The 144,179-nt window shown below is 39.2% G+C and overlaps 1 protein-coding gene across 1 annotated transcript in view; it reads left to right on the forward strand.

The window, feature by feature from the left end:
- The window catches only part of LOC138894010 (uncharacterized), a 4,260-nt gene extending 2,469 nt beyond the window's left edge, over positions 1 to 1,791 (forward strand). Inside the window, exons 4-6 of the mRNA XM_070178683.1 lie at positions 707 to 818; positions 903 to 1,112; positions 1,700 to 1,791. Coding sequence (XP_070034784.1) covers positions 707 to 818; positions 903 to 1,112; positions 1,700 to 1,791 — 414 coding nt within the window. The remainder of the gene's footprint in view (positions 1 to 706; positions 819 to 902; positions 1,113 to 1,699) is intronic.
- The last annotated feature ends 142,388 nt before the right edge of the window (positions 1,792 to 144,179 follow it).

Genomic DNA, 144,179 nt, shown 5'->3' on the forward strand with positions numbered 1-144,179 from the left:
AGAATCATGAAAAGAATTATCCTACTCATGACTTAGAACTTGTGGCGGTGGTTTTTGCATTAAAATTTTGCGTCATCATTTGTATGGAGTCCATGTAGATGTATTCACGAACCACAAGAGTCTTCAATACATTTTCAAGCAGAAGGAATTGAACTTAAGGCAAAGAAGGTGGCTTGAATTGCTCAAAGATTATGACATCGACATTTTGTATCATCCGAGGAAAGCTAATGTGGTGGCGAATGCTCTTAGTCGGAAATCTATGGGTAGTTTGGCTCACTTGGAGGCATGTCAAAGGCCCTTGGCCCAGGAGGTTCACCAGTTGGCCGGTTTGGGAGTTCGTCTTGCGGACTCTAATGAAAGGGGAGTGATTGTGCGAAATAGGGCGGAATCATTGCTTGTGGCGGAAGTCGAGGAGAAACAATATAATGATCCAGTGTTGGTGCAGCTGAAGGAAGGGATTCATAAACATAAGACTACGGCTTTTTCTCTTGGCATAGATGACGGTACATTACGGTACCAAGGACGACTATGTGTTCCAAGCATAGATGGTCTTCGGGAAAGAATCATGGCAGAAGCTCATACTTCTAGATATTCCATGAACCCAGGCTCTACAAAAATGTATCATGATCTCAAGGAAGTTTACTGGTGGAATGACATGAAGAGGGGTGTGGCGGACTTTGTGGCAAAATGTTCAAACTGTCAACAGGTGAAGGCCGAGAATCAAAAGCCAGGTGGGTTAGCTCAGAGTATAGAAATTCCACTGTGGAAATGGGAAATGATCAATATGGATTTTGTGGTAGGGTTACCGCGCACTCCGCGTATGTTTGACTCAATTTGGGTGATCGTGGATCGACTCACGAAATCAGCTCACTTTTTTCTGGTTAAATCCACTGATACTGCAGAACAGTATGCTCAATTGTATATCAAGGAGATAGTCAGGCTTCATGGCACTCTAGTTTCCATCATTTCCGATCGAGGGGCCCAATTCACAGCTAATATTTGGAAGAAATTTCAGCAAGGTTTGGGTACGCTGGTAAATCTTAGCACAGCTTTCCATCCACAGACTAACGGGCAAGCAGAGCGGACTATTCAGACGCTTGAGGACATGTTGCGTGCGTGTGTGCTTGACTTCAAGCGTAGCTGGGATGATCATTTTTCGCTCATAGAATTTGCTTATAACAACAGTTTCCATGCCAGTATTCAGATGGCGCCGTTTGAGGCCTTGTATGGTAGAAGATGTAGATCGCCGATTGGGTGGTTCGATGTTGGAGAAGTTGAACTAATAGGACCAGACCTTGTGCATCAGGCTATGGAAAAGGTTAAGATTATAAAAGAGCGGTTGAGAACTGCTCAGAGTCGTCAAAAATCCTATTCGCATGTTCGTCGCAGAGACTTAGAGTTTAAGGAAGATGATTGGGTGTTCTTGAAGGTATCTCCCATAAAGGGGATCATGCGGTTTGGAAAGAAAGGGAAATTAAATCCGAGGTATGTCGGGCCGTATAAAATCATTCAAAGGATAGGTCAGGTGGCGTACAAGCTTGAGCTACCACCTGAGATGTCATTAGTGCACCCGGTATTCCATGTGTCCATGTTGAAGAAGGTAGTTAGAGATCCGTCCGCTATTGTGCCGGTTGAGACCATCGAGGTTAGTGAAGAACTGTCATATGAAGAGATTCCAGTTGCTATCCTTGACAAACAGGTCCAAAAGTTGAGGAACAAACAAATTACATCCGTAAAGGTATTATGGCAAAACCAGAAAGTCGAAGAAGCAATTTGGGAAGCCGAGAATGAAATGAAAGAGAAGTACCCTCATTTATTTGAATAGCCATGTAATAGCCCTATAAAGTTACCCCCCCCCCCTAAAGTTTGTATCACTTGTTCGGCTAATATAAAGACACTCCTTTCTAGCTATATGTCCCCCATGAGGCTTCGGTTGGTGTTATTTTGCATTCTGTTGTGTCATTTAATTCTATATATGTTGCTAAGGTGTGCTTCGGGGGCTCTCTGACAGATGGATAGGCCGAAATACAACTATGGCGAAATGTTTAGGAAGTTAGGAAAATTTGGGGCTGATGGTATGTGGCATAACTAAAACTGTGTTAAGTGAACCTTGATCCTCCTTCGAGGACGAATGATCTTAAGTGGGGGAGGATGTAAGGACCCATAAAATTTTTAACCAAAAACAACTCGAGGTTTTGTGGTGCCAAGATAGATTCCTGCGTTACTATAGTAGAAATTGTATTGAACAGTACCCTACGTACTTAGAGGAAAATGTTTAGCAGATGAACGCATTTCTGCGGCCCATTATGCGGCCACATAATGACTTTGCGGACCGCATAATGGCCGCAGAGTGAAGCATTAAGTTTGGCCAATCTGAGGTTAGTTTTGCGGTCGATTATGTGACCTCATAATCACTATGCGGACCGCATATTGGTCACATAATTCCTCTTGGGTTTCTGCAGAGGGAGTTCTGAGGTGCATTATGCGACCACAAAATAAGTATGCAGACCGCATATTGGTCGCATATCTAGGCCGAAAGTTTAGGCCCCTGAGGGCCATTTCTGTGGTCACTTTGCGGACCGCATAACCATTATGCGGTCGCATATGCGACCGCAGACCTGTGTCGGGGCACCCTTTTTCTTAATTTAAAATCCGACCCCTATTCCGTTAAAACACCCCTTTAGTCTATTTTGAAGCTCATTTCTAATATTTCTAGAGTGAGAGAGAGGGTTCTAGAGGGAGGGCCTAATTTTTCATCAAATTGATCTTCAACCATCACTCAAAGCTTTGGAAATATTCAAGTAGAGCACCAAATTCTTCATCCTAAAAGGTAAGGCTTCATCACCCCCAGCTCTTAATTTCAAACATAGCTATAATGGGGTACTAGGATGATACTTCATGGGTATGAGGGTGGTTTATCTTGCATGCATGTGTGATAAAGAGTGTGGGGAAAAAGTGAGCTAGAACTATGAACGTTTTCCTAATTATGGGTTCAACTTGTATTGCTAAAATAGATTGAGGTTGCTAAGGGTTCCGGATAATTGTAGAGTCTAAAGAAGCGCAATTGAGGTATGTATGGCAAACTCTCTTCTTCTTAGAATCGAACTCTTGGTGTCCGAATAATTGGTGTAAGTTCCAACTTGATCATACTAGAATTGTTTGCCTTAGTGTGTTGGATTAAACGATTTATGTTCCCTAATTGTTTTAGATGGTTACCATGTCATCATGCTATTTGAGAACGAAATTATGATTTTCCAAGCTCCTTCCCTTATGTGAGCAATGCCTTATGTGATGGTACTTATCGACATGAATTATGATGTTATTTGAACGAATAAAAAGGGAAAGACTTGAATTGTAAAATATCCCCAAGTGCCAAGAACTATTTAATAAATGAGGTTGTTTGTGCCATGTAACGAAAGATGGGAAAGAAATGTGAATTGAGTGAACAATTGAAAGAGGTTATGTCTCAAGTGAGATGGCTTAGCCGATCGGGCCGAGATCGGACGCCATGCTGTACACATGGTGGCATTTATGTTGGAATTATTGATTTACATGGTCGATATGGATATGTCTCACTTGAGATGGCTTAGCCGGTCGGGCCGAGACCGGACTCCGTGTAAAACACGGTGGCATTGTGAGTTGTGGCTTTGGCACTAAAGATTATTAATCTATAAAGATGGAAAGATTGAAATGGAAACTATGTGATCCTTACTTGGTGTTTCTTTGTATTTCTATGAAGTACTTATTGATTATTATGACTACCTTCTCTTTGTTTCACTGTTCATTCTACTAAGATTGGTGTTTGCCTTACATACTAGTACTATTCGACAATACTAACGTCCTTGTTGTCGGGGGCGCTACATCTTTGAATGCATGTAGGTGGTTCCATCACAGATAGTGCCGATCGCAGATAGTGGTGCTCTCTTTCTCTCCTCACAGCAGTCTTGGTGAGCCCCATTTCTCCCAAGGGTCATGTAGTCCTTCTTTTGTATAAGTTTTCATATTTTGAGGTATAGCCGGGGCCTTGTTGCCGGCATTGTCATGTTGCTCTTTTGTACCCTTAGAGGCTCCGTATATGTTTATGTGGGTCATGTATTCATGTTGGGTGGTCGTTGGATCGAGTTGTATTTTGGAAACTCAACTATGGCATAATGTATATAAGGAAAAATGAACTAGCAACGTTTATATATTTATATAATTGATCTCTCCCATGTTTTACAAATGGTGATGCGATCCATTTTTGGATTATGAATGAGTCGGGTAGGAAAGGTTTAATAGGCTTGCTATACTAGGTTCACTTGGTTGAGCGTTGGTCGCGCTCCCGAGGTTGGGGCGTGACAAACTTGGTATCATAGCCTTAGGTTTTAAAGTGTCCTAGGATGTCTCGGATCCGTGTCTCGACCGGGTTCACTCGGTTGAACGCCGGTCGCACTCCCGAGGTTGAGGCGTGACATTTCCTTAGGCATTATTTGATATATTTGAGTTGCTTTTGGCTAGTTTCGAGCCGTTCGGAGGTTGATGCGCATAGGATGGCATTTCTAGTGTTTTGTTTGGCTTGGTCAGTATTGGATTTGGTTTGTTCAAGGTAAGTAACACTTCTAAACTTGGTGCTGAAGGTATGAACCCCGAATATACGTGCTATGTGTTTAATGTTGATGTGACGCACATGCTAGGTGACGGGCATGTGGGTGTGCACCGTGTGAATTATGACTCGGTTGATTATGTGGTACTCTGTATTGACCTAATCTTGTTTCTATCCATGAAATTTCTACGTGCTAGAGTAATTGAGTTGTGATCCATGTTAGAAACCATGTTTAGGCTTCATGCTTATTCTATTGGGACCCACTGAGGTCATTTCTGCTGTTGAGTTATTTGCTTAAATTGCAACTACATACTCAGTCATACTCATTCATTCCATATCATATCTCAGTCTCTATTATCATTTGTCTCACATCATATTATCATTGTTTAGGTCGATTGGCATGAGATTTGTGAGGCCGAGAGATTGTTGACTGAGTGAGGCTGAGGGCTTGATTGTGAGGATATTTATGGATCGGGTTGGATGCCGCAGCAGGCTAGATTGGCTTTATATTAGATCTTGGGCAGGATCTGCCCCTCCGAAGTCTGACTTACCAGCAGTGAGCTCAGGTACCTACCGAGTGTGAGTGCGAGTGCCAAGAGTGGGTGCCGAGTGATTGGGAGGACTGTGTGGCTGTGAGGACTGAGCTAATTGATACTCTGAGAGTATGCTTATGATTTTATCACTGTGTTGCATTACAGTTGGCATGCATACGTGGCATGTAGGCATTGAGATGCATTTCCTCATGCGGTACGACATTGTGACATTTATTACTTCACATACACATTGACATATAGGCATAAAGATGTACTTTCCTCATGCCATATGCTAATGAAACATCTTATCTGTTGTTGAAAGTTATTGGGAAAAATCACAGTTTTTAGAGTTACTCCTATTTTGGTGATTTCGGTGAAAGATTTGGGTTCTAGTGTTATACTTGAGAAGCATGCCTATTTTTCTGTAATTGTGGAAGAGTTGAGCATCATATCTTTGAGTTATTTCTTGTACTAGTTTTATCATATTGTTATGAGTTGTTGTTGGCCATTGGTGTTGGACTCTGAATGTTGGTCCAAGCACGTCACTGCTTTCAACCTAAGGTAAGGTTTGTTACTTATTGAGTACATGGGGTCGATTGTACTCATACTACACTTCTGCACCTTGCGTGCAGATTTTGGATGTTGATTGTTGCTGTGTATGGTAGGAGCTGGCATTGAAGATGTACTTGCGTTCCGGTCATAGCTGCCTCTTATTCTTGGTAGCTTTAACATTATTAATCTATTCATGTATATTTCAAACAGATGATATATTTATTTCATACCGGATTTGTAAACTAAATCTTAGAAGCTCATGATTTGTACTACCATTCCTTGGTATTTTGCATAAAAGCTCAGTTATTTCATCATTTGTTTTCTCAGTTAAATCTCATTGAATCAGATTGTTGTTAATTGGCTTAACTAGCGGGTTGGGTTAGGTGCCATCACAACTAGTTGGATTTTGGGTCATGACACCATTGATCAGTTTTCCCCAGTATCCGCGTGTACACCATTAATAGAGAAACATGAGAGGGTGACCCTAGGGGGATATATCCATATCCACATGCAAGCATGTCCAATTCAACATTCTACTAGCCCGACATGGTCACAAGCATAACACACAATCTGTTCGGCATGGTCACAGGCATAACAACACAATCCGCCCAGCGCGGTCATAGGCAACATGTCCAATCATATCACACATGAGCAAATAAACAAGAACACATGTATATGATGAATGAATAACAGATCTCATACTCCTGGACTGGTATAAATGACATTCTGAGGTGTAGGCATGTGTAAAGTGTGCTATCATATCTCGAATCGGCAATTTCATCATAGAAATACCATTTATCAAGTTCATTAAGGGATTTAACCTCTATGCAACCTCAAACAAGGCTCAAATAGTTCACAATAAGGTTACAAATATGAGAAACATTATAGCTTAAAGCTTAACAATCAACTCTAGGCATATCATAGCCTAAGCACTGCCCGGGCATGAATAAATACCTCGGCGTTAGCACATGAGCTAAAACCCCATACATGTGCGCACCCATAGCATGTATCTATCACAAAGAATTCAGGCAACTAGTGCCTCAACCAAGTTTAGATACAAGCAAGCCAAATCACTCCGCTAACAAGCCCTTCCCGCGCGTATCGACCACCGAATGATCCGAATCTAGTCAAAGCAATACAATACCATCTACAAAAGCCATAGGAAGTGATTCTAAAAGATAAAGCTAAAATCTTTAACTCAAATCGAACCCGATAAAATTTACAAATTCCGAACACCCATTCAATTACTAGTCCAACCATACCAAAATCATCCAATTCCAATCAAAAATCGACCCTCAAATCGTCAAATTTCGCTCTCCTATAACATAGTCAAAATATCCCCAAATTCTAACTTAGATTCATGAAAATTAAGTGTTATAATCAATGGGTATTCCATATTTATGGACAAAAGAAATTAAAAGTCACTTACCTATTCAATCTAGGTGGAAAAAGCTCAAACCCTCATTTTTATTGCACTGCCCAGCGATCCCGCACCTGCGCCCCATTTATCTGCTTCTGCGGGACCGCTTCTGCTATTAGAATGCGCATCTGTACTCATAATTAAACTCCCGATCTTTCGCTTCTGCGCGTGCGCACCTGCCTAGTTCTTCCGCATTTGTGGTGCATGCTCACCCAGTCACTTTTCGTTTCTGCTACCCATAATCTACATCTGCGGACTCGCAGATGTGTTCCTTCTCCGCACTTGCGACTTTCACCAGCCTTCCCCACTTTGCATCTACACACCAATTTGCCGCATCTGTGGCCATACCCACCGCAAGTGCGAAAGCACTCGAATCCTGAAGCTTCAACTAACACTCCAAGACCCAAAATTACCGATAACCATGTGAATCACCCCCTGAGGCACCCGGGACCATCCAAACTTACCAACAAGTCCTAAAATACAATATGAACTTGCTTGAATACTCAAATTACATCAAACAACACCAAAACCATAAATCGCACATCAATTCAAGCCTAATGAACAAATGAACTTCCAACTTCTAAAACCAATGGCGAATCATATCAAACCAACTTCAATTGACCTCAAATTTTGCATATAATTTCATAAATGACACAACAGACCTATTCCAACTTCCGAAACAAAAATCCGAACCCGATACAAAGTCAACTCTCAGTCAAACCTCTCAACATTCCAAACCCTCAACTTTCTAATTTTGACCAAAATGCACCAAATCAACCTACATATCTCCAAATCCAAATCTGTACATACGCCTAAGTCCAAAATCACCATACGAAACTATCAAAACCATCAAAATTCTATTACGGAGTAGTTTACACAAAAGTCAAACTCCGGTCAAGTCTTTCAACTTAAGCCTCCAACATTGGATTAAGTGTCCCAATTCACTCTGAAACATCCCCGGAACCGAACCAACCACCTCGGCAAGTCACGTAAGCAAAAGTGAACATAGAATAAGCAATAAACAGCGGAATGGGGCTACAATACACAAAATGACTGGTCGGGTCGTTACATTCGACCAAGTTTTCTTTTTATTGTAGCCACAAAGATGTCCTTACTTGATAGATTATCGAAAGTTTCCTTCTTTTTTGCATGATTACATAAAAACTGATATATAAAACTTTTCATGTAAAGCTAACAAGCTCATATTTTAAAAAAATATCACACCTCATGGATTAGAGCAAAACTTGTTTTGCCAACCATGTTTGGATACCTCAACTTTTTTCGATTCTCAATATTGGTTTTGGACGTTTTCTGCAAATAAAATGAGTCAATAGATTTGGCAGCATTTATGGAAATATTAGTGGAGGGTTCATATGGGGCCCGACAATATTTTGGTAACTACACTTTACGAAAGTAAAATCGGCATCACAAAGGATTAGCACAGAAGCAATTATAGACATTCCTAATTTTTCCTTCTTTAGTAGTTGAAAGCTCGGTTAACATTACTGATTGTTACCATTACACCAGTATTTCATCTCTCAACATTAACAAAATTAATTGCTGATTGCGAAGGAAGATAAAGTGCATTTGTCACGAACCAAAATCCCACCTTAACGATCGTGATGGCACCTAGGCTCTAAAACTAGGTAAGCCGGATACTTCCAATAGATAAACCAATTAACAAGATATTTTTAACGCAGAAACAAAAGCGATACAAACCTATGCGGTAGTAGTCACAACAATCCTCCCAAGACTAGGTAGTACAGAACTCTAGATGAATACATAAAATTAACTCAAAATACAATATTGTTTGGAAAGATTATTTAAAGTAATAATGTAAGGAAGGACTCCAAGGGTCTGCGGCAATCGAGCTGCTCTACCTTGAATCCTCGCGATCAGGAAGCTAACACTGCCTAGTCCACAGCCTCCAACACTTGGATCTGCACAAATGTGCAGAAGCATAGCATGAGTACACCACAAGTGGTACCCAGTAAGTATTAAGACTGGCCTTAGTGGAGTAGTGACGAGGAACAAGTCAAGACACCTACTAGACATAATGACCTATGCAGTATATCTGACACGATCCTAATTTCCCTCCATAGGATGTCGTGATGGCACCTATTCTCTACGACTAGTTAAGCTTAACAGTTAATAACAACTTGACAAAAATAATTAACAAATACCAACACAAGGCTGAATAACTAATATAAACTCCTGAAATAGAATCTCAACAAATACTTCCCCTATAATCGGTGGAATTAAGTCATAAGCTCTACAAAGTACAACTAGAGTAACTACTACATCAACATCCAAAAGGAAATACAACAGTAAATGAGAATAAGGGAAGGGGACTCTGAGGCCTACGGATGCCGAGCAGGCATACCTTGAAGTCTCCGTAGGGCAGCTACAAATTATCTCTAACGACCGGCATGAGCAGACATACCTGGATCTGCATAAAAATGTGCAGAAGCGTAGTATGAGTACACCACAATGATATGCAGCAAGTATCAAGCCTAACCTCGGTAGAGTAGTGACAAGGCCAGGTCAAGATGCCTACTATGATATAAATAAGCAGTATGAAAATGTGATACGAATAAATAATCGAAAGCAAAGAAATAACTGGTACGAAACAAGATATTAACATGAACTAATATCAGAAATTTAACATGAGAATAACATAAAAGAAGCAACTGAAGAGAACCAACATGATCATATACAGACAACAACTGCTAGAATAAAGAAGAACAAAATAACAAGAACATTTCCACCAAAAGCTCTTTGCAACAGGAGATAAACAACAAAATAACACAACGAGGTACCGCCTCGTGTACAATAAGAATCACCAACGAGGTACCACCTCGTAATCACCAACGGTCACCTATTTTAATATTTTTAGCATCTTTATCTCAGTAAAAATAAGGGTCATTGATCAAATGATCCAACGACCAGGATCTAATCTTGCATTTTCAACCCCAAGGGAACCCCTAACCATAAATCATTTCATCAGAGACCGTCCGCTTTCTCTTTCCCCTTTCTCCTCTATTCACTCTAGCCTGCTACTACATTAGTCTTCAAAACCTTGCACAAATTTGTGCAAGGTCACAAATCTTGACCAAAATCACGCCTTTTATCTTCCCCAGCCACGCATCTCGCCGATTCCTTCCCCGTTTCATTGCTTCATTTCAAATTCCCTCAAATCTGGAACCCTATCGTAAAGATGCAACTTCATATCGCTCAAATCTTCTCATGGTCCATTAAATCGGAGCATGCATGGAGTTTTTTAGAAGATTCATCATGAGGATTCTTTACCCAGAGGTCAAACGTAGTAACCTCTAGGTTATAGGGTTTGTCCGATTTTTCTCTGCCTTTAATAGTTATTTCCTCCTCTCAGGTAAATTACTTCACCATTTTTTCCCTATGTTCATCTCTGGTTTTACTCAATTATGCTCACATCATCAACTCTCTATCATCTTCGACTATCTAATTAGAGTCCGTTGATCCTGCATGTGGTATTTTCCTATTTCACCCGGGACAAGGTTATTTCGGATCTACACGGTCCCAACTCGTATAAAATGGGTCCTAAAACAATTTTGGGGGGGGGGGGGTGACTTGTTTGAGAGGAAAACACAAGCACAGAGCCGCCGTGAAGATCAAAATTTATCAAATTCCATCTTTCTTCTACCAAACATAGTAAGTTTTATGTTATTTTTGTATGATTTATTGTTTGGCTACCATATCTATGTAGAGCTAAACTTCACGTTCTAGGGTTGTTGTTCTTTCATGACTATTGTTTTTCGGATATTGATTTTGCTTTCTTGATTTATCATATTGATTTATTTATTCAATCTTGCGATTAATTATTTAATTGATTCATTACCAATTGAATATTATATATGAATCTAGAATTGAATTCAAAAGTGGGAATTCTAGATTGCACTTAGGATTGAGTAGAGCAAGTTCGTGAACCTGGGCATTGGGGAATGGATTCACAGTTAGGATAGTCATATACCTAAATGCCTTGCTTGGTTGATGTACAGGAATTATAAATGCGTTCTTGTTAGTTCTAATTCCATAGATATATAGGTGTTAGGTTAGCTTGAATAGGCGAGTAAGAACTCGACAGATTCTTATGAGAAATATTAACCCTGTCAACTAATGAACTAGATGAATTAGTCAGTCAATTCAATTGAAGAATACAATAAGAATGTTAGATAGCCCATAACCCTAGATCATTTTTATTACATTGTTAACATAAAAATCTAATCTTCCTTTGTTCAGAGTTCCTTATTTATTTTCTTTTTAGTTTAATTACTTTAGGATTGTCACGACCTAAACCGATGGCCCGCGACGGGCACCCGATACCTTACTCAATCGAGTACCAACGTAACGTATCTTTCGTATCATACTATCATAGATAAATGAGCCGGAGAGGCTGTTGTGAGAAAAGTAGAATAGAATATGAGGAAATACTCAACATTGGACGAACCAACATGTAATACAAATTTATACATATGACATACGGGCCTATAAGACCAAAATCATCACTCGTACACTGAACATAGACCGACAAGGCCATACAATCTTTCACGTACATGACATATATCTACAAGCCTCTAAGAGTATATAATACCATAAAGGTCGGGATAGGGCCCGACATATTAATCGATACATGTCCAAATCATACTGACCAAATAAGTAACTCCGAAGCAAATGGAATGCACCAACATCTTCCGCTAAGCTGATAGCCTACTTGGAGGACTCTCAACCTGTCTATCAGGACCTGCAGGCATGAAACGCAGCGTCCCCAGGCAAAAGGGACGCTAGTACAAATAATGTACCGAGTATGTAAGGAATGAAAATCAATAAATAATAGACATGAGAGAAACATGGAGTAAAAGACTCAACATGTAAGTCTGAACAACTCTCTGAATCATTTTATATTTATAATGTCATGCATATACATATAAATGTCATACCATGCATAGGTATATGCGTACATAACATCATCAAGCCTCTAAGGCCATGCCATCTGTAAGGCCCCGTAAACTTTTTCCTAAAAATACGGGTTTCAGACTTTTAGATTGAACAGTGCGCTGGGAGTTGAAGAAAAATGTTGGGCAGAAGTATGCACTTCTGCGGCCCATTCTCCGGCCGCAGAAGCACTCTCCGGACTGCAGACTGGTCGCATAGTGGGGAAGATTTCTGGGGCATTTAATGCCCAATTTCGTGGCCATTATGTGACCGCATAACCGTTTCGCGGGCCGCATTTTTGTTGCATATCGCGCCTTGGGATTTTTCGGAGGGAGGTTCTATTGTCACGCCCCAAAACCGAGGAGCGCGACCGGCGCTCAACCGAGTGAACCCGACCAAGCAAGCCTGTTAGATTTCATTCTACCCAAAATCATCCATGAATAGTGATAATACATATTATCATTAATTAGACAAAAATGTGTTCATGTCTACAATACCAATTCAATTCCAATAGTTTCATCATTTTTAAAGTCTCAAATGGACTAGTAATACAACCACAACATAATATAGTTTGTCTTTCTCCAGCACCAATACACAACCCACACTATGTCTACGGAGCCTATATAGATAAAGAAGAGTACAATGATAATGCTGGCAACAAGGCCTCGGCTATACCTCAAACCGAATACACAAAGTACAAAAGATACATGACCCCGAAATGAAGTGAGGCTCACCAAGTCAGCTGGGAAGAAAGTGCACTGCTATCACTCATCAATATCTCCTGCTGTGGAACCACTTCCATCCATTGAAAGATGCAGCGCCCCCGGCAAAACGGACTTAGTACCGTCGAATAGCACTAGTATGTATAACTAAACATAATCTCAATAGAATGACAAATAATACAAACAAGATTATCATAATATCAATGAAAGCCTTAATCAACATCAAACCTCAATTTAGGATCAAGAGAGTGTCCAATTAATTTCCATATCTCACATTGGGAGATTTTTAGTATCGATATACCATTGTCCACAATACCAGTACAATTATTCACCATACCAATACCACTATTCACAATTCCATTATTCACAAAACCAGTACCACCGCACTCTCAGCAAAGAGTTCGATCACGACCCGATCGGCTAGGCTATCTCAGTAGTGACATCAACTACAATTTCTCTCAATATCAATACCACCGTATTTAACATGGAGTTCGATCACAACCTGATCGGCTAGGCTATCCATTAGGGACATCGACCACAATCGCAATTTCAATTATAATTTCCAGCACAATCACCACCATGTGTGTGGCATGGTGTCCGATCACGACCCGACCGGCTAGGCTGTCTTATTTGAGACATCAACCTTTTTATATCAATCATTGCATTTCATATTACTTTCACATCTTTTCATTTCATTGGCACTAATGGCCATAATTATAAGATCATTCTTGGCACGTTGGCTATATTCAGTATTTCATGCTCACCTTATCAATTTCAAATATCATTATCATCATCAACAACAAATACAACTCAAATCAAGGTGTGTAGTACACATACGAGCTATTTAGAGTCTAAGGCACATAGAGATATTTCACAAAATTTGGCATAATAGCCTTTTTTTGAACTTGACTTAAAGTCGAAACATTATAAATGCACAACCCATATTTTAACACATTCTCAATTGGTAACATAACATGAATAAAGTATTTAGGATGCTTGTTGAATATATATCTTTCAACCCAATCTTACTCGGAATGGCTAGTCTCATAATGAATCACTCGGGACTTACATAATTTACATGAATATCGTGGGATTCAATTCTAAGAGAAGAGTTTAGCCAACTTACCTCACTTAAGCTTCCTTACACTCTAAATGTTCCGGAATTCTTAGCAACTTCAATCTATTGTAGAAATATAACAAATTGAATCAAAATTAGGAAGGTGATCATGGTTCGAGCTCATTTGAGCATTTTATCAAACATTAAGTGTGCATTAAGGTTCCAAGGCCCTTTTATGGAGAATTCCATCATCCCACAACCTAATCTTTACCATTTTTAGCTCAACAATCTTCCTACACCCTTTGATAACAGTAAAATAAACAACACTCATACCCCAAAATTATCTTGCTAGTTACCCATTTTCAGAAGATTTCGAAATTAGGGTTTAGGGTGTAGAATCTTAGCTCTAGGATGAAGACCTAGTGAGCTTCCCTTCTTAATCTTCCAAAACTTGAGCAAGAATTGAAGAAACATTATTGAAGCCTTCTCACTCTAGGACACTCTCTCTCACTCTAAAATATCAGATTATGGCTCAAAAATGGCCTAAAGAGTGTATTTAATAAATTAGGGTCGGGTTTTAAAAACCCAAAAATGGAGCTCCGGAACAAGGTATGCGATCGCATAACCGATATGTGGACCGCATATTGGTTGCCTAATTGGTTACAAATTAGCCAAAAGAACTGTCTGTATATGCGGTCACTATGCGGTCCGCATAACTGTTACGCGATCGCATAATGCACCGCATAACAGTTATGCGGTCGCATAGTCGACCGCATAGTATCTTCCAACTGACCCAATTAACTGCCTCACTCTGCGGCCATTATGCGGTCCGCAGTGTGGTTCTGCGGTTGCATAATGGACCGCAGAAATGCATTTTTCCGCCAATTTTTTTTTTAACTTTCCGGTGCAATGTTCAACCCAAAAAGTCTGAGCCATGGCTCGCAAGCTCGCCACGAAGAATTTCTACAATCCTCAAACACGTAAGCCTAGTCCGGCACCATGAAACATTATTTTCTTTGCAAACTTTACTAGGCTTTACACATAAGTACTTCGAAATTTTCCGGGGTGTTACATTCTCCCCTGCTTAGGATCATTCGTCCTCGAATGAGGGTAAAAATCCGTCATTAGCATCTTATGCAACTCAGTTTGTTTCACACCACTTTCGAGCAGCCCCAAATTTGACTAACTCCCAAAATCTCCAAAACTTTTGCTGGAGTTTCCCTTGTAACTAGGCCTATCCACCTGTCAGAGAGCCCCAGAAACACATCCTAACAACATATACGTATTCCAACGACGTAACATAATACAAAACAACACCAAATGTGGTCTCATATGCAATATATATCCAGAAAGGAACACCCTTAATGCCAATTGTTCACATGATATAAAATTCATAAAACGTAAGTCTTATAATTTTTTTCCTAGATCACAATTATAAATACATGGTCATTCAAACAAATAAGGATACTTTTTCTTCATTTCTTCCTCGGCCTCCCAAGTAGCCTCTTCAACCTGTTGGTTTCGCCACAACACTTTCACGGAGGCAATTTCTTTATTTCTCAATTTTCGGACTTGCCGATCAATAATAGAAACCAAAATCTCTTCGTATGTCAATTTCTCATTTACCTCAATAGTCTCAACTGGAACAATGAGTGTCGGATCTCCAACTACTTTCTTCAACATAGACACATGAAACCTCGGGTGTACTAATGACATTTCAGGTGGTAGCTCAATCTTGTACGCCACCTAATCGATCCTTTGAATGATTTTGTACGGTCTGGCATACCTCGGACTCAATTTCCCTTTCTTGCCAAATCGCATTACACCCTTCATGGGGGAATCTTTCAAAAATACCCAATCATATTCTTTGAATTCCAAATCTCTACGAGGAACATCCGAATAGGATTTCTGATTACTCTGAGCAGTCTTCAACCGCTCCTTAATGATTTTAACTTTTTCCATAGCCTGATGCACGAGGTCTTGCCCTATCAACTCTGCTTCCCCAATTTCAAACCACCCAATGGGAGATCTACATCTCCTACCATATAAAGCCTCGAAGGGTGCCATTTGAATGCCAACATGAAAGCTATTGTTATATGCAAATTCTATGAGTGGTAAATGATCATCCCAGCTACCTTGGAAGTCTATAACACAAGCGCGCAACATATCCTCAAGCATTTGAATAGTCCGCTATGCCTGCATGTCAGTCTGCGGGTGAAAGGCCGTACTAAGATTCACCTGAGTACCCAAATCTTGCTGAAATTTCTTCCAAGAATTAGCAGTGAATTGTGCCCCCCGATCAGATATGATGGAAACTTGGGTGCCATGCAACCTGACTATTTCTTTGATATACAACTGAGCATACTGCCCCGCTATGTCGGTAGACTTAACCGGCAAGAAGTGTGATGACTTCGTGAGTCGATCCACAATCACCCAAATTGAGCCAAACTTGCGCGAAGTGCGCGGTAATCCTACCACGAAGTCCATATTAATCATTTCCCATTTTCACATTGGAATTTCTATGTTTTGTGCCAACCCACCAGGCCTTTGGTGTTCCGCCTTCACTTGCTGACTATTCGGACATCTTGCCACAAAGTTCGCCACATTTCTTCTTCCTTAAGATCATGATACATTTTTGTAGAACCTGGATGCATGGAATACCTAGAAGTGTGAGCTTCAGTCATAATTCTTTCCCTGAGACCATCCACATTTGGAACACAAAGTCGCCCTTGGTACTTTAGTGTACCATCATTCATGCTAAGAGAAAAGGCCATGGTCTTATGTTTATGAATACCCTCTTTCAATTTCACCAACAATGGATCGTTATATTACTTCTCTTTGACTTCCACAACAAGCGATGATTCAGCCCTATTTTTCACAATTACCCCTCCTTCACTAGAGTCCGCAAGACGAACTCCCAAACTAGCCAATCGGTGTACTTCTTTGGCCAATGGCCTTTGATATGCCTCCAAGTGTGCTAAGCTACCCATATATTTTCGGCTAAGAGCATCCTCCACAGCATTAGCCTTCCCCGGATGGTATAAATTATCAATGTCATAATCCTTGAGTAATTCAAGCCATCTTCTCTGCCTCAGATTCAATTCCTTCTGTTTGAAAATATATTGAAGGCTCTTATGGTCCGTGAATATATCCACATGGATCCCATATAAATAATGACGCCAAATTTTCAATGGAAATACCACCGCCGCAAGTTCTAAATCATGTGTTGGATAGTTCTTTTCATGATTCTTTAGTTGCCTAGAAGCATAAGCTATCACTTTCCCATGTTGCATTAATACACATCCAACCCCGATTCTTGAAGCATCACAATATACGACAAATCCATCTATACCCTCTGGTAGAGTCAACACCGGTGCCGTAGTCAATCTTTCTTTCAATTCCTGGAAACTCTTTTCACAAGCATCTGACCATTGGAACTTAATTGCCTTCTGCGTCAATTTAGTCAATGGAGATGCAAGATTAGAAAACCCATCCACAAACTTTCTGTAATATCCAGCTAAGCCTAAGAAACTGCGAATCTCTGTTGTAGTTGTAGGCCTCGGCCAGTTCTTCACAACTGAAATTTTCTGAGGATCAACCTTAATTCCCTCACTAGAAACTACATGACCCAAGAATATGACTGATTCAAGCCAAAATTCACACTTTGAAAACGTTGCATATAACTGGTGCTGATGTAGGGTTTGTAGAACTACCCTGAGATGGTCAGCATTGTCCTCCTAACTTCGTGAATATATAAGAATATCGTCAATGAACACTATCACAAAGGAGTCGAGGAATGGCTTAAACATGCAATTCATAAGATCCCTGAAGGCTGCTGGAGCATTTGTTAGCCCAAAAGACATTACTAGAAACTCAAAATGCCCATACCAGGTTCTAAAAGTTGTTTTCGAAATATACCGCTGTATAATCTTCAATTGGTCATACCCGGATCTTAAATCAATTTTGGAGAAGTACCTAGCACCTTGCAATTGGTCAAACAAGTCATCTATCCTTAGCAGTGGGTACTTATTTTTGACTGTTACCTTATTAAGCTGCCGGTAGTCAATACACATTCTCAGTGACCCATCTTTCTTTCTTACAAAAAGGACCAGTGTGCCCCAAGGCGACACACTCGGCCGGATGAAACCCTTTTCTAACAAATCTCTTAATTGTTCCTTTAGCTCCTTCAATTATGCCAGTGCCATTCTGTAGGGTGAAATAGATATAGGATGTGTGTATGGCATCACATCTATCCCAAAATCAATCTCTTTGTCTGGTGGGATCCCAGGGAGTTCATCCGGAAAGACTCCCGAAAATTCATTCACAACAGGCACAGACTCAAGTGTAGGTGCCTCAACATCGATGTCCGTAACTCGGACCAAATGGTAAATACATCCCTTGATGATCATTTTCGTGGCCATAAGTTAAGAAATAAACCTACCCTTCGGCACTACATCATCACCCTTCCACTCAATTACTTGCTCATTTGGAAATTCGAACCTAACAGTTCTGTTTCGACAATCAAGTTTGGCAAAACATGAATAAAGCCAATCCATCCCCATTATCACATCAAAATCAACCATTCTCAATTCAATAAGATCGGCCATGGTGTTCCGACTACACAACGTGACAACACAATCCTTATAAACCCGCGTGGCTAAAATAGACTCACCCACCGGAGTAGATATAGAGAAAGGCTCATAAAGATGTTCTGGTTTAATCCCAAATTCCATAGCAACATAAGGTGTGACATATGACAAAGTGGAACCGGGATCAATAAGAGCATATACTTCATGAGATTGGACAGTCAATATACCTGTGACAACATTTAGAGAAGCCTCTGAATTCTGGCGACCCCTCATAGCATAGAAATGGACGAATCCTCCCGAACTCTGTGCTCTGCCCCTAGCTGCACCACGTCCTGCGGGTGTTGGAGTGCCTCAAGCTGGAAGAGGTGTTGCGGATGTAGTAGCTGTAGAACTGGCTAGCTATGCCATGCCCCTGCCCGCACCCTGGCGGGACGAACGACAATCCCTCTGAATGTGACCCCTCAATCCGCATCCGTAGCATATGGGTAAGTCCATGTAGCATATTCGTAGGTGCATCTTTCCATACCTAGGGCATGGGGGCTTCCTCTGCTGCTGGAATCTACTACCATGATGACCCTGCTGATTGGATCCCCTGTTTCCCTAACTGGGCCTGAAATGGCTCCACTGCTACTGCTGACTAGGCCTTGATGGCGGTGCACTAGCCGAAGACTGAGCAAAGGACTGTGATGGAACTAACGACCCTCCTCTGAATGTTGACTTGCCACCACCTGAAGAACCACCAAAGTTGCCCGTAGACCGAGCCTTATTACTACCCTTTTCGCTCCATTCTGTTCCTTAATTTGCGGGTCTCTGTGGCATGAGCAAATGCCACCATCTTTCCATAGTTCATATCAGAATTTAATGCTACTGTAGTGACCTCATTAATTACCAAGGGACTAAGGCCTTGTACAAATCGGCGAATCTCATATGGCAATCCCACACACTCAGGCTACCTTGCCTCAAGTTCTCAAACTCAGCAGGTAAGAAATGATCAATGAAGGCATCGACAAACTCACCCCACCTTGCCAGAGAGCTCCCTTCTTCACGGGACTCCTCCCATAGTTCAAACAAAGAATATGCCACCTCTTTCAGGCGGTAGGAGGCTATTGTCTCTGTTTCAGTAGCATGCATAACTCTGAGAGTCTTATGCATCTCATCAATGAAATCCTGGGGATCTTCCTCTGGGTTAGTACACGTGAACGCTGGAGGATCCAACTGGAGAAACCTGTTCACCTTGGAACCAGTAGAATCCCCTGGTTGACTGGATGAAGTGGGTGCAACATTTGACCTCTGGGTCTGGGAAGCCACTATTGGAGCCAACATCTGTATGGCTCCCCTAAGATCAACATCAGAAACACCAGAATCGGAAGCTGGAACTGGAAGTGGAACTGGTATATTAGTTGGAGGAACTGTTGCACCTTCAGTAGGTGTAGGAACAGGTGCGGTCTGATCAGTTGTAGTAGAGTCAGGCAGTGTAGTAACTGGAGGAATATTCTCACTCCTCGGGTGCTCACCCGAATCATCAATTATACGATCAATTGTCACTCCTGGGGTGACATTGGCTCTTAGGCCAGTTCTTGCCTTCTTCTTAGGTGCCATGTACTGAAAATTAGAGCAACTCAGGAGTTAAAGGAGGAACAATCTTACAACAAGCTTTATCGCACGATCAAGAACATGAAAGAAGGGTATTATTCCTAAATGCCCATGTAGCATCCTAATTATAGATGTGGACGACAACACACCGATAATAAGGACTCTACTAGACACGACTCCGAGACATCCTAGGACACTTTAAAACATTAGGCTCTGATACCAAGTTTGTCATGCCCCAAAACCGAGGAGCGCGATCGGTGCTCAACCGAGTGAACCCGACTGAGCAAGCCTGTTAGATTTCATTTTCCTGCTGTGGAACCACCTGCATCCATTGAAAGATGAAGCGCCCCCGGCAAAAGGGACGTTAGCACCGTCAAATAGCACTGGTATGTATAACTAAACATCCTCTCAATAGAATGATAAATAATACAAACAAGATTATCATAATATCAATAAAAGCCTTAATCAACATCAAACCTAAATTTAGGATCAAGACAGTGTCCAATTATATTTCATATCTCACATTGGGAGATTTTTAGTATCGATATACCATTATCCACAATACCAGTACCATTATTCACCATACCAATACCACTATTCACAAAACCAGTACCACCGCACTCTCAGCAAAGAGTTCGATCACGACCCGATCGGCTAGGCTATCTCAGTAGTGACATCAACAACAATTTCTCTCAATATCAATACCACCATCTTTAACACGGAGTCCGATCACAACCCGATCGGCTAGAATATCTATTAGGGACATCGACCACAATCACAATTTCAATTATAATTTCCAGCACAATCACCACCATGTGTGCGGCATGGTGTTCGATCACGACCCGACCGGCTAGGCTGTCTTATTTGAGACATCAACCTTCTTATATCAATCATTGCATTTCATATTACTTTCACATCTTTTTATTTCATTGGCACGTTGGCTATATTCAGTATTTCATGCTCACCTTATCAATTTCAAATATCATTATCATCATCAACAATAAATACAACTCAAATCAAGGTGTGTAGTACACATGCGAGCTATTTAGAGTCTAAGGCACATACATATATTTCACAAAAATTTGGCATAATAGCCTTCATTTGAACTTGACTTAAACTTGAAACATAATAAATGCACAGCCCGTATTTTAACACATCCTCAATTGGTAACATAACATGAATAAAGCATTTAGGATGCTTGTTGAATATATATCTTTCAACCCAATCTTACTCGGAATGGCTAGTCTCATAATGAATCAATCGGGACTTACATAATTTACATGAATATCGTGGGATTCAATTCTAAGAGAAGAGTTTAGCCAACATACCTCACTTGAGCCTTCTTACACTCTAAATGTTCCAGAATTCTTAGTAACTTCAATCTATTGTAGAAATATAACAAATTGAATCAAAATTAGGAAGGTGATCATGGTTCGAGCTTATTTGAGCATTTTATCAAACATTAAGTGTGCATTAAGGTTCCAAGTTCCTTTTATGGAGAATTCCATCATCCCACAACCCAATCTTTACCACTTTTAGCTCAACAATCTTCCTACACCCTTTGATAACACATGCATGTAAAATAAACAACTCTCATGCCTAAAAATTATCTTGCTAGTTACCCATTTTCAGAAGATTTCGAAATTAGGGTTTTGGGTGTAGAATCTTACCTCTAGGATGAAGACCTAGTGAGCTTCCCTTCTTAATCTTCCAAAACTTGAGCAAGAATTGAAGAAAAATTATTGAAGAACACCTTCTCACTCTAGGGCACTCTCTCTCACTCTAAAATATCAGATTATGTCTCAAAAATGGCCCAAAGAGTGTATTTAACAAAATAGGGTCGGGTTTTAAAAACCCAAAATGGAGCTCCTTAACAAGGTATGTGTAAGGACCCGTAAAAATTTTAACCAAAAACTCGGGGTTTTATGGTTCCAAGTTAGATTCCTGAGAGGAAAATATTTCACAGAAGAACGCATTTCTGCGACCCATTATGCGGCTTCATAATCACTCTGCGGACCGCATAATGGCCGCAGAGTGAAGCAGGAAATTTGGCCAACTTGAGGTCAGTTTTGCGGTCGATTATGTGACCGCATATCGATCGCATAACCCCTCTTGGGTTTTTGCGGAGGGAGTTCTGCGGTGCATTATGCGACCGCAAAACAAGTATGCGGACCTCATACTGGTCGCATACCTGAGCCGAAAGTTTAGGCCCTTGAGGGCCATTTATGCGGTCACTTTGCGGACCGCATAACCATTATGCGGCCGCATATGCGACCGCAGACCTGTGTCGGGGCACTAGTTTTCTTAATTTAAAACCTGACCCCCATTCCGTTAAAACACCCCTTAGGTCTATTTTGAGCTCATTTTCTGATACTTCTAGAGTGAGAGAGAGAGGGTTCAAGAGGGAGGGCCTAAGTTTTCATCAAATTGATCTTCAATCATCACTCAAAGACTTGGAAATATTCAAGTAGAGCACCAAAAATTTTCACCCTAAAAGGTAAGGCTTCATCACCCAGTTCTAAATTTCAAACATAGCTATAATGGGGTACTAGGGTGATACTTCATGAGTATTAGGGTGGTTTATCTTGCATGCATGTGTGATAAAGAATGTGGGGAAAGAAAGTGAGTTAGAGCCATGAACGTTTTCCTAATTGTAGGTTCAATTTGTATATTGCTAAAATAGATTGAGGTTGCTAAGGGTTCCGGATAATTGTAGAGTCCAAAGAAGTGAAATTGTGGTATGTATGGCTAACTCTCTTCTTCTTAGAATCGAACTCGTGGTGTCTGAATAATTGGTGCAAGTTCCAACTTGATTTTACTAGAATTGTTTGCCATAGTGTGTTTGATTGAAAGATTCATGTTCCCTAATTATTTTAGATGGTTACCATGTCATCATGCTATTTGAGAACGTAATTATGATTTTCCAAGCTCCTTCCCTTATATGTGAAATACCTTATGTGATGGTACTTATCTACATGAATGATGATTTTATTCAAACAAATAAAAAGGGAAAGACTTGAATTGTAAAATATGCCCAAGTGCCAAGAACTACTTAATGAATGAGGCTGTTTGTGCCATGTAATGGAGATGGAAAAGAAATGTGAATTGAGTGGACAGTTGAAAGAGGTTATGTCTCAAGTGAGATGGCTTAGCCGATCGGGCTGAGATCGGACGCCATGTTGTACACATGGTGGCATTTATATTGGAATTATTGAATTACATTGTGGATATGGATATGTCTCACTTGAGATGGCTTAGCCGGTCGGGCCGAGACCGTACTCCGTGTAAAAACACGGTGGCATTGTGAGTTGAGGCTTGGGCACTAAAGATTATTAATCTAAAAAGATAGAAAGATCAAATTGGAAACTATGTGATCCTTACTTGGTGTTTTCTTTATATTTCTATGAAGCACTTATTGATTATTATGACTGCTTTCTCTTTGTTTCACTGTTCATTCTACTAAGATTGGTGTTTGCTATACATACTACTACTATTCAACAGTACTAACGTCCTTTTTGCCGGGGACGCTATATCTTTGAATGGATGTAGGTGGTTCCATCACAGATAGTGCCGATCGCAGATAGTGGTGCTCTCTTTCTCTCCTCACAACAGTCTTGGTGAGCCCCATTTCTCCCAAGGGTCATGTAGTCCTTCTTTTGTATAAGTTTTCACATTTTGAGGTATAGCAGGGGCCTTGTTGCTGGCATTGTCATGTTGCTCTTTTGTATCCTTAGAGGCTCCGTAGACATTTTTTTGTGGGTCATGTATGTATGTTGGGGCGGTCGTTAGATCGAGTTGTATTTTGGAAACTCAACTATGGCATAATGTATATAAGGAAAATGAATTAGCAACGTTTATATATTTATATAACCGATCTCTCCCCGGTTTTACAAATGGCGATGCGATCCCTTTTTGGGTTATGAATGAGTCGGGTAGGAAATGTTTAATAGGCTTGCTCGACCGGGTTCACTCGGTTGAGCGCCGGTCGTGCTCCCCGAGGTTGGGGCGTGACAGTATGCGATCGCATAACCGATATGCGGACCACATATCGGTAGCATAATTGGTTATAAAATAGCCAAAAGAACTGTCTGTGTATGCGGTCACTATGCGGTCCGCATAACTGTTATGCAATCGCATAATGCACCGCATAACAGTTATGCGGTCGCATAGTCGACTGCATAGTTGCTTCCAACTGACCTAATTAACTGCATCACTCTACGGCCATTATGCGGTCCGCAGAGTGGTTCTGCGGTCGCATAATGGATCGCAGAAATGCATTTTTTCGCCAAGAATTTTCCTTTACTTTCTGGTGCATTGTTCAACCCAAAGAGTCTGGCACCATAAAACATTATTTTCTTTGCAAACTTTACCGGGCTTTACACTTAAGTACTTTGAAATTTTTTGGGGTGTTACATCTGCGGTGCACTATGTGACCGCAGAACCGTTCTGCGGTGCATTATGCGACTGCAGAACAGGTCTGTGGGCCGCATAGTGACCGCATACCAGATTAGTTCTTTTCCAGTTCTGGCCCCCCATTTTCGCGGTCATTATGCAGACCGCATAACCATTATGCAGTCGTATGCAACCGCAAAACCCGTTCCGGAGCTTTAGATTTGGGGTTTTTAAACCCGACCCTATTCCTTTAAAACACACCCCATGGACCATTTTGAGCATATTTTCTGATATTGTTAGAGTGAGAGAGAGGGTCCTAGAGGGAGAAGTGATCTTCATCAAATTTTTCTTCAATTCTCACTTAAATCTTGAAGATTATCAAGAGAGGCCCCTAGGTCTTCTTCCTAAGAGGTAAGATTCTATCACCCAAACTCTTAATTTCAAAATGTAACTAGAATGGGCCATTAGTAACGTAATTCATGGGGTTGAGAGTGCTTACCTTGCATGCATGTATCCTTGTAGTATGTGGAAAGATTGTGAGCTAATAATGGTAGAGAGTGGGTTGGAAAATAATGAAATCTTCCACAAAAGAGCCTTAAAATATTGATGCACACCTAGTATTTGATAAAATGCTCAAATGATCTAGAACCATTATCATCGTCCTAATTTTGGTTCAGTTTGTTATATTTCTCAATTCACTAGTGGGATTATACTGGGTTCTTGTTGTTGTTATATTTCAAAAATAGATTGAAGTTGCTAAGAATTCCGAAACATTTAGAGTATAAGGAAGCTCAAGTGAGGTATGTTGGCTAAACCCTTCTTTAATAATTGGATTCCCATTTTCCTTGTAAGTTCCGAGATGTTGATTACAAATCGAGTATTCCGATAAGTTTTGTGATGAAGATATATGTTCAATTCCTGTTTCAAATGATCTTATCATATTGCATTATAAATTGAGGATGTATCCCAAACTATGGATTGTGTATCCACATGTTATAATTTCAAGTCGTGATTTATGTGAAAGTTATTATGCCAAGTTGTGTAGAGATTTTGATTGTGATACACCTCCACCCGCATATATTGGGGTGAGGCGGTATGACCTCTTTGTGTGGGGATTATGGTATTGTGGGACTGCACCTCCACCCGCAAACATTAGGGTGAGGCGGTACGACCGCTTTGTGTATAGTTTTGGTATTGTTGTGGCACCACCACCCACCCACACACACACACACACACACAAATATATATATATATATATATATATATATATATATATATATATTTTTTTTTTTTTTTTTTTTTTTTTTTTTTTTTGGTGAGGCGGCATAGCCACTTTGTGTTAGTATTGGTATCGTTAATGCATTTCCACCCGCATACATTGGGGTGAGGCGGCATAGTAGGTTCTTGGTACTGTGGTTATACATCTACCCGCATGCATTGGGGTGAGGCGGCGGGGCCGCTTGAGTAGAGTTGAGGTATTGTACTTACACCTCCACCTGCATACATCGGGTGAGGCAGTGAGGCCGCTTTGTGTGAAGATGGTTATAGAGGATCTCATCTTAAATCCTATAAATGATATTGATAGCTCTTAATAAGCTTGCTATGGTTTAAACAGTTAGCTATATCATGCTATTGTCGCGCTGATTCATCATATTCATATTGTATTTGTAAATTCTTAAATTGGTGTTTGGTTTTCATACTAGTACTATTCGACGGTACTAACGTCCCTTTTGCTGGGACGCTGCATCCTTAAATAGATGTAGGTGGTTCCACAGCAGGAGGTATTGATAAGTGATAGCAGTATACCTTCTTCCTAGCTTACTTGGTGAGCACCACTTCATTCTGGGGTCATGTATCTTTTGTTCTTTATGTATTCTGTTTGAGGTATAGCCGAGGGCTTGTTGCCGGCACCATCTTTACTCTCTTTTGTATCTTTAGAGGCTCCGTAGACACTATGTGAGTTGTATATGGGTGTTGGGAATGTAAAACAAGTTATGTTGTGTTTGATCACTTGTTCCACTTGAACTATAAGAAATGTGTATTTTGAGACTTAAAGGCGCAATGACTAATGAAATGATTTAGGATTGTATGAATGAGATTCCTACTGTATAATTAATAAAATCATATCTTTTCTTGATCATGGGTTAATTGGGTAGGAAGTATCTAATAGGCTTTCTCGGTCGGGTTCACTCGGTTGAGTGCCGGTCACGCTTCCCGAGGATGAGCGTGACACCATCATATCATCTCGGCCACTGTGGGCAAATCATCAATGTATACCAGCTGATCAGGTGGTGATGCGTATATAACGCCGTAACCTTTTTCCATATCCCATATACATATAATATACGCGTATATAATGCCATCTGGTCATAAGTCAATGTACATGTATAAATGAATGAAATGCATATGAAATACGTTAATAAGATTTCTCGGAATATTATAAGACCAATATGCCTTTCGGATAATCTTTTTCAACTACGTATTTTTCTGAGACCCATGAATAGAAGATATATTAATAATTCACATTGGGAATCAATAACATAGACACCCCTAGTACTTCTATAAATAGAGTCATTTATGAACATTATGCGTTTACTCGTTTTGTTTGTATCATACGGATCATGCCAAAAATAAAGAAGGGATAGCCTTAACATACCTCAATTCCATCTTTTGATGACTACGACTAGTAAATCCTTTTGATAACATCTAACCTCGAATGCTCATACGAACTCGTTGAAGGTCATAGACGTTGGATCAAACTTGGGTTGCATTCTTGATAGCTTCACGTTAATTTACATTACTAAGAAGTAATTCCTGATTCACTTTAAAACTTAGGAACAATATTTCGTGTGGAATAGAGTTTCTATAAACATGGTTAGTTTTCCTAAGGTGAAATCTCAACAAAACTTTTGTTTATGCTAAGAATGGGACGTTGCTACTATAAGAAAAGAAATCTAGTGCCATACAGTGTTTGTCTTCTTAATAACATTCTTAACAGAGTGAGATAAAGATGCAAATGTCTTTAAACATTGCCACCACCTCCTTAGCACATGAATAGTTGGCAATTTGTTGACAAATTCCTATAATCTCACGTGGATGTTTCCCCTTTAATCATTATCCAAAAATCTCACTTAAATCAATAATTAACCAATTATCCACATAATTAAGAATCGTCTCAAATTACTTAAAATACAACTCACTTTTAACACACCTCATATACCTTAATATCATAGTCATGTGGTACCTTGTATAGTACTAGTACATAAATATGGGGTATTGTAGCTTGGACCGTATTTTATCTCAAAATGACAAACTTTGACGAAATTCATTTTCTTCGATTTGCTTACCCTTTCACCTTCACGAATTTACTTATCACTTGTTTTGAAATAGAATAATACTTTCAATCCCAAAATAATCTCATTCTCGAACTTACTTCGATTAACTTACGACGAAACTTTAACATATGAAAATGCGGGATGTAACATCTCATTTCTGAGCTTCGATCAATTTACTTATGGCGTACTTTCACGTACGAAAACATGGGGTGTAACATCATTCTACCCTTTGGAACATTCGTCCTCGAATGTTGACTGATGCACTTATCATTATCATAACCTATAGCTCTTGCGAATATTTTAGTACTCTACTTGCCACCTAGGCAACCGTTCTGTAAATAAATCAAAAGTCCAAGGCATTCCCCGCTTTAGGCCTCTTTCTCACACCACGACTTGTGGTCGGAATCTTTCCAATCTTGTAACTTTTGCTACCTTTTGTCATTCAGCTTGTACAACTTTTTCCTTGTATGTGCGCCTATGCGACTCTTCCCTACAGCTTTTAGCCAATCTCTAAGCCTCACTTTTGTGAACATATACAGAAATATGACAAGTTGTCCCTCTGGGCGTCATTAGATTTACTACATCTAAGTAGGCCATACTATCCGATAACTTTTTTTTGATTTATCATTACTGAGACTCCAGGTTACTCTCGTTTCTCATCCTATATGCATAAAGCTAAGTCTTTTAATGCTTCTTCATTACTATTCATCTTAAGATTGATGGCCTAATATCATCTCATACTTTGTAACTTTTATCCATCCATTGTTGATTCACCTCAATATTAATCTATAATCTATCACTGATAACTTGAAACCTCTTACGTAATCACTAGGGCTCACGTTGCATCGAGGAACATTTGAAGTGATTTTCCTGATCCACCTGGGGGCGATACCATACTTCCATAACCGTATTTCATAGCATCCCAACGTGATTTATTTTATGGGTGTATTTTAATCCTGTGTCGTCCGTGAAATCCCCCCCCCCCCCCCCTTTTTTTTTCTTCAAATCTTTACTCAATCGAAGGCCCAAACATCATCCTTTATCTATCACAATTACACCCTTATTCTACTACCAGGGTAGCATTCCAGCTCTTCTAAATGCTATTAGTCTTAGACTCCTTTGAGTTCATTCAGGCTATACTGAGCTTTCTATAACTTAGAGAAGCCATTAGCTTTCTTGTTTTCATGGGCTTAATCCCGAGGACTTATCCATTCTCATCACCTTATCACTCGCCCTTCCTTATCCTTACTCCTGTCTTCCTAAAACCTTGTCGCTTTACCATACTTTAGCTTGCGATCTACACATATCTAATTATAGTACTCGCAACCTTCCTTCAACTTGCTTGCATTATAGATTTTCTTATGTCATTCTGGAACATCAAGCGAGACATCACATCATCTCCAACTCTTCTTTACTCTCTTAATTAGACTTATCGATACTTAGAAACAATAAGCTGGAAGATATGTCACTGACGATGCCGCTATCATTCCTCGATACTGAATCCCCGCACTTATAGCCTTCTATTCGAAGTATGGACTATACACAATCTTATGCATGTAAGTATCTCATACGTTGTTCACCTTAACCTTACTTAGCGTAAAATCTCGCATCACATCTTCTATCTCTTTCATGAACTCCCTTCCACATAAGTATAATTCACATCCACAACTTGAAGCTATATTATAATACTTGCACCTTTGGTGCATACACAATCCGGTGGGAGTTTCATACTGACTTCTTATGAGGTTGTTACTTTTCTAACTAGCTTTATCGTAGAGCCGTTATAGAATATGGCTACTGTACTATCTCTCCTGTATCTCTGATATTAAGAGTGATTCTGTAATATTCTCAATCATAATTTCTATAATTTTTTGGGTCCAATAATCAGACTCCTGATTTACTTGGTGTCACGACCCAAACCGAAGGGCCGCGATGGGCACCCGGTGCCTTACTCAATCGAGTACCAACGTAATATATCATACTATCATTGGTAACTGGGCCAGCATGGCTACAAATTAGTAATGTATAACTATAAGTGGGAAAGCACTGTATACATTGAACCATCTTTCTTAAACAAGGATACATAAGGGCCATCAAGGCCTCTAACATACTGTACAAAATGAAACACTGTCTACAAATCCTCTAAGAGTATTTAACATCAAATGGGATAGGGTACCGGCCTACCTATAAGTCTGTATCAAAAGTCTGACACGATAACTCATAGACTCGGCTGCACTCCGAATGAGGTGGAGTCTTACCGATCCTTCACTGAATATTAACCTCGTCTACTATGAGGGCTCGTCAGACTAATTTTCTATACCTGCAGGCATGAATGCAGCATCTCCAACACAGGACGTCAGTATGAATAATGTACCGAGTATGTAAGGCACATAAATAAGTATATAAAAGACATGGAAGAAACATGGAGTACATGACTCAACCTGTAAGTCAAGATAACTCTGTAAATCATGAAATACTTATAGTGTCATGCATATACGTATGAATTTTATGTCGTGCATAGGTACACGTGTTCATAACATCATCAAGCCTTTGAGGGCATCTCATCATATCATCTTGGCCACTTTGGGCAAAATCATCAACGTATACCAGCTGATCAGGTAGTGGTACTTATATAACGCCATACCCTTTTCATATATGCGTATATAATGCCATTTGGTCATGGGTCAATGTACATGTATAAATTCATGAAATGCATAAGAATTATGTTAATAAGATTTATCGGAATGCCATAAACATCAATATGACTTTCGGATAAACTTTATCAAATACTTATTTTTCTGAGACCCATGAACAGACGATAGAATAATAGGACACATGGGGAGTCAAGAACATAAGCATCTCTAGCATTTCTATGAATAGAGTCATTTATGGAAGCTGTGCATTTGCTCGTTTCGTTTGTATCGTGTGGATCATGCCAAAAGGAAAGAAGGGATAGCCTTAACATACCTGAGCCGGTTCTCAGGACAATCCCTCTAACACACGAAGATCGCGACAAAACACGTGACGGCAAGACCAGTAGGAAAAAATTCGTATGATATTCTTGAGAAAGATTGCACCGTACTCCCTTATAATTGAAAAATCTCACGTTGCTTTGAATTGTTGAAGGTCTTACGTGCTTATGTGATATATGCAGATGTATATTTGAATTACTCACGTTATTTATGTTGCTTCTTCATGACTCTTAATGTTTGAGATGCCTTATATATGGATGTGGGCCCTACTTTATGTGGTGGCTTAACCACATACCTTTAATTTGCCACCTTTTCTAATGACTTATAAATCATAAATGTTAGGGTGGTTTGCTGCCACGTTGGAGGGGGGGGGGGCTTTGTCCCCACCTATAATTATCTACAAATCTTTAATTATATGGTTAATCTCCCATTAAACCAATAATTAATCAATTACCCACGTAATTAAGTATTATCTCAAACTACTTAAAATACTACTCATTTTTAATACACCTTGTACATCATACTATCATGGTCATGTAGTACCTCGTATGGCACTAATCCATAAATATGGGGTATTGTAGCTTGGACTGTATTTCATCTCAAAATGTCAAACTTCGACGAAATTCATTTTCTTCGATTTGCTTATCCTCTCACCTTCACGAATTTACTCGTCGCTTGTTTGAAATAGCATAATACTTATAATATCCAAATAATCTTGTCCTTGAACTGATATCAATTATCTTACGACAAATTCAACGTACAATACTACAGGGTATAACATCGTCGTAATATAATACTGTGGAGCATAATATTGACGTAATATTGCGGGGTGTAACATCATTCCCCTCTTTGGAACATTCGTCCTCTAATGTTGACTAATGCATTTATCGGTCTCATAACCAGATGGCTCTTACAAATGGCTTTAATACTGTCCTTGCCATTTAGGAAATCATTCTGTGAATAAATCCAAAGGCCAGGGCATTCTCCCCTTTAGGCCTCTTTCTCACAACAAGACTCGTTGTCGGAATCTTTCCAATCTTTTAACTGTTGCTACCTTTTATCATGCAGCCTGTACGACTCTGACTTTTTAAGTGCACCTATGTGACTCTTCTCTCCCGGTTTTTCTTTAGCTTTTAGCCAATCTCTAGGCCTCACTTTGTAAACATATAAAAAGCCTATTAAGATGTCCCTCTGGGCATCTATAGGTATAGTGAAGTTCTTCACTCGGTACTTTGTCGAACTTACGAATATTGTTATATCTTATTTCATAGACCTGGTTATTCATCCATATGACTTTACTGCATCTAGGTAGGTCATACTATACCATAGCTCTTACCTTGGCTTATCGTTGCTGAGGTCTGCTACCAAACTCCAAGATACTCTCGCTTCTTATCATAGATGTATAAATACAAGTCCTTCCATGCTTCCTTACTACTGGTCATCTAAAGGATGGAATCCTTATCTCCTTCCATACTTTGGAACATTATCCATATATTGTTGATTCACCTCAATGTTGATCTACAATCTACCACTGATAACTTGAAATTGTTTACGTAATATATTGCCACTAGGACTTACGTCTCATCGGGGAACATCTGAAATGATAAGACTGATCCACCTAGGGGCGATACTATACTTCCATAACTGTATTTCATAGCATTCCAATGTGATTCATCTTATGGGGGGGGTATTCTAATCCCATGTCATCCATGGAATCCTTTTTTTTTCTTCAAATCATTACTCAATCGAAGGCCCAAATGTCATCCTTTAGAGAAATCATCAGTTCCCTTATTTTCATGAGCTTAATCCCGAGGATTTATCCATTTTGGTCACCTTCTCACTCGTCTCTTCTTATCCTTACTCCTGTCTTCCTAAAACCTTGTCGCTCTACCATACTTTAGCTTGCGACCTACACATATCTATTAATACTACTCGTAACCTTCCTTCAACTTGCTTGCACCATAGATTTCCTTATGTCATCCTGGAACATCAAGTGAGACATCACATCATCTCTAACTCTTCTTTAATCTCTTAATTAGACTTCTCTATACCTAGAAACCATAGGCTGGAAGATATGCCACTGACGAAGCCGCTATCATTCCTGGATACTGAATCCCCGTGCTTATACCCTTCTATCCGAAGTATGGATTATACACAACCTTCTGCATGTGAGTATCTCATGCGTTGTTCACCTTAACCTTACTTACCGTAAAATCTCGCATCACATCTTCTATCTCTTTCATGAACTCCCTTCCATATAGGTATAATTCACACCCACAACTTGAAGCTATATTATAATACGTGTACCTTTGGTGCATACACAATCCGATGGGAGCTTCATACTAACTTCTTATGAGGCTAGTACTCTTCTAACTGGCTTTCTCACAGAGCCGTTACAGAATATGGTTATTGTACTATCTCTCTTGTACCTCTAACATTAAGAGTGATTCTGCAATATTCTCAATCATAATTTCAATAATTTTCTAGGTCCAATAATCAGACTCCTAATTTACTTAGTTGATGTAACTCTTTAGTTTCCTCTTCCTTCTGATTAGTCTTTATGTAGGCTTAAGCTATCTTCCGATCTACGGCTCCTGGTATTAATTATTACTTTAGCCTTTCATGGGCGCTATGGAATATCCATGATACAATCTTCTGACAATTCAATCCTTTGTCTATGCCCTAGGCTCAATCCTTTCTTTTAACTTATACCGGAGACTTCTACGGCTGTATGAATGTCAACATATATGCTGGATGGATATAACTCCGAAGTCTTAAGTGCATAATCCTTTTTGTTCCTTCTGAGCTTCCTTTAAACGTAAGCTATTACTTTTCCTGGTCTTTCTGCCCTTCTGTTGCGTGTATACTTAGCTTATCCCAGTTCCCACACATATTGGAATTCCATACAACCCATATGATCTTGAATATCACCTTTTGATTTTTTTTCTTCTTCCCGTTCATTAGCCACGATAAGTTCCACTTTCTTATGAAGTGCATACAATATTGTTGTGAGACTGTTGTTACAAGACTATTTCCTCTTTAGGTCATTGTGCTTAGGTTGAAGCCCTCTTCCTTATTTCCTCAGCTAGTCTTTCGTTGTAGTGCTTGGGGAAGCCCTTCTGACTTTTATAAAGCTGCGAGCTTATTACGTCGTATACCTGATAGAATTTTTGATGTCCTTCCTCGCCTATAATTATTCGTAGTTACTTACTTCCACACCCTTGTGCTTGTAGGGTTGCTCATGAGCTAATATTTTAACTGTCTTCCCAGTGGTACTCTCTTTTATTTTCGTAATACTCATACGGTACCTTTAACTACCCCAACTCCTATCTGGATATTTCTCAAGGATCACGATATCATTATCCACGAGACTAGATTCGCTATGCTGGGGTTCACTATGTTTATCTTGCATAATCTGCTGATTGTCTGTATCCTCTTGTCTCGCCATAACTAAGTTCTTGCTGAATTAACTACTAACTACTTGTTGGTCCATACTCATATCTATATTTCGCGTAATCTCTTTTGGGATATGTCCTTTGCCCTAATTTACCTATCGCGCTGGCTCCTTATTTATTACTAACATCCAAGGCAGAAACCTTACTTTCTTTTTTTGACGTCCTGCTTGCATAATGTTCTGGAATCATAGCATATCAGTAAGATTTGAGTAAGTGCAATCTCATCCCTTTCTCATTTTTATCGCATTCTTCCTTTACCGTTTTATAGTCACTAGAACCACTTAATTTTAACTTAATTCCACATCACTCCATATTCCCCCCTTTAGGGGAGTACTAAGATTTAGTGCTATGATGATCTACATATAGATGTTTCTACCTCTTCATCTTTGGCGTCTTTCCACATCATCTATGACCCTTACTCACCTTGCGGTAATCCTTCTGAACCAAGGATAACAAAATTTCCTTACTCGCGAGGGTGACACTTAGTATAACTGGCACATACAATCCCTTAAGCTTAACTTTTCTCACATTGCTTGCTTTAGGGAAGCGTCTTCCTGAATGACCATTCTCTGTTATTCTCATGAATCTTCTTCTGTTGTCCATTCTATTATCGTCGGAATGAAATCTGAAATTCTCATGATGCCGACAATTATCCAATCACTCAGTCCCTAATTCCTGTTCAGATTATCTTGTTCACCAGTCCATACCGATTTCTATTACTCTGGGGTCTAACTTTTCTTCTGGTAATCACGTTAGAGTCACAAACTTATTTCTCGAAATGAGGATACGACTTTATGGCCTATATTCTTTTGTTGTCTCAAGTCCTGTTACCTCTCGTCTCTTCCTTTACATGACTATACACTTTGTAATACTGTCATTTCATTTTTTTTATCTTCTGTTGTCATCCATGTATCATCTTACTCATAATGCTTCATTATCTCATTATTTCCCTGCTAACATTTATGTCCATCACTTTATTCTGAAAACTTTAACAAGACATTATTTTGCTTTTAGCTCCCCTTGCTCCATCCACTGGCTATTCGGGTCGCCTAACATTTTCACTCTACTAGGGACGAGAGCCACATTAAGATAATATTTATCCCTTCCACACTTCCACTACCTATCTTTGTAGTACTCATATCTAGCTGTATTATTTTAGAGTGCAGCATCTGGGTATCTCACAAGGAGATCTATTAGCACATTTGTAATATCCTTCGGGAATGTCAATTAATGCAAACAATCCATTCACCATTTTGGGTTACTCTAACCCTAGCCTGATCCTGATATCCCGTCCTTCTCTTAAACCATATATGTTAGTTCCCATAGGGCATAACTGAGATAGGTGTGGCCGATTGTACATACCTCTGTTACAGTTGAAGGTAACTTAAAATGCTTATATTTCTCGGCTTGAATTGTAAATACTGTTAATCTTCATTAACCGGGTACCTCGTACCCTTCTTCACCTTGCTTCATTTACCTGTTGAAACTTGTATATATCTTCTTAATCTCTCATTGCCTTTCACCATAGGGGTGGATAGATATTCCTGCCTTAAGGCTCCTTATCAAAAGGCTTATATGTCTTAGTACACACATGATATACTGAAGACCTTACATTTACTCATCATAAGCATCAAGCAAAATCGAGTTCCTCCGCCTCAACTCTTTCACAGCCACATGCAATCTCTTACCAACCGTCTTTCTAGATGTAGGCATCGTCATATTATGAATAAGATAGATTTTAGGAAATTGAGTTCCTACAACTGAGCTCTACCACACGATCTAGAGTAAAAAGAAAGCGTAACAGTCCTAAATGCCCTGTAGCCTCCTGCTTATAAGTGTGGTGCACAACATACCCATAAATAAGACTCTACTAGACATGGCATGTAGACTCCCTAGGACAGAACTGCTCTGATACCACTTTTGTCACGACCCAAACCGAAGGGCCGCGACAGGCACCCAGTGCCTTACTCAACCGAGTACCAACGTAACATATCTTTCTGTCATACTATCATTGGTAACTGGGCCAACATGGCTACAACTCGTAATGTATAACTATAAGTGGGAAAGCACTTTATACATTGAACCATCTTTCTTAAACATGGATACATATGGTCCATCAAGGCCTCTAACATACTGTACAAAATGAATCTCTATCTACAAAGCCTCTAAGAGTATTTAACATCAAGTGGGACAGGGTACCGGCCTACCAATAAGTCTGTAGCAAAATTCTGACATGATAACTCATAGACTCGGTTGCACTTTGAATGAGGTGGAGTCTTACCGATCCTTCGCCGAATGCTAACCTCGTCTACTATGAGGGCTCATCAAACTAATTTTCTATACCTACAGGCATGAATACAGTGTCCCCAACAAAGGACGTCAGTACAAATAATGTACAGAGTATGAATGGCACATAAATAAGTATATTAAAAACATGAAAAAAACATGGAGTACATGACTCAACCTGCAAGTCAGGATAACTCTATAAATCATGAAATACTTATAGTGTCATGCATATGCGTATGAATATCATGTCGTGCATAGGTAAATGTGTTCATAACATCATCAAGCCTTTGAGGGCATCCCATCATATCATCTCGGCCAATGTGGGCAAAATTATCAACGTATACCAGCTGATCAGGTGGTGGTACGTATATAACGCCATAACCTTTTCCCATATCCCATATACATATAATATACGTGTATATAACGTCATCTAGTCATGGGTCAATGTACATGTATAAATGCATGAAATGCATAAGAAATACGTTAATAAGATTTCTCGGAATGCCATAAACATCAATATGTCTTTCGGATAAACTTTATCAAATACGTATTTTTCTGAGGCCTATGAACAGATGATAGAATAATACGGCACATGGAGAATCAAGAACATAAGCATCTCTAGCATTTCTATGAATAGAGTCATTTATGGAAGTTGTGCATTTGCTTGTTTCGTTTGTATCGTGTGGATCATGCCAAAAAGAAAGAAGGGATAGCCTTAACATACCTGAGCCGGTTCTCTGGACAATCTCTCTAACACAAAACAATAGCGACAAAACACGTGATGGTAAGATCAGAGTAGTAAAAAATCCGTATGATATTCTTGAGAAAGATTGCACCGTACTCCCTTGTAATTGCAAAATATCAAGTCGCTTTGAATTGTTGAAGGTATTACGTGCTTATGTGATATATGCAGATGCATATTTGAATTACTCACGTTACTTATGTTGCTTCTTCATGACTCTTAATGTTTGAGATGCCTTATATATGGATGTGGGCTCCACTTTATGTGGTGGCTTAACCACATACGTTTAATTTGCCACCTTTTCTAATGACTTATGAATCATAAATGATAGGGTGGTTTGCTGCCACGTTGGGACGGGGGGACGGATTTGTCCCCACCTACAATTATCCACAAATCCTTAATTACATGGTTAATCTCCTATTAAACTAATAATTAATCAATTACCCACATAATTAAGAATTATCTCAAACTACTTAAAATACTACTCATTTTTAATACACCTTATACATCATACTATCATGATCATGTTGTATCTTGTATGGCACTAATCTATAAATATGGGGTATTGTAGCTTGGAGCGTATTTTATCTCAAAATGTCAAACTTCGACAAAATTCATTTTCTTCGATTTGCTTACCCTCTCACCTTCATGAATTTACTCGTCACTTGTTTGAAATAGCATAATACTTATAATCTCCAAATAATCTTGTCCTTGAATTGATGTCAATTATCTTACGATAAATTCAACGTACAATACTACAAGGAATAAATCATCGTAATATAATACTGCAGAGCCTAATATCGACGTTATACTGCGGGGCGTAACACTTGGTTGATGTAACTCTTTAGTTTCCTTATCCTTCTGATCAACCTTTATGTAGGGAGAATGTAACACCCCGGAAAATTTCGAAGTACTTAAGTGTAAAGCCCGGTAAACTATGCAAAGAAAATAATATTTTATGGTGCCGGACTAGGCTTACGTGTTTGAGAATTATAGTTTTTAAAACCGCAGAACTGTTCCGGAGCTCCATTTTTAGGTTTTTAAAACCTGATCCTATTTCGTTAAATACACTCTTTGGGCCATTTGTGAGACATAATCTGATATTTTAGAGTGAGAGAGAGTGCCCTAGAGTGAGAAGGTGTTCTTCAATTCTTGCTCAAGTTTTGGAAGATTAAGAAGGAAAGCTCACTAGGTCTTCATCCTAGAGGTAAGATTTTATACCCTAAACCCTAATTTCGAAATTATTTGAAAATGGATAATTAGCAAGATAAATTTTTGGCATGAGAGTTGATTATTTTAGATGCATGTGATATCAAAGGGTGTAGGAAGATTGTTGAGGTAAAGATTGGGTTGTGGGATGATGGAATCCTTCATATAAAGGACATTGAAACCTTATGCACACCTAGTGTTTGATTAAATGCTCAAGTGAGCTAGAACTATGATCATCTTCCAAATTTTGATTGAATTTTTTTTATATTTCTACAATAGATTGAAGTTGCTAAGAATTCCGGAACATTTTAGAGTTTAAGGAAGCTCAAGTGAGGTATGTTGGCTAAACTCTTCTCTTATAATTGAATCCCACGATATTCATGCAAATTATGTAAGTCTCGAGTGATTCATTATGAAATTGGCTATTCCGAGTAAGATTGGGTTAAACGATATATGTTCAACAAGCACCACAAATGTTCTATTCATATTATGTTACCAATTGAGGATGTGTTAAAATATGGGTTGTGCATTAATAATGTTTCGACTTTAAGTCAAGTTCAAATGAAGGCTATTATGCAAAGTTTTGTGAAATATCTCTATGTGCAGTAGACTCTAAATTGCTCACATGTGTACTACACACTTTGATTTGAATTGTGTTTGTTGATGATGATGAGGATGATATTTGAAATTGATAATGTGAGCATGAAATAATGACTATGGCCAACGTGCCAAGAATGATCTTATAATTATGGCCACTAGTGCCAATGAAATGAAAAGATGTGAAAGTATTATGAAATGTGATGATTGATATAAAAAGGTTGATGTCTGAAATAAGACGGCCTAGCCGATCGGGTCGTGATCGGACACCATGCCGCACACATGGTGGTGATTGTGCTGGAAATTGGTAATGATAGTAATTGTGGTTGATATCTCTAATGAGATGGCCTAGCCGATCGGGTCGTGATCAGACTCCGTACTAAATTTATGGTGGTATTGATATTGACAGTAATTGTGGTTGATTCTCTAATGAGATAGCCTAGCCGATCGGGTCGTGATCGGACTCCTTGTTAAAAGTACGGTGGCATTGGTATTGTGAGCATTGGTATTGTGAACAATGGTATATCGATACTAAAAATCTCCCAATGTGAGATATGGAAATTAATTTGAACACTGTCTTGATCCTAAATTGAGGTTTGATGTTGATTAAAGCTTTCATTGATATTATGATAATCTTGTTGTATTATTTGTCATTCTATTGGGAGGGTGTTTAGTTATACATACTAGTGCTATTCAACGGTACTAACGTCCCTTTTGCCGAGGGCACTGCATCTTTAAATGGATGCAGGTGGTTCCACAGCATGAGATATTGATCAGTGATAACAGTGCACCTTCTTTGAAATATTTGGAAATCTTAGGAGTTAGTCAAATTTGGGCTGCTCGAATGTGGTATGAAACAAACTGAGTTGCATAAGATGCTAATGACGGATTTTTACCCTCATTCGAGGACGAATGATCTTAAGCGGGGGAGAATGTAATACGCCGAAAAATTTCGAAGTACTTAAGTGTAAAGTCCGGTAAAATATGCAAGGAAAATAATGTTTCATGGTGCCGGACTAGGCTTACGTGTTTGAGGATTGTAGAAATTCTTCGCGGCGAGCTTGCTCACTGCGGCTCGGACTTTTTGGGTTGAATAATGCACCGGAAAGTAAAAGAAAATTTTTGCTAGAAATGTGTATTTCTGTGGTTCATTATGCGACCGCAGAATCACTCTGTGGACCGCATAATGGCCGCAGAATGAGGCAGTTAATTGGGTCGATTGGAAGCAATTATGCGGTCGACTATGCGACCGCATAAATGTTATGTGATGCATTATGCGATCGCATAATAGTTATGCGGACCGCATAGTGACCGCAAATACAGATAACTTTTTTGATCATTTTATCAGCAATTATGCGACCGATATGCGGTCACATATGCGACCGCAGAACTGTTCCGGAGCTCCATTTTTGGATTTTTAAAACCCGATCCTATTTCGTTAAATACACTCTTTGGGCCATTTTTGAGACATAATCTGATATTTTAGAGTGAGAGAGAGTGCCCTACAGTGAGAAGGTGTCCTTCAATAATTTTTCTTCAATTCTTGCTCAAGTTTTGAAAGATTAAGAAGGGAAGCTCACTAGGTCTTCATTCTAGAGGTAAGATTTTACACCCTAAACCCTAATTTCGAAATCATCTGAAAATGGGTAATTAGCAAGATAAATTTTGGGCATGAGAGTTGATTATTTTACATGCATGTGATATCAAAGGGTGTAGGAAGATTGTTAAGCTAAAAATGGTAAATATTGGGTTGTGGGATGATGGAATCCTTCATAAAAAGGACATTGAAACCTTATGCACACCTAGTGTTTGATAAAAAGCTAAAGTGAGCTAGAACCATGATCATCTTCCAAATTTTGATTGAATTTTTTTTATATTTCTACAATAGATTGAAGTTGCTAAGAATTCCGGAACGTTTTAGAGTTTAAGGAAGCTCAAGTGAGGTATGTTGGCTAAACTCTTCTCTTAGAATTGAATCCCATGATATTCATGTAAATTATGTAAGTCTCGAGTGATTCATTATGAAATTGGCTATTCCGAGTAAGATTGGGTTAAACGATATATGTTCAACAAGCACCACAAATGTTCTATTCATGCTATGTTACCAATTAAGGATGTGTTAAAATATGAGTTGTGCATTAATAATGTTTCGACTTTAAGTCAAGTTCAAATGAAGGCTATTATGCAAAATTTTGTGAAATATCTCTATGTGCAGTAGACTCTAAATTGCTCACATGTGTACTACACACTTTGATTTGAATTGTTTCTGTTGTTGATGATGAGGATGATATTTGAAATTGATAATGTGAGCATGAAATACTGAATATGGCCAACGTGCCAAGAATGATCTTATAATTATGGCCGCTAGTGCACATGAAATGAAAAGATGTGAAAGTATTATGAAATGTGATGATTGATATAAAAAGGTTGATGTCTCAAATAAGACGGCCTAGACGATCGGGTTGTGATCGGACACCATGCCGCACACATGGTGGTGATTATGCTGGAAATTTGTAATGATAGTAATTATGGTTGATGTCTCTAATAAGATGGCCTAGTCGATCGGGTCGTGATCGGACTCCGTACTAAATTTACGGTGGTATTGATATTGACAGTAATTGTGGTTAATTATCTAATGAGATAGCCTAGCCGATCGTGTCGTGATCGGATTCCGTGTTAAAAGTACGGTGGCATTGGTATTGAGAGCATTGGTATTGTGAACATTGGTATTATGAACAATGGTATATCGATACTAAAAATCTCTCAATGTGAGATATGGAAATTAATTTGAACACTGTCTTGATCCAATATTGAGGTTTGATGTTGATTAAGGCTTTCATTGATATTATGATAATCTTGTTGTATTATTTGTCATTCTATTGAGAGGGTGTTTAGTTATACATACTAGTGCTATTTAACGGCACTAACGTGCCTTTTGCCGGGGGTGCTGCATCTTTAAATGGATGCAGGTGGTTCCACAGCAGGAGATATTGATCAGTGATAGCAGTGCACCTTCTTCCCAGCTGACCTGGTGAGCCCCACTTCATTCCGGGGTCATGAATCTTTTGTACTTTATGTATTCTGTTTGAGGTATAGCCGGGGCCTTATTTCCGGCATTATCATTGTACTCTTCTTTATTTATAGAGGCTCCGTAAACATAGTGTGGGTTGTGTATTGGTGCTGGAAAAGTCAAAATATATATATTATGTTGTGGTTGTATTACTTGTCCATTTGAGACTTTAAAAATAATGAAACTATTGAAAATGAATTGGTATTGTAGATGTGAACACCTTTTTTTTCTAATTAAGGAAAATATGCATTATCTCCATTCGTGGATGAGTTTGGGTAGAATAAAATCTAACAGGCTTCCTCGGTCGGGTTCACTCGGTTGAGCGCCGGTCGTGCTCCTCATTTTTGGGGCGTGACACATAAGCTCTCTTCCGATCTGCGGCTTATGGTATAAGTTATTTCTTTAGCCTTTCATGGGCGCTATGGAATATTCCTGATACAACCTTCTAACGATTCAACCCTTTGTCTATGACCTGGACTGAATTCTTTCTTTTAACTTATACCGGAGTCTTCTACGGCTATATGATTGTCAACATATATACCGCATGGATAATACTCCGAAACCTTAAGTGCATTCATAATGTAACTTACTCTAGATCATTGATCGAATAATTCCTTTCGTTCCTTTTCAACTTTCTTTAAATGTAAGCAATTACTTTTCTTGGTCATTTTGCCACGTGTTGCATGAATACATGGCTTATCTTAGTGCCCATGCATATTGGAATTCCATACAACCCATATGATCTTGAATATCACCCCTTGATTTTTTTTCTTCTTCCCGTTCATTAGCCACGATAGCTGCCACTTTCTTATGGAGTGCATACATTTTTGTTGTGAGACTGTTCTTACATGATCATTTCTTCTTCAAGTTACTATGCTTAGGTTGAAACCTTCTTCCTTATTTCCTTAGCTAGTCTTTCATTGTAGTACTTAGGGAGGACCCTCTGACTCTTGTAAAGCTGCGAGCTTATTACATCGTCACTCGACGGAATTTTTGATGTCCTTCCTCACCTATAATTATCCGTAGTTACTTACCTCCATGCCTTTATGCTTGTAGGGTCGCTTCTGAACTGATATTTTGACTGTTTCTTAGTGGAACTCTCTTTTATTTTTGTAACACTTAGACGACACCTTTAACTACCCCAACTCCTATCTGATTATATCTCAAGTATTACAATGTCATAACTGCGAGGCTGAATTCACTATATTCTATTTTTTTACTATGTTTATCTTGCACGATCTGCTGATGTGTCTGTATCCTCTTGTCTAGCCATAACTAGGCTCTTCCTGAATCAACTACTAACTACTCGTTGGTCCATTCTCATATCAATATTCCGCGTAATCTTTCTTGGATTATTTCCTTTGTTTTAACTTACGTCTCGCACTGGCTCCTTATTTATCAATAATATTTCGGACAGGAACCCTTACTTCCTCTCCTTGACGTCGTGTTTGCATAATGTTCTGGAATCGTAGCATATCTGTAGAATTTGAATCAGTGCAATCTCATCCCTTTTCTTATTTTTATCGCATTCTTCCTTTACCAAATCATAGTTACTAAAACCACTTAATTCTTACTTAATGCCACGTCACTCCATATTCCCCCCTTTAGTTGAGTACTAAGATTTAGTACTACGACGGTCTACCTATAGATGTTTTACCTCTTTATCTTTGGCGTCTTTTCATATCATCGATGATCCTTACTTGCCTTGCGGTAATCCTTCTGTACCAAGGATAACAAAATTCCTTACTTACGAGGGTGACACTTAGTGTAACGGGCACACATAGTCCCTTAAGCTTAACTTTGCTCACATTGCTTGCTTTATAGAAACGTCTTCCTGAATGACCTTTAAAGGTTATTCTTCTGTCGTCCATTCTATTATCGCTGGAATGCAATATGAAATTCTCATGATGCCGACAATTATCAAATCACTCAGTCCCTAATTCATGTTTAGTTTATCTTGTTCACCAGCCCATACTGATTTCTATTATTATGGGGGTCTAACTTTTCCTTCTGGTAATCACGTTAGAGTCACGAACTTATTTCTCGAAATGAGGATATGACTTTTTGGCCTATACTCTTTTGTTGTCTCATGGCATATCACCTCTTATCTTTTCCTTCACTTGACTATAGACTCTGTAATACTGTCAATTTTTTTGATCTACCGTTGTCATCCATGTATCACATCTTACTCATAATGCTTTATTAACTCTCTTCTTATTTTCCTGCTAACATTTCTATCTATCACTTAATTCTGAAAACTTCAACAAGACATTATTTTGCTTTTAGCTACCCTTGCTCCATCCACTAGCTCTTCGGGTTGCTTATCTTTATAAAAAAAAACTTTTATTTTTTTTTGAACACTCTAGTATTCATATCTAGCTGTGCTGTTCTATAGTGCACTATCTGTGTGTCTCACAAGGAGATCTATTAGCACATTTGCAATATCCTTCGGAAATGTCAACTAATATAAATAATCCATTCACCATTTTGGATTACTCTAACCCTAGCGGGATCCTGATATCCCGTCCTTCTCTTAGACTACACATGTTAGCCCCCATAGGGCATAACTCAGATGAGTGTGGCCAATTATACATACATCTGTTACTGTTGAAGGGAACTCAAAATGCTTATATTTTTCTGCCTGAATTGTAAATATCGATATTCTTCATTAACTGGGCACCTCGTGCCCTTCTTCACCTTGTTTCTTTTATTTGTTGAAACTTGTATCTACCTTTTGAATTTCTCGTTGCTTTTTACCATATGGATGGATAGATATTCATGCCTTATGGCTCCTTTTCCAAAAGCTCACATGTCTTAGTACACAAATGATCTGTTGGAGACCTTACATTTACTCTCAACATAAGCATGATGCAAAATCGAGTTCCCTTGACTCAACTCTTCCACAGCCGCATTCAATCCCTTACTAACCATCTTATGGATGAAGTTATCGTCTTATTACGAATAAAATAGAATTTAGGAGTCTGAATTCTTACAAGTGAGCTTTACCATACGATCTAGAGTTAGAATAAAGAGTGACAGACCTAAATGCCCTGTAGCCTCCTGCTTATAAGTGTGGTGTAAAACACACCCATAAACAAGACTCTACTAGACATGGCTTGTAGACTCCCTAGGACAGAACTGCTCTGATACCACTTCTGTCACGACCCAAACCGATGGGTTGCGACGGGCAACCGATACCTTACTCAACCGAGTACCGACATAACGTATCTTTCGTATCATACTATCGTAGACAAATGAGCCGGAGAGGCTATCGTGAGATAAGTAAAATAAAATAGGAGGAAACACTCAACATTGGATGACCCTAACATGTAATACAAATTTATACATATGACATACGGGCCTATAAGACCAAAATGATCACTCGTACACTGAACATAGGCCGACAAGGCCATACAATCTTTCACGTACATGATATATGTCTACAAGCTTCTAAGAGTAGATAAATACTATAAAGGTCGGGACAGGGCTCCGCCATACTAATCGATACATGTCCAAATCATACTGACCAAATAAACAACTCCGTAGTAAATGGAGCATACCAACATCTTCCGCTGAGCTGATAGCCTACTTGGAGGACTCTTAACCTGTCTATCGGGACCTGCGAACATGAAACGCAGCATCCCCAGGTAAAAAGAACATCAGTACAAATAATGTACCTCTTAAGGAATAAAAATCAGTAAATAATAGACATGAGAGAAACATGGAGTAAAAGACTCAACATGTAAGTCTGAACAACTCTGTGAATTATTTCATATTTATAATGTCATGCATATACGTATAAATGTCATACCATGCATAGGTATATGTGTACATAGCATCATCAAGCTTGTGAGGGCACCCCATCATATCATCTCGGCCACTGTGGGCAAATCATCAACGTATACCAGCTGATCAGGTGGTGGTGCGTATATAACGCCGTAACCTTTTCCCATAGCCCATATACATATAATATACGAGTATATAACGCCATCTGGTCAGGGTAAATGTACATATATAAATGAATGAAATGCATATGAAATAGGTTAATAAGATTTCTCGGAATGTTATAAGACCAATATGCCTTTCGGATAAACTTTATCAACTACGTATTTTTCTGAGATACATGAACAAAAGATATAATAATAATTCACATGGGGAATCAATAACATAGACACCCCTAGTACTTCTATGAATAGAGTCATTTATGAAAATTGTGTGTTTACTCGTTTTGTTTGTATCATATGGATCATGCCAAAAAGAAAGAAGGGATAGCCTTAACATACCTCAATTCCATCTTTTGATGACTACGACTAGTATATCTTTTTCATAACATCTAACATCGAATGCTCATACGAACTCGTTAAAGGTCATAGACATTGGATCAAACTTGGGTTGCATTCTTGATAGCTTCACGTTAATTTACATTACTAAGAAGTAATTCCCGATTCACTTTAAAACTTGGGAGCAATATTTCGTGTGGAATAGAGTTTCTAAATTTCCTGGTTAGTTTTCCTAAGGTGAAATCTCAACAAAATATTTGTTGATGATAAGAATGGGACGTTGCTACTATAATAAAAGAAATCTAGTGCCGTACAATGTTTGTCTTCTTAATAACATTCTTAACAAAGTGAGATAAAGGTGCAAATGTCTTTAAACATTGCCACCACCTCCTTAGCACATGAATAGTTGGCAATTTGTTGCCAAATTCCTATAATCCCACGTGGATGTTGCCCCTTTAATAATTATCCAAAAATCTCATTTAAATCAATAATTAACCAATTATCCACATAATTAAAAATTATCTCAAATTATTTAAAATACTACTCACTTTTAACACACCTCATACACCTTAGTATCATAGTCATGTGGTACCTTGTATGGCACTAGTCCATAAATACGGAGTATTGTAGCTTGGACCGTATTTTATTTCAAAATGACAAATTTCGACGAAATTTATTTTCTTTGATTTGCTTACCCTCTCACCTTCACGAATTTACTTATCACTTGTTTTGAAATAGCATAATACTTATAATCCCAAAATAATCTCATTCCCGAACTTACGTCAATTAACTTACGACGAAACTCTAACATATGAAAATGCGGGATGTAACATCTCATTTTCGCGTTTCTATCAATTTATTTATGGCGTACTTTCACGTACAAAAATATGGGGTATAACAAGCATCACTACTTTTGGGTTCAATTCTTGTTTAGATAATTGGGATAGTTTAATTTTGTTAATAGTTTACAACACGTCCTCGTGGGTTCGACACTCTATCTTATCACTTTATTACTTGACGACCGCGTATACTTGCGTGTGTGTTTTGGCACATGTCGTATTATTGAGAGGATTGTTGGGGTGTTCGCACGTGAGTTATCCGTGCTATTGTTATTATTGATATTTGCACATGCAGTATGACAAGGTGGGCTATATATATGTTGGGTTTGCGCATGTAGAGAGACAAGGTGGGAGTATTATTATGCGCGTGAGGCGAGACAAGGCGGGCATTTATTTTATTGTTGCACACGTGACGAGACAAGGGGGGATATGTCAGAAATAATTTGTGATGAATTTTATGGCCTTGGGGCACTGCTATTGATGATATTTGAGTAGTGGTGTGCCTATCTTGCGTGAGTCATGCATATTACAGTTTTGTTGTGTTGTTTCATATGTGCTATTTGTTGTCTCCGGTCTTACTTGTTGACTCGAGCTGTGATAGAACACTTGCACATGCATACATCGTAATTAGTCACTCCTATCATTCCAAGAAGAGGAACCTTGATATTTATTGATCATTTATATGTATTCTTGTAAACCTGCCTTCCGCGCGTGAGTTATCCGTGCGGATATGAGATATTGTTACTGTTAGCACGTGAGTTGTCCGTGCAGATATGAGGTATCAATTGTGCTCACATCATCAACTCTTTGTCATCTTCCACTATCTAATTAGAGTTTGATGAACCTAGAGCATTGAATGCCACTATAAATAGAGAAACCCTAATACGAGTATCAAAACTATTAAGATTTCAAAAGCTTAGGCTCTCTCTCTCTCTCTCTCTCTCTCTCTCTCTCTCTCTCTCTCTCTCTCTCTCTCTCTCTCTGATTAATGTATTTTTCTTTTGTTTCGAGCTCTTATTGCTCAAAGCTTGAAGCTTAGATCCTTACACGGCTGAGTTGAACCTTTATTTGGTTTGCTGCACCAAAGGAGGTCAGTATATCTCTACCCATTCTCTTTTAATTATCTTGTTCGTAGTTATGAATGCACTGCTATATTTCTATTAATTGCTTTCATTTATAATGTTTGTCACTAGGTTATGACCGTTCTTCTAGCTCATAATGATTTGTTACTAATTTATGGTTGACTTTTATGCTCTTATGAATCTCGAGTTAGTTTGGTTGAGTTATTATATGACTATGATTACTGCTACCCTGAATCAAATAGCATGTATTATTAAGTTCCTTAATATGTCTTTAGATTTCTCCAATATTCTGTTATGATCTTCATGCCTACCACACTAGCCCTGTTTAGTATAGTCTGTTATTTTGTTCTTGAAGTTGTTATTTGATTATTCAAATCGTGTTATAGAGTTGAGCCGTAAGAAGTCAGTATGAAGTTTTTTCCAGATTTTATATGCACTAGAGGTGCAGGTATCACAGCAGAGCTTTAAGACCGATGTAATTTCTACTTATGTGGAAGGAGGTTATGAAAGAAACAGAATATAAGATGCGAGATTGAAAGGTAAGTAAGGTAAAGGTGAAGAAGATACAAGATACTCAAGTACAAAAGGTTGTGAATAGTCGCGACTTCAGATATAGTTTGGGGTTTAGTTTAAGTTACAGAGGAGACCTTAGTGAAAATTTTGTAAATCTGTGATAGTTAACATTCGAGGACGAATGTTCTAAAGGGGGGAAGGATATTACACCTCGTAAGTTTAACAACATTGATACTGTTAGATATCATGTTAATGTGGTATTTTCTTTTAAGTGGAGTATTTTAGTAAAAGTTTTATAAGTATAATTTTGGATAGTTACCATTATTACTATTTTCGAATATGATAAATTATACACATAATATGAGAAAGTTTATAAGATTTTCTTTATTGTAAAGATAGAAATTATGAGTTGTGGCCATGTTGGCCCATGATAGTTACACAAGAAAAACAAATGAGTTACACAGTGGTTCGCTCGGGCCAGCACGGCACCGAGTGCCAGCCACGCCTCCCCAGGTTTGGTGCGTGACAGTTCGGTTCCAGTTTTCAGGGGAGCCTGTTTTGGAGTGGAAAGGTAATACGGCGTCACGGAGAGGCGGGTTTATTTCCTATCTCAAGGCAGGGAAGATGATTAGAAAGGGCTATATTTATCACCTATTTCGGGTTTAGGATGTGAAAGTGGATTTACCAACCGTTCAGTCTATCCGTGGGTTTAATGAGTTTTCCGATATTTTTCCCGATGAGCTTCCGGGTCTTCCGCCAGAGCGAGAAATTGAGTTTTCTATTGATATATTACCAGATACTCAGCCAATATCTATTCCTCTCTATAGAATGGCACTTACAGACCTGAGAGAGTTGAAGGAACAACTAAGGGACTTCCTTGAAAAAGGCTTTATTAGACCTAGTACATCACTATGGGAAGCACCTGCGTTATTTGTGAGGAAGAAAGATAGTTCCTTGCGGATGTGTATTGATTATAGACAGTTGAATAAGGTGACGAAAAAGAATAAGTACTCGCTCCCGAGGACTGATGATTTATTTGATCAGTTGCAAGGTGCCAAGTGTTTCCTGAAGATAGACGTGAGGTCCGGGTACCATCAGGTAAGGGTTAAGGAGAAAGATATTCCAAAGATAGCATTCGGGACCGATACGGGAACTTTGAGTTTCGTGTTATGTCATTCGGTTTGACCAACACCCCAGCATTATTAATGGACTTGATGAACCGTATGTTCAGACCCTTTCTAGATTTGTTCGTGATTGTATTTATCGATGATATATTGGTTTACTCCTGTTCAGAGGCTGAGCAAGCTGATCATTTGCGTACGGTGGTCAGAGTTATACAAAAAGAGAAGTTGTATGCAAAACTCTCTAAATGTGAATTCTGGTTGAATTTTGTAGCTTTCCTTGGGCATATTATTTCAGGTGAGGGTATCCGGGTTGATACCCAAAAGATTGAGGCAGTGAAGACTTGGCCTAGACCCACAACACCGACGGAGGTTCGTAGCTTCCTCGGTTTGGCAGGTTATTACAGGAGATTCGTAAAGGGATTTTCTTTTCTTTCAACACCATTGACAAAGTTGACTCAGAAGGGAGCTAAGTTTCAATGGACTGATGCTTGTGAGTGGAGTTTCCAGGCATTGAAGGGTAGATTAACTTCAGCACCAGTTTTAACACTCCCAGAGGGAACCGATGATTATGCTATCTATTTCGGGCATTGGATTGGGTTGTGTACTGATATGAGGTTGTAGCTTATGCTTCTAGACAACTAAGAAAGTACGAGAAGAATTACCCTACACACGATTTAGAGTTAGATGCAGTGATTCATGCACTAAAGATGTGGAGGCACTATTTGTATGGAATTCATGTGTTTATCTATAAGGATCATAAGAGCCTTCAGTATATCTTCAAGCAAAAGGAATTGAATTTACGCCAAGGGAGATGGTTGGAGCTACTGAAATACTATGACGTTGATATTTTATACCATCCGGGGAAGGCGAATGTAGTAGCCGATGCCCTCAACGGTAGATCTATGTGTAGCCTATCATATTTACAGCCAGGGAAGAGTGGGATAGTCCATGAGATTCATTAGCTAGCTAGTCTTGGAGTTCGATTACAGGACTCAGGTGATACCGGAGTTACTATTCAGGACACGACGACATCCTCTCTAGTAACTGAAGTGTCCGCCAGTATGAGGATCATGTGTTAGCTCATTATAGAGATACACCCCCTCTGAAATAGAAGACACCATTTAAGATTACAAGAAATGAGATTCTCAAATATCGAGGACGATTATGTGTCCCTAATATTGCAGGGCTGCGCAGGCAGGTTATCGGAGAGACTCACTATTCTCATTATTCTGTTCATCCAGGAGCAACAAATATGTATCATGATATCAGGGAAATATATTGGTGGGACGGAATGAAAAAGGATATAGCAGAGTTTGTTGCTCAGTGACCTAACTGCCAGCAGGTTAAGATTGAGCATCAAATATCCGGTGGATTATTGTAGGCTATAGAGATTCCGACTTGGAAGTGGAAAGTAATTAATATGGATTTCATCATAGGCTTGCCTCGTACCCTGTGTAAGTTCGATTCTATATGGGAGATTGTTGATAGACTTACAAAATCAGCCCGTTTTTGCATGTTAGGACTACGTATTCAGCAGAGGATTATGCAAGGCTTTACATTAAGGAGATTGTATGATTTCATGGTGTCCCTATATCTTTTATCTCGGATAGAGGTGCTCAGTTTACAGCTAATTTATGGAAGTCCTACCAAAAAGGATTGGGGACTCAGGTAAATCTTAGTACAACACTTCATTCCCAGACAGACGGACATGCTGAGCATACTATTCAGACATTTTGATAACAACACGATAGGGGTCCAAGAATTACTAAAGAAAATCAAAAAACGTGCGGAAGATAAAAGAAAATAAAGAAACAAAAAAATAACAGAAAATTAAAGATAGATTGAATTCAAGAAAGAGATTCTTGAAATCAAGAAGTCTATTCTTGAAGTTGAATCCTAACAACAACAATTAGCTAACAAAGAACTAATCATCTTTGGTAGAGAATTAAAAACAAGAGATAGATTGTGAAACCCGACCCTTTAGAATAACAAAAACAACAATAAGCCTAAACTTATCACCTTTCTTGAATACCTAGAAGTGATCTAAGATTTCAAAAGAGTTTAATCTTACCACCTTAAGTTGAGTCTTGAAGGTTGAAGAATAAATCCAAGAGTAGCCACACACAAGAGTGCAAGAAAAATCTCACAATTTTTATTGATAATAGTCTATCATAATCTAAAATCTAAAAACAAAGAAGACACCCCTTTATATAGATAGGGGTCACGAAATTCCTACATAAAACCAAGGAAATAAAGTCCTAAACTACTTTGGACAACAAGTCCAAATACCTTAGGAAAAGGAAAACTACTAGCAAACAAAAACCAAGTCAATCTTGGAAAGTAACTCCAATAATCTTAGGAAAATCAAAACATAACCTTAAGTACCTAGGAAAGAAATAAATCTAGTACCAAAATATATGAAAATAAGTTAAAAACAATCTTGGATAGAATCCTGAAAGTCGCAAACCAATCATGGATAGGATCTTGGAAATCTTGAAGGCAACTTGCAACCAACTTGGCACCAATTTGTACCCAACTTCTATCACGCCTATTGAAACTTTCTTGGGCATCAAGTAAGTCCTTTTTATGTTATAAAAACATGGCTTCATATAGTACTTATTGGGCTGCAAGTTTGGACACATATTTAGGTGCCAAATAGGTCCAATAGTGGCCTAATTTGGACCTTCTTCAGAGGATGTCTCTTGGGATCTAATCCACCTTTTCTTGGATATGAATTTGGACCATAAAATAATTATAATACCTAGACAACTCATATCCTTTATCCTTGAGCTCTCCATCCTAATTAACAACTTTTTTATTTGCACTTGAAGTCTAATGACCTTGTTTTGCAACTCTTTAGCTTGACATCTTGTTAAAGGCCATCTTTGAGATTCCAAAGCTTCATTCTTATCCTTGAATAGATTTGAACTTCCTAGGATGCTATCATTCCCCTCTTCTTGAATAAAATTCGTCCTCGAATTTTGACCTTGCAAGAAAAAGAAGTCACGCACTAGTAAATGGCATCCACTAATCTGAAAAAATGGTAGGAATAAAACAAGATAGTGACCATGTGTCCACTTAACCCAATTAAGCCTAATAGGTGTAAATACTCCTTTATAAAGCATATGGACATCATCATTCCAATAAAATTTATTCCTACTTAGAGTTGTCCAATAAAAACCTCTCTTAGATGCACTATGTAATAAAATTTGCAATGCGATCTTGTCAATAAGGTAGTCCAAACATGTGCATGACAAAGAAATTATAAAATATTATTCATGCATCCATTTAACACAAGTATCTCTGCCACATGTATCAAATAAGACACTCTTATAATATAGCCAAGTATCAATTATAAATCCCATGGATTCTTCTACATGTAAGTTATTCAAAGAAGCACATAAATTCTCAGAAAAGTTAGAAGAACCCATAAATTCCAAAATACAAATTTCAATATATTCAAGCTCGTGATTATAACTTTTCCCAATAATATTCGCAACATCAATAGATTCTACATAATTGCTCAAACTGTCACAGAAAGATAGATAGGTTCATGAAAGAGTATTTGATCACTAACGTCACAATAATCATGCATATCCTCTTTAATAGTAGCAAACATTTTTACAGGCTCACAATCAACATGCCTAGAGGAATGACTTCCCATCAAATAACAAAACTCACATTCTAGCAATTTATCACATGAAAACTCATTAGACACTTGAATAAGAGAAGAAAGAACATTTAACTCATTAGCAAGCCTCTTCTCATAAATTTCATGCCTCTTTCCACCAAGTTGAAATGCATAATCATCTATGTCATACTCAATTTCAAAAGGAAGCAAATTACTCTTGCACTTTAACTTAGATATTACAGTTAATGACTTGATATGCATCAAAATATCATCATCCACAAAAATTATAAAGTCACCAACATAAGAATTAAGAGTATAGTTCATTACCTCCAAAAATACCTTAGGTGTTCTAGGAAGGCCAAGAATGTGAATGAACCAATTATACATATCATACTTGGACTTATTTACTAATGGAACAACATCACCTTGTATTCGTTTATGCAATGATTCCAGCTTAGCAATGGCTTTAGGAAACTCCATGTTATAAACTTATAAATAAGAATTAAAATAGTCAAAAGGTTCAATAACATAGAATTTAACCAAGCTTTTATCTTCCACCATCCAACAAGAATTAATTTTGCCTAATTCATATTGGAATCCAATTGGATCCTTTGCCATCATTTCTTGCGCCTCACCTCTCCTTTCAAAAGGTCTTTTAACACGTGGCTGCACAAAATCACAAGAACTAAAACAAGAATGAGTTAATGGGTTAGGAGGTAAAGAAATTTTATTCTTGCTTACACTCTCTTTGGCTTTTATCACAAAACTAACTTTTCCCTCACCCTTAGCCTCTTTTCTCTCACTAAAGTTTTTTTTTTCTTCTTTACTCAAGCCCTCTGGTTTTTCTCTCTCTACCTCAAAAACTTTTCTTATCTCATTGCCTTCTCTATTTTCTTTTCCCTCAAGCTCACTCTTTTTCTCAATTGACATCCCATTCTTTTCACTCAATACAACCTCTCCTTTTTTCTCTCTTGGGATGTCAACATGCACTCCCTTACTCCTCTTATATTTTTCCATATTCTCTTTAACAGTCTTTTCATCTTCATAAATTTGTGAGGGAGTCAAAGGTCCAAGAATAAGTTTCTTCCCGTTAACCTCAAAAGAGTATCTATTTTTTTCCATGTTATATGAAGCTCTTCTATAAGTATACCATGGCTTTCCCAACAAGATATGATAATTATTCATGGGAATCACATCACACCAGATCGCATCCTCATACCTTCCAATAGAGAATAGTAATAACACTCTTTTATCTACCTTTACTCCTCTCAACATGTAGGGTTCAATATGCTCAACACAAGGCAAGTTCAATTTTTCAACCATATAAGTGCTAATTGAGTTATAGCCAAACTCTTTGTTAATCCTAAGAGCACAAATCGCAGACATCACATTAGCTCTTGTTTGAAAAATAATTTTACCATTGTCTTTCTTCCATTCGGTATATTGTAAGTTCGACTTTTCAAGTTGTTGAGTCATAGCTCACCTCCTTTCACTATAACTACCTATTTGAAATATCTTGAACAAAGATTAGAAGAATTATGTATCTCTCAAATTTGGCTTTTTCCTCTAATGTTCTCGCCTCTCTTGCCTTTTTTCACTTAAAGAAACTCTTAGTCGTTAATCTTTAGATTTATTAATAAACCTTACTAGTCACAACCCTTAGTGATAAGAATGTAGAGTTAGAAAAAGAAAAGGAAAGTGAAGGACCAAACCTTGGAAGAATAGGAATTGGTTATGTAGAAAAATAATAAGGAAAGAATTTAGGAAATCCAAAACCCACAAGAATAAGGAAAGAAGTTACCTTAATCTTCAAGAATTAGGATCCCCTCTTCGTGTTTCCTTTCTTGACTTGAAAACCAAATAACACTTGAATTCTACAAATAATAATGAGCCATAATTCTTTTCTTTTGGCTGATTTGTTTTTTTGGTTTTTTTTTTTTTTTTGGTTTTGTTTTGCTCAAGAACCTCCAAAGATTATCAAGATTGAAATCTTGATTAGCCTATACTCTGATACCACTTGATAACAATATGATAGGGTTCCAAGAATTACTAAAGAAAATCAAGAAACGTGCGGAAGCTAAAAGAAAATAAAGAAACAAAAAAACAACGGAAAATTAAAGATAGATTGAATTTAAGAAAGAGTTTCTTGAAATCAAGAAGTCTATTCTTGAAGTTGAATCCTAGCAACAATAATTAGCTAATAAAGAACTAATCGTCTTTGGTAGAGAATTAAAAATAAGAGATAAATTGTGAAACCCGACCCTTTAGAATAACAAGAACAACAATAAGCCTAAACTTATCACCTTTCTTGAATACCTAGAAGTGATCTAAGATTTCAAAAGAGTTTAATCTTACCACCTTAAGTTGAGTCTTGAAGGTTGAAGAATAAATCCAAGAGTAGCCACACACAAGAGTGCAAGAAAAATCTCACAATTTTTATTGATAATAGTCTATCATAATCTAAAATCTAAAAACAAAGAAGACACCTCTTTATATAGATAGGGGGTCACGAAATTCCTACATAAAACTAAGGAAATAAAGTCCTAAACTACTTTCGACAACAAGTCCAAATACCTTAGGAAAAGGAAAACTACTAGGAAACAAAAACCAAGTCAATCTTGGAAAGTAACTCCAACAATCTTAGGAAAAGGAAAACATAACCTTAACTACCTAGGAAAGCAATAAATCTAGTACCAAAATATATGAAAATAAGTTAAAACCAATCTTGGATAGAATCTTGAAAGTCGCAAACCAATCATGGATAGGATCTTGGAAATCTTGAAGGCAACTTGCAAGCAACTTGGCACCAATTTGTACCCAACTTCTATCACGCCTATTGAAACTTTCTTGGGCATCAAGTAAGTCCTTTTTATGTTATAAAAATATGGCTTCATGTAGGACTTATTGGGCTGCAAGTTTGGACACATTTTTAGGTGCCAAATAGGTCCAATAGTGGCCCAATTTGGACCTTCTTCAGAGTATGTCTCTTGGGATCTAATCCACCTTTTCTTGGACATGAATTTGGACCATAAAATAATTATAATACCTAGACAACTCATATCCTTTATACTTGAGCTCTCCATCCCAATTAACAACTTCTTTATTTGCACTTGAAGTCTAATGACCTTGTTTTGCAACTCTTTAGCTTGACATCTTGTTAAAGGCCATCTTTGAGATTCCAAAGCTTCATTCTTATCCTTGAATAGATTTGAGCTTCCTAGTATGCTATTACACTTGAGGATATGTTGTGGGCTTGTGTGATAGACTTGAAGGGAAGCTGAGATGATCATCTGCCGCTTGTTGAGTTCGTGTATAATAATGGCTATCATTCCAGTCTTCAGATGGCTCCATACGAAGTTCTTTATGGACGAAAGTGTAGGTCAACTGTCGGATGGTTTGATGTTGGGGAAACTAAGTTAGTAGGACTAGAGTTGGTACAATAGGCAATCGAGAAGATTAAGCTTATACAGGAAAGGTTATTAGCAGCTCAAAACTATCAAAAGTCTTAAGCGAATAATCGACGACGAGACTTGGAGTTTCAGGTTGACATTTGGGTATTCCTAAAGGTATCACCGATGAAAGGCTTTATGAGGTTCGGTAAGAAAGGAAAACTTAGCCCTCAGTACATTGGATCATATAAGATCATACGCAAGGTAGGCCAGATAGCATATGAGTTAGGCTTGCCTTCTGACTTGGAGTCTATACATCCGGTCTTTCATGTGTCTATGCTCTGTAAGTGTATAGGAGATCCTTATAGAATCATGCCAGTTGATGATGTTCAGGTCACAGAGCAGTTATCATATGAGGAAGCTCCCATTGTTATACTAGATAGACATGTTCGGAGATTGAGAACTAAGGACGTAGCTTCGGTTAAAGTACTTTGGAGAAATAATAATGTGGAAGAAATGACTTGTGAAGCTGAAGAAGACCTGAAGTCTAGGTATCCTCACTTGTTTCCTCTTCCAGAGGAGGATCAGACTAAGACATCACAACCTTAAGGTGCGTGTATGGATTCTCGTGTTAGTTATTGTCATTGGTCGTGTGAGGCCATTGTTGCTATTGTATGTGGCAGATTAGTAGTAGGTAGTTCAGCTTATAGAAGAGACTATGGCAAAATTTTCGCAAGTCTCTAAAAGTTAACATTCGAGGACGAATGTTTCTAAGGGGAGAAGGATGTTACATTTTGCATTTTCGTACGTTAAAGTTTTGTCGTAAGTTGATCAACGTAAGCTCGGGAATGAGATTAATTTTGAGGATATAGGTAATTATGTTATTTATAATAGGTGATAAGTAAGTGTGGTAAAGGTTAGAGGGTAAACAAATCAAAGAAAATGAGTTTTGTTGAAGTTTGACAATTTGGGATAAAATACGGTCCAAGCTATAATACCCCATAATTATGTACTAGTGTCATATAATGTAGCACATGACCATGATAGTGAGGTGTATATAGTATGTTAAAAGTAATTAGTATTTTAAGTAAATTAGGATAGTACCTAATTATTTTTGTAATGGGTTAATTATTAATTTGAGTGGGAAGTTAACAAATCAATTAGAAATTTGTGGATAAGTTTTTGGTGGAATCATCACCCCCAACGTGGCAGCAAGGGGCTATGTTTGCTAAGACCAAACAATGACTCTTTAGCTTATGTGGCTAGGTGGCATATTTAGGGGATTTTGGCAAAGTAATCCATATCAAGTGGGGCCCACAACCCACTATGATAAGAGACCTCCCTAATTCATTAAAGGGAGATGAATATACCTACAAAGTAAAAGATGAAAGCTACGAAGGAATTCATACGAAACTACATAATGTAATAGAAATGTGACTTGCAATTCTAATGGAGCACGGTATAATCTTTCTCAAGAATATCAAAAGGATTCTTCCCTACTTCGATCCGTCGTTACGTGTTTTATCGCAACAGATGTGGGTTAGAGGGATTGTCAAGAGAATCGGCTCAGGTATGTTAAGGCTTTCCCTTCTTTCCTTTTGGAATAATCCGTACGATACAAATGAAACGAGCCAACGCACAATTTTCATAAATGCCACTATTCTTAAAAGTACTAGGGGTTCCTTTGTTCTTGATTCCCCATGTGTCTTATTATTATATCTTCTGTTCAAGAGTCTCAGAAAAATATGTAGTTGATAAAGTTATTTCGCGATATTAACCGAAGGCATATTGATCTTATGACATTCTGAGATCTTATTGACTTACTTCCTTATGCATTGCATTAATTTATATATGTACATTGACCCATGACCAGATGGCATTATATATGCGTATATTATATGTATATGGGGTATGTGGAAAGGTTACGACGTTATATACGTACCACCATATGATCAGTTGGTATACGTTGATGATTTCGCCCATTGAGGCCGAGATGATATGATGGAATGCACCCAGAGGCTTGATGACATTATGTACGCATATACCTATACATGATTTGACATATATACGCACATACCTATGCATGATTTGACATTTATACGCACATGCATAATATTATAAATATTTCAGGATTCAAAAAGTTATTTAGGCTTATAGGCGGATTCCTTTACTCCATACTTCTTTTATGACTTCTATGTACCATTTTTCATGCCTTACATAGTCGGTACATTATTCGTATTGACGCCCCTATTTCCTGGGGCCTACGTTTCATGCCCGCAGGTACAGCTAGACAGGCTGACGATCCCCCTTCTTAGGATTCTAGCTCAGCATGAGTTGGTGTGCTCCACTTGATCCGGAGTTGCTATTGACTTTGGTACGCTATTTTTGTATGTAGATATGGGTATGACGGGGCCCAGTCCCATCGTTTATATAGTTGTACACTCTATTAGAGGTCTGTAGACAGTCATGTATAGTTGGATAGTATATGGCCTTGTCGGCTTCTAGTATTGGATATATAGTTGTCTATAGCAGCCTTGTCGGCTCGCCCTACCATATTCCGCATGTATATGTATATATGTCTTTTGGACATGTTTTCCTCACGTATGTTATTCTCGTGATTCAGTAATTTATTGATAGATGTTATATATAACCTACCCTAAATTTATTTGTTACATCCCACATTCCGTACGTTAAAGTTTTACCGTAAGTTAATTGACGTAAGCTCGAGAATGAGATTATTTTTGAGGTTATAAGTATTTATGTTATTTGTAACAAGTGATAAGTGAGTGCCGTGAAGATTAGAGGGTAAACAAATCATAGAATGAATTTTCGTTTAAGTTTGTCAATTTGGGATAAAATACGGTCCAAGCATAATACCCCATATTTATGGACTACTGCCACACAAGGGACCACATGACCATGATAGTATCTATATGAAGTGTATTAGTATTTAAGTAAATTGTGTGTTAGAATTAATTATGTGAATAATTGATTAATCGTGGAAATAATGTGGGAAAATATGGAAATAATTATGGTATTAAATAGGATTAAGTGGATAAGGATTTTAATGGGCTGCCACATGTCATTAAGTTGGCCAAGGGTGGCACCAATGTGCATAGATGAGTAATAGCACTTGATGTGCCTTGTTTACACGTGAAAGTGCAAGGAATATCCCTTAAGCCTTAATGTTATTCTTCTTTGGCAATTTGAGATATAGAAAGGATGTTGAAATCTTTCCTTCTATTGTTGGGGATTCTCTTACTTTAGAACATAGCCAAAAACGTACTCACATGATACTCCATATGTTCAACAACATGAAGTATGCCATGATAATAAGAAGTGCTTAGTTCTTCTTTAAAGATTTAGAACGAGCAAAAGTTGTTCTTGGCAAGCTCAAGTAAAAGTGTTTGATAAATTCGTCAAGTAAGGTATGTTAAGGATATCCCTTCTTTCCTTTTGGCATGATCCATATGATACAAATGAAACGAGCAAACGTACAACTTTCATAAATCTCTCTATTCATAGAAGCACTAGGGGTGCCTATGTTCTTGAATTCCCATGTGTCTTATTATTATATCTTTTATTCATGGGTCTCAGAAAAATACGTGGTTGATAAAATTTATCCGGAAGCATATTGATCTTATGACATTCCGAGAAATCTTATTAACTTACTTCTTATGCATTTCATTCATTTATACATGTACATTGACCCATGACCAGATGGTGTTATATACGCGTATATTATATGTATATGGGATATGGGAAAAGGTCGTAGCGTTATATACGCACCACCATCTAATCAGTTGGTATACGTTGATGATTTCGCCCATAGAGGTCGAGATGATATCATGGGATGCCCTCAAAGACTTGATGATATTATGTACATATATAGCTACGCATGATACAACATTTATACGCACATGTATGACTTTATAAATATTTCAGGATTCACAAAGTTATTTAGACTTGCAGGTGGATTCCTTTACTCCATATTTCTTTTATGTACTGATTTTTATGCCTTACATACTCGGTACATTATTTGTACTGATGCCCCTATTTCTTGGGGCCTGCGTTTCATGCCTACAGGTGCAGGTAGACAGGCTGACGACCTCCTTTTTAAGATCCTTGATCAGCGAGAGTTGGTGTGCTCCACTTGATCCGGAGCTGTTATTAGTTTTGGTATGCTATTTTTTATATGTAGATATGGGTACGATGGGGCCCAGTCCCATCCTTCATACAGTTGTACACTCTATCAGAGGTCTGTGGACAGTCATGTATAGTTGGATAGTATGTGGCCTTGTCGGCTTCAACTTTTGGATATATAGTTGTCTATAGTAGCCTTGTCGGCTCGCCCTACCATATTCCGCATGTATATGTATATATGTGTTTTGGACATGTTTTCCTCACGTATGTTATTCACGTGATTCAGTAGTTTATTGACATGTTTTATTCATGACCTACCCTTAATTCATGTTTATATCTTAGACGCATGCTTAGGAGTGTTCGACAGGTAGGACTCGGGCACTCGTCATGGCCCATCGGTTTGGGTCGTGACAAAAGTGGTATCAAAGCAGTTCTGTCTTAAGGTTGTGCACCACATTTATAAACAGGAGGATACAAGACATATAGGATGTTATCCTCCTTTCTTATCTTAGATCGTGAGATATAAGGATTCATTTCAATGATAGGTTATGTTTTCAGCGATCCCTAAGAAGGCTACAGCCGCCCAGAAGGGCAAGTCCGTGGCTGATGAGACTATTAGTCCAACGCCACGAGTTACCAGGGCTCGGGGAGAATCTCATAGTGAGATTCCATCTCAGAATTCACATACTGTGCCCTCTCCAGAGGAGCTCCGAGGGGCACCAGCTCCAGCGCCTGCCCCTGTACACCCAGCTTCTCAGCCAGATGCACAGGAGCAGGAGAAGAGAGATGATATTCATCTATTGACTCGATTAGTAGCCGCACAATCTCGGCATTAAGAAGTAGGTATTGGTCATACAGATAAGGCCATCAGTGCGAGGGTTCGTGATTTCAGTTAATTGGACCCTCTAGTATTCACTGGAGCAGATCCAAACGAGGACCCTCAGGTATTTATCGATAGGATGCAGAGGACTTTGAGGGTAATAAAGGCCACTGCGACTGAGTCAGTTGACCTAGCTTCCTATAGACTTCAGGATGTTGCAGTTAATTGGTACGAGTCTTGGGAGTTATCCAGAGGTGAGGATGCCCCTCTAGCGGTATCGCATGAGTTTACGGAGGCTTTTCTTTGTCATTATCTACCACCAAAGCTTACACGGGCCAGAGTTGATAGGTTCTTGACCCTTCGGCAGGTAATATGAGTGTTCGGGAGTATACCCTTCAGTTTGATTGTTTGGCTAGGTATACTCCCACTATTGTAGCTAAGATGGAGGATCGGGTTCACCGGTTCATGATGGGGTTGGAGCCGCACCTGCTTAATGACTGTATATCTGTAACACCCCGAAAAATTTTGAAGCGCTTAAGTATAAAGCCTAGTAAAAATTTTGCAAAAAAAGAAAATAATGCGGCTCGGACATTTTGGGTTGAACAATGCACTGTGGGATAAAGGAAAACTTTTGGCAGAGAAATGTGTTTTTGCGGTCCATTATGCGACCGCATAATCACTTTCCAAACCGCATAATGACCGCATAAGCGAGGCAGGAGAGGGGCAGTTTGGATGCCACTCTGCGGTGGACTATGTGACCGCAGAACTGTTCTACGGTTCATTATGCGACCGCAGAACAGGTAAATTTTTGCCAGTTTTGGACACCAATTATGCGGTTCGCATATCGATTATGTGATCGCATATGCGATCGCAAACCTTGTTCTGGAGCTTCATTTTTGGGTTTTTAAAACCCGACCCTACTTCGTTAAATACACGATTTGGGCCATTTTTGAGCTAAAATTTGATGCTTTAGAGAGAAGGGAGAGTGTTTTAGAGAGAGAGAGAGGAAACCCTAGGCTAATTATTCATCAAGTCTTGCTCAAATCTTGAAAGATTAACAAGGAAAACCAACAAGGTCTTCATCCTAAAGGTAAGATTCTACACCCTAACCTCTAATTTCGAAATTATCTGAAAATAGGTAATTAGCAAGATAATATTTGGGCATGAGAGTTGTTTATTTTACATGCATGTGTTATCAAAGGGTGTAGGAAGATTTTTGAGCTACAAATGGTAAAGATTGGGTTGTGAGATGAAGGAATCCTCCATAAAAGGACCTTCAAACGTTAATGCACACCTAGTGTTTGATAAAATGCTCAAATGAGCTAGAACCATGATCATCTTCCTAATTTTGGTTCAATTTGTTATATTTCTACAATAGATTAAAGTTGCTAAGAATTCCGGAACATTTTAGAGTTTAAGGAAGCTCCATTGAGGTATGTTGGCTAAACCTTTCTCTTTGAATTGAATCCCACGACATTCATGTAATTTGTGTAAATCTCGAGTGGTTCATTATAAAATTTGGCTATTCCGAGTAAGATTGGGTAGAAAGATATATGTTCCATAAGTATCCCAAATGCTTTATTTATGTTATGTTATCAATTGAGGATGTGTTAAAAATATGGGCTACGCATTAAAAATGTTCGACTTCAAGTCAAATTCAAACGAAGGCTATTATGCCAAATTTTGTGAAGAATCTCTATGTGCCTTAGACTCTTAATTAATCACAGGTGTACTACACACCTTGATTTGAATTATTGTTGTTGGTAATGATGATGTTGATGTTGGAAAATGAAAAGGTGAGCATGAAATACTAAATACGGCCAACGTGCCAATAATGATTTATAACTATGGCCGTTAGTTCCAATGAAATGAAAAGACGTGAAAGAAGTATGAAATGTGATGATTGATATAAAAAGGATGATGTCTCGAGTAAGAGAGCCTAGCCGATCGGGTCGTGATCGGACATCATGCCGCACACATAGTGGTGATTTTGCTGGAAATTGTAATTGAAATGGTAATTGTGGTCGATGTCCATAATGGATAGCCTAGCCGATCGGGTCGTGATCGGACTCCGTGTTAAAGACGGTGGTATTGATATTGAGAACAATTGTGGTTGATGTCTCTAATGAGATAGCCTAGCCGATCGGGTCGTGATCGGACTCCGTGCTGAGAGTATGGTGGTGTTGTTATTGTGAATAATGGTATTGTGAACAATGGTATATCATTACTAAAAATCTCCCAATGTGAGATATGGAAATTAATTTGAACATTGTCTTGATCCTAAATTGAGGTTTGATGTTGTTTAAGGCTTCCATTGATATTATGATATTCTTGTTTGTATTATTCATTATTCTATTGAGAGGGTGTTTTGTCATTCATACTAGTAATATTCCATATGTACTAACGTCCCTTTTTTCGGGGGCGCTGCATCTTCAATGGATGCAGGTGGTTCCATAGCAGGAAATACTGATCAGTGATAGCGGTACACTCTCTTCCCAGCAGACTTGGTGAGCACCACTGAATTTCGGGGTCATGTATCTTTTATTCCTCGTGTATTGTGTTTGAGGTATAGCCGGGGCCTTGTTGTCGGCATTATCATAGTACTCTTTTGTATCTATTAGAGGCTCCGTAGACATAGTGTGGGTTGTTGATAGCATCCTAGGAAGCTCAAATCTATTCAAGGACAAGAATGAAGCTTTGGAATCTCAAAGAGGGTCTTTAACAAGATATCAAGCTAAAGAGTTGCAAAACAAGGTCACTAGACTTCAAGTGCAAATAAAGAAGTTGTTAATTGGGATGGAGAGCTCAAGGATAAAGGATATGAGTTGTCTAGGTATTATAATTATTTTATGGTCCAAATTCATGTCCAAGAAAAGGTGGATTAGATCCCAAGAGACATCCTCTGAAGAAGGTCCAAATCAGGCCACTATTGGACCTATTTGGCACCTAAAAAATGTGTTCAAATTTGCAGCCCAATAAGTCCTACATGAAGCCGTATTTTTATAACATAAAAATAACTTACTTGCTGCCCAAGAAAGGTTCAATAGGCATGATAGAAGTTGGGTACAAGTTGGTGCCAAGTTGCTTGCAAGTTGCCTTCAAGATTTTCAAGATCCTATTCATGATTGGTTTGGGACTTTTAAGATTCTATCCAAGATTGGTTTTAACTTATTTTCATATATTTTGGTACTAGATTTATTGCTTTCCTAAGTAGTTAAGGTTATGTTTTCCTTTTCCTAAGATTGTTGGAGTTACTTTCCAAGATTGACTTGGTTTTTATTTCCTTGTGTTTTTCCTTTTTCTAAGGTATTTGGACTTGTTATCCAAAGTAGTTTAGGACTTTATTCCCTTGTTTTTAGGTAGGAATTTCGTGACCCCCTCTCTATATAAAGGGGTGTCGTCTTTGTTTTTAGATTTTAGATTATTATAGACAATATCAATAAAAAATTGTGAGATTTTTCTTGCACTCTTATGTGTAGCTTCTCTTGGATTTATTCTTCAACCTTCAAGACTCAACTTAAGGTGGTAAGATTAAATTCTTTCGAAATCTTAGATCACTTCTAGGTATTCAAGAAAGGTGATAAGTTTAGGCTTATTGTTGTTCTTGTTATTCTAAAGGGTCGAGTTTCACAATCTATCTCTTATTTTTAATTCTCTACCAAAGGTGATTAGTTCTTTGTTAGCTAATTGTTGTTGTTAGGATTGAACTTCAAGAATAGACTTCTTGAATTCAAGAAACTCTTTCTTCAATTCAATCTATCTTTAATTTTCCGTTGTTTTTTTGTTTCTTTATTTTCTTTTAGCTTCCGCATGTTTCTTGATTTTCTTTAGTAATTCTTGGACACCTATCGTGTTGTTATTAGTTGTTTATTGGTGCTGGGAGAGTCAAACTATGCTAATAAATTAGTATTGTAGACATGAACACCTTTTTTCTAATTATTACTTGTCCATTTGAGACTTTAAAAAAATGATGAAACTATTGATAATAAATTAGTATTGTAGACATGAACACCTTTTGTCTAATTATTGAAAATATGTATTATCTCCATTCATGGATGAGTTTGGGTAGAAGGAAATCTAATAAGCTTACTCGGCCGGGTTCACTAGGTTGAGCGTCGGTCGCGCTCCCCGATTTTGGGGCTTGACAATGTCGGTCTCACTTCAGCCAGGCATGGATATTTCTCGTATCCAGGCATATGCTCAGGGTGTAGAGGAGCGTAAGCAGAAGCAGAGGGCTGATCGTGAGCATGATAGGGGCCAGAGTAAAAGAGCGAGATCTTCGGGTCCTTCTGGTGAGTTTCGAGGTGGTCAGAGACAACAATACCCGAGGTATCCAGCCTAGCCATCGGCTAGCGCACTCCCTCAGTTTGTCGGTAGGAGATTTGATCATTCCACATATTCAGGGCCTAGTCAGAATTCTAGGGCCTCAAGTTCTCAGTATAGGGGTGAGTCAAGTCAGATGAGGCCGCCCTTGACACAATGTGCTCAGTGTGGTAAGCAGCATGGCGGGCAGTGCTGTATGGGGTTGGGTGTTTGTTATACTTGTGGTTATCCAGGCCACATTATGAGAGATAGTCCGACGATAGGTGGTGCAAGCATAGTTCAGCCAGCGGGATCTGTAGCTGGATCGTCATCATCAGTACGCCCCGCTAGGCAAGGTTCACAAGCACTAATCGATCGTGGCAGAGGCAGAGGTGGAGCATCTTGCTCGAGCGGTCCTCAGAACCGCATTTATGCATTAGCAGGTTGACATGATGAGGAGTCGTCACCTGATGTTGTTACAAGTCTATTATTAGTTTCCTCATATGATGTATATGCATTTGATTGACCTAGGTTCTGCCTTATCATATGTTACTCTGTTGGTTGCTAGTAAGTGTGGAATAGAACCTGAGTTGGTTAAACCTTTTGGTGTGTCCACACCTGTTGGGGATCCAATGATAGCTAAGTGAGTATATAGAGATTGTATAATAGTAGTTAATAGTTGATCTATAATAGCAGACATAATTGAGTTAGATATGGTAGAATTTGATGTTATACTGGTTATGGATTGGTTGGCTTCTTGTTATGCCAACGTTGATTGGAGATGAAAGATGGTTCGATTCCGGTTTCGAGGGGAGCCTATTTTGGAGTGGAAAGGCAATACGGCATCGCCGAGAGGTAGGTTTATTTCCTAGGTCAAGGCAGGGAAGATGATTAGAAAGGGCTAGATTTATCACTTAGTTCGGGTACGGGATGTGAAAGTAGAGTGACCAACCATTCAATCTATCCTGTGGTTAATGAGTTTCCCGATGTTTTCTCGATGAGCTTCTGAGTCTTCCGCCAGAGTGAGAAATTGAGTTTTCTATTGATATATTACCAGATACTCAGCCAATACCCATTCCTCTCTATAGAATGGCACCTGCAGAGCTGAGAGAGTTGAAGGAACAACTAAGGGACTTGCTTGAAAAAGAGTTTATCAGACCTAGTACATCATCGTGGGGAGCACCTGTGTTATTTGTGAGGAAGAAAGATGGTTCCTTACGGATGTGTATTGATTATAGACAGTTGAATAAGGTGACAAAAAAGAATAAGTACCTGCTCCTGAGGAATGATGATTTATTTGATCAGTTGCAAGGTGCCAAGTGTTTCTTGAAGATAGACATGAGGTCCGGATACCATCAGGTAAGGGTTAAGGAGAAAGATATTTTGAAGACAGCATTCAGGACCAGATACAGGCACTTTGAGTTTCGTGTTATGTCATTCGGTTTGACTAATGCCCCAGCAGTATTCATGGACTTGATGAACCGTGTGTTCAAACCCTTTCTAGATCTATTCATGATTGTATTTACGTAAGGCCCCGTAAAATGTTTTCCTAAAAACTCGGGTTCCGTGATGCCAAAGTAGGCGTAAGGGTTAATCATAGTAGAAATTCTTTGCGGTGATTTTGCGACCCGCGGTTCGGACTTTTTGGATTGAACAGTGCACTGGGAGTTGAAAAAAAATATTGGGCAGAAGTATGCACTTCTGCGGCCCATTCTGCGGCCGCAGAACCACTCTGCGGACCGCAGACTGGTCGCAGAGTGGGGCAGATTTCTGGGGCATTTTGATGCCCAATTTCGCAGCCATTATGCGACTGCATAACCGTTTTGCGGGCGGCATTCTTTTCGCATATCCCAGCTTGGGATTTTTCAGAGGGAGGTTCTACGGTTCACTATGCAACCGCAGAACAGGTTTGCAGGCCGCATAGTGACCGCAAACCGGATCAGTTCTTTTCCAGTTCCGGTCCCCCATTTTTGCGGTCATTATGCGGACTGCATAACCATTATGCGGTCGCATATGCGACCACCGAACCCGTTCTGGAGCTTTATTTTTGGGATTTTAAACCCGACCCTATTTCGTTAAAACACATCCCATGGACCATTTTGATCATATTTTCTGGTATTTGTAGAGTGAGAGAGAGGGTCCTAGAGGGAGAAGAGATCTTCATCACATTGTTCTTCAATTCTCACTTAAAATCTTGAAGATTATCAAGAGAGGCACCTAGGTCTTCTTCTAAGAGGTAAGATTCTATCACCCAAACTCTTAATTTCAAAATGTAACTAGAATGGGCCATTAATAAGGTAATTCATGGGGATGGGAGTGCTTACCTTGCATGCATATATCCTTGTAGTATGTGGGAAGATTGTGAGCTAAACATGATAGAGAATGGGTTGGGGAAGGATGGAATCCTCCACAAAAAGGGCCTTAAGGCATTGATGCACTCCTAGTGTTTGATAATATGCTTAAATGAGCTAAAACCATGTTCATCTTCCTAATTTTTGTTCAATTTTGTTATATTGCTAAAATAGATTGAAGTGGCTAATATTCCGGAACATCTTAGAGTTTTAAGGAGCTCAATTGAGGTATGTTGGATAAACCCCCTTCTTCTTAGAATCAAGCCCCACGGTGATCATGTAATTAGAGTAAGCCCTTGATCATTATAGAATTGGCGATTTCTAACATGTTTGTGTTGAAGGATGTAAGTTTAATATTTATTCTAAATGCTTCATCATGTTATCTTGTCATTGAGGATATGTTCAAAAATGTGAAATATGTTTTAGAAATGTTAAGACTTCATGTCAAGATCGAAATAAAAGTTGTTATGCCTAATTGTATGAAAAATCTCTATGTGCCTAAGATTCCCAAATTGCTCATATGTGAATTTAATATCTTGAATGGGAAGCCTTATTGTTGTTGATAATGATATTGAATGTGGAAAAAGGGGTCTAGGACTATGAAATATGACCAAGTGCCAAGAATGACTTTGTAATCGTAATCACTAGCGTCAATGAATCGAAAGTGTATGAAAGAACTACGATGTGATGTGACTGAATGAAAAAGGTAACGTCTCAAATGAGATGGCCTAGTCGGTCGGGCCGAGATCAGACTCCGCGTAAGGACATGGTGGTATTGTGGATAAAATTGTGAAAAGGGTTGATGTCTCAAATGAGATGGCCTAGCCGATCGGGCCGTGATCGGATGCCATGCCGCACACATAGTGATACTGTGCTGGAAAGTTATAATGAAATTGTGGTAATGTCTCAGATGAGGTGGCCTAGCCAATTGGGCCGAGATCGGACTCCGTGTAAGAATACGGAGGTATTGTGAATTGTGGAACATCGGTACTAAAGGTCACCCAACATAGTAATATGGAAATTGTCTTGAAAATGTATATGATCCTTAACTTGTTGTTTTACTATTATTTGAAGCCCTTATTGAGTTCTTGACTGTTCCTCTTGTATTATTATTCATTCTATTAAGTTGGTATTTAGCTATACATACTAGTGCTATTCGACGGTGCTAATGTCCCTTTTGCTGGGGGCGCTACATCATTAAATGGATGCTGGTGGTTTCATAGTCAGTGCGGATCACAGATAGTGCTGCATCCTATTCTCAGCGGACTCAGTGAGCCCCATTTCATTCTGGGGTCATGTATTGTACATTTTGTTTATATTATGGTCACTTTTTGAGGTATAGTCGGGGCCTTGTTGCCGGCACCATCTTTACTCTCTTTTGTATCTTTAGAGGCTCCGTAGACACTATGTGGGTTGTATATGGGTGTTGGGAATGTTAAACAAGTTATATTGTGTTTTATCACTTGTTTCTCTCAGACTTTAAGAAATGTGTATTTTGAGACATAAAGGCGCAATGACTAATGAAACGATTTAGGATTGTATGAATGAAATCCATACTGTATAATTAATGAAATCACGTCTTTTATGGATCATGGGTTAATTGGGTAGAAAGTATCTAACAGGCTTGCTCGGCTGGGTTCACTCGGTTGAGCGCCGGTCGCGCTTCCCGAGGTTAGGGCATGACAAACTTGGTATCAGAGCCGAAGGTTTTAAAGTATCCTAGGATGTCTCGGAGCCGTGTCTGGTATAGTCCTTCTTATCGGTGTGTTGTCTACCACATCTATAAGTTGAAGTCTACTTGGACATTTAGGAACAATACCCTTCTTTGATACTCTGGATCGTGTGATGAAACTAATTGTGCAATTGTTCCTCCTCTAAATCGTGCATTCCTTTAACGATCAGTATATGGCATCTAAGAATAGAGCAAGAACTGGCCAAGGAGCCCACGCTGCTTTAGGAGTGGCAGTTGACCCTTTATTTGATAATGCGGATGAACACCAGAGAGGTGAGGATAATCCCCCGACTGCTACACTACCTGATCCCACTACACCGGCCCAGGCCACACCAGTTCCAACACCTATTGAGGGTGCGAAGGTTTCTCCACCTGGCATTCCGATTCCACCTCCAGCCTCAGCTTCCGGCTCTGGTATTTCTGATGGGGATCTTAGGGGAGCTATTCAGATGCTGACTCAGATAGTGGCTTCTCAGGCCCAAAGGTCGAATGTTGCACCTACATCCTCTAGCCAGCAAGGGGATTCTAGTGGTTCCAAGGTGAACAGGTTTCTGTAGTTGGATCCTCCGGTGTTCACGGGTGCTAATCCCGAGGAGGACCCATAGGACTTCATTGATGAGATGCATAAGACTCTCCGGGTTATGTGCGCTACTGAGATGGAGGGAGTGGAGTTGGCCGCCTACTGCCTGAAAGGGGTGGCCTATTCTTGGTTTGAGCTGTGGGAGGACTCTCGGGAGGAGGGGAGCCCTCCAGTGAGATGGATTGAGTTTTCTGATGCCTTTATAGACCATTTCTTACCTGCTGAGACTAGGGCATCCCGTGCCGCAAAGTTTGAGAATCTTAAGCAAGGGAGTAGGAGTTTGTGGGAGTATAACATGGAGTTCGCGCGCCTGTCAAAATATGCCATTCTCATGTTTCCTACTATGGAGGCTAGAGTGCACCGGTTTGTGCAGGGCCTTAGCCCCTTGATTATCAATGAGGCCGCTATAGCTACCTTGAATTCAGACATGAACTATGGGAAAATGGTAGCATTTGCTCAAGCTACAGAGGACCACAAGTTGAAGAACATGAGGGAGCGAGAGGGTACCAGCAAGGCTCGGTCCGTGGGCAACTTTGGGGAGTCATTTGGTGGGGGGAGATCAGCTTTCAGGGGAGGGTCATCAGGGCCAACCCAGTCTCATGCTCAGTCTTCAGCCAGTGCACCGCCAGTGGGGCATAGTCAGCAGTAGGGGAGTCACTTCAGGCACAATTAGGGCAGCGGGGAACCCCACCATCAAGGCCGATCAGGAGGGAGATTCCCGTAGCAGCGGAGGCCCCCATGCCCCGGGTGTGAGAGGATGCACTCGAGGATCTGCTACATTGACTTACCTATATGTTACGGGTGCAGATTGAGAGGTCATATTCAGAGGGAGTGTCGTTCATCCCGCCAGTGTGCGGGCATCGGCACAACACAGCCATCCAGTTCTGCAGCTACTACATCTTCAGCACCCCCTCCAGCTCGAGGCACTCCAGCACCAGCAGGGCATGGTGTAGCTAGGGGTGGTGCACAGAGTTCGGGAGGACCCACCTATTTCTATGCTATGAGTGGTCGCAAGAGTGCAGAGGCTTCTCCAGATGTCGTCACAGGTATATTGATTGTCCATACTCATGATGTATATGCTCTTATTGATCCCGGGTCCACCTTGTCCTATGTTACCCCTTTTGTTGCTATGGAATTTGGGATAGAATCGAAACAGCTTCCTAAGCCATTCTCTGTATATACTCCGATTGGCGAGTCTATTGTGGCTGCACGGGTTTATAGGGCTTGTGTTGTCACAATGCGCGGTCGGGACACCGTGGCCAATCTCATTGAATTGGGGGTGGTTGATTTTGATGTAATTATGGGAATTGATTGGCTTTATTCATGTTTTACTAAGATCGACTGTCGAACTACAACTGTGAGGTTTGAGTTTCCTAATGAGCCAGTTATTGAGTGGAAAAGGGAAAATGTGGTGCCGAAAGGTAGGTTTATTTCCTACCTTAAGGCCACAAAGATGATCAACAAGGGGTGTATCTATCATTTGGTCCGGGTTACAGACACCAGTGCTGAGGCGCCTACACTCGAGTCTGTGCCAGTTGTGAATGAATTTCTAGAGGTTTTTCCTGATGAGCTCCCTGGGATTCCGCCCGTCAGGGAGATTAATTTTGGGATTGATGTGATGCTAGACACGCAACTTATATCTATTCCGCCCTACATAATGGCACCAGCAGAATTGAAGGAACTAAAGGAACAGTTGAAGGATTTGTTAGAAAAGGTTTTCATCCGACCGAGTGTGTCGCCATGGGGCGCACCGGTTCTCTTTGTGAGGAAGAAAGATGAATCACTGAGGATGTGTATTGACTACCGGCAGCTCAACAAAGTCACAATCGAAAACAAATATCCACTACTAAGAATAGATGATTTGTCTGATCAGTTACAGGGTGCTAGATACTTCTCCAAAAGTGATTTACGATCCGGGTATCACCAATTAAAAATCAGGGAGCAGGATATTCCGAAAATAGCTTTCAGAACCCGGTATGGGCATTTTGAATTTTTGGTAATGTCTTTTTGGCTAACAAATGCCCCGGCAGCTTTCATGGATCGGGTTTTCAAGCCTTTCCTCGACTTCTTTGTGATAGTGTTCATTGACGCTTTTCTTGTGTATTCACAAGGTCGAGAGGACCACGCCGATCATCTCATGGTAGTGTTGCATACTCTTCATCAGCACCAATTGTATGCGAAGTTTTCAAAGTGTGAATTTTTGCTCAAATTTGTCACATTCTTGGGTCATGTTGTCTCTAGAGAAGGAATCAAGGTTGATCCTCAAAAGATTTCAGCAGTAAAGAATTGTCCTACACCTACAACGCCCACCGAGATTCGCAGTTTCTTGGGCTTAGCAGGGTATTACAGGAAGTTTATGGATGGGTTCTCTACTCTTGCGTCTCCGTTGACTAAATTGACTCAGAAAGCAGTTAAGTTCCAATGGTCCGATGCTTGCGAAAGGAGCTTCCAGGGGTTGAAATCGAGATTGACTACAGCGTCGGTGTTTACCTTGCTATAGGGTACAGATGAATTTGTGGTATATTGTGATGCTTCAAGAATTGGGCTTGGGTGTGTGTTAATTCAACACGGCAAAGTTATAGCATATGCTTCTAGGCAACTCAAAAATCATTTAAAGAATTATCCAACACATGACTTAGAACTGGCGGCGGTAGTTTTTGCATTGAAAATTTGGCGTCACTATTTGTTTGGGGTCCATGTGGAGGTATTCACAGACCACAAGAGTCTTCGGTATATTTTCAAACAAAAGGAGTTGAATCAGAGGCAAAGAAGATGGCTTAAGTTGCTCAAGGATTACGACATTGATATTCTATATCAATCGGGGAAAGCCAATGTTGTAGCAGATGCTCTTAGCCGGAAATCTATGGGTAGTTTAGCACACTTGGAGGTATATCAAAGACCATTGGCCAAGGAAGTCCATCGATTGGCTAGTTTGGGAGTTCGTCTTACGGACTCTAATGAATGAGGGGTAATTGTGCAAAATAGGGCCGAATCATCGCTTGTTGTGGAAGTTAAAGAGAAGCAATACAACGATCCATTTTTTGGTGCAATTGAAGGAGGGTATTCAAAAACATAAGACTATGTCTTTTACTCTTTGCATGGATGATGGTACACTAAGGTACCAAGGGCGACTATGTGTTCCGAATGTAGATGGTTTCCGGGAAAGAATCATGACCGAGGCTCACGCTTCCAGGTATTTCGTGAATCCAGGTTCTACGAAGATGTATCACGACCTCAAGGAAATCTATTGGTGGAATGACATGAAAAGGAATGTGGCGGACTTTGTGGCAAGGTGTCCGAATTGTCAGCAAGTGAAGGCCGAACATCAACGGTCTGGTGGGTTGGCACAAAACATAGAAATTCTAATGTGGAAGTGGGAAATGATTAATATGGACTTTGTGGTAGGATTACCTCACACTCTGCGCAAGTTTGACTCAATTTGGGTGATCGTGGACTGACTCACGAAATCAACACACTTCTTTCCAGTTAAATCTATCAACACAGTAAAACAATATGCTTAGTTGTATATCAAGGAAATAGTCAGGCTATATGGTACTTCAGTTTCTATCATTTCTGATCGAGGGGCTCAGTTAACGGTAAATTTTTGGAAGAAATTTCAGCAAGGTTTGGGTACTCAAGTGAATCTTAGTACAACTTTCCATCCACAAACTGACGGGCAAGCAGAGCGGACTATTCAGATGCTTGAGGACGTGTTGCGTGCTTTTGTTCTTGATTTCAAGGGTAGCTGGGATGATCATTTTCCACTCATAGAGTTTTCTTATAACATCAGCTTTCATGCAAGTATTCAGATGGCACCATTTGAGGCATTATATGGTAGGAGATGTACATCTCCCATTGGGTGGTTCGAGATTGGGGAAGCATACTTGATAGGGCCAGACCTTGTGCATCCGGCTATGGAAAAAGTTAAAATCATAAAGGAGCGGTTGAAAACTGCTCAGAGTCTTCAAAAATCCTATTCGGATGTTCGTCGCAGAGACTTAGAGTTCAAAGAAGATGACTGGGTATTCTTGAAGGTTTCCCCATGAAGGGTATTATGCGGTTTGGGAAAAAGGGGAAATTGAGTCCGAGGTATGTCGGGCCATACAAAATTATCCAGAGGATCGGTCAGGTGGCGTACAAACTTGAGCTACCACCCAAGATGTCATTAGTGCACCCGGTATTCCATGTGTCTATGTTGAAGAAGGTAATTGGAGATCCGTCAGCAATTGTGTCGGTTGAGACCATTGAGGTTAATGAAGAATTGTCATATGAAGAAATTCTAGTTGCCATTCTTGATAGGCAAGTCCGAAAGTTGAGGAATAAAGAAATTGCCTCTGTGAAAATGTTATGGCGAAACTAGCAGGTTGAAGAGGCCACGTGGGAGGCCGAGGAAGAGATGAAGAAGAAGTATCCTCACTTGTTTGAATAGTTGTGTAATCCTTTCTTCTATGAACCTGTCGCCTAAGAATTTTGTATAACTTGTTCAGTTAATGTAAAGGTGTTCCTTTTGTTTATATAATTCTCTAAATTCTCAAAAAATTTGCCAGATGAAGAAGAAGTATCCTCACTTGTTACAAATGAAACTCTGGCAAAATTTTTGAGAATTTAGAGAATTAGTTATACAAAAGGAACACCTTTACATTAACTGAACAAGTTATACAAAATTCTTAGGCGACAGGTTCATAGAAGAAAGGATTACACAACTATTCAAACAAGTGAGGATACTTCTTCTTCATCTCTTCCTCGGCCTCCCACGTGGCCTCTTCAACCTGCTGGTTTCGCCATAACACTTTCACGGAGGCAATTTCTTTATTCCCTAACTTTCGGACTTGCCTATCAAGAATGGCAACTGGAATTTCTTCATATGACAATTCTTCATTAACCTCAATGGTCTCAATCGGCACAATTGCTGACGGATCTCCAATTACCTTCTTCAACATAGACACATGGAATACCGGCTGCACTAATGACATCTTGGGTGGTAGCTCAAGTTTGTACGCCACCTGACCGATCCTCTGGATAATTTTTTATGGCCCGACATACCTCGGACTCAATTTCCCCTTTTTCCCAAACCGCATAATACCCTTCATGGGGGAAACCTTCAAGAATACCCAGTCATCTTCTTTGAACTCTAAGTCTCTGCGACGAACATCCGAATAGTGTAGGATATGTTAGTTGAGTTGCACAAGGTGCTAATAATGGACTTTGATCCTCATTCGAGGACGAATGATCTTAAGTGGGGAGCATGTAAGGCCCTGTAAAAGTTTTTCCTAAAATCCCGGGTTGCGTGATGCCAAAGTAGGCGTAGCGGGTTAATAATAGTAGAAATTCTTCGATGGGCAGAAGTAAATGTTGGGAAGAAGAAAAATGTTGGGAAGAAGTATGCACTTATGCTGTCCATTCTGCGGCCGCAAAACCACCCTGCGGACCGCAGGATGGTCGTAGAGTGGGACAGATTTATGGGGTATTTGATGCCCAATTTCGCGGCCATTATGCGACCGCATAACCGTTTCGTGGGCCGCATTCATGTTGCATATCATGCCTTGGGATTTTTTGGAGTGAAGTTCTGCGGTGCACTATGCCACTGCAGAACCGTTCTGCGGTGCATTATGCTACTACAGAACAGGTCTGCGCGCCATATAGTGACTGCAGACCAGATCAGTTCTTTTCCAGTTTCGGCCCCCCATTTTCGCGGTCATTATGCGGACCGCATAACTATTATGCGATCACATATGCGACCGCAGAACCCGTTCCGAAGATTCATTTTTGGGGTTTTTAAACCCGACCCTATTTCGTTAAAACACATCCCATGGACAGTTTTGATCATATTTTCTGATATCTTTAGAGAGAGAGAGGGGGTCCTAGAGGGAGAAAAGATCTCCATCACATTTTTCTTCAATTCTCACTTAAAATCTTGAAGATTATCAAGAGAGGCACCTAGGTCTTCTTTCTAAGAGGTAAGATTCTATCACCCAAACTCTTAATTTCAAAATGTACCTAGAATGGGCCATTAGTAAGGTAATTCATGTGGATGGGAGTGCTTACCTTGCATGCATGTATCCTTGTAGTATGTGGGAAGATTGTGAGCTAAAAATGATAGAGAATGGGTTGGGGAAGGATGGAATCCTCCAAAAAAATGGCATTAAGGCATTGATGCACACCTAGTGTTTGATAATATGCTCAAATGAGCTAAAATCATGTTCATCTTCCTAATTTTGGTTCGATTTTGTTATATTGCTAAAACATATTGAAGTGGTTAATATTCCGGAACATCTTATAGTTTTAAGGAGCTCAATTGAGGTATGTTGGCTAAACCCCCTTCTTCTTAGAATCGAACCCCACGGTGATCATGTAATTGGAGTAACCCCTTGATCATTATAGAATTGGCGATTTATAACGTATTTGTATTGAAGGATGTAAGTTCAATATTTATTCTAAATGCTTCATCATGTTATCTTGTCATTGAGGATGTGTTCAAAAATGTGGAATATGTGTTAGAAATGTTAATACTTCATGTCAAGATCGAAAGAAAGGTTGTTATGCCAAATTGTATGAAAAGCCTCTATGTGCCTAAGATTCCCAAATTGCTCATATGTGAATTTAATGTCTTGCATGGGAAGCCTTATTGTTGTTGATAATGATAATGATATTGAATGTTAAAAAAGGGGTCTGGGACTATGAAATACGGTTAAGTGCCAAGAATGACTACGTAATCGTAATCATTAGTGTTAATGAATCGAAAGTATATGAAAGAAGTACGATGTAAGGTGACTGACTGAAAAAGGTAACGTCTCAAATGAGATGGCCTAGCCAGTCGGGCCGAGATCGAAATCCGTGTAAGGACACGGTGGTATTGTGGATGAAATTGTGAAATGGGTTGATGTCTCAAATGAGATGGCCTAGCCGATCGGGCTGTGATCGGACTCCATGCCGCAAATATGGTGATACTGTGCTGGAAAGTTATAATGAAATTGTGGTAATGTCTCAGATGAGGTGGCCTAGCCGATCGGGACGAGATCGGACTCCGTGTAAGATTACGGAGGTATTGTGAATTGTGGAACATCGGTACTAAAGGTCACCCAACATAGTAATATGGAAATTGTCTTAAAACTGTATATGATCCTTAACTTATTGTTTTACTATTATTTGAAGCCCTTATTGAATTCTTGACTGTTCCTCTTATATTATTATTCATTCTATTGAGTTGGTGTTTAGCTATATATAATAGTGCTATTCGACGGTGCTAACGTCCCTTTTGCCGGGGGCGCTGCATCTTTAAATGGATGTTGGTGGTTTCATATCAGACAGTGCGGATCTCATATAGTGCTGCATCCTCTTTTCAGCGGACTCGGTGAGCCCCATTTCATTCCGGGGGTCATGTATTGTACCTTTTGTTTATATTATGGTCACTTTTTGAGGTATAGCCAGAGCCTTGTTGCCGTCACCATCTTTACTCTCTTTTGTATCTTTAGAGGCTTCGTGGACACTATGTGGGTTGTATATGGGTATTGGGAATATTAAACAAGTTATGCTGTGTTTGATCACTTGTTCCTCTCAGACTTTAAGAAATGTGTATTTTGAGACATAAAGGCACAATGACTAATGATACCATTTAGGATTGTATGAATGAGATCTGTAACACCCCGAAAAATTTCAAAATATTTAAGTGTAAAGCCCCGTAAAATTTCGCAAATGAATTTAAGGTTTCGTGGTGCCGGAGTAGGTATACAATGCACCGGTTAGTAAAGAAAAGTTTTTGGCGGAAAAACACGTTTCTGCGGTCCATTATGCGACCGCAGAATCACTCTGCGAGCCGCATAATGGCCGCAGAAGTGATGCAGGAGAGGGTCAGTCTGGAAGCAATTATGCGGTCGACTATGCGACCGCATAACTGTTCTGCGGTGCATTATACGACTGCATAGTGACTGCAGACACATACATATTTTTGGTCGTTTTGGTCAGCAATTATGCGATCGCATGTGCTATCGCAGAACCTATTTCGGAGCTTCATTTTTGGGTTTTTAAAACTTGACCCTACTTCATTAAATACACGCAAAGGGTCATTTTTGAGCAAATATTCTTATGTTTTAGAGAGAAGGGAGAGTGTTTTAGAGAGAGAGGAAACCCTAGGCTAATTATTCATCAAGTCTTGCTCAAATCTTGGAAGATTAACAAGGAAAACCCACAATGACTAATGAAACGATTTAGGATTGTATGAATGAGATCTGTAACACCCCGGAAAATTTTAAAGTATTTAAGTGTAAAGCCCCGTAAAATTTCGCAATTGAATTTATTGTTTCGTAGTGCTGGAGTAGGTATACAATGCACCAGTTAGTACAGGAAAACTTTTGGTGGAAAAACATGTTTCTGCGGTCCATTATGCGATCGCAGAATCACTCTGTGGGCCGCATAATGGCCGCAGAAGTGAGGCAGGAGAGGGTCAGTCTGGAAACAATTATGCGGTCGACTATGCGACCGCATAACTATTCTGTGGTGCATTATGCGACCGCATAGTGACCGCAGACACAGATAGATTTTTGGTCATTTTGGTCGATTGCAGAACCTATTTCGGAGCTTCCTTTTTGGGTTTTTAAAACCCGACCCTACTTCGTTAAATACACACAAAGGGTCATTTTTGAGCAAATATTCTGATACTTTAGAGAGAAGGGAGAGTGTTTTAGAGAGAGAAGAAATCCTAGGCTAATTATTCATCAAGTCTTGCTCAAATCTTGGAAGATTAACAAGGAAAACCCACAATGACTAATGAAACGATTTAGGATTGTATGAATGAGATCTGTAACACCCCGAAAAATTTCAAAGTATTTAAGTGTAAAGCCCCGTAAAATTTCGCAAATGAATTTAAGGTTTCGTGGTGCCCGAATAGGTATACAATGCACCAGTTAGTAAAGGAAAATTTTTGGTGAAAAAACACGTTTCTGCGGTCCATTATGTGACCGCAAAATCACTCTGCGGGCCGCATAATGGCCGCAGAAGTGAGGCAGGAGAGGGTCAGTCTGGAAGCAATTATGCGGTCAACTATGCGACCGCATAATAGTTATGCGGACCGCATAGTTACCGCAAACTCAGGTAGATTTTTGGTTCTTTTTTGTCAGCAATTATGCGACTGATATGCGGTGCGCATATTGATTATGCGATCGCAGAACCTATTTCGGAGCTTCCTTTTTGAGTTTTTAAAACCCGACCCTACTTCGTTAAATACATGCAAAGGGTCATTTTTGAGCAAATATTCTGATGTTTTAGAGAGAAGGGAGAGTGTTTTAGAGAGAGGGAAAATCCTACGTTAATTATTCATCAAGTCTTGCTCAAATCTTGGAAGATTAACAAGGAAAACCCACAAGTTCTTCATCTAAGAGGTAAGGTTCCATACCTTAGTTTTCAATTTCGAATTTGGGTAGAAGATGGTTGATTAGGAGTATGATTCTTGGGTATGAGAGTATTATCTATGCATGCATGTACCAATAGGATTTGTGGGAAGATTGTTGAGCTTAAATAAGTAAGGATTGGGTTGTGTAGTGATGGAAATCTTGTAGAACCTTGGGGTTAAATTTGCACATTTAGTGTTTGATAAAATGCTCAAATGAGCTGAGACCATGAATGTCTTCCTAATAATGGTTCAATTTTGTTATGTCTCAAAATAGATTGGGATTGCTAAGAATTCCGGAACATTTTAGAGTTAAGGAAGCTCGATTGAGGTATGTTGGCTAAACTGTCTCTCTTGGAATCGAACTCCATAATGTTCCCGTGAGTTTCAAAGTATGGTTTGGGTATTAAAATGTTGTGGCTTTGAATCATATTTCAAATGAAAGGTAGTATGCCAAAATATGTGAGAAAATCTCAATATTCTTAAGACTCGTAATTGCTAATATATGTACCTAAAGTCTTGATTGGAAATGTATTATTGTTGATAACCTATAAAGGTGGTTGGAAATGAAATAATTGAATTGGGGATATAGTGTATGGCCAACGTGCCAAGAATTTAAGTTACGTCTGTGGCTAGTAGTGCAAATAATTTGAGAGAATGAAATAAAGAATATGAAATGAGCCTCGACTCGATTGTTTGAAAACAATTTCGAAAATAGAATTGCCTAAAGGCTTTTGTACTCAATTCATGCCCATAAGTGGCTGCTTTAACTAATGCCTTGCTTTATAAATATATCCAGTGTGATTCGAGTTCTATATACTCATGTATTGAAATTGTACATTGTCATTTTTAGGGAAAAGTATTTCAAGAATAAATGGGGTGTCACTTGTTGATGATTTGAACTTGCGCATCAATTGCCAATTATTTTACTCCATTTTTGGAAAGAAATCTATTGTGAGAAATGTTCATTTTTAATGAACTTAACGTTGTGATTTTCGGAATATTCTATATCTTGATATTTGATGGTGATCTTGAAATTGAAAGAGGTGAAAGTGTGGAATATGAAATACGGCCATCGTGCCAGGAATAAAGAATCTTGTGAATGGCCTAATGAGCCAAGGAAATATTATCGTTGTGAATGACTGGAAATACTAATGCGAATTTATACAATGTGAAAGATGTTGAGGTGAGTACAATTGTATTTATGATATTTCTATTTGCAAATCAAATCAGAAATGTTTTTGGCAGCATCATTAGCAAAACCGAGGAAGGGTGGGTCATAAGGTCCACACCTGAAACTACACGTTCCGGTGTAGGGGTGGATTGTGATTATTCCCCTTATTTGGGATAAAATTGGAATCTTTGGAAAATTGTGATATTATTCCCCTTAATTGGGATGAAACTGGAACATTTTTGGATTGGAAAAGTCAACCCACACGGCATATGTGGGAAGGCAGCCTAGCTGATCGGGTGGAGATCAGACGCCATATTGCGCATATGGTGGTACTACTCTTGGTAACAACATTCTTTCGCATCACTTGTCAAACCACATTGTTTGTGGGGAGATGGCCTAGTCGATCGGGCTTGATCAGACTCCGTGCTAACAAAGACGGTGGTATATCGGTGCTAATGATCTCCCAACCAAAATTGTATATGAAGTTCATAATTTGAAAATTATTATGTTTTAACTGGACATTTGGATATTGTTGATTGTGACTAGCTGTTTCTATGTGTTTCCTTTTCTTATATGGGCATTCTATTTTGAAAGGGGATTTTTAGCTATACATACTAGTGCTATTCGACAGTACTAACGTTATTTTTGCCGGGGGCGCTGCATCTTTAATGGATGCAGGTGGTTCTACAGCAGGTGGCATTGATCAGTGATAGCAGTGCACCCTTTTCAGCTGATTTGGTGAGCCCCACTTCATTTCGGGGTCATGTATCTTTTGTTTCAAATGTACTGTGTTTTGAGGTATAGCCGAGGCCTTGTTGCCGGCATTTTCATATTACTCTTCTATTGTACTTAGAAGCTCTGTAGACAGGTTGTGGGTTGTGGTTGATGTTGGGAACCGAACTAGAAATATTGGTATTTGGAAATCATATTTTTCAATAATTCTATAAACTCGTAATATTTTGGAATTTATGAATGAAGCTGCTAATGGGAATGAAAAGGAAGTTGTTAATAAAATGTTTTCAGTGTTTGATTAATGGAGTACATCTCCTCTTTATTCATAAATGAGTTAGGGTAGAAGAAAATCTAACAGGCTTGCTCGGCCGGGTTCTCTCGGCGACTCCCCAAGCTTGGGGCGTGACAAGATCCCTATTGTATAATTAATGAAATCGCGTCTTTTCTGGATCATGGGTTAATTGGGTAGAAAGTATCTATCAGGCTTGCTCGGCCGGGTTCACTCGGTTGAGTGCCGGTCGCGCTTCCCGAGGTTGGAGCGTGACAATTTATTGATGATATATTGGTGTATTCTCGTTCAGAGACTGAGCATGCAAATTATTTGCGTACTATGCTCAGAGTTATATAAAAAGGGAAGTTGTATGCAAAATTCTCTAAATGTGAATTCTAGTTGAATTCTATAGCTTTCCTTGGGCATATTATTTCTGATGAAGGTATCCGGGTTGATACACAAAAGATTGAGGCAGTAAAAACTTGGCCTAGACCTACGACACCGATGGAGGTTCGTAGCTTTCTCGGTTTGGCAGGTTATTACAGGAGATCTGTAGAGGGATTTTCTTCTCTTTTAGCACCATTGACAAAGTTGACTCAGAAGGGAGCTAAGTTGGAGTGGACTGACACTTGCAAACGGAGTTTCCAGGAATTAAAGGACAGACTAACTTTAGCACCGATTCTAACACTCCTAGAGGGAACCGATGGTTATGCTATCTATTGTGACGCTTCGGGCGTTGGATTGGGTTGTTTACTGATGCAGCATAGTAAGGTTGTAGCTTATGCTTCTAGACAACAAAGAAAGCACGAGAAGAATTACCCGACCCATGATCTAGAGTTAGCCGCGGTGATTCATGCACTAAAGATGTGGAGGCACTATTTGTATGGCATTCATGTTGATATCTATACGGGTCATAAAAGCCTTCAGTATATCATCAAGCAAAAGGAATTGAACTTACGTCAAAGGAGATGGTTGGAGCTACTGAAAGACTATGACGTTGATATTTTATACCATCCAGGGAAGGCGAATGTATGAGCCGATGCCCTCAGCCATAGATCTATGGGTAGCCTATCATATTTACAGCCACAGAAGAGGGGGATAGCCCATGAGATTTATCAGCTAGCTAGTCTTGGAGTTTGATTACCAGACTCAGGTGATACCGGAGTTATTATTCAGGACGCGGCAACATCCTCTTTAGTAACTGAAGTGAAGGAACTCCAGTATGAGGATCCTGTGTTAGCTCATTACAGGGATACAACCCCTCAGAGGGAGTAGACATCATTTAAGATTACAGGAGACAGAGTTCTTAGATATCGAGGACGATTATGTGTCCCTAATATTGCAGGGCTGCGCCGGCAGATTATGGGAGAGACTCACTATTCTCATTATTTTGTCCATCCAGGAGCAACAAAGATGTATCATGATATCAGAGAAATATATTGGTGGGACCGAATGAAAAATGATATAGAGGAGTTTGTTGCTTAGTGCCCTAACTGCCAGCAGGTTAAGATTGAGCATCAAAAACTCGATGGATTATTGCAGGCTATAGAGATTCCGACTTGCAAATGGGAAGTAATTAATATGGATTTCATCATAGGCTTACCTCGTACCCAACGTAAGTTCGATTCTATATGGGTGATTATTGATAGACTTACAAAATCAGCCCATTTTCTGCCTGTTAGGACTATGTATTCTGCAGAGGATTATGCAAGGCCTTATATTAAGGAGATAGTACGACTTCATGGTGTCCCTATATCTATTATCTCGGATAGAGGAGCTCAGTTTACAGCTAATTTCTGGAGGTCCTTCCAAAAAGGATTGGGGACTCAGGTAAGTCTTAGTATAACATTTCATCCCCACACAGACGGACATGCTGAGTGTACTATTTAGACACTTGAGGAGATGTTACGGGCTTGTGTGATAGACTTCAAGGGTATCTGGGATGATCATCTGCCACTTATTGAGTTTGCGTATAATAATAACTATCATTCTAGTATTCAGATGGCTCCACACGAAGCTCTTTACGGACGGAAGTATAGGTCGTCTATCAGATCGTTCGATGTTGGGGAAACTAAGATAGTAGGACCAGAGCTGGTACAACAGGAAATCAAGAAGATCAATCTTATACAGGAAAGGCTATTAATAGCTCACATGCGTCAGAAGTCTTATGTGGATAATCGGCGTCACAAGATTAACCTCACAGCCTTAAGGTTCGTGTATGGATTCTTGTGTTAGTTATTATCATTGGTCATGTGAGGCTATTGTCGTTGTTGATGATTGTGGCCCTATGTGGTAGTGAATTATTGAGTTTTCTATAGGAAGGGTTGGTAGTAGTACTGTTACAAAGGCGACTCTACCAAATATTTATATAGGTCCCGGGGAGTTAAACATTCAAGGACGAATGTTTCTAAGGGGGGAAGGATGTTATATCCCGCATTTTTTACGTTAAAGTTTCACCGTAAGTTAATCGACATAAACTCGATAATGAGATTATTTTTGAGGTTATAAGTATTTATGTTATTTGTAACAAGTGATAAGTGATTGCCGTGAAGATTAGAGGGTAAACAAATCAAAGAATGAGTATTCGTTGAAGTTTGTCAATTTGGGATAAAATACGGTCCAAGCTATAATACTATGTATTTATGGACTATGGCCATACATCGTACCACATAACTATGATAGTAAGGTATATGAAGTGTATTAGTATTTAAGTAAATTGTGTGCTAGAATTAATTATGTGAATAATTGTTTAATTGTGGGAATAATGAGGGAAAATAAGGAAATAATTATGGTATTAAATAGGATTAAGTAGATAAGGATTTTTAAGGGGCTGCCACGTGGCATTAAGTTGGCCAAGGGTGGCACCAATGTGCATAGATGAGTCATAGCACTTGATGTGCCTTGTTTACACGTGAAAGTGCAAGGCATATCCCTTAAGCCTTCATGTTATTATTCTTTGGCAAGTTGAGATATAGAAAGGATGTTGAAATCTTTCCTTCTATTGTTGGGGATTCTCTTACTTTAGAACATAGCCAAAAACGTACACACATGATACTCCATATGTTCAACAACATGAAGTATTCCATGATCATAAGAAGTGCTTAGTTCTTGTTCAAAGATTTGGAGGAGCAAAAGTTATTCTTGGCAAGCTCAAGTAAAAGTGTTTGATAAATTCGTCAAGTAAAGTATGTTAAGAATATCCCTTCTTTTATTTTGGCATGATCCATATGATACAAACAAAACGAGCAAATACACAACTTTCATAAATGTCTCTATTCATAAAAAGCACTAGGGGTGCCTATGTTCTTGAATTCCCATGTGTCTTATTATTATATCTTTTATTCATGGGTCTCAGAAAAATATGTGGTTGATAAAATTTATCCGGAAGCATATTGATCTTATGACATTCCGAGAAATTTTATTAACTTACTTCTTATGCATTTCATTCATTTATACATGTACATTGACCCATGACTAGATGAAATTATATACGGGTATATTATATGTATATGGGATATGGGAAAAGGTCATGGCGTTATATACGTACCACCATCTGATTAGTTGGTATACGTTGATAATTTTGCCCACAGAGGCCGAGATAATATGATGGGATGCCCTCAGAGGCTTGATGATGTTATGTACATATATACCTATGCATGATACGATATTTATACGCACATGCATGACATTATAAATATTTCAGGATTCACAAAGTTATTTCGACTTACAGGAGGATTCCTTTACTCCATGTTTCTTTTATGTCTTTTATGTGCTGATTTTCATGCCTTACATAATCGATACATTATTCGTACTGACGCCCCTATTTCATGGGGCCTGCGTTTCATGCCCGCATGTGTAGGTAGACAGGTTGACGGTCCCCCTTTTTAGGATCCTTGATCAGCGAGAGTTGGTGTGCTGGAACTTGATCCGGAGTTGTTATTAGTTTTGGTATGATATTTTTGTATGTAGATATGGGTACGGCGGGGCCCAGTCCCGTCCTTCATACAGTTGTACACTCTATCAGAGGTTCGTGACAGTCATGTATAGTTGGATAGTATATGGCCTTGTCGGCTTCTAGTTTTGGATATATAGTTGTCTATAGCAGCCTTGTCGGCTCGCCTTACCGTATTCCGCATGTATATGTATATATGTATTTTGGACATGTTTTCCTCACGTGTGTTATTCACGTGATTCAGCAGTTTATTGACAGGTGTTATTCATGACCTACCCTTAATTCATGTTTATATCTTAGATGTATGCTTAGGGGTGTTCGACAGGTAGGACTTGGTTTGGGTCATGACATCATGTTTATATCTTAGACGCATGCTTAGGGATGTTCAACAGGTATGACTCGGGCACTCGTCATGGCCCATCGGTATGGGTCGTGACACTACTGCTTGAACATGACTTCCTGCTTTCATTTTAATAGGACCAATTTGAAGTTAAGACTTTCAAAAGATATAGATGTGTCACTTGATGATTTGAAACCTTATTAAACACTCTTAAGGATTCTGGTTAGATTTTTGAACTTGTTTATTTCCTCAGATGTTCTAATTATAATTTGTGATTTTGTCAATCCTAGTTATGATATGACTATCTGTATTCTGATTGTGGTTACTATCCTTAACTTCTGCCAATACTCCTTTAGTGGTCTGTTCAAATTGTTAACCTGTGTACACTTAAGCGTCAAGGCTTAATGTGATTAATATAATTGAGTGTTGTTAAGACAAATACACTTATGAGTTATTAAACACTAGAACTGTATTATTTCTACCTTTAGGATGTTTGGTATCAGGTGTATGATCCCTTAACAGTAGCATGATAAGTATGTTTGAAACTCATTTTCTTCGGGAACTGTCTAATGTGTTAATCATTTGCTTAGTTCTGAATATGGTTGTAATGGTGTGTGTGTATATATATATATATATATATATATATATATATAGACTGCCCTATGCCTCTATGGTATTCTGCTTGGTCTTCATAAGAAGGGCATGTACTTCAGTGGTATGGTATTGCTATGGTGGTTGGCTTACATTGAAAGATCATCATTGGCACTTACACCTATAGGGAAGAGTGAGTCATTAACGATTAGGGGTATTTGGGAGTAGAATTTAACTTTCAGTTAGGCTGCTCTCCCTCGCACAAGCATTGCCCTGGGCCTTGAGACACTAGGAACTTTGAAGAGTCAGGGGATTCAAAAGGGGCTTAAACCATGAGTGCAACTCTATCCTTAGTCTCTAACCCATTGATATTAACTGCTCCCTTTAGGTTTAGTGTTTAATGACTACGAAAGATTTCAATGTAAATTACCTAACCATATGTGACCTCACACTAGTATAACCTCTCATGATGCTTAAGTACTGTTAGTTTATTATATTTTTGTTCAAGTCATTTACTTATATATTACATGCATGACTGCAAAATGTAGAATGTTATATCTAATGACCTTCTTTTATTTTTTTAACATGTATTATAATTGGGCCTACCGAGTTCCTAAAGAACTCAGGCCCAAGTCTTGCTCCTGCGCATTTGGGAGGTCTGAAGTCAGCTGCTGTCTATTTCCTACTATCTGCTGGGCCTGCCTCTTTGAGGCCCAAACCCCCCCAGAGTCCTTTCTTTCCCTTCGCTCCTTTATCTACTGATTTCGTTATTATACAGTTGCACTATGCTGTTACTCTTTACTGTATTTCTCGTTGTTTTATCTCACATGTGTATGACAATTATATATTGGATTGAAGAGGCCAAGTTGGACGATACAGAATGGATACGGGTCATACAAGAGCAACTCATGCTTATCGACGAGAAGAGAATGGATGCAATATGCCATGGTCAGTAATATCATAACAGGATGACCAGTCCATTTAACAAAAGGGTGAAGCCTCGCCAGTTCACACTGGGGCAGTTGGTCCTGAAGAAAATCTTTCCCCACTAGGAGGAAGCCAAAGGAAAGTTCGCACCAATTTGGCAAGGTCCTTACGTGGATCAGCGAGTATTGTCGGGTGGAGCTCTAATCTTGGTAGAAATGGATGGAAGAATCAACACGAAGCACATTAACTCAGACACAATCAAGAGATACTATGTTTGAAGACAAATAGAGTTAGGTTATTGCTATAACAGAACTACGTTCAACCTGATTTCCCACGGAGGGATACGCAGGCAACCCACATAGGGTTCAGTTTCTCTCCCTCCTTTCTTTTGTAATAGAAAATCCAAATATCATTTTTGTATGTTGCTCTGGAACTACGCCGGCTTTATTTCCTCATAAAATGAATACGTAGGCAATCCTTATCGGATTCAGTCATCTTTTGTAATTGAACTACGTTCTAGCCTGATTCCATTTGGATGTAGGCAGTCTGAGTCAGACTCGGCCATTTCATTCTTAATCTCATCATTTTGCATCTATTGTAATTGAACTATGTCTTGACCTGATTCCATTTGGATACGTAGGTTGCCAGAGTCAGGCTCGGTCATTTTCATCATTTTTATAATAATCCACAAACTACATTCAGGCCTGATTCCATTTTGGATACGTAGGCAACCTGAAAGGGTTCGGTCATAACCTTAGGAAAAACCTTTGTGATGCATTAGTTCGAATTAGGGCGCAGTCGCAATGGCAAGCAGCCGCATTGTCAAGCATCACGGAGGATCACCATCAACGGGACAGAGTTTTCAAGAAAAGACGCTTACGTGTAGAGACCTTTTCATAGCATGTCATAATACGGAACGACGGCACTTACTTTGAAACAGAATTTTCCAAATGTTTTCTAAAATACAGTAATATGTTCCACCGACCAAACTTCATGGCGTAACCATATCAAAGGCTGGGGCAAACCAACATTGTGGTCGACACAAACCAACTTCCCCGCTCCCACTAAGAATTTTTCTTTGAGTGCAGGGTCAACCGGAAGCAAGGAAATGTTAGGACCACACTAGGGCAAACAACGGATCCACCACTTTCCCAAGATTATAATCCTTTCTCCTTTACTTAAATTTTCTCTGGTACAACTAAAGCTATTCTTTGAATCCTTTGCAAGTACCTCACAGTCCGACCGCTGATATAGAAAAAGCACACTATATATAGCAAACCGCATGCTCAAACAATCGGAGCACCTTGTACAAGAAGAACTGCTGGCTTAACCAATTGAATTCGTGTATATAGCAAACTGCCTTCTCAACCAATCGGAGCACCTTGTACAAAATGAGTCGTCATCTTCACCAATTGAAGTCTTGTATATAGAAAATCTTCAGCTTAATCAATTGGAGCACCCTATACAAATCAAACATCGACTTCGCCAATCAAAGCCTTGTATATAGCAAACTGTTTATTTCGCCAACGAAACAATCTGCACCACCGCTCCGATGCAACGGAGGCCAGAATAGACAGTCGCAAACCTCGTCACCGATGTTATGCTAATATGTCACGACCCAAAATACAAGTAGTCATGATGGCACCTAACCCAACCCGCTAGGTAAGCCAATTAACAACGATCCAATTCCAATGAAATTTAATAAGACAATTAAAAGAAAGAAAATATTTGAATCTTATACGACTAATGACTGGTAGTACAAATCATGAGCTTCTAAGATTTAGAATTTACAAAGCTGGTATGAAATAAATACATCATCTATTCAAAATGTACATAAACAGATTTTTATAAATCTAAGGCTACCATAAATAAGAGGCAGCTACAACCGGAATACAGGTACATCTGCAAATCTAGCTCCCGTCGATCACAACAACCTCAGCATCCAACATCTACACGCAAGGTGCAGAAATGTAGTATGAGTACAACCAACCCCATGTACTCAATAAGTAACAAACCTAACCTTAGGTTGAAAGTAGTGACGAGCTGAAACACAGGTCGGGGTCCAACACTGATAGAAAACAACAGTTCATAACAACATAATGGAAGTAATAAAAGAAGTAGCTTAGAGATAAAATGCTCAGCTCGTTCACAGTTCCAGAAAAATAGGCATGCTTTTCAAATATATCAGTGAAAACCCAAATCCTTTATCGAAATCACCAAATTCATGAGTAAGTTTGAAAACTGTGATTTTTCCCAAAAACTTTCAACAGGTAAATGTTTCATTTTCAAAAGGCATGAGGAAAATACACCTCTATGCCTACATGTCAATATGTATGAGAAGTCATGAATGACGTGATATCGTACAACATTAGGAAAATGCATCTCTATGTGTGCATGGCAATGCGATGCAACTCAGTGGTAAAACCATATGCATACTCTCAGAGTATCAATTCAATTAGTCCTCCTAATCACTCAGTCCTCACAGTCACTCAGTCCTCACAGTCACTCAGTCCTCACAACCACTCAGTCCTCACAGTCACTCAATCCTCCCAATCACTCGGCACTCGCACTTAGTAAGTACATGCGCTCACTGAGGGTGTATACAGACTGCGGAGGGGCTCCTTCAACCCAAGCGCTATAACAATCCAATCATGGCGTAAATCAATAAAATATGTTGCGGCGTGCAGCCCGATCCCATAAGCATCCTCACCATCAGGCCCTCGGCCTCACTCAGTCATCAATCTCTCCAGTCTCTCAGGCTCACAATGTCATGAAAATCAACCCAAAATGATGATGTGATGTATCAATAAATGGTGACAGAGCCTAAGATATGATATGCAAATGAATGCGTATGACTGAGTATGTAATTTCAATGTAAGCAAATAATTCAACAGTAGCAATGACCTCGGTGGGTCGTAACAGAATAAGCATGTGGCCTAGACATGGTTTCTAGTATGAATCACAGCTCAAAAGCTCTAGTACGTAGAGATTTTATGGTTACAAATAAGATCAGGTATACACAGTACCACAAAAAATAATGGAGTCACAATTCACATGGTGCACGCCCACACGCCCATCACCTAGCATGTGTGTCACCTCAACACCAGACACATAACACGTATAATCAGGATTCATACCCTCAGCTCCAAGTTTAGAAGTATTACTTACCTTGAACAAGCCAAATCAAATATTTGGCAAGCCAAGCAATGCTCCAAAACTGCCATCCCACGCGTACCAACCACTGAACGGCTCGAAACTAGCCAAAAGCAACTAAAATACATCAATTAATATCAAAGGAAACAAACCCAATCGATAAAGGTTAAATATTTAATCAAAAGCCCGAAATCAACCCAAAAGTCAAACCCAGGCCCGCGCCTCAGAACCCGAAGAAACTTACAAAATCTGACAACCCATTCAATTACGAGTCCAACCATACTAGTTTCACCCAAATCCGACTCTGAATCGATGTTCAAAACTCAAAAATTCACTCTATGAAACTTTGGACAAACCCCCCCAAATTTTCTCTTTAAACTTCACAATCCAATCACCAAAAATGAAAATAGATTTACAAAATATAACCAAAACTGAGTAAATAACACTTACACCAATTCATATGGTGAAAATTGCCTCAAAAAGTGCCCAAATCTGAGCTCCCCAACTCAAAATTTGACCAAGTGAACAAACCTTCGATATTAAATATTTTTTGTCCAATAGTTCTGCCTCGTTTCGTATGACAAACGATCTTGAAACTCACTTTGGATGACTCTAATGGATTCCTTGTGCAATTTCAGTCAAGTTAGGCTTTTGAATCACCCAATTTGGCCTTTAAATGAGGGAGATATGATATTTTGAAGATTTAAATAAAGTCTAGAAATTTAAGGGATAAAAAATGACATTTTCGTAATTATTTTACACCAAAAAATCAGCAACGAAAGAATTTTCGTTTTATCCCCCAAAACTCATTCGGAACCTCCCGGACACAAACTATATATGCGTTTCAATTATAAAACACGCTACGAACATGCTCGCGCATTCAAAACACTGAAAAGAGGTCATCTTCACCCGATATTGACCATGGTCAAACTTCAAATCCTTGACTTAACTAGTTTCTCAACCAATGATCCAAAACATACCCGAGTACCTCGGGACCCCATTCATTCACACTAACAAATCTTAAAACACAATACGAACTTATTTGAAGCTTCAAATCACATCAAACAACATAAAAACTATGAATCGTACCTCAAATCAAACTTAATAAACTTTTGAACTTTTAACTTCCAAAACTCGTGCCGAACCATATCAAATCAATTCGGAATGACCTCAAATTTTGCACACAAGTTTCAAATGACATAACAAAGCTATTCCAACTCCTGGAACCAAAATCCGAACCTGATATCACCAAAGTCAACTTCCGGTCAAACTTATGAACATTCCAAAACTCCAAATTACCAACTTTCGCCAATTAACGCTAGAACCTTTAAAAAACATCCAAATGCAAATCCGGGCATATGCCCAAGTCCAAAATAACCATCCGGGCCTAACAAAATCATCAAAATTCCGATTCGGGGTCAAATACATAAAAGTTAAACTAGGTCAACTCTTCCAACTTAAAGCTTCAATCATGAAGTTCATTCTTCCAAATGGATTCCAAACAACCTGAAAATCAAACCAACGATTCACACAAGTCATAATACATCATACGGAGCCACTCATGCCCTCAAACTACCGAGCGAAGTGCAAATGCTCAAAACGACGGTCAGGTCGTTACATCCTCCCCCACTTAAACATATGTTCGTCCTTCAACGTGCCAAGAGTTGTTCCAAAGCCATCAAACCGCCGTGTAACCTTACCATGCACATACCCGGGGGTGATCCCATGACACCCTAATCCATATAAGCCTGACGACACAACATAACTGAAAATCCTTAATTCAACCCTAGCCCGTAAACCACAGAATCCAATTTCCAACATCCGGGATTTCCTACAAGACCCGAACCTCGCGTCTACACACTGTACAAGTTTGAACAAGTTGTATCAAGCCATAACCATAACCCAAGATGTAATCACATGACCTACCACACGACTCGCATACATGTAGCAAAAATTTCCGATCATGGTAGCTGCTCAAAACAACCCATTACCGGTAATAAACCTCATATCAATCAAATCCGATAATATCCATTCTAGGTCCAATGACCTCATCTCACCAAACATAACCACTCTAGTGACTTGCCACATCAATACAACCTAAAGCCACAACCCGTGCAATTCGTGCACCAATAAGCAACAACCTAAATGTACTCAATCATGGAAAATGACTCAAACGAGAAAACTATCCCACAAGTTCAACAAGTACCACCACAACCGCAATGCTACGAACCCATCATACATAGTAGAACCAAGACACACGAATCTAACACAAAGGATCATATCTCAACATAACTCCGCTGCAATGCATGACCCCATCCAAACACTGGCCCATATGAAATACCTCAAGCCACCATGCCCGAAATCAAAAACCACGCACAACTCGACATCAAGTACTCAAGATGCATGACCATAACCATGGAGAAACAAATAACACAATACCACAGTCCGGAAAGAACATAACCAATGTGCAATTACTCATTCCACACCCTAATACCCATCTCGATCAAATTCTGCTATAAGGCCCAAATAGAACTGCACCATGTATGCATATAACCAACGAATCACAACCCCTCGTGGCATAGAAGGGTAACTCGTAGAATTTATTAGAACATGAATAAGCTTAACTCTAACTGAATGGCACATCCCTCAACAATAGACCCCAAATCAACTCTGGTCACCCACAAATAGATAATTAACCCTCCAAAAGTTTGCAATGAACTAACAATAACACATACCATCATCTGGCTAGCCTTGGCCACAACTTCATTGCTTACAACCACGAAACACTCTGCTTCTGAGAACTCATAGTCTCCAAATTCATAGAACACGTGAATCACCTTATCTGCTCCCAACTCCACCGCCCGGATGTCTAACACATCTCCCATACATGACCATCCCACGAGGAATACTTCCATAGTTCTTCCGTGCCACATAGCAAAATCTGAATATCAACAGTCGGTCAACCAGGCGAGTACCGCAATACCAATGAAGCATTCGTAAATCGACACTCAGTGCGCCTTCTCAAATGCGCACCCTTCTCATAAATTATCAAGCATTTATAACATTCATCTATATATCTGTAACTGCCCATGCTATCCAAAATTCATGACCTCCCCTCCAACTATGAACCATGACCTTGCACATGCAAAACTCAAACCTACATAACACGCCGCATCTATCATGCCATCATATGAAAAGTACGAGAATCTCATAATTAACTCTAAGTCACAAGCAAACTACATACTCAATTAGCCATGAACCTTCTATTTGATCTCATATAGGAGAAAATCACAACACGCAACACACTCCTCAAGCCAGTAGGAAATACACACCTCGAACCGTGGTAGAAACCATCGAGAAATCTTTGGAATCCATTTCCACGTAACCGAGCTATCAGAACCGAATCCCTCTAACTCAACCAAGCCACGCAGGTCGCCAAAATTGTCACGCCCTAAAACCGAGGAGCGCGACCGACGCTCAATCAAGTGAACCCGACCGAGCAAGCCTTTTAGATTTTCTTCTATCCAAACTCATCCACGAATGAAGATAATACATATTTTAATTAATTAGACAAAAACATGATCTACAATACCAATTCATTACCAATAGTTTTCAGCATTTTTAAAGTCTCAAATGGGACAAGTAATACAATCATAACATAACATAGTTTGTCTTTCCCAGCACCAATACACAACCTACACTATGTCTACGGAGCCTCTATAGATAATGAAAAGTACAATGATAATGCCGGCAACAAGGCCCCGGCTATACCTCAAATAGAATACACAAAGAACAAAAGATACATGACTCTGGGATGAAGTGGGGCTCACCAAGTCAACTGGGAAGAAGGTGTACTGCTATCACTTATCAATATCTCCTGATATGGAACCACCTGCATCCATTTAAAGATGCAGCGCCCCCGGCAAAAGGGATGTTAGTACCATCTAATAGTACTAGTATGAAAACCAAACACCAATTTAAGAATTCGGAAATACAATATGAATATGATGAATCAGGGAGGCAATAGAATAATATAGATAACCATTTAAACCAGAGCAAGCTTATTAAAGAGCTATCAATAACATTTATAGGATTTAAGATGAGATCCTCTATAACCATCTTTACACAAAACGGTCATGCCGCCTCACCCAATGTATGCAGGTGGAGGTGTAAGCACAATACCACAACTCTACTCAAGCGGCCCTACCGCCTCACCCCAATGTATGCGGGTGAAGGTATAACCACAATACCAAGAACCTACACAAAGTGGCTATGCCGCCTCACCCCAATGTATGCGGGTGGAAATGCATCAACGATACCAATACCTACACAAAGCGGTCATGCCGCCTCACCCCAATATGTATATGTGGGTGGTGGTGCAACAACAATACCAAAATCATACACAAAGCGGCTCTTCCTCCTCACCCCAATATATGCGGGTGGAGGTGTAACCCCAATCACAATCTCTACATAATTTGGCTTAATAGTTTTTCACATAAATCACAACTTGAAATCATAACACGTAGATACACAATCTATAGTTTGGAACACATCCTCAATTTAGAATACAATATGATAAGAGCACTTGAAACACAAATTGAACATAAATCTTTGTCACAAAACTTATTCGGAATACTCAACTTGTAATAAATATCTTGGAACTTACAAGGATATTGGGGGTTCCAATTCTTAAAGAAGAGTTTAGCTAGCATACCTCACTTGAGCTTCCTTACACTCTAAATATTCCGGAATTCTTAGCAACTTCAATCTATTTTAGAAATATAACAAATTGAACCAAAATTAGGAAGATGATCATGGTTCTAGCTCATTTGAGCATTTTATCAAACACTAGGTGTGCATAAGGTTTCAAGGTCCTTTTATTGAGAATTCCATCATCTCACAACCCAATCTTTACCATGCTTAGTTCAACAATCTTCCTACACCTCTTGATATCACATTCATGTAAAATAAACAACTCTCATGCCCAAAACTTATCTTGCTAATTACCCATTTTAAGATAATTTCGAAATTAGTGGTTGGGGTGTAGAATCTTACCTCTAGGATGAAGACCTAGTGAGTTTCCCTTCTTAATCTTCCAAAATTTGAGCAATAATTGAAGAACAATTATTTAAGAGCACCTTCTCACTCTAGGGCACTCTCTCTCTCTCTCTAAAATGTCAATTGTTTTGCTAAAAAATGGCCCAAAGCGTGTATTTAACGAAGTAGGGTCTGGTTTTAAGAATTCAAAAATTGAGCTCCGGAACAAGGTTTGCAATCGCATAATCGATATGCAGATCGCATAATCGATATGCGGACCACATATCGGTCGCATAATTGCTGACTAAAACCGGCCAAATATTTGTCTATGTCTACGGTCACTATGCGGCCCCGCATACCTGTTCTGCGGTCTCATAATGAACCGCGGAACAGTTATGTGGCCGCATAGTCTACCGCAGAATTGCATCCAAACTGACCCTTTAATGCCTCACTTATGCGGCCATTATGCGGCCCGCAGAGTGATTCTGCGGTCGCATAATGGACCGCAGAAGCGCATTTCGCTGCCAAATATTTTCCTTTACTTTCCAGTGTATTGTTCAACCCAAAAAGTCCGAATCGCGGCTCACTTACAATCCTCACACATGTAAGCTCTGTCCGGCACCATGAAACATTATTTTTCCTTTGCAAAATTTTATGGGGCCTTACAAAAACCCAAGAGCATTGCCACAAAATACTTGTAGAGACTCACCCCATTATAAGTACCCAAAGAACCGATCATACCCATTACCGTGCTGATCCAACCTACTACCAAACTGTCTTATTTCTCTGAGTTCCTTCCGAATCACCCTCAAGGTGACACTTCTCCTTGCCAAAACACCACGTTCCTTAACCAAAACTCACCCCACGAGATCCTAGAATAAAATTACACCGCCCTAAGGCCTATAAGTCGCCGTATTCCCCCCCCCCCCTTAAGCACCCCAAAAGTACCACAACCGAGACACCCACTCTAAAGAGACCTTCTGTGAGTCTATAGTCATTTCCTTCATCTTCCTGATACTGAAATGTAGAATCCTTAATGATATAGAAATGTCGTGAGTCACGACACCATCCAATGAAAAATCTCAGATCCTAGCCATGTACAAATCCGGAAAAATTCACAATTGCTACATAAAAATCTTGAATCCATTAGAACTTTCTCGAGAGTCATCCACTCTGCTCAAATCTCAATTGCACCGCCCCAAACGGGCCGAACGACTTGTGTCCCATTAGCATGACAACACCCACAAAAGTAACCCCGCCTTAATGCAACCGAGCAAATTCCTACTCCATGCGTACTACATCCTTCACGAATAACACCTCAATCATTCCATGATTTCCATATACCCATAAAGGGTAACATAACCCGTATCCAGAAATTTTCTTACTCGAGTCATCCTCGATCTCAACCTTTGCAAGTCATAACTGTTTCACAAGTATGCCTCAAACCGAAACCAGTACAATACATAACCATGCAATCAAATCGTCGATAGCAGACTCCCCCACTTGGCTCAAAGCCATAGAACAAAACAGCCGATAACTCACAATACCCATACTCTATTACTGCCATAATCCCACACTGAAATTCAACTAAATCCTTCATAAGCTCATGAAACACAAACCATATAATACCTCAAATTGTCTACTAAGCTCGCATTCATCCTCGTGACGGTTAGGTCAACTTCCCGGAGCGATCCAAACCACATCGCAACACATATAACCCACTAGTAGCAAGAAACTCTCCACACAACCATCATAAGGGTCACACCCCCGTAGATTACCCTGCAGGTCATAACCCACCTGCTTAGCCTCAAACTAATATCTCTCTATACCCTTTCACAGCCACAACTACTACGCAATCATTTAATCTTCCTGAGTCTGAACCCATCGACAAGCCCATGAGAATCTAATTCGTTCCACAATTAAGCAGCATGAAAGATCCTTCAATACACTCATGGCTCGAGATTATACGTCACATCAAGACAGAAATCAAACACCCAATGGTCCCTTTACATCTCAAGCAAACTCTTCTCAACACCATCGAACCATCCGAACACATCCCGCAGTCACATCATACTCATCATATCGCCATCTAATCACTCATCGAGTCACAAATTCCACTAATAGGGACACTACCGGACTTATAAGTCCAAAAGCATGTGCTCACACAACCGAAATTCCCGTGCTTGAGCTACAGTCAAAACCTGGCCTCAAGTCCTCTAGACTGGCCCATCATCAGCACACAGAAATCACATCTCGCACCCCATCCAAGGAATCACAATTCATCGATCCATAGCTGATATCGGGCGCTCATGTGCGCATACAAATGCATGGAAGAAATTCAAAGAGTTACGCTTCAAGCTGGATCAACATCGCACGATAAGGAAAGAAAGATGGGAAGTTTATCCTAAATGCCATGTAGCCTCTCGAAGATAGGTATGGACGTCATTATACTGATCCACAAGACTCTACTAAATACTTGCTCATGACTCGTAGAACCTATGAACCTAGAGCTCTGATATTACATTGTCACGACCCAAAATCCCACTAGTTGTGATGGCACCTAACCCAACCCGATAGGTAAGCCAATTAACAACTATCCAATTCCAATGAAATTTAATAAGACAATTAAGTGAAAGAAAATATCTGAATCTTATACATTCCGCAAGGACTGGTAGCACAAATCATGAGCGTCTAAAATTTAGAATTTACAAAGCTGGTATGAAATAAATACATCATCTGTTCGAAATGTACATACACAGAGTTTTATAAATCTAAGGCTACCATAAATAAGAGGCAGCTATAACCGGAATACAGGTATATCTTCAATCTAGCTCCCGTCGATCACATCAACCTGACCATCCAACATCTGCATTCAAGGTGCAGAAGTGTAGTATGAGTACAACCGACCCCATGTACTCAATAAGTAACAAACCTAACCTTAGGTTGAGAGTAGTGACGAGCTGGAACACAGTTCGGAGTCCAACACCAATAGCCAAAAACAATTAATAACAACATAATGGAAGTAATAAAAGAAGTAGCTTAGAGATAAAATGCTCAGCTCGTTCACAGTACCAGAAAAATAGGCTTGTTTTTCAAATATATTAGTGAAAACCCAAATCCTTTACCGAAATCAACAAATTCATGAGTAAGTTTGAAAACTGTGATTTTTCCCAAAAACTTTCATTAGGTAAATGTTTCATTTTCAAATGGCATAAGGAAAATACATCTCTATACCTACATGTCAATATGTATGAGAAGTCATGAATGACGTGATACCGTACAGCATGAGAAAAATGCATCTCTATGCCTGTATGTCAAGTGATAAAACCATATGCATACTCTCAGAGTATCAATTCACTCAGTCCTCTCGGTCACTCAATCCTCACAGCCACCCAGTCCTCATGCCACTCAGTCCTCACAGTCACTCAATCCTCCCAATCATTTGGCACTCGCACTCTGTAGGTACCTGTGCTCACTGGGGGTGTGTACATACTCCGGAGGAGCTCCTTCAGCCCAAGCGCTATAACAAGTCAATCATGGCATGAATAATTAAAAAAGATTACGGCGTGCAGCCCGATCCCATAAGCATCCTTACCATCAGGCCCTTGGCGTCACTCAGTCATCAATCTCTCCAGTCTCTCGGGCTCACAATGTCATGAAAATCAGCCCAAAATGATGATGTGATATATCAATAAATGGTGACAGAGGCTGAGATATGATATGCAAATGAATGTGTATGACTGAGTATGTAATTGCAATGTAAGAAATTAATTCAACAGCAGCAATGACCTTGGTGGGTCCCAACAGAATAAACATGTGGCCTAGACATGGTTTCTAGCATGAATCACAGCTCAAAAGCTCTAGTACGTAGAGATTTAATGGATACAGATAAGATCAGGTAACTACACAGTACCACGAAAATAACGGAGTCACAATTCACATGGTGCACGCCCACACGGCCGTCACCTAGCATGTGCGTCACCTCAACACCAGACACATAACACATATAATCATAGTTCATACCCTCAGCTCCAAGTTTAAAAGTGTTACTTACCTCGAACAAGCCAAATCTAATACTGGGCAAGCCAAGCGATGCTCCAAAAATGCCATCTCGCGATAACCAACTTCTGAACGGCTCGAAACTAGCCAAAACAACTCAAATACATCAATTAATGCCAAAGGAAACAAACCCAATCAATAAAGGTTGAATCTTTAATCAAAAGCCCGAAATCAACCCAAAAGTCAAACCTGGGCCCGCGCCTCGGAATCCGATGAAATTTATATAATCCGACAAACCATTCAATTACGAGTCCAACTATACTAGTTTCACCCAAATTCGACTCCGAATCGATCGATGTTCAAAACTCAAAACTTCACTCTACGAAACTTTGGACAAAAATCCCCCAATTTTCTCTTTAAACTTCACAATCCAATTACCATAAACGAAAATAGATTCATGAAATATAATAAAAACCGAGTAGAGAACACTTACCCCAATCCATTTGGTGAAAATCTCCTCAAAAATTGCCCAAATTCAAGCTCCCCAACTCAAAATATGACCAAATGAACAAACCCTCGATATTAAATATTGTTTGTCGAGCTGTTCTGCCTCATTTTGTATGACAAACAATCCCAAATTTCACTTTTGATGCCTCTAATGGATTTCTTGTGAAATTTCAGTCAAGTTAGGCTTTTGAATCACCCAATTTGGTCTTAAAATGAGGGAGATATGATGTTTTGAAGTTTTAAATGAAGTCTGGAAATTTAAGGGATAAAAAATGACAGTTTCATAATTATTTTACACCAGGAAATCAGCAACGAAAGAATTTTCGTTTTAGCCCCCAAAACTCATTCGGAATCTCCCAGACACAAACCATATATGTGTTTCAATCATAAAACATGCTAAGAACATGCTCGCGCACTTAAAACACCGAAAAGAGGTCATCTTGACCCGATATTGACCATGGTCAAACTTCCAATCCTTAACTAGTTTCTCAACCAATGATCCAAAATACACTCGAGCCCCTCGGGACCCCATTCAATAATACCAACAAATTTTAAAATACAATACGAACTTATTCGAAGCTTCAAATCACATCAAACAACATAAAAATCACGAATTATACCTCAAATAAAACTTAATAAACTTTTGAACTTTCAATTTCCAAAACTCGTGCCGAACCATATCAAATCAACTCGGAATGACCTCAAGTTTTGCACACAAGTTTCAAATGAAATAACGAATCTATTCCAACTCACAGAACTAAAATCCAAACCCGATATCACCAAAGTCAACTTTCGGTCAAACTTATGAGCATTCCAAAACTCCAAATTGCCAACTTTCGCCAATTAATGCTAGAACCTTCAAGAAACATCCAAATGCAAATACGGGCATACGTCCAAGTCTAAAATTACCATCCGGACCTAACGAAACCATCAAAAGTCCGATCCGAGGTCAAATATACAAAAGTCAAACTTGGTCAACTCTTCCAACTTAAAGCTTCAATCATGAAGTTCATTCTTCCAAATCGATTCCGAACAACTTGAAAACAAAAATCGACAATTCACACAAGTCATAATATATCATACAGAACTACTCATGCCAACAAACTACCGAGCAAAGTGCAAATGCTTGAAACGACAGACCGGGTCGTTACACAATCGATGGCCGCAACTTAACTTCGCAGTCAAGGGTATCTCTTGGGCATGCTTTTCTTTCCTTTATTATTACCTTGAATGTTTTGATATTTTGCTCATGCAGCTTCAGACATGGTTTACGATTTAAGTCAATCACTCCCAGGCGGAGATTATTTTTTGTTTCTCTCTCAATAAGCGGAGACGCACTCTACAAATGAAACTCTCTCAACAAGCGGAGACGCACTCTACAAATGAAGCTCTCCCAACAAAGCAGAGACATTTCTCAGTGCAAAGCTCTCCCAACAAGCGGAGACGCACTCTATAAGTCTAGCTCTCCCAACAAGTGGAGACGCACTCTACAAGTCTAGCTCTCCCGACAGTTGTGGAACGGTACATAACCCGGCTTACAAATCGAGTCAAGTTCAAGTATTCCATCATCCAGATCCCAAATAATGGCTCACCGGCAGCCAGGCATCATCATTCATGCATCATTTACATCACATCTTAATATATTCTACATTGCAATATATGGGTATGTGTGTATTTCATTTTTGCAGGAAAATATCGCAACGTGAAACTCCTTCTAAGCAGCAGACCCAACTACAATGCTACGAGGGACAACAAACTCATTAGCGGGCCAAGGATCCGGGTTCAAGTTCGAAATGATCAGTAGAACTCTAATTTTTCAAATCTTTCGAGTCAAGCAGGAAATTCAAAACTGTCATGAGTGTGTCTCGATGTATCGTCATAATATGATACTGGGGAAATTCATATGAGCATCGCTACCTCAAAGTCCTCACTCCAGAACTACATGAGGCCTGATTCTTGTTAAGCTCGAGGGATGTAAGCAATTCAAAGCTAGAATTCGGCCTGATTCCCCAAATTTCCTCCTAGGAATCCTCTAAATCTTGCAGCTCATAATCCTCGTGCCACTCCTGCAATACATGCCTAAAGTGGGGACAAAATTATCTTTGGTTCAATTTCTTTGCCCGAAAACTCTTTCATCGCCTCCGGTCAAAGAGGGGCAGTTGCTGACGGCCAATTTTGACCCTCCATTTTAAAATTAATTTATTTGTACTTAATAATTTACAATGAATATTTTTAAAGTATTTTCAATCAATAAATACTTATTTTACAAAATTAACTAAGTATTAGTTTTGAAATTAATAACCTAGCATTAACATTATTACAAATATACTTATTATTTCAATATTATTAAATAACTTTTAAAGTACATCACATAGGCTTTATAATTAATTCAACGGACTACTCCTTAATTCCTAATTAATTAGGTTGCTATGTTAATAATGCAAAATTGGTGTTGTAATTTAGAAAACAAAATATTTTATAAATAGTTAATTACAATAATTAGTGGTATATTTGATATTTATAATTTTGCTACATATTATTGGAAATAATTAAGGTTATTTAATTTAATTTCAAAAGCGATTAAAAGGGCTAAAGGCTATAATTGTAATTCTCTAATTAAACACAAGATAGCCATCTTATAAGTTCATTTTCGCCCAAATGACAAGCCCAATCCGGAAAAACATCCAGTCCAAACAACCCCATTCCCTTCCAACTTGGCAATCCATGACATCCCCTCTGAACCAATGAAATCACGCCACATCACTTGCCTCCATCACTCACAAAGAGAGCACAACAGATCTGGACCGTTGATCTATTTCATCAACGGTCCACCTTTAATCTCCATTGTTCTTTTATTCTTAACATTTCAAGATTTAATCTCAACCGTCTGATCAGAGAGATCCAACGGTCGCTTATTTTAGTATTTTTAGCATCTTTATCTCCTTAAATCAAGGCCGTTGATCAAATGATCCAATAGCCCGGATCCAATCTCGCATTTTAACCCCAAGGAAACCCCTAACCCTAAATCATTTCATTATAGATCGTCCGCCTTCTCTTTCCCCTTTCTCCTCTGTTCTCTCTAACCTGCTAGTACATTAGTCTTCAAAGACTTGCACAAATTCATGCAAGGTCAAGAATCTTGACCCAAATCATGGCTTTTGTCTTCCCCAACCTCGAATGCCGCTGATACCTTCCCCGCTTCATCGCTTCATTTCAAAATCCCTCAAAATCTGGAACCCTAGCTTAAGGATGCAACTTCAAATCGCTCAAATCTTCTCATGCTCCATCAAATCGGAGCATGCATGGAGTTTTTCAGAAGATTCATCATGAGGATTCTTTACCCAGAGGTCAAACGCAGAGACCTCTGGGTTTTAGGGTTTGTCCGATGGTTCTCTGCCTTCAATGGTTATTTCCTCCTATCAGGTAAATTACTTCACTATTTTCCCTCCATTCATCTGCGGTTTCACTCAATCATGCTCACATCATAACCTCTTTGTCATCTTCCACTATTTAATTTGAATCCGTTGAAGCTAGAGCATTGAATGCCACTATAAATAGAGCCCTTGAATGCTCTCACCTAACAGACCAACGAGAACTATGAAACCCTAATACGAGTATCAAAATTATTAAGATTTCAAAAGCTTAGGCTCTCTCTCTCTCTCTCTCTCTCTCTGATTAATGTATGTTTCTTTTGTTTTCGAGTTCTCACTGCTCAAAGCTTGAAGCTTTGATCCTTACACGGCTGAGTTGAACCTTTGTTTGGTCTGCTGCACCAAAGGAGGTCAGTATACCTCTACCCATTCTCTTTTAATTATCTTGTTCGAAGTTATGAATGCACTGTTGTATTTCTATTAACTGCTTTTGTTTATAATGTTTGTCACTAGTTTATGACCGTTCGTTCTAGCTCATAATGATTTGTTACTAATTTATGGTTAAGTGTTATACTCTTATGAATCTCGAGTCAGTTTGGTTGAGTTATTATATGACTTTGATTACTGCTACGCTGAATCAAATAACTTGTATAAATAAGTTCCTTAATATGTATTTATAGCTTCCTATACTCGTTGTGATTTCATATTTCTCCAATGTTCTGTTATGATCTTCATGCCTACCACACTAGCCATGTTTAGTGTAGTATGTTATTATGAGCTTGAAGTTGTTATTTGATGATTTTAACTAAGATGGATATGAAATGTTCAAGGTTTAATCCTTCATTGCTTAGTTGAAGTTTGTAAAGTTTAATTGTTAAGGTGTTTTCTTTCTTCACTTGAGCATTTGTTAATCTGAAGCCACCTTTGAGTCATTACTGTGAAAGTCTTGTGTTTATACTAACTGATAATCATATCTGTGAGGTTTGTTGTATGCAACAGTTTCATTAAAGTAATTAGGTTAACTCTCTGATAAACCCCAGTAATTATTCTTGTATGTATTCTGTCATGACCAAGTTATATTTTTTGAACTAGGCTAATATCATATCTAATGCATCTGGGTATCAGTTATTATGTTAGTAATTTGGATAGGACTCCCTCATGTCCAAACATTCATATTCAATCTGTACATTTGAGTTAAACCTACTTAGCATGAAGTTTCTCCTGTATTGAACATCATTCATCACTCATATTGGTTTTTTTTAATCTAATGGAGTATAATTCCATTTTGGATAAAGATCAGATTTTTATTATGGTGCTAGCGTATTAGTTATGATCTTTAAGTCTACTCTCATATCTTCATGTATCTCTATGATTCTATTAATTGTTTGATTAAACTGATAACTGATATGTAAGCACATACTGATGTTAGTTGGATATTCACATTGCATGATTCTGAGGTTATCTCATATTGAGACTAACTCTCCCTTTATACCTGAAGTATAATTCTAAATGCATTCAGCATGCTCCCTTTATTTGATAATATCTTTATCTTCTCTAGAACCTCACACATGATGGCCTTAATGGTAACTTTTCCATGACCTAATCTCTGCTTAGTCTCTTTTAGGTGTGCTTGTGACCCTATGTTATCCAACATCTCTATCTGATTGACCATATGTGTGCCTACCTTGTTTTGAAATCTCCATTGCATTCTCTTAAGCATACAGGTCTTAACTCTAAAAGAACATCTGCCACTACTGCTTGAACATGACTGCCTACTTTCATTTTAATAGGACTAATTTAAAGTTAAGACTTTCAAAAGATATAGATGTGTCACTTGATGATTTGAAACCTTGTTAAACACTCTTAAGGATTCTAGTTAGATTTGTGAGCTTGGTGATATCCTCAGATGTTCTAATTATAATTTGTGATCTTGTCAATTGTTACACCCCATATTTTCGTATGTAAAAGTGCGTCGTAACCAAACTAATGTAAGACCAAAAATGAGATCATCTTTGGAAGTATATAAAGTAAGTTATGATGTTACCTCGGAGGTTACAAATATTGAAGATCATGAACAACAAGTATAAAGAGGGTTGGAAGGTTCAGAAGCTAAGGAATTGAAGAAAATAATATTTCGTCGAAAGTCGACAAGTTAGGAATGTTATAACCCGTACCTTTGGGGTGAGACTAGGGTTCTTAACATGATAAGAAGGTTATTTTATGAGTTATCTTTGTTGTATGATAATCGTGTGATATGTTTTTAGGTCAAGCGAGTTGTGGAACAAAAGTCGATGGAAGTCATCATAAGTTACGTTCATAAGTTTTACGGAAATTTGGGGTCGAATGTAACTGCGATTTTCTACCAATATACTTAGATTTACGGGGTGTTCCACCCATAAAATTGAATATCTATGAGTCTATTTTCTAACGCATTAAACCGTTTGTCAATACGATATCGGATTAGAGAGATACATATTGTTTCCGATAATGCGCAGACTGCTAGGTGACAAGTAGGTGTGTCACCTACTGCTTAAATGAGAGGATTATATATGTCCAAAAATGGGCCAGTTCAGGTCGTCCAAAGAGACATTTTAAAGGCATATTTCCTTCATATATTACACTGATAATAGGGCATAATAACCATACATAAGCTCCTGCAAAAGTCCTCCCAGAAATTTCACACAAACCCTAATTGATTTTCTCTCCATTTCAAGTTCTTGTTGGAGGTAAAACCTAGAGTTTGAAGAACCAAGATAGGAGCTGAGTTATTCAACAAATAAGGTACGTTTACTGCTCTATTTCATCTGTTTTTTCTGCTAGATGTATGGAAAGTCGTTCTATAATTGTAAGAACTCACGGGACAGTGATCGGAAGCCGTGAGTTTGAGTTATTCACTTGTAGCGGACTATTTTGTGGACTATTTTGTGTTGCTATTGGACTGTGTGTTTTGCTACTGTTTTGTGGAGTTTTGGAGGAGAATGGTTGTGGAGAAACACCACATAAATTTAGGGTGGTGGGCTGGTCGTTCGTCGTAATATTTTTGGGATGTTTGACACTACTACGGTGGTTGTTTTGTGTATGAAGAGATTGGGGTGTTTTGGGCAGTTTTTTAGTATTTTGTGGTGTATATAAGGTTGGAAAATAATGTATATATTTTGTTATTATTGTGTTCTTGTGTTGTTGGTGTTATCTTGAATTTGGAGGGAGTAAGGATTATAAGGGAGATGCTGCCCATTTTAATACAAAATAAGCTTGTTGTTCATTGTACGATAGTTGTACCTTTTGTAACTTAATAATAGTATTATTAGTTGTTGTAGATTAAGGTGCGAAGAGGCTAGTTCAACTTGGTGATTGGAAAGATTGTGATAAGGTATGTTAAGGCTAAACATTTCCTTCATTTTGGCATGATCCCGTAACTACATGAGTTTGATAACGAGACATAAAGAGAAGTTCGTATTCCTGAACTTATGTACATTATCCTACTCTCATAAGTTACAGTATTCTCCCTTATCGAGACTTTACATTAAGTTAAGTATTGTTTTCTTCCAGTCAAGAGAGAAAAAGGTCTATATGTATATATATATATATATATATATATATATATATATATATATATATATATATATTTTCACCACCATCGAGCTATAATCGATTGGCAGGCCCTTATTGGGCAACCTCTGATCAGATGGTAAGTTATATACCGAGCCTACTATGGCCGAGCACCTATGAGCGAGCCCAGAATGGACGAGATACAGAGCCTAGTATGGTTGAGCGCCTATGAGTGAGCCTACTATGATAGAGCAGTACACGTTCCGAGCCTTATAGGGACGGACAACTATTTTACTTACTATATTGAGAGAGTTGAGTCAGTATCAGCAGGTAAGTATATCTCCAGATCATCTTTGACTCCTAGATACTTTCAGTTATTATATTATTAGTTTAGTTTTAGCTTTCAATTATTCTATTGCCTTACATACTCGCTACATCATTTCGTACTGACGTCCCATTCCTTGGGATGCTGCATTTCATGCATGCAAGTTTGGATATACAGCCTGGTAGACCTCCTCCGTAGGTGTTGTCCGTGATAAGCTTGATCGATAAGCTCCACATCCTTCGGAGTTGCCGGGTCTAGGGTTTTTTGAATACATATTATGTATATATGTATATATATTATGGGTAGGTCGGGTGCCTATTCCGACCACAATGCATCCATCAGTAGAGGCTTATAGACATATCCTGTCAGATAGTACAGTATGTTGGGCTTGTAGGCGTTGTATGTGTATTTTGTTGGTTTGTTAGCTGTAGTAGTTATGACGGCCTTGTCGGCCTAGGTTTATATTGATGTTTAGTCAGAGCTAGTTTCCATTCAGTTTTATATTTTGTTTCGCAAATTATCTTGCAATGTGGCACCATGGCCAAAGTAAGACATTATATGTTCAGAGTCGCTCAGTTGCAAGTTGGTACGCTAGGATAAGTGAGGCACCGGGTGCCGGTCTCGCCCCCCCCCCAGGTTTGGGGCGTGACAAACTTGGTATCAGAGCAGTTCTATCCTAGGGAGTCGTGTCTAGTAGGGTCTTGTTTATAGATGTGTTGTGCACCACATTATATAAGCTGGAAACTACATGGAATTTAGGAGTTGGTTACCCTTCTTTCAAATCTAAATCGTGCTATAGAACTGAGTTATAAGAAATTTGAGTTAAACTTACATGTTGGTGTTTGCATACACAGATGGCAGTGACTAGGAAGACTACGGCTAGCCAGAGGAGAGATATAGCAGCAGGTGAGTGGACCAGCAGGGTACCCCCGATAGATGGGGCCCAATCCGAGGCCCAGGGTGAGACCCCTACTCAGCCATTACCGGCTCCTCCACCACCTGAGGAGATTCCTAGGGATACCGCACCTCCAGTTCCCCCTCTACTTCTATCAAATCAGGACTTGAGGAGTGCAGTGCATTTGTTGACACAGTTGGTAGCTACCCAGCAACATGCTAGGGCATCAGCTAGTGCAGGATCTTCTGAGGTGTTTGGGAGTTCAAGGTTTTGAGAGTTTATTGCTTTGAGTCCCCCAGAGTTCACGGGGACAGATCAGAGGGAGGACCCGTAGGATTTCATAGATCAGCTTCACATGATCTTTCGAGTTATGCATGCCACGAAGAAAGAGGCAGCTGAGCTGACAGCTTTTCGACTCCGAGATATAGTTGTCCTTTGGCAATTGGGATGGGAGAGGTCCAGGGGACGTGATGCACCTCCAGTTATTTGGGAGAATATTTAGATGCTTTCCTTGAGCAGTACTTACCGCGGGAGATCTGACATGCTCAAGTCGATCAGTTTCTAGCCCTCAAGCAGGGCAATATGAGTGTTCGAGAGTATAGTCTCCATTTTGACTCATTGGCTAGATATGCTCCATCCATAGTTGCTACTATGCGGGACAAGATCCACATGTTTATAGCAGGGTTGTCCCCAACGTTGACCGAGGCATGTGCCACTGCTGCATTGCAGGATAGTATGGATATATCTCGGATTCAGGCATTCGCCCAGAATATAAAAAGGGGTAGGCATCGGCAGCAGGGTACAGAGAGGACTGAGCAAGGGCAGCTTAAGATGATGAGATTTTCCAGGTCTCAAGAGCAGTCTCAAGGTAGTTATAGGCCCCAGTACTTCGGACGACCACCTAGGCCTCCACCGCGTCAGTTACATGGTTAAAAGTATGACTGCTATACTCAGTCATGACCAAGTGAGAGCTCACGGGCATCGGGTTTGCAGTGATAGCGAGGTGCAGGGAAGACATGGTCATTTCCGCCGAAGTCTGACATATGTGGTAGAGGACACTTGGGCCAATTCCGAGCAGGTTTCGACGCTTGTTATACATGTGGGCGTCCGGGGCATATGATGCGAGATTGCCCAAATAAAGATTTTGGGGGTATGGCACAACCAACAAGTTCAATAGCATGATCATCTATGTCCGTGCATCCTTCAGGGCGCGAGTCTCAGTCTTCGGCTGGTAGAGGTCGAGGCAGAGGTAGAGGTTCTAATTCAAGTGGTAATCAGAACCGTATCTATGCTTTAGCGGGTCGGTAGGACCAGTAGTCTTCACCAGACGTTGTGACAGGTATATTGACCATTTGCTCCCACGATGCTTATGCCTTAATAGATCTAGGATCTACTTTATCGTATATTACCCCGTTTGTCGCGGGGAATTTTGGTATAGTGCCTGAAATACTAAGTGTTCCTTTTGCGGTATCTATACCGGTCGGAGAATCGATTATTGCTAAACGGGGTTTATCAAGGTTGTACGGTGATGGTTTGTAGTCATCAGACCTCAGCCGACCTAGTTGAGCTACAGATGATGGATTTTGATGCTATCATGGGCATGGACTGGTTGGCAGCTTGCTATGCCACAGTTGATTGCCGAGAAAAGGCAGCCAGATTTTATTTTCCGGGTGAGCCAGTCCTTGAATGGGTAGGTGAAGGTAGAGCACCAGAAGCCCGGAGGACTAATGCAAACTATAGAGATCCCGACGTGGAAATGGGAGGCGATAAAAATGGACTTTGTCACGGGTTTGCCTCGTTCTCATCGTAAGTTCAATTCTATATGGGTGATAGTCGATAGGCTCACAAAATTAGCCTGTTTCCTATCAGTCAGATCTACATATATAGCTGAAGATTATACGAAATTATATATTAAGGAGATAGTGCGGCTACACGGAGTACCGGTATCTATTATATCGGACCGTGGGGCCCAGTTTATAGCACATTTCTAGAAGTCATTTTAGAGAGGTCTAGGGACTTAGGTGAATCTCAGCACAGCTTTTCATCCACAGACTGATGGACAAGCCAAGTGCACAATTTAGACGCTCGAGGATATGTTGGGATGAACATCTACCTGTTATCGAGTTTACATATAATAACAGTTACCACTCCAGTATCCATATGTCTCTGTACAAGGCTTTGTAAGGGCGTAAGTGCAGATCTCCTATATGGTGGTTTGATGTTGGAGAATCTGGGTTACATGGGCCAGACCTGGTTCACCAGGCCGTAGAGAAAGTAAAGCTTATCCAGGAGCGACAGTTGATAGCTCAGAGTCGTCAGAAGTCATATTCTGACATGCGGTGATGAGACTTAGAGTTCGGGGTTGATGATTGGGTATTCTTAAAGGTGTCGCCTATAAAGGGCGTGATGAGGTTTGGCAATAAAGGCAAGCTTAGTCCATGGTATATTGGGCCTTATAGGATTATTCAAAAAGTGGGCCGAGTAGCTTATGAGTTAGATTTTCCCTCGGAATTGGAGTCTGTCCATCCGGGGATCCTACCCGAGTGGTGCCCACTGATGTTGTACAGATCACACAGGACTTATCGTACGAGGAAGTTTCGATTGCCATCCTAGCCCGACAAATCCGCAAACTACGAAATAAGGAGGTTGCCTCCGTTAAAGTTTTATGGTGAAGCAAGAACGTGGAAGAGATGATGTGGGAAGCGGAGGACGAAATGAAGACTAAATATCTCCACCTATTTCAAACTGAAGATATGGCTCGAGATGGGATACTTCAGCACAACTCTGTTCAGGCCAGTAGGTCATCAGGTAAGCTCTTATTTTTGACTTTCAGTATTTATAATTGACAGTTGTGTGAGGCCAAGCATTGCTATTTATAGACATTGGCCATGTGTGGCATGCATAGTATATTTTCTGGCTGCGTACAGGTTGGTTTTAGTCTAGAGTACGGAGGAGACTCTGGCAAAAATTTTCCCAAGTCTCTAAGAGTAGAAATTCGTGGACGAATGTTCCTAAGGGGGGAATTATGTTACACCCCATATTTTTGTATGTAAAAGTGCGTCGTAAGCAAACTAATGTAAGACCAAAAATGAGATCATCTTTGGAAGTATATAAAGTAAGTTATCATGTTACCTTGGAGGTTATAAATATTGAAGATCATGAACAACAAGTATAAAGAGGGTTGGAAGGTTCAGAAGCTAAGGAATTAAAGAAAATAATATTTCGTAGAAAGTCGACAAGTTAAGAATGTTATAACCCGTACCTTTGGGGTGAGACTAGGGTTCCTAACATGATAAGAAGGTTATGTTATGAGTTATTTTTGTTGTATGATAATAGTGTGATATGTTTTGAGGTCAAGCGAGTTGTGGAACAAAAGTCGATGGAAGTCATCATAAGTTACGTTCATAAGTTTTACTGAAATTTGGGGTCAAATGTATCTGCAATTTTCTCTCAATATACTTAGACTTACGGGGTGTTACACCCATTAAATTGAATATCTATGAGTCTATTTTCTAACGCATTAAACCGTTTGTCAATAATACGTTGGAGTAGAGAGATATATATATATATATATATACGTTTTTGCGAGACTACGCAGATTGCTAGGTGACAAGTAGATGTGTCACCTACTTGCTTAAATTAGAGGATTATATATGTCCGAAAATGGGTCGGTTAGGGTCGTCCAAAGAGACCTTTTAAAGGAATATTTCCTTAATATATTACACTTATAATAGTGCATAATAACCAGATATAATTTCCTGCAAAAATCCTCCCAAAAATTGCACACAAACCCTAATTGATTTTCTCTCCTTTTCAAGTTCTAGTTGGAGGTAAAACCTAGAGTTTGAAGAACCAAGATATGAGTTGAGTTATTCAACAAATAAGGTAAGTTTACTGTTCTTTTTCATCCATTTTTTGTGCTGGAGATGTATGGAAAGTCGTTCTATATTTGTAAGAACTCACGGGATGGTGATCGGAAGCTGTGAGTTCGAGTTATTCACTTGTAGCGGACTGTTTTGTGGATTGTTTTGTGTTGCTGTTTTATGGAGTTTTGGAGGACAAAGGGTGTGGAGAAACATCACATAAATTCAGGGTGGTGGTCTGGTCATTTGTCATAACATTTTCGGGATGTTTGACACTACTACAGTGGTCGTTTTGAGTATGAAGAGATTGGGGTATTTTGGGCTGTTTTGTAGTATTTTGTGGTGTATATAAGGTTGGAAAATAATGTATATATGTTTTTAATGTTGAGTTCTTGCGTTTTTGGTGTTATATTGAATTTGGAGGGAGTAAGGATTATAGGGGAGATGCTGCCTGTTTTAATACAAAATAAGCTTGTTGTTTATTGTGCGATAGTTGTACCTTTCGTAACTTAATGATAGTATTATTATCATTGTTGTCGATTAAGGTGTGAAGAGGCGAGTTCAACTTGGTGATTGGAAAGATTGTGATAAGGTATGTTAAGGGTAAACCTTTCCTTATTTTTGGCATGATCCCGTAACTACATGAGTTTGATAACGAGTCATAAAGAGAAGTTCGTATTCTTGAACTTATGTACATTATCCTAGTCTCATAAGTTACAGTATTATCCCTTTATATTCAGTCAAGAGACCAGATGGTCTATATGTATATACAGTATGACAGTATTTTCATCATCATCGAGCTATAATCGATGGGCAGGCCCCTATTGGGCAACCTCTGATCAGATGGTAAGTTATATACCGAGCCTACTGTGGCCGAGTGCCTATGAGCAAGCCCAGAATGGTCGAGATATAGAGCCTAGTATGGCTGAGCGCCTATGAGCAAGCCTACTACGGTAGATCACTTACACGTTCCGAGCCTTATAGGGCCGGACAACTATTTTTCTTACTATATTGAGAGAGTTGAGTCTGTGTCAGCAGGTAAGTATATCTCCAGATCATCTTTGACTCCCAGTTACTTTCAGTTATTATATTATCAGTTTAGCTTCAGCTTTCAGTTATTCTATTACCTTACATACTCGGTACATCGTTTCGAACCGACGTCCCATTCCTGGGGACGCTACATTTCATGCATGCATGTTCGGATAGACAGCCTGGTAGACCTCCTCCGTAGGTGTTGTCCGTGATCTGCTTAATCGATAAGCTCCACGTCCTTCGGAGTTGCCAGGTCTAGGGTTTTGAATACATATTGTGTATATATGTATATATATTATGGGTAGGTCGGGGCCCAGTTCTGACCACAGTACATCCATCAGTAGAGGCTTGTAGACATATCCTATTACACCTCATGTTTTCGTACGTGAAAGTACACCATAAGTAAGTTGATGGAAGCTAGAAAATGAGATATTACATCCCGCATTTTCGTATATTAAAATTTCATCTTAAATTAATTAACGTAAGCTCGGGAATAGAATTATTTTGAGATTATAAGCATTATGCTATTTCAAACAAGTGACGAGTAAATTCGTGAAGGTGAGAGGGTAAGCAAATCAAAGAAAATAAATTTCGTCGAAGTTTGATATTTTGGTATAAAATACGGCTCCAACTAAAATACCCAGTATTTATGGACTAGTACCATACAAGGTACCACATGACCATGATAGTAAGATATATAAACTGTGGTAAAAGCAAGTAGTATTTTAAATAATTTGAGATAATTCCTAATTATATGGATAATTGGTTAATTATTGGCTTAATGGGAGATTAACCATATAATTAAGAATTTGTGGATAATTAGTAGGTGGGGACAAAGCCCCCCACGTGGCAGCCACATATGAGCCATTAAGTGACTCTTAAAACACTTGGCAAGGTGGAAACATGTAAAGAGATGAGCACCTCATCCCATTTGATTAAAGAATCTTATCAAAACAAAAGACTTCTCAATTCAAGATTTTGACTATTTCACAAAGATATGAATTCACTAAAGCCATAAAAGTCTTTCAACGTGATTGCTCCAGCAAGTATCATACAAGGTTATGATCAATTTCACAAAGTGATTATATGGAATTTTCTACAAGAACTCATACAAGACTACTAGTATCGTGAGATTTTCATATTGTCTTCAACGAGATTTTCATAGCAATTCAACAAGATTTCATAGCATCTTAAGCAACGTGAGATTTTACAATTATAAGGGAGTACGGTGCAATCTTTCTCAAGAATATCATACGGATTTTCCCCTACTTTGATCCGTCATTACGAGTTGTCGCAGTCAACGGGTGTTAAAGGAATTGTCAAGAGAATCGGCTCAGGTATGTTAAGGCTATCACTTCTTTCTTTTTGGCATGATCCAAATGATACATATGAAACGAGAAAAATACGCAACTTTCATAAATGACTCTATTAATAGAAATACTAGGAGTATCTATATTTTTTATTCCCCCTGTGTCTTATTATTCTATCATCTGTTCATAGGTCTCAGAAAAATACGTATTTGATAAAGTTTATCCGAAAGGCATATTGATTTTATGATATTCCGAGAAATCTTATTAACATAATTCTTATGCATTTATACATGTACATTGACCCATGACCAGATGGCATTATATACGCGTATATTATATGTATATGGGATATGGGAAAAGGTTATGGCGTTATATACGCACCACCACCTGATCAGCTGGTATACGTTGATGATTTGCCCACAGTGGCTTAAATGATATGATGGGATGCCCTCAGAGGCTTGATGATGTTATGAACGCATATACCTATGCATGGTATGACATTTATACGCATATGCATGACATTATAAAAATGAAATGATTCACAGAGCTATGCAGACGTACATGTCGAGTCTTTTACTCTATGTTTCTCTCATGTCTATTATTTACTGATTTTCATTCCTTACATACTCGGTACATTATTTGTACTGATGTCCCTTTTGCCTGGGGATGTTGCGTTTCATGCTCGCAGGCCCCGATAGACAGGTCGAGAGTCCTCCAAGTAGGCTATCAGCTCAGCGGAAGATGTTGGTGCACTCCATTTGCTCCGGAGTTGCTTGTTTGGTCAGTATGATTTAGACGTGTATTGTTTGGTATGGCGGGACTCTGTCCTGACCTTTATGAAAATTATGTATTCTTAGAGGCTTGTAGACAGATGTCATGTACGTAAAAAATTGTATGGCCTTGTCGGCCTATGTTCAGTGTACGAGTGATTATTTTGGCCTTATAGGCCCGTATGTCTTATGTATAAGTTTGTATTTCATGTTGTATTCTACTTATCTCACGGCAGCCTCTCCGGCTCAGTTATCTATGATAGTATGATATGAAAAGATACGTTATGTTGGTACTCGGTTGAGTAAGGTACCTAGTGCCTGTCGCGGCCCGTCGGTTTGGGTCGTGACAAAAGTGGTATCAGAGCAGTTATGTCCTAGGAAGTCTACAAGTCGTGTCTAGTAGAGTCTTGTTTATGGGTGTGTTGTGCACCACACTTATAAGCAGGAGGCTACAGGGCATTTAGGACTGTCACTCTTTCTTCTTACTCTAGATTGTGTGGTAGAGATCAGTTGTAAGAACTCAATTTCCTAAACTCTATCTTATTCATAATACGACGATGCCTACATCCAGAAAGACGGTTGGTAAGAGATATAGTTGTGGAAGAGTTGAGTCAGAGGAACTCGATTTTGCATGATTCTTATGATGAGTAAATGTAAGGTCTTCAGCAGAACATGTGGGGTACTAAGACGTGTAAGCTTCTTGATAAGCAGCCTTAAGGCAAGAATATCTATCCATCCATATGGTGAAAAGTAATGAGAGATTCAGAAGATAGATACAAGTTTCAACAATAATTGAGGTATGTACAATTGGCCATACCCATCTCATTTATGCCTTACGGGGGCTAACAATAGTAGTATAAGAGAAGGACGGATATCAGGATCAGGCTGGGGTTAGAGTAACCCAAGATGGTGGATGGATTTTTTGCGTTAGCTGACATTTCCGAAGGATATTGCAAATGTGCTAATAGATCTCCTTGTGAGACACCCATATGGTGCACTCTAAAATAGTACATCTAGATATGAGTACTACAAAGATAGGTACTGGAAGCCTGGAAGGGATAAATATTACCTTAGTGTGGATCTCGTCCCTATTAGAGTAAGAATGTTAGGCAACCCGAAGAGCCACTGGATGGAGCAAAGGGGAGCTAAAAGCAAAAGAATGTCTTGTTCGAGTTTTCAGAATAAAGTGATAGATAGAGATGTTGGAAGAGAAATAAGAAGAGAGTTAATGAAGTATTATGAGTAAGATGTGATACATGGATGACAACGGTAGATCAAAAAGATGACAGTATTACAGAGTCTATAGTCAAGTAAAGGAAAAGACGAGAGGTGATAGGCCTTGAGACAACAAAAGAGTATAGGCCATAAAGTCATATCCTCATTTCGAGAAATAAGTTCGTGACTCCAACATGATTACCAAAAGTAAAAGTTAGACCCCAGAGTAATACGAAATCAGCATGGACTGATGAACAAGATAAACTAAACATGAATTAGGGACTGAGTGATTTGATAATAGTCAGTATCATGAGAATTTTAGATTGCGTTCCAGCGATAATAGAATGGATAACAGAAGAATAACATTTAAAGGTCACTGAGGAAGATGCTTCCCTGGAGCAAACAATATGAGCAAAGTTAAGCTTAAGGGACTATGTGTGCCAGTTACACTAAGTGTCACCCTCGTGAGTGAGAAATTTCGTTATCCTTGGTACAAAAAGATTACCGCGAGGCGAGTAAGGATCATCGATTATGTGAAAAGATGCCAAAGATGAGAAGGTAAAACATCTATACGTAGATCATCGTAGCACTAAATCTTAGTGCTCCCCTAAAGGGGGGGGGGAATATGGTGTGATGTGGCATTAAGTCAGAATTAAGTGGTTCTAGTAACTACGGAACGGTAAAGGAAGAATGCGATAAAAATGAGAAAGAAATGAGATTGCACTTATCCAAATCCTACCGATATGCTACGATTCCAGAATATTATACAAGCACGATGTCAAGGAGAGGAAGTAAGGGTTCCTTCCCGAGATGTTATTAATAAATAAGGAGCCAGTGCAAGAGTCAAAGGAAATAACCCAAGAAAGATTACGCGGAATATTGATATGAGAATGGGCCAACGAGTAGTTAGTAGTTGATTCAAGAAGAGCCTAGTTATGGCTAGACAAGAGGATACAGACAAATCATTAGATCGTGCAAGATAAACATAGTGAACCCTAACATGGGGAATTCGGTCTCGCAGTTATGACATCGTGAACCTTGAGAAATATTCAGATAGAAGTTGGGGTAGATAAAGATACCGTATGAGTGTTACAGAAATAAAAGAGAGTACCACTGGAAGTCAGTCAAAATATTAGTTCAAAAGCAACCCTACAAGCACAAGGGCGTGGAGATAAGTAACTACGGATAATTATAGGCAAGGAAGAACATCAAAAATTATGTCAAGCATACGATGTGATAGGCTCGCAGCTTTACAAGAGTCAGAGAGTACTCCCTAAGTACTACAATGAAAGACTTGCTGAGGAAATAAGGAAGAAGTCTTCAACCTAAGCACAGTGACCTAAAGAGGAAATGGTCTTGTAACAACAGTCTCACAACAACATTGTATGCACTCCATAAGGAAGTGGCACCTGGTGTGGCTAATGAGCAGGAAATGAAACCAAAAGTAATATTCGAGACCATATGAATTGCACAAAACTCCGGCATGCGTGGGAACTAAGATAAGCTAAGTATGCACGCAACAAGCAGGCAGATAGACCAGGAAAAGTAATTGCTTACGTTTAAAGAAAGCTGAGATGGAACGAAAGGAATTATTCGATCAATGATCCAGAGTTAGTTACATTATGAACGCATTCAAGATTTTGGAATATTATCCATGCAGTATATATATTGACAATCATACAGTCGTAGAAGACTCCGGTATAAGTTAAAAGAAAGAATTGAGCCCAGGGCATAGACAAAGGATTGAATTGTTAGAAGATTGTGTCATGGATATTATATAGCGCCCATGAAAGGCTAAAGTAATAACTAATACCAGGAGCCGCATATCAAAAGATAGCTTAAGCCTACATGAAGGCTGATCAGAAGGAATAGGAGACTAAAGAGTTACATCAACTCAGTAAATCAGGAGTCTGATTATTGGACCAAGAAAATTTTAGACCTTATGATTAAGAACATTGCAGGATCACTCTTAAATCCAAGAGAGATAGTACAGTAGGAATATTCTATAACAGCTCTATGATAACGCCAGTTAGAAGAGTACCAGCCTCATAAGAAGTCAGTATGAAGCTCTCACCGGATTATGTATGCACCAGAGGTGCAAGTATTACAATAGAGCTTCAAGTTTTCGATATGAATTATACCTCTATGGAAGGGAGGTCATTAAAGAGATAGAAGATGTGATGCGAGATTTTAAGGTAAGTAAGGTAAAGATGAACAATGTATGACATACTCAAATGCAGAAGGTGGTGAATAGTCCATACCTCAGATACAAGGCTATATGCATTGGGATTCAGTATCCAGGAAGGATAGCGGTGTTATTAGTGGCATATCTTCCAGCATATGATTTCTAGGTATCGAGAGGTCTAGTTAAAAGAGTAAAGAAGAATTTGAGACGATGTGATGTCTCGCTTGATGTTCCAGAATAACATAAGGAAATCTATGGTGCAAGAAAGTTGAAGGAAGGTTGCGAGTAATATAAATAGATATGTGTAGGTCGCAAGATAAAGTATGGTAAAGTGACAAGGTTTTAGGAAGACATGAGTAAGGATAATAAAGGGCGAGTGAGGAGGTGACGAGAATGGATAGGTCCTCTTGATTAAGCCCATGAAAACAAGAGAGCTGATGGTTTCTCTAAGTTATGGAAAGCTCAGTATAGCCTAAATGAACTCAAAGGAGTCTAAGACTAGTAGCATTAGAAGAGATGGAATGGTGCCCTGGTAGTAGAATGACGTGTGGGCCTTCGATTATCCACGTAAGGTAAATCATATTGGGATGCTATGAAATACGATTATGGATATATAGCATTGTATCGCCCCCAGGTGGATCAGGAAAATCACTTCAAATGATCCTCAATGCAACGCGAGCCCTAGTGATTACGTAAGAAGTTTCGAGTTATTAGTGGTAGATTGTAGATCAGTATTGAGGTGAATCAACAACAGATGGACAAAAGTCACAAAGTATAAGATGAGATTAGGCCGTCATTCTTAAGATGAACAGTAATGAGGAAGCATTAAAGGACTTAGATTTATACATATGGGATAAGCAACGAAAGTAACCTGGAGTTCGTTAGCAGACCTCAACAACGATAAATCGAAGTAAGAGTTATGGTATAGTATGACCTACCTAAATGCAGTAAATCATACGAATGGATAACCGAGTCTATAGATGCCCAGAGAGACATCTTATCAAGCTCTGTATATGCTTACAAAGTGAGGCCTGGAGATTGGCTAAAAGCTGGAGGAAAAAGGAGAGAAGAGTCGCATAGGCGCACTTACAAGGTCAGAGTCGTACAGGCTGCATGATAGAAGGTAGCAACAGTTACGAGATTGGAAGGATTCTAACCACAAGTCATGGCGTGGGAAAGAGGCCTAAAGGGAGGAATGCCCTAGACTTTGGATTTATTCACAGAACAGTTGCCTAAATGGCAAGGAGTGTATTAAAGTATTTGCAAGAGCTATGGGTTATGAGAATGATAAGTGCATCGGTCAACATTCGAGGATGAATGTTCCAAAGGGGGGAATGATGTTACACCCCATATTTTCGTACGTGAAAGTACGCCATAAGTAAATTGATGGAAGCTCGAAAATGAGATATTACATCCCGCATTTTCGTATATTAAAGTTTCGTCGTAATTTAATTAACGTAAGCTCGGGAATGGGATTATTTTGAGATTATAAGCATTATGCTATTTCAAACAAAGGACGAGTAAATTCGTGAAGGTGAGAGGTTAAGCAAAAAAAAATGAATTTCGTCGAAGTTTGACATTTTGGGATAAAATACGGCCCGAGCTAAAATATCCGATATTTATGGACTAGTACCATACAAGGTGCCACATGACCATGATAGTAAGATGTATAAAGTGTGTTAAAAGCAAGTAGTATTTTAAGTAATTTAAGATAATTCCTAATTATGTGGATAATTGGTTAATTATTAGTTTAATAGAAAATTAACCATGTAATTAAGGATTTGTGGATAATTAGTAGGTGGGGACAAATCCCCCCACATGGCAGCCACATAAGAGCCATTAAGTGACTCTTAAATCACTTGGCAAGGTGGTAACATGTAAAGAGATGAGCACCTCATCCCATTTGATTAAAGAATCTTATCAAAACAAAAGACTTCTCAATTCAAGATTTTGACTATTTCACAAAGATATGAATTCACTAAAGCCATAAAAGTCTTTCAACGTGATTTCTCCAGCAAGTATCATACATGGTTATGATCAATTTCACAAAGTGATTATATGGAATTTGCTACAATAACTCATACAAGACTACTAGTAACGTGAGATTTTCATATCATTTTCAACAAGATTTTCATATCGACTTCAACGAGATTTTCATAGCAATTCAACATTATTTCATAGCATCTTAAGCAATGTGAGATTTTGTAATTATAAGGGAGTACGGTGCAATCTTTCTCAAGAATATCATACGGATTTTTCCCTACTTCGATCCGCCGTTACGTGTTGTCACACTCAACGGGTGCTAAATGGATTGTCAAGAGAATCGGTTCAGGTATGTTAAGGCTATCCCTTCTTTCTTTTTGGCATGATCCAAATGATACATATGAAACGAGCAAAATACGCAACTTTCATAAATGACTCTATTAATAGAAAATACTAGGGGTATCTATATTTTTGATTCCCCGTGTGTCTTATTATTCTATCATCTGTTCATAGATCTCATAAAAATACGTATTTGATAAAGTTTATCCGAAAGGCATAATGATTTTATGATATTCCGAGAAATCTTATTAACATAATTCTTATGCATTTATACATGTACATTGACCCATGACTATATGGCATTATATACGCGTATATTATATGTATATGGGATATGGGAAAAGGTTATGGCGTTATATACGCACCACCACCTGATCAGCTGGTATACGTTGATGATTTGCCCACAGTGGCCGAAATGATATGATGGGATGCCCTCAGAGGCTTGATGATGTTATGAACGCATATACCTATGTATGGTATGACATTTATACGCATATGCATGACATTATAAAAATGAAATGATTCACAGAGCTATGCAGACGTACATGTCGAGTCTTTTACTCCATGTTTCTCTCATGTCTATTATTTACTGATTTTCATTCCTTACATACTCGGTACATTATTTGTACTGATGTCCCTTTTTCTTGGGGATGTTGCGTTTCATGCCCGCAGGTCCCGATAGACAAGTCGAGAGCCCTCCAAGTAGGCTATCAGCTCAGCGGAAGATGTTGGTGTGCTCCATTTGCTCTGGAGTTGCTTGTTTGGTCAGTATGATTTAGACGTGTATTATTTGGTATGGCGGGACTTTGTTCTAACTTTTATGAAAATTATGTATTCTTAGAGGCTTGTAGACATATGCCATGTACGTAAAAGATTGTATGGCCTTGTCGACCTATGTTCAGTGTACGAGTGGTTATTTTGGCCTTATAGGCCCGTGTGTCTTATGTATAAGTTGGTATTTCATGTTGTATTCTACTTATCTCACGGCAACCTCTCCGGCTCAGTTATCTATGATAGTATGGTATGAAAAGATACGTTATGTTGGTACTCGGTCGAGTAAGGTACCGGGTGCCTGTCACGGCCCGTCGGTTTGGGTCGTGACATATCCTGTCAGTTAGTGCAGTATGTTGGGCTTGTAGGCCTTGTATTTATATTTTTTTGGTTTGTCAACTATAGTAGTTATGACGGCCTTGTCGGCCCAGCGTTATATAAATGTTTAGTCAGAGCTAATTTCCATTCGGTTTTATATTTTGTTTCGCAAATTGTCTTGTAATGTGGCACCATGGCCAAAGTATGACGTTGTATGTTCAGAGTCCCTCAGTCGCAAGTTGGTATGCTAGGTTAAGTAAGGCACCGGGTGCCGGTCTCACCCCACCACCCCCCAGGTTTGGAGCGTGACATCAATCCTAGTTGTGATATGACTATATGTGTTCTGATTGTGGTTACTATCCTTAACTTCTGCCAATACTTCTTGAGTGGTCTGTTCAAATTGTTAACCTATGTACACTTAAGGGTCAAGGCTTAATCAACATATGATTAATATAATTGAGTGTTGTTAAGACAAACACACTTATGAGTTATTACACACTAGAACTGTATTATTTCTGCCTTTAGGATATTTGATATCAGGTGTATGATCCCTTAATAGTAGCATGATAACTATGTTTGAAACTCATTTTCTTCGGGAACTATCTAATGTGTTAATCATCTACTTAGTTCTAAATATGGTTGTAATGGTATATATATATATATATATATATATATATATATATATATATATATATATATATATATATATATATATATATATATATATATATATATATATATATATATATATATATACCATTACAACCATATTTAGAACTAAGTAGATGATTAACACAATATATATATATATATATTATATATATATATATATATATATAGAGAGAGAGAGACTGCCCTATGCATCTATGGTATTCTGCTTGGTCTTCATAAGAAGGCCATGTACTTCTATGGTATGGTATTGCTATGGTGGTTGGTTTACATAGAAAGAGCCTCTTTGGCACTTTAACTTATAGGAAAGAATGAGTCATTAATGGTTAGGTGTATTTGGGAGTGGAGTTTAACTTTCGGTTGGGCTGCTCTCCCTGTCACAAGCATTGCCTTGGGCCTTGAGACCCTTGTGAACTTTGAAGTGTCAGGAAATTCAAAGGGGGCTTTAACCTTGAGTGCAACTCTACCATTATCTATGATAGTATGGTATGAAAAGATACATTATGTTGGTACTCGGTTGAGTAAGGTACCGGGTGCCTGTCACGGCCCGTCGGTTTGGGTCGTGACATATCCTGTCAGTTAGTGCAGTATGTTGGGCTTGTAGGCCTTGTATTTATATTTTTTTGGTTTGTCAACTATAATAGTTATGACGGCCTTGTCGGCCCAGCGTTATATAAATGTTTAGTCAGAGCTAATTTCCATTCAGTTTTATATTTTGTTTCGCAAATTGTCTTGCAATGTGGCACCATGGCCAAAGTATGACATTGTATGTTCAGAGTCCCTCAGTCGCAAGTTGGTACGCTAGGTTAAGTAAGGCATCGGGTGCCGGTCTCACCCCCCACCCCCCAGGTTCGGGGTGTGACATCAATCCTAGTTGTGATATGACTATATGTGTTCTGATTGTGGTTACTATCCTTAACTTCTGCCAATACTTCTTGAGTGGTCTGTTCAAATTGTTAACCTATGTACACTTAAGGGTCAAGGCTTAATCAACATGTGATTAATATAATTGAGTGTTGTTAAGACAAACATACTTATGAGTTATTACACACTAGAACTGTATTATTTCTGCCTTTAGGATGTTTGGTATCAGGTGTATGATCCCTTAATAGTAGCATGATAACTATGTTTGAAACTCATTTTCTTCGAGAACTATCTAATGTGTTAATCATCTACTTAGTTCTGAATATGGTTGTAATGGTATATATATATATATATATATATATATATATATATATATATATATATAGACTGCCCTATGCCTCTATGGTATTCTGCTTGGTCTTCATAAGAAGGGCATGTACTTTTGTGGTATGGTATTGCTATGGTGGTTGGTTTACATAGAAAGAGCCTCTTTGGCACTTAAACTTATAGGAAAGAGTGAGTCATTAATGGTTAGGTGTATTTGGGAGTGGAGTTTAACTTTCGGTTGGGCTGCTCTCCCTGTCACAAGCATTGCCCTGGGCCTTGAGACCCTTGTGAACTTTGAAGTGTGAGGGAATTCAAAGGGGGCTTTAACCTTGAGTGCAACTCTACCCTTAGCCTCTAACCCATTGATATTCATTGATCCCTTTGGGTTTAGTATTTAATGACAACGAAAGGTTTTTAATGTAAATTATCTAACCATATGTGACCTCACACCAGTATAACCTCTAATGATGCTTAAGTACTGTTAGTTTATTATATTTTTGTTCAAGTCATTTACTTATATATTACATGCATGACTGCAAAATGTAGAATGTTATATCTAATGACCTTCTTTTTTTTTAACATGTATTATAATTGGACCAGCTGAGTTCCTAAAGGACTCAGGCCCAAGTCCTGCTCCTGCTCGTTTGGGAGGTTTGAAGTCAACTGTTATCCGTTTCCTGCTATCTGCTGGGCCTGCCTCTTTGAGGCCCAAACCCCCAAGTCCTTTCTTTCCCTTCGCTCCTTTATCTACTGCTTTTGTTATTCTACTCTTGCACTATGTCGTTACTCTTTACTGTATTTCCTGTTTTTTTATCTCACATGTATATGACAATTATATTGGATTGAATGCTTTATTTTATCTTTTAACTCACATAAAAATAACTTAGGCAAGCCTCAAAAAGTTTAGGATTAAAAGAGGCATTGGTTAGCGACTAATTCTACATCCGCTAGTCATGAACTGTTATTAATTTATTATGCTCTGCTAACTCTTTTCCTAAAGTTTTTTGAAGCCCAAAGGCTTAACAAAAGCAGCAATCCCTCTTTCGAAAGGAAAAACCAGAACTAAGTTGTGTGCTTAATTTTTCTAAAAGGGAATCAACCATTTCAAAAAGATTGAAGTGTCGCTGCCCCAAAAACAAAGGCTTTCAAACAGTTTTTCTTCAAGCCTACTATCTAAAACTAAGGTATATCTTAGGTTCATTTTCATAACACTTTCACACTTTAGAGCGATATGAACTTCCATGATTTAGGAAACAAAGTGCTTTAACTTAACTTCTCTTTTAAACATTTTCATATAAACATATTATCTTTCAAAGTTCTTTTCAAGCTTATATATACTATCATTGTTTTTCTAAGGCTTCTTTAAACCCATACCTCTTTAAAACAACACTCCTTCTTTCTAAGTATTACGCCCTAATATATGGTAAGGTACACTCTTTTAAACACTAGTTAAGGCATACTACAAGCAATCAGTCCTGAATCTAGTCTAAATCATGTGGAGCTACCTTATGTAGATTTTAAGGGGTGCCTAATTGTAACACCCCGGAAAATTTTGAAGTACTTAAGCGCTATTAAGAAAGTTGATGTGCGCTAATTATATTATTTTATGTGTAGACAAGGACTATTATATGAATGATATCAATTGATCATGATAATATATGTATGATGTGCATTAATAATGGTTTATGGTCTAAGAAGAGCCCCAAGGCTAAGTCAAGTTGAAAATTTTATGATGGGATAAAGTTTCAAGTGAGTTCGCACAAGATCCTACTTCAAACGCATGCTGATACCAAACTATAACTACCTATGAGATTATATACATATCCAATTAAAGACCTTTGAGTCTAGTTTCCAACACTTTAAACCGTTCATCATTTAGACACTCCTACAAGATGTTATGACCAAATTACCAAAGACTGGAAAAATGCAATTATGCGACCAATTCTACGATCGCAGAACCAATATGCAATCGCAGAAGTGGTTATACCGCAAAATGGTCATAGAATGGACCAGCACAGCCGAGTTTTTGGCACTGATTTTGCGGTTCATTTTGCGACCCGCATAGCCATTCTGCGGTCCATTATGCGACCGCAGACCTGCTTTCGGAGGGTTAAATTTTTTATTTTCATAACCCAACCCCATTTTGATAAATAGGCTTTGGGGTTTATTTTGGGGCAATTATCTGAGGTTTGTTAAAGAGAAGTGAGAGTGTTCTAGAGAGAGGAAGAAGATGAAGTGTTTTGTTCATCAAGATCTTGTCCAAGTTTTGAAATCCAACAAGGAAATCTCACAGGTTCTTCATCTAAGAGGTAAGGTTCCATACCCTAGTTTTTAAATTTCGGATTTGGGTAGAAGATGGTTGATTAGGAGTATGATTCTTGGGTATGAGAGTATTATTTATACATGTATGTACCAATAAGGTTTGTGGAAAGATGTTTGAGCTCAAATAAGTAAAGGTTGGGTTGTAGAATAAAGGAAATCTTGTAGAAGAACCTTGTAGCCAAATTTGCACACGTAGTGTTTGATAAAAATACTCAAATGAGCTGAAACCATGAATACCTTCCTAATTTGTGTTCAATTTTGTTATGTCTCAAAATAGATTGGAATTGCTAGAATTTTCGGAACGTTGTAGTAATTTAAGGAAAGCTCAAAGCAAGGTATGTTGGCTAAACTTCTTTCCAAGAATTGAATTCCATGATGTTCTTGTAAGTCCCGAGTTATCCTTTATAAATTAACTATTCCAAATAAGCTTTGTGTTGAAAGGTATATGTTCAAAATGTATTCCGGATGATCTTATCATATGATGTTATCCTTCGAAAATGTGTTCGAAGCATGAGTTAGATATAAAAATGTTATGACTCCAAGTAGTGTTTCAAGTGAAGGCTATTATGCCAAATTATGTAAGAAGTCTCGATGTGCCTAAGACTCTTAATTGCTCATAGGTATACTAAAAGTTGTGATTAGAGATTCTTTGTTGTCGATAATCTATAAAGATGCTTGAAAGTGAAAGTAGTGAGTTACTGTTTATGATGATGAGCCTTGAAAGTAATGAAATGAAAGTATGGAATATGAGATACGGCCACCGTGCCATGAATGAAGAATAATATGTATGGAAAAAAGGAGCCAATAAAATAATGATGTTGTAAGCAGTTGAAAGTACTAATGAAGTGATAGTATGAACATGAAATGTGGTCGTTTGCCTAAATGAGAATTACGAGGTGTTGTATGTCCCAATGGTTTCGACTATAGTTGTATGCTTCTGAAATAATATATGTAAATGACTACGATATTAAGTCCTCAAGAATCATGAACTTAGCTAATGACCTCAAGATGTCAAGTGAGTGAATAACGAGATGAAAGGGAGATGTCCTATGCTAAAATGATGATGAACCTTAAGAAAAGAAATTGGGCTCATATGCCATTGAAATTGACTTATTGATTCACCATGCATGTGCTAATGTAATGAGCTATGTTTCTCCATGATGAGCATGAACATGAAGTGTTCCAATGATCCGGGAACTTACGACCTTAATGTAATGTTAAACATGTCGCTTTGAATTTATATATGGTTATATGCATAATGATGTGTATGAACCCTATAGACGGGCTATGAAACGCACAGGTGTATTGTGTAAGTAAACACTGTGAACGGTCTATGAAACACACAGGTGTATTGTGTAAGTAAACACTATGAACGGTCTATGAAACGCACAGGTGTATTGTGTAAGTAAACACTGTGAACGGTCTATGAAACGCACAGGTGTATTGTGTACTAACACTGTGAACGGTCTATGAAACGCACAGGTGTATTATGTAAGTAAACACTGTGAACGGTCTATGAAACGCACAGGTGTATTGTGTAAGTAAACACTGTGAACGGTTTATGAAACGCATAGGTGTATTGTATAAGTAAACACTATGAACGGTCTATGAAACGCACAGGTGTATTGTATGGTATATGTGAATCCTATGAGCGGTCTATGAAACACATAAGTGTTTAATATGATATGTGAACACTAAGGACGGTCTATGAAATGTATAGGTGTAAGATAAGAGAGGGATATGGACGGTCTAGTGAGATGCATTGTTAACACGGACATTACGTGCCATTTTCATTGGCCTTGTTTGTACATGTTGGTTCAATTACTTTATATTATGTATTCCACGCATAGTTCATATGGCTCAGTTAATCCTAAACTATGTTTAAAATGATGTAAGCATAACAAGACTTGAAATGTAAATCTATGAGACATTTCGTAGTTCTTGATGTACTTCATATGACTCTTATTTGAATTACCATGATTTCATATGTGGTTCTGTTTGCCTTACATGCGAGTTCTATTCCACATGTACTCACGTCCCTTTTGTCGAGGGCGCTGCATCTTTTATTGGATGCAGGTATACTTCTACAGGATGATATGGATCTTTGGTAGGGATCTTCTGCGCATCAGATTATGATGAGCCCGCTACAATTCCAGTGGGCATTCGAGTCTAGTTGGTTTTATGTACTTAGGTATCTATTGTCATAGAAGCTCCATGTACACTGTGGGTCATGTACTTAAGTTTTGAGTTTCGTCATGTAATTATGTTTTGATAAATCATGCATGAGTTATGATGAGAGGTTGATGTAACGTAGGCTTGCTCGACTGGGTTCACTCGGTTGAGTGCCGGTTGCGCTTCTCGAGTTTGGGGCGTGACACTAACACCTTCCCCTTAGAAGAAAAAAAACCCTTACCCATAATCTCACCGGTTAGCAGACTAATAAAGAATATAACCTTTAGAAATTAAATAGGTACCCTAGTATACCTTTAAATATTAGGTGGCGACTCACTTTCATCAACAACAGAGAAACTACAAGTTGAATCTTGTTTTGACTAGTGCAAAATAGGGTGCAACAGATAGCCACATGCTCCTCAATATAGGTCAAATCCTCGTCCAATTAGACGGTGCTGAAGTCTAGAACATGAGACGGATCACCGTAATACTTCCGGAGCATAGAAACATGGAACACCAGATGAACTTTAGATAAACTAGGTGGAAAAGCAAGCTTGTAGGCCACCTCTCCAATCCTCTCAAGGATCTCAAAAGGTCCTATATACCTAGGGCTTAACTTTCCCTTCTCCCCGAACCTCATCACACCATTCATGGGTGAAACCCGGAGCAAGACTCGCTCTCCAACCATGAATTCAACATCGCGAACCTTCCGATATGCATAACTCTTTTGTCTAGATTGGGTTGTACGAAGCCGATTCTAGATTATCTTAACCTTCTCCAAACCATCTCGAACCAAATCTGTGCCTAATAACTTATCCTCTCCCGGCTCAAACCACCAAACTGGAGAACGACATTGTCTCACATCTATGCCTCATAGGAAGCCATCTGAATACTCGACTGGTAGCTGTTGTTGTAGGAAAAATCCGCAAGTGGCAAGAAATGATCCCAAGCACCCCCGAAATCCATAACACAGGCGCGAAGCATATCCTCCAATATCTTAATGATGCACTCGGACTGTCCGTCCGTCTGAGGGTAAAATGTTATACTCAACTCAACCCGTGTGCCTAGCTCACACTGTACAGCTCTCCAGAAGCGTGATGTGAACTACGTACCCCGGTCATAGATGATAGGTACCGGTACGCCATGTCGGACAATATCGTGGATATAGATTTGAGCTAGTTGTTCAGAAGAATAGGTAGTCACTACAGGAATGAAATGAGCCGACTTGGTCAACCTGTCCATAATCACCCATACCGCATCAAATCTCTTCTGAGTCTATGGGATCCCAAAAACGAAGTCCATGGTGACACGCTCCCATTTCTACTCGAGAATCTAAAGTCGTTGAAGCAAACCACCTGGCCGTTGATGCTCATACTTCACCTGCTGACAATTTAGGCACCGAGCTTCATACTCCACTATGTCTTTCTTCATTCTCCTCCACCAATAGTGCTGCCTCAAATCCTGGTACATCTTAGCGGTACCCGGATGAATGGAGTACCATGAACTATGGGCCTCCTGAAGAATCAACTCATGCAAACCATCAACACTGGGCACACATAATTGGCCATGTATCCGTAACACACCGTCATCTTCAATAGTAAAATCCTTGGCATCCTTGGCATCATCATACTGACGCTCTCTGATACGATCATATAGAGAAGACCAAGTGTTGCTCTCTTAGGGTCTGAAGCACGATCCTCAAGTGTTGCTCATGATATTCCCAACTGCGGGAATACACCAAGATATCATCAATAAACACAATGACGAATGAATCAAGATAAGGCTGGAATACACTTTTCATCAGGTGCATAAATGTTGCTGGGGTGTTAGTTAGCCCAAATGACATCACAAGGAACTCGTAGTGACCATACCGAGTCCTAAAGGCAGTCTTCGCAATATCCAGATCCTGAATCTTCAACTGATAATAACTTGGCCACAAATCAATCTTTAAGAACACCCTGGCACCCTGTAGCTGATCAAATAAGCTATCAATGTATGGCAATGGATACCTGTTCTTCATTGTAACCTTGTTCAACTGCCGACAATCAATACACATGCGTATAAAACCATTCTTTTTCTTCAACAACAAGACCGGAGCACCCCACGGTGACACACTATACCGAATAAAACCCTTATCAATCAACTCTTGCAACTGCTCCTTTAACTCCTTCAGCTCCTCTAGGGCCATATGATATGGTGGAATAGAAATGGGTTGAGTTCCCGGTAACAAGTCAATACCAAAATTGATATCCCTATCGAGCGGCATGCCCGGAAGATCCGCTGGAAATACATCTAGAAAGTCTCTCACTACCGAAACTGACTCAACGGTAGGAGTATCAACACTGATATCCCTCATAAAGGATAGATAAGCATCACACCTCTTCTCAACCATCCGATGAGCTACACAACACTGCTAGGAGCATAATCTGCACCCCTCCACTCTAACAGTGTGTAAACCTGGCATAGCCAGCGTCACAGTCTTGATTTGACAATCTAGAATAGCATGATAGGGCGACAACAATCCATGCCCAATATAACATCAAAGTCTACCGTACTAAGTAACAATAAATCATTTCTAGTCTCAAAACCACCAATAACGACTAAACACGACCGATACACACGGTCCACAACAATAGAATCTCTCACAGGCGTGGACACATAAACAGGAAAACTCAATAAATCATTAGATATATCCAAATATAGAGCAAAGTAAGATGACACATATGAATAAGTGGATCCCGGATCAAATAAGACTGCTGCATCTCTATGATAAATCGGAACCATACCTGTAATGACTAATTTTGAAGCAACTACCTCCGTCCTACCCGAAAAAAGCATAGGATCTGGCCTGGCCTCCCCCTCTAGGGCGACCTCTACTAGCCCCCCACCCCTAGCTAGGTGTGTGGGTGCGGCAGCAACTGGGGCAGAAACCATGGCCTGGAAAGTCTGCGTATCTGACTGAATTTGTGGAGCCTGAGTAGCCTGGAGAGGTGAACCCCTCCTAAGTGTGGGGCAGTCTCCAACCATGTGGCAGCTATCACCACACTCAAAGCAAGCTCTCGGTGGGTGTGGCTACTAGGACTAACTCGGGCCTGGTCGACTGGACTGACCGCTGAAGGCACCCCGTGTAGGAGGTGCACTAGAAAGTGGCTTAGCAAAGTATGCAACCTGGGACCCTGGAACAACCAAAGCACCACTAGAAGCTGGAAGTGCTGAGTGAACTGGATGATTCACATAGCCTCTACCCTGACGGGATGTAGCTACAGTGTGGACAACACTAAATCCTCCAGTACCTCGAGACCTCTTGGCCTCCCTGTCATCTCTCTCACGGCCCTACATACCCTCCAACCTCCGAGCAATCTCTACCACCTGCTGATATGGGGTATCTGTCTCCAACTCTCGAGCCATGCTGAACCTAATACCATAGTTGAGCCCCTCAATAAATCGACGGACTCGCTCTTAGACTGTGGAAACCAAGGAAGGTACATGTCTGGACACATCACTGAATTGGACAGCATACTCTGACATTGTCATAGCACCCTGGCGCAGCTGCTCAAACTCCGCGCGCCATGCATTCCGAAGGGTTTGAGGGACAAACCCTCTCAAGAATAACTCTGAAAACCAAGTCCATGTAAGTGAAGCTGCCTCGGCTGGGCTACCCTCCTCGTACACTCGCCACCACTAATATGATGTTCCAGATAGTTGGAAAGTAGTAAAAACAACCCCGCTCATCTCCACAATACCCATAGTGCAGAGAATACGGTGGCACTCCTCAAGAATATCGTATGCATCCTCTAAAGCTAAGCCACTGAAAGTGGGAGGGTGATACTTCTTGAACCTCTCGAAAATAAGATGCTCTTCCACAGATGCTATTGCCCTAACCACGGGTTGAACCGGAGCAAAACATTGTACCGGTATAATCTCTACGACCTGATTGACCTGGACCCACTACTCTGGGGTACGGCCCCCGAGAGTCTGAGCTCCTCCCCCAGCCTGAGATGTGGCTGGTGCAAGTGGGATTAACCTTGCCTGAGCTAAGGACCGAACATGCTCAAGAACTATATGAGGGTCTTCTGAAGCACTGGGGTGGCAACATGCGCCTCGGGTGCCATTCCCCCAAGTGGAGCTATTGGTGGCTCCTTTGTAGCAACTCGGGCAGGTGCTCTATCTACACCACGTGTCCTTCCCCGGCCTCTGCCCCAGCCCCGGCCTCTTGCGGCCATGCAAGGTGCGCGGGTGTCTGATCGTCAGATCCAGCAGTGCGTGTCCTCACCACCTGTGAGATAATAAAAAGTCAAAGGTTCAGTTTTCGAAGTCAACCAATTCACACTATAAGGAATCAAAGAAGTAATGTTTTTCCTAACAGTACCGTAGTCTCTCGAATATAAGTATAGACGTCTCTGTACCGATCCTAAAGACTCTACTAAACTCGCTTATAACTCGTAACACCTATGAACCTAGAACTCTGATACCAACTTGTCACGACCCCAATTTTCCCCCGTATGATGTCGTGATGGTACCTAGTCTCTATGACTAGGTAAGCCTAATAGTTCATAACAAATTGACAGAAATAATTAACAATTACCAACACAAGGCGGAATAAGTGATATAAACCCCTGAAATAGAATCTCAATAAATACTTCCCCAAAACCGGTGGAACTGAGTCATAAGTTCTACATAGTACAACTAAAGTAACTACTACATCACTGTCCGAAAGAAAATACAACAGTAAATGCGAATAAGCATACTTTGAAGTCTCTGTAAGGCAGCTACAAATGATCTCTAACGACCGGCACGAGCAGACATACCTGGATCTGCAAAAGAATGTGCAGAAGCATAGTATGAGTACACCACAAAGGTACCCAGTAAGTATCAAGCCTAACCTCAGTAGAGTAGTGATGAGGCCAGGTCAAGACACATACTAGGATATAAATAAGTAGTATGAAAATGTAATATAGATAAATAATGGAAAGCAAAGAAATAACTGACACAAAACAAGATAATAACATGAATTAATACCGGAAATTTAACATGAGAATAACATAAAAGAAGCAACTGAAGAGAACCAACATGATCATATATGGACAACAACTTCTAGAACAAAGAAGAACCAAACAACAAGAACATTTCCACCAAAAGCTCTTTGCAACATGAGATAAACAACAAAATAACACAGCGAGGTACCGCCTCGTGTACAATAAGAATCACCACCGAGGTATCGCCTCGCATAAATCAAGAATCACAACCGAGGTACCACCTCTTAAATACAATACACAATCTCTATCACAATCTTACCTTATACCGCCGCATGAGCCTTACATTTGAAATGGGTTTTGAAAATTAGTTTTTCTGAAATAGCTACATGCACTTTAGCCCACTAACGTGGATTCATGTAGTTCCTCTACAAGCAACATGCACATAAGTCTCACCTTATACTAACGCATGCACATCAACCCCAAGCCTTATACCGCCGCATGCGCTTCAATATCACATTACAATAACAATTTGCATCACAAGTTCCCATATATCACAATTTGCCGACAATCCACAATATCAATATTTCCACAAAAATAGCCCACGGCTCCACCACAACGGGTACAAGAATATTAACAATAACAATGAATATAAAATGCTCAAAATAAAGATGTTTCAACAATAACAATTTTGCCTCAACGTGATAATGGCTTTCACAACTTCAGCACTAATAATTCAACAATGAGAGACAATGTATAACCACGATGTTAAATAAGAATAACTCACAATGGAAGAGGTACGTATAGCAATGGCTTCAAATAATGGAAATCAACAATGAAAGAGATAACATGAATAATAACTTCAAATAATGGTAATCAACAATTATAGAGGTAACATGAACAATAACTTCAATTAATCATAATCAACAATGAAAGAGATAACATGTATAATGACTTCAAATAATGATAATCAACAATGAAGAGATAGCATGTAATAATAAAAGAAGAAACAAGTTCAACTAAAGCATGAGAGCGATTTATCAATTATGAGGTAGAACCAGTGTTAACGAAATCATTTAAGGCATGTAAGGATAGACTAACACAAGTAAGAATAGATTGACTAGGAGAATTTAGAACATGATATGACATTTCAATTAAAGCATGGAAATAGTCTAAGTAGCCTAAATCGATCAAATACCACGTACAACCCGTGTACCCACTCGTCACCTTGCGTACACGGATTTCACTTAGCACAATTGAATTAAACAATATCAATCCTAAGGGGTAGTTCAGCCATACAAAGTTAGGCAAGACACTTCCTCAACTAGGACAAATCAACACGCGGAAATAGCTTTTCCCTTAAAATCTGCCTCCACATGGCTCAAATCTAACCAAAATCGACTTAATATCATCAAACAATGCTATAGAATTCAATTGCAATAGATAAAGGTAAGATTTTTACACATTATCGAAAAAGTCAACAAAATTCAACTCGGGGCTCGCCCGGTCAAAACCTGGGTCCAGTGGTAGATTTCATCTACCCATGACCCCACGAGTTCACATATGTGATTAGTTTCAAATTCCGAGTCCAAATCGACTCTCAAAACTCAATTTCTTATTTTTCAAAAACTTGACAAAGTTTCACAAAGTTTCACTTTGATTCACATGATTTTGATGTTAAAATCTAAGATATGTTGATGGAATATGATTAGAAATAGATTAGAATCACTTACCCAAGATTTGTAGATGAAAATCCCATCTCCAAATCGCCTCCTACTACCGAGTCTAGGGTTCAAAATGAGAGAATAAGCCATTTAACCAGCTGCAGATGTCACATTTGCGACACAGGGTTCGTATTTAACCCTTGCAATTGCGGACCAGGGATCGCATTTGTGAACCCTGACAGCCTTATGCATCATCGCAATTGCGAGAAAATGCATCGCAATTGCAAGTTGGCCCTCATCGCAAAAGTGAACTTTTTCTCGCAAATGGGAAAAGTACTAGAATCCTACTACCTTTGCAATTGCGAAGGGGAAGTCGCAGTTATGACAACTGGCCCCCTACTATCACCTTCGAAATTGCAAAGTTGGTGCTTGCAATTGCTATATCAAAACACCAGTACACCATCGTTTCATTTTTAAGTTCAAACCATTTCGATTCATGTCCGGAACACATCCGAGCCTTTGGGGCTCCAAACCAAACATCCACACAAGTCTAAAAATATCATACAAACTCACTCGTGCGATCAAAACACAAAAATAACACCTAAAAGTACGAATCGAACACTAAAACGCATGAATTTCAAAGTAAAGTTCAAGAATTTCTAAAGTTACAACTAAACGTCCGAATCCTATCAAATCAACTCCAAACGACATCAAATTTTGCATAAAATTTCTAAATACCATAACAGACCTATTCCAAGTTACAAAATCAAATTTTGAGCTTGATAGCTAAAAGTGTAAGGCCCCATAAATATTTTACCTAGAACCCGAGGTTTTCTGGTGCCAAGGTAGGCTAATGGGTTTGAGGATTGTAGAAAACAAGCCACGGTACGGACTTTTTGGGTTGTACAATGCATTAGGAAGTTAGAGGTAAATTTTTGCATAAAATGGCATTTTTGCGGTCCATTATGCGATCGCAGAATCACTCCGTGGACCGCATGTCCGTCGCGGAGTGGAACAAAAAATGGGAAAATTTTGAAAAACAATTTTGCTGGCTGCATAAAACTTCTGCTGCCCACATAACCATTCTGCTGGCCACATAATCAATTCTTCTACCCACAAAATGATTACATAACGATTCTGCTACCACATAATTACACCACATAATTGACTTCAGGGGGTCATTTTTGAAACTTTTCTTATCCGACCCTCTTTTGATATAAGGTCTTAGGGGGTCATTTTACAAGATAAAATCTGATATTTTTAGAGAGAAGTGAGAGTATCTTAGAGAGAGAGGGATAAGATCTAGCAATCCAATCTTGCCCAAAATTATCAAGAGTCATGGAAGCCACCCCCTAAACCATCATCTATCCGGGTAAGTCACTCTCCTAATTTTTATGGAAGAAGTTATGGATTTATGTATGTTGTGGGGTTAGAGATAGAAATGCATGTGACATTAGGAAGTAGTATGTGGGGTTGTTGAATAATTTTGGGTGGTTTCTTGTTGAAATTGGTTGAGGGAGGAAGGTATTATCATTGTAGAGCTTTGTAGATTATTTTTCATAGTAGATGTTTGACAAAATTCCCAAGAAACTTATGTCATGAGAATCCTTCTAATTATTATCCGATTTTTGCTATCTTCCTATATATGAAAATTACTAAGAGTATTGGGACGTGTAGTAATCTAAGGAAAGCTCAAGCAAGGTATGTTGGCTAAACTTCCCTCTTAGAATTGAATCCCACGATGTTCTTGTAAGTCCCGAGTTGTTCATTATAAATTGACTATTCCGAATAAGCTTTGTGCTGAAAGAGATATGTCAATATGTGTTTCAAATGCTCTTATCATGTTATGTTATCCTTCGGGAATGTGTTCAAAGTATGGGTTGTGTATTAAAATGTTATGGCTTGGAGTCGTGTTTCAAATGAATGTTTTGATGCCATGTGTGAGAAAAACTCGATGTGCTTAAGACTCTTAATTACTCATATGTGTACCTAAAGTCTTCATTAGAAATGCCTTGTTGTTGATAACCTATAAAGATGATGGAAAGTGAAAGAAGTGGGTTGGAGATGTAAAGTGTGGCCATCGTGCCAATAATGAAAGTTATACTTATGGTCAATGGTGCCAATGAAATAAAATGATGTGAGAAAGGTTATGAAATGAACCTTGATTCAACTGTTCCCAAATGACTTCGAAAATAGATTTGCCTAAAAGCTTATGTACTCAAGTCATGCCCAAATGTGGTTGTTTTAACTAATGCTATGCTTTGTAAGTATTTCCAATGTGTTTTGAGTTCTTACATATTCTTGAGTTGAAATTGTGTATTGCTTTTTTAGGGAAAAGTATTTAGAGAATAAATGGTGTGTTACACGTTTATGATTTTTAACTCGCGTTTTGATTGCTAATTATTTTACTCCACTTCTTGGAAAGAAATTCATTGTGTTTAAAGTCTTCATTTCTAATGAACTTAAAGTTGTGATTTTCGGAATATTCTATATGTTGATGTTTATGATGATGATCCTTGAAAGTAAAGAATGAAAGTGTGAAATATGAAATACAGCCATTGTGCTATGAAAGAAGAATCATATGTATGGCCAAGAGAGCCAATGAAATAATGATGTTATAAGTGGTTGAAAGTACGAATGAAGTGATATATGGTGTGAAAGGTTATGAGATGGATGTATTTGTACTTTTGTTTCCAATGTGTTATAAGCTCCTACATTCTTATGAGTAAAGGCTATGGTGCTCCTAAATGTTTTAAATGCTCTTATGTTCTATGGTCACCCATGGCAAGAAAAAGGAAGTGATAGTATGAACATGAAATGTGGCCGCATTGCCAAAATGAGAATTATGAGGCATTGTATGTTCCAATGGTTTCAATCATAGTATGTATGCTTCTAAAATAATAAATACAAATGACTTCGATGTTAAGTTCCCAAGAATTATGAACTTAACTAATGACCTTAAGATGACAAGCGAGTTAATAACGAGATGAAAGGGAGATGCCCTATGCTAAATGATGATGAATCTTATGGAAAACGAATTTGGGCCATGTGCCATTGAAATCGACTTATTGATTCACCACCATGCATGTGCTAGTGTAATAAGTTGTGTTTCTACATGATGAGCATGAACATGAAGTATTCCAATTATCCGGGACCTCACGACCTTAAATGTAATATTAATCATGTCGCTTTGAGTTTATATATGGTCATGTACATAATGATGTGTTATGAACCTTATGGACGGTCTATGGAATGCATAGGAGTAAGGTATGAGTGAACTCTATGGACGGTCTATGAAACGCATAGGTGTATAATATGAATGAACCCTATGGACGGTCTATGAAACGCATAGGTGTATAATATAAATGAACTCTATGGACGGTCTATGAAATGCATAGGTGTATAATATGAATGAATCCTATGGACGGTCTATGAAACACATAGGTATATAATATGAATGAACCCTATGGACGGTTTATGAAATGCATAGGTGTATAATATGAATGAACCCTATGGATGGTCTATGAAACGCATAGGTGTATAATACGAATGAACCCTACGGACGGGCTATGAAATGCATAGGTGTATAATATGAGTGAACCCTATGGACGGTCTATGAAATGCATAGGTATATAATATGAATGAATCTTATGGAAGGTCTATGAAATGCATATGTGTATAATATGAATGAATCCTATGGACGGTCTATGAAACGCATAGGTGTATAATATGAATGAATCCTATGGACGGTCTATGAAACGCATAGGTGTATAATATGAATGAATCCTATGGGTGAATACTATGGACGGTCTAGTGAGACGCATAGCCAACACGAGCAATAGGTGCCACTTTCATTGCCCTTGTTCATACATGTTGGTACATTTACATTATATTTTGTATCCCACGCATAATTCATATGGCTCAATTGTTCTCAAAAGAAGTTCAGAGGATGTAAGTATAATAAGACTTGAAATGTGATTCTATGGGATGTTTTGTAGTTTCTTGATGTGCTTCATTTGCCTTTTATTTGAGTTACCATATTTTCATATGTTGTTATGTAGGACATAACATACGAGTACTATTCCACATGTACTCACGTTCCTTTTGCTGGGGGCGCTGCATCTTTTAATGGATGCAGGTATACTTCTATTGGATGATATGGATCTTTGATAGGGATCTTCTTCATTACTCAGCTTATGGTGAGCCCGCTACAGTTCTAGTGGGTGTTTGAGTCTAGTTCGTTTTATGTACTTAGGTATCTATTGTCATAGAAGCTCCATGTACATTGTGGGTCATGTACTTAAAGTTTTGAGTTTTGTCATGTATTTATGTTAACAGTATTTACAGTTATTTATAAAGCTATGTATCCATCATGAGGAGAATTTTAGGCCATTGAGCCAAATGTATTTAATATGAAAGTGAAGATCTAATTATGTTATGGTAAATCATGAATGAGTAATGATGAGAGGTTGATGTAAATTAGGCTTGCTCGACTGGATTTACTCGGTTGAGCGCCGGTCGTGCTACCTAAGGTCGGGGCGTGACAAAAAGTCAACCTACGGTCAAACTTTTCAACTTCAAATTGCCAAATTTTGGCAAATCAACACAAATCAACCTACGGATTTCCAAAATCAATTAGAGGCATACGCCCAAGACCGAAATCACGATATCAAGCTATCAAAGCCATAAAAATACTGTTCCAGGGTCATTTTCACAAAAGTTAAAGTTTGATCAATATTTTCTAATTTAAACTTCTATGTCAAGAATCAAGGGTCTAAATCAACCCGAAAGCTTCCCAGAACAAAACTAACAAACCTGTTACAACCCATATTCGCATATGTTAGATCACGCCGTAAGTTAGTCAATGTAAATCCGAGAAGAGATTACCTTTGAGATGATAAGAAGTTAATCTTATTGGTCTTAAACGATACAAGGGTGTGTAAGAGTGGTTAACAAGCATTAGAAGTTAAACGAATCAAGGATGTTGTAACCCGTATTTTCGGATAAAACTAGAGGTGATTAATATTCCTAAGAGGTCGTATTTTAAGTTATTTGAATCATATAATATCCATATCATAAGTCTTGAAGTCAAGCGAGTTATGAAATAAAAGTTATCGCAACTTACGTTCATAATTTTACTTAAACTTTAGGTCAAATGTTACTAAGCTTTTCTCCTAATTTAATTGGAATTAAGGGGTGATAAATCTACCACATTGAAGATCTATGAGTTTAGTTTCCAACGCATTAAACCGTTCGTCAATACGATCTCGGAGTAGAGAGATATTCATATTTTCGCGAGACTACGCCAAGCAGCTCTCTATGGGGCCCACATAGGCGGTTGAGACATATGATATATATATATATATATAAAACACGCCTCAACCCTGTTTTAAGGCATTCAATTTCGGTATATTCAGACCTTAGAACCCTAAAAACACTCTCTCAAGGTTCTCTCATGATCCAAGACCAAAACAAAGGGCAAACAACACAATTCAAGTGTCGAGAATCCCGTGGCGCTAGTAAGTTTCTTGTTCTTCTTGTTGTTGCTGATTTTTGTGTTGTTACAGCTCGTTTGGGAGGTTGTTTTAAGTTGTTTATGTTCTTTAAAATACTCCCTCAAGTTTTTAATATCAACCCTATGTTATTTCAAGTCTTGTAAAGTGATTCTAGTGCCGAAAAACCCTAATTGATTGCTAGTTTCGCTTCCTTGTTCTTGTGGCAGCATTGGATGGATATTTCGTGGTCAATTAAGGTCAAATTGGAGTAGTTCTTTCTGTTTAAAGGTAAGTAACCTCTTACCCTACATGTATTTAATATTATCCAAGTTACAGCTAAGTCGTTGAAGCTAGAACTTGTGAGATATATATTGAAAGGCTTGTTAGTAATGTTGTTGGTTGGTGGACTATTTTGTGAGGCTCAATATGATTATTATTGATGTTGTTTGGGCTGTTTGGTGGTTGTTTTAACTTGTGGGAAGTCATATAAATACGGGGTGCTATCTGTTTCATCGTAAAATAGGTTGCGGTCGATACATAATAGTTACGACGCTTAAACGATAACGATTGTGTCATTTCTCTTATTGTAGACTAAGGAGTCGTGACATTTGCATAGCTTGTGGTTAGGAAGTATATACAAGGTATGTGAGGCTATCCCTTTCCTTCTTTTGCATGGCTCCAATTATACATAATGTAATGAACGAGCTTCCAAAGATACTCCACTCTTAGAAGCTAGCAGTACTTACATCGTTTCCCTTCTTAAGGAACGATTCATGTTGATGTTACTTCTCTTATTCTTATGCTATCAATGTTGTTGGTACTTCCTGATTCTTATAAGATTCTTGATGAAGAGTTAATCCTAATAATGTGTACGGAGAATACCGACCTAACGTCACTCTGAAAGATTCAAAATGCGATTCCAATGAGTCCAGCACGTATCATATATATATGTATCTATTTTACTCTACCGAGCCACGCTATAGTCGGCCGGGTATGGCACCTATTATGCAACCACTGATCAGTTGGATTTTACCGAGCTCCACGTGGCCGGGAACAATTCTACCGAGCCTTATGATGGCAGGGTGCATTTTTATCGAGCCTATTATAGCCTGGTATGATATGATGATGATGATGCCCACAGAGGTGTATGTTTTAAAATTTTATGTGTTATATATATGTATTGTATCATGCATTTCATGTCAGTATCCCGTAGAGATACCTAGATGTTACAGGTTGTATATTCTCTATCCATGTTTACATTACTGTTCTTACTTGTGCTTTCCTGCCTTACATACTCAGTACTTTATTCGTACTGACGTCCTTTTTATTTGTGGACGATGCATGTCGTGCTGCAGGTCCTAATAGACAGGTAGGCGAAGCTCCCCTACCATAGTAGGCTTCCCAGTTCAGCGGTTATTGGCGAGATCTCTTCTCCGGACTTGCCGTGGTCTTGGTATGCATTTTTGTTATAGACATTATGGGTATGTTGGGGCCCTATTCTAGCAATGTTACAGCACTTATGTTCCTTTAGAGGCTCATAGACAGGTGTCGACTCATGTATAGTTTGGATTGCCTTGTCGACTGATTTTTGTTGTATAGTCTCTCATGGCAGCTTTTCAGCTCGTACCTTATACATAGCTTCATGACAGCTTTGTCGGCCCATGTTATATATGTTCATGCCATTATCTGTCATTGCTGGCTGTTTAGGATTCATATATACCATTTATATTGATCTCGTCGGCCCTTATAAATAACAAGAACGGTTAGATAAAATGTGCATTGGTGCTCGGCAGGTGTGGCCCGAGTGCCAGTCATGGCCCTCCAGTTTGGGTCGTGACAAATTTGGTATTAGAGCAAGTCTGTCCTAGAGGTTGTCTATGAGCCGTGTCTAGTATAGTCTTTATTATGGATGTGAAGCATGCCACATTTATAATCAGGAGGCTACATGACATTTAGGGTCGTTACGTTTTTCCTGAATCTAGATCGTGCGTAGATTTGAGTCGTAAGTGTCCGTCTCTAATATTTATCTTGTTTTCTTTCAGCGATGCCTTCGACTAGGAAGCAAGCGATTAGTAGACGACTTGATACAGTTGCGGGAGAGGGTACCAATCAGGTGCCTCCAGCCAGAGCAGGCCAAAGTGAGGCTTAGAGTGAGATGTTGTCTCATAACTCATCTACTCCGTCTCCTCCAGAGGATATTAGGAGGCACCCAGCACCTCCAGTTCCACCGTCTGGCACAGCAGACCAGGATATGCGGAGTGCGGTGTAGTGGTTGACTAGCTTGGTATCTGCTCAGGCTCAGAGGCAGAATACCGGTACTGCTGATAAACTGGTTAGTGCGAGAGTTCGTGATTTTATTAATCTAGACCCTCCAGTGTTTACCGAATCAGACCCCAAGGAGGAACCACAGAATTTTATTGATCTGGTTCATCGTACACTGCGAGTTATGCATGTTAGTGATACGAAGGCAGTAGAGTTGGCTTCTTATCGGCTACGGGATTTAGCGCTTTTCTGGTATGATAGTTGAGAGAGATCCAGGGGTCCGAACGCTCCTCTAGTGGTGTGGAAGGAATTTTCTGAGGCCTTTCTTCATCACTACTTGCCAGTTGATATACGACGAGCTAGAGCTGATAAGTTCTTAAACCTTCAACAGGGTAATATGAGTGTGCGAGAGTATAGTATGCAGTTTGATTCTTTAGCAAGGTATGCTCCCCATATAGTGGCCGAGATGAGCGATAGGGTGCACTTGTTCGTGAATGGGTTGGGACCACATCTGATAAATGAGTGCACGATAGCCTCCTTGGTAGAGGGCATGCATATTTCCCGTATTCAAGCTTAT

The sequence above is a fragment of the Nicotiana tomentosiformis genome, chromosome 6, assembly GCF_000390325.3.
Source record: "Nicotiana tomentosiformis chromosome 6, ASM39032v3, whole genome shotgun sequence".
Lineage (NCBI taxonomy): Eukaryota > Viridiplantae > Streptophyta > Magnoliopsida > Solanales > Solanaceae > Nicotiana > Nicotiana tomentosiformis.